The sequence below is a fragment of the Rhinoderma darwinii genome, chromosome 4, assembly GCF_050947455.1.
Source record: "Rhinoderma darwinii isolate aRhiDar2 chromosome 4, aRhiDar2.hap1, whole genome shotgun sequence".
Classification (NCBI taxonomy): domain Eukaryota; kingdom Metazoa; phylum Chordata; class Amphibia; order Anura; family Rhinodermatidae; genus Rhinoderma; species Rhinoderma darwinii.
In genome coordinates, this window is record NC_134690.1 from 18,326,696 (window position 1) to 18,470,874 (window position 144,179).

Genomic DNA, 144,179 nt, shown 5'->3' on the forward strand with positions numbered 1-144,179 from the left:
GGGCAGTATTATAGTAGTTATATTCTTGTATATAGGAGCAGTATTATAGTAGTTATATTCTTGTATATAGGGGGCAGTATTATAGTAGTTATATTCTTGTATATAGGGGCAGTATTATAGTAGTTATATTCTTGTATATAGGGGACAGTATTATAGTAGTTATATTCTTGTACATAGGGGGTAGTATTATAGTAGTTATATTCTTGTATATAGGGGCAGTGTTATAGTAGTTATATTCTACTATATATAGGGGGCAGTATTATAGTAGTTATATTCTTGTATATAGGGGCAGTATTATAGTAGTTATATTCTTGTATATAGGAGCAGTGTTATAGTAGTTATATTATTCTATATAGGAGCAGTATTATAGTAGTTATATTCTTGTATATAGGAGCAGTATTGTAGTAGTTATATTCTTGTATATAGGGGGCAGTATTATAGTAGTTATATTCTTGTATATAGGAGCAGTATTATAGTAGTTATGGTCTTGTATATAGGGGGTAGTATTATAGTAGTTATATTCTTGTATATTGGGGCAGTGTTATAGTAGTTATATTCTTGTATATAGGAGGCAGTATTATAGTAGCTATATTATTGTATATAGGGGGCAGTATTATAGTAGTTATATTCTTGTACATAGGGGTCAGTATTCTAGTAGTTATATTCTTGTCCATAGGAGAGGATAGACGTGTGCTTGTGAGCTCCCTGTTAGGACTATGCATGGCTTCTGACCCAGGTGGAGGGGAGGGTTCCTGGGCTGATGATCCTGGGAAAGCCCAGAGTCTGGAGTTTGGCCTGCAGCATGGAGATGGTGGAGGTGATGATCTGGAAATGGTGGCTGGTGAGTCAACTGAATCTCATGATGTTGGTGAATTGTGCACAAAAATGACAAAGAAAAATATCTTTAAAATGGAAATGCAAGTTTGCAAGTTGAGAACTGAAATTAACCAAGAGACTGATCCAAAGGCAAAGCTGATGAAATGTGAGTGTCTGGATGTTTGCACACGTGAGCTGGTGATATTGAAGGAGAGATTGCAGAAAGAATCATGCACAGTGCCCAAAATAAAGAACTGGGCGATTGAGAACAAAAGGGAGACCAGAGCCCAAACTGTGAAGAGAAAAAATATAATTGCAAAAAAAGACACTGACTATAATATTGTGGCACAGGGAAACCCTGGAAGATATGAGTGTGCAGTGGCTGGAGGATCACATCTCTCATCATGTGTGGGGTCTGTGCAATCAGCCAACACAAATGCTGCTAAAGCTGCAGAGAAATTTGTGCCAGCTGACGAGGGGTTAACTGCAGTAGACTCTATGTGCAGTACTGATGAAGTGAATGCGAGTGGCATTCCTGGGAGTGAGCAAGAAAGTGCCTCATGTCCTGATATTATAAGTGAGACCTCGCTCAGCGCGGTGATTGACAGTCTGATATCTGATGAACCAGCGGCACAGACTGAGGCGGACATTGCAGACCCTGTTCTGGAGGTTCAGCCGTCCGCAGTGTCAGTGAATGGAGTTCAGGTTACACAGCGATCAGGAGCAGACACAGGAGGATCTGCAGTACAATCAGCTGAGGAGAGGTCCAGTCCTGACCCACCTGCTGACAGACCTCAGTACAGGAGACTGTTCTCCAGCGTCACAAGACCGACTAACCCCACACCTCAGAGGAGGAACGCGGTCAGAATCAGGTACTCAGGACCAGAGGAAAACCTCCCCTCCAGACTCTACATTGGGAAAGTTTTGTTGAAGGAGTTTATGAAGTTTAAAGCTTCTGAGGTGTTCGCTCTGATCCACGTTCCCTCCAGCAGGAATTATGACATCAGTTTCAAGCTGCAATATAGTCTAGACTTGTTCTGGAGTATTTATAATGATACAAAGGAGCACGCGATGTGGGAGCATCTACATGTCATCCAGCTGACTAAACCCCAGGTAGTCACTGCCACCGTCCTGTTCCAGTCTGAGGTGGTGGCTCTGGCAGATTTGCAGCACTGGTTGAGCAGATATTGTGAGGTGAAGAGACTGCCAACAAAGATCTATGATGAGGAGGAGATCTGGAATGGAGGATATTCTGTCAAGATCCAGCTGGTTCAGGAGAATGGAGTGACCAGACATCTGCCGCACTCCTTCTACCTGGGCTCGGAGAGAGGCGTATGTTACTACCCTGGTCAACCGCGACTGTGCCATAGATGTGGGGGCAGACACCTGGCATTCAACTGTTCCCGTATTAAGTGCTCACTATGTGGTCAGTTTGGGCATGTGAAGGACGATTGTACAGGACCTGTCATCTGTAACCTGTGCTTAGGACCTGGGCATACATTCCGGGAGTGTCCGCATGCAGAACATAATAAGGAGGAGACCTTTAATAAAGCCATGGAGGAAGACCAGGAGGATGTCTCCATATGTGTAGATACAACCCCAGAACCTGGAAGTCCCAGCGAGGATGTGAGCCGAAGTACCAGAGACCCTGCTCCAGAGACGAATGTCCCATCTGTGGATGCTGCACAAGTGTCACCAGCCACTGAAAATAGAGGTCATGCTAAAAGTAAAATATCCAGTCGCTCTGTCACTAAAACATCTAAACATCTGCCCAACACCAGTAAGGAGCCAGCTGAGCCAGCCGCAGCGACCAGTAAGGAACCAGCTGATCCAGCCGCAGCGACCAGTAAAAAACCAGCTGATCTAGCCGCAGCGGCCAGTAAAAAACCAGCTGATCCAGCCGCAGCGACCAGTATCGATGAGGAGGGATTTCAGACGGTTAAAAGGAGAAGTAAAACAGATGATTCTTGTAGGAAAAAAATCACTGCTGCAAAGAAATCACCGGAGTCTCCAGTGCTGGCGATAACTGGGGGACGTTACTGTGCGCTGGGAGAAGATGACCAGGAAGAAGAAGCAGAGATGGAGCAAGTCTCCTCACGCAACCCAGACGACGAACCTCAGGATGAAGATGCTGACCCCCCAATGTCCACCAAAAGATGGGGTGTTACAGGACATAGCAGTGGAAGAAGGAAAAAAAGTAGGAAAGACATGTAACCAGGATGAGGCTGAAAATCACCTCCTATTAATGTGAACAGTGTGAAGAATAGGAGCAGGCGGCGGGCGATATTCCAGCGTCTGTCTGACGTCAAAACCAATGTCCTCTTTATACAAGAGACTTATCTACAGAGTAATGTCCCTGCTGTGTCCCTGCAGTCACCACATCTAGTGGGACAGTGAAACTCTCAGCTGCTGTATGGAGACTTCTAGCCCGAACTCCGTTTATATCATAGAGCCTTACTATATGTCATAAATGTGGTGACCGTGTACCCTCTGTGGTGTGCCCGATGCTGCCCGGTCACCAATAAAGAAGAACTCTCCTGTAATACTGTCTAGAATAATATAATGAAAAATAGTTGAAACAATCTATACTGGAGCAATATTCATATATTATGGTTTGTTTAATGATTGTGATGTTATTAAGAGACAAATGTTTATTTTCTTTATCTGTTATGAGTGTATTGCAAAGGTATTGTAATAATTTGTTGCAAGTTTTCAAATAAAAAAGATAATTATAGTAGTTATATTCCTTTACATAGGAGACAGTATTATAGTAGTTATATTCTTGTACATAGGGGGCAGTATTATAGTAGTTATATTCTTGTATATAGGGGCAGTATTATAGTAGTTATATTCTTGTACATAGGAGGCAGTATTATAGTAGTTATATTCTTGTATATAGGGGACAGTATTATAGTAGATATATTCTTTTACATAGGGGCAGTATTATAGTAGTTATATTCTTGTATATAGGGGGCAGTATTATAGTAGATATATTCTTGTATATAGGGGCAGTATTATAGTAGTTATATTCTTGTACATAGGGGCAGTATTATAGTAGTTATATTCTTGTATATAGGGGGCAGTATTATAGTAGATATATTCTTGTACATAGGGGCAGTATTATAGTAGTTATATTCTTGTATATAGGGGGCAGTATTATAGTAGATATATTCTTGTATATAGGGCAGTATTATAGTAGTTATATTCTTGTACATAGGGGCAGTATTATAGTAGTTATATTCTTGTATATAGGGGGCAGTATTATAGTAGTTATAATCTTGTATATAGGGGCAGTATTATAGTAGTTATATTCTTGTATATAGGGGGAGTATTATAGTAGTTATATTCTTGTATATAGGGGGCAGTATTGTAGTAGTTATATTCTTATATATAGGGGGCAGTATTATAGTAGTTATATTCTAGAATACAGGAGCGGTATTATAGTAGTTATATTCTTGTATATAGGAGCAGTATTATAGTAGTTATATTCTTATATATAGGGGGCAGTATTATAGTAGTTATATTCTAGAATACAGGAGCAGTATTATAGTAGTTATATTCTTGTATATAGGGGGCAGTATTATAGTAGTTATATTCTTATATATAGGGGGCAGTATTATAGTAGTTATATTCTAGAATACAGGAGCGGTATTATAGTAGTTATTATATTCTTGTATATAGAGGCAGTATTATAGTAGTTATATTCTTGTATATAGGGGGCAGTATTACAGTAGTTATATTCTTGTATATAGGAGCAGTATTATAGTAGTTATATTCTTGTATATAGGGGGCAGTATTATAGTAGTTATATTCTTGTATATAGGGGCAGTATTATAGTAGTTATATTCTTGTGTCAGGAATTGCTCTTTTATTACACATCCAGTATATTACAATGTGATATATCTCATGTTCTGTGATGGTTCGTTGTTTTTAGAATAGCAGATGTCACACATTATAACACTTTTTTGTGACATTATGGATACATTCTGCCCTTGAAGTAATTGGGGCATGAGCCTCATAGTTTTTAAGTGGAAAAAGTGTGTGAGTTCTACATTCCGTTCTCTCCTTTGTGGTTTGGGTCTTTGCCCTGTGCCCACATCTCTGAAGGCTTCATCTGCTGTGGAATGTGCCCGGTGTGTGCCAGTTCAGGTTAAGAGTGGAGTGCCAACAAGTGCCTTGTGCAATTGTTCTTCTTACGCTTGTAGCACAAGTGATTTTGTAACAGAGGCTAAATGAAAGCTTAGAAGAAAGCCAAGGAGGATCGACAAACAAATCCTTCTCTGTTATTCTTAAACCTAAGAGGTTCTTTTCTTTTCCCAGAGGAAGTTTCAACATTACTTAAATGTTATATTTAGATGCAGGATAATCCTTGGTCAAACTGAGTTTATACAAGCAGAACAAGACAGTCCAAATGTTTTATTAGGGCATATGGACATAACAGAGGGGGTGTCCTTCACTCGGGATCCTCCTTTATTAGTCAGTGGAAAACTACTAAGAAAAAGCGGCTCCTACTCTGAAGGACTCAAGGCGGCCATTTATTACAAGGTCGCCCCTTTATTTGATAGAGTGCCATGTAATAACCACATGTCGTCTGTAGCGAGGAAACTTCGGCAAACAATGCATCGAAAAACGGCCGAAATTGCCTCCCATTGATTTAGTAAAAAAACGCTTGCGGGAAAAAGAAGCAACATGCCTTATCTTATGGCGTTCTCCGCCTCAAAAACCCCATTGAAATCAATGGTAGACAAAAAAAACAGCCGACACATTTTTGGGCGTGTTTTCCGACGTGTTTTTTTTACGCGTTTTATGGCAAAAACTGCTTGCAGTATTTTCCTTTGCCTGTTGAAGAAAGAGCTAAAAACCGCTGCAAAATTCACGTAAAAAAAACCCCTTGTATGAGAAAAGGAATATGTTTAGTCAGCTCAGCTTTTTTTACTCAAGCCTTTTGTAAACTGCTGTGACATCAAATGTAAGCTTCTGTATGTTAAGCTACTGTGACATTACAAGTGGGTTTCCGTCCGGTAAGCTGCTGTGACGTCATTACCAGTGGCGTAACTACCGATCTAGCAGCCGTAGAGAATAGAGAGGTAGCAACGCTACGACATGGCCCGCGCCGCTCGGCCTCTAACATTTGTGGGCTGGGCGGCACGGGCCCTCTCATGCCCAGTGGCGTCGCTAGCACCAGAGGGGGCCACGGTGCTAACGACAGCCGCATTCACTTGTATCTGCGTCCTCTGGACGTAGATACAAATAAATATTATAGGCTGCTGCTGCCTCTCTGAGGGGACGGCGGCGCCACTGAAACCAGCCTATAGCGTCTAAAGCACATAGGTACAAATACATGCATTAGCGCTGAATGGCCGGGTACGTTCCGCGCCCGACCATTCAGGGCCTTACAAATAACGCTGATTGGCAGGACAAAATTACTTGCCCTGCCAATCAGCGCCTTTCAACTACGCTAGCGACGCGATGACGTCATCTCGCCATTTGCCGTCGTTCAGCCCCAGCAAACCTGCTCAGAGGAGAGCAGGTCTGCATTGCCACCGGACTGCGCGGGAACGGGATCATGTGGGTATGCAAAGTTTTTTTTTTGGTTTTCTAATAAAACTGTGAGTGGCATTATCTATAGTGGGGGCTCTATCCACAGGGGGGATCTATATGTGGGGATGTGCAGTAGTATATGCTGGGGGAGCTATATGTATGGCCCTATCTACAGGGGTGGGCTATATGTGGGATACTATATACAGGGGTGGGCTATACGTGGATCACTATCTATAGGGGAGCGATTTGTAGGGCACTATCTACAGAGGTGGGCTATATGTGGGACACTATATACAGTGGTGGGTTACCTGTGGGGCACTATCTACAGGGGGCTATATGTAGGACACTGTCTACAGGGGTGGGCTATATGTGGGACACTATATACAGGGGGAGCTATATCTGAGGCACTATCTACAGAGGTGGGCTATAGGTGGAGGACTATCTATAGGGGGAGCTATATGTAGGGCAGCTTGGTGGCTCAGTGGTTAGCACTATTGCCTTGCAGCTCTGCAGTCCATATATGGGCACTATCTACATGGGCTGTATGTGGGGCTCTATCTACAGGGACTCTATGGGTGCACTATCTACAGTGGGCACGGTGTGTGTGGGACACAGTATATTGTACTATTATAATCAGGGACACAGTTTATGGCACTGTTATAATTAGAGGTTCAGTGTATGGCGCTATTATATTTCGGGGGGTGTTGAGAATTTTATCTTCATTTATAGGTGCAGAAATGTTTTAAAAGTGAGAAGCTGACGACATCTGAGCAGAAAATTGCAGAAATGGGTTGTGGCCGGCAGAAGTCATCATAGCGGTCTGGACCAGATGAAAAAGAAAAGTGAAAAAGAACAACTAGAATCTGAGATGTCACCGGTGAGTCACTTAATGTAAATGTTTATTCTGCCTCTAATCAGTAATGTAGTCACTGTATGATCTTCAACGAGATGATGGTGGTTTGATTATATTATGATTTTTTTTTTGTGAAACCGCATCTCCCAGCATATCCTTACCATTGTTTGGGCCATGCTGGGAGCTGTAGTTTTACACCGTACAAACCTATACGGCAGGGGTTGCACTAAATTGAGCTGTATTTGTTCTGGTGCTGTATACATGTACTGAGCTTTGTTCTGGTGCTGTATATATGTATGAGCTTGGGTCTGGAGCTGTAATTATATAGGATATATTTATAATAACGAAATTGCAGGGCAGATGGAATTGTTCTCAATTCAGTGTATATTTAATGGGAACCTGTCTGGTAGTTTTAACCCCTTGAACAGCCCCCATGTGGTAATACATGACCTGACAATATTTCCAAACATTCCCTTGTAAGTTTTTTTCAGATGCAGCAAAATCTATAAAATCAACTTTTAAAACGGCAAACACTATATGCTAATTACTCATTAAAGGGTCATGGGTCGGTGCCGCATCCTGAAGAGTCACATAGTCCTGCCTCCAAACCCACCTTTCCATGTTTAATTGACATCCCCTGGCTGATAAAACTTTCTCGGATGCGCCATTGCCTTGTACTACTTGGGCTCGCACTGTGTTGTGAGGTGTACTCTGCCTGGCGTCATTGTTGCGTCGCGCATGCCAGGGGAGTACAAGGCACCGGCGCACCTGCAAGAATTTGAGCAGGCTGCTAGTGATGTAGAACAGCCAGGGGGATGTTAATCAAAATCTGGGGGGTGCCACTTCACTTTTCGCCTGGCAGAAAAGCTGGAATCGGCCCTGAGGCTGCAGGCCACTTTAGGCTTGCAGCCTATAAGGTGCTGGGAAGACTTCCTGCGCAGGCCGGCGTGATGACATCACTGCATCACGCTGGTCTGCGCATGCGTCCTGACCGGAGCCTGTGGATAGCTCTGTCCGTTACTAGAACGGGGCAAAGTATGTACAATATATTTTTTGGGGGGGGGAGCAGGATGGCACTATATACAAGGGGGGAGCAGGGTGGCACCATATACAAGAGGGGAGCAGGGTGTAACTACATATAAGGGGGGAGCAGGGTGGCATTATATACAAGAGGGGAGCAGGGTTGCACTATATACAAGGGGGAAGCAGGGTGACACTATATACAAGTGGGCTGTGTGGCACTATACACAAGGGGGAGCTGTGTGGCACTATATACAAGGGGCTGTGTGGTACTACTAAGGGGGGCTGTGTGGCACTACTAAGGGGGGCTGTGTGGCACTATCTACTATGGGGGCTGTATGGCACTATTTACAAGGGGGAGGCCTGTGGCGCTATCTACAGGGGGCTGTGTGTGGCACTATCTACTATGGGGGCTGTATGGCACTATTTACAAGGGGGAGGCCTGTGGCGCTATCTACAGGGGGCTGTGTGTGGCACTATCTACTAAGAGGGGGCTGTGTGGCACTATCTACTAAGAGGGGGGCTGTGTGGCACTATCTACTAAGAGGGGGGCTGTGTGGCACTATCTACTAAGAGGGGGGCTGTGTGGCACTATCTACTAAGGAGGGGCTGTGTGGCACTATATACAAGGGAGGGGGGGGACTGTGTGGCACTATATACAGGGGGAGCTGTATGGCGCTATATACAAGGGGAGCTGTATGGCAATATCTACAAGGGGGAGGTGGGGGCGCCATCTACAAGTCGGGTGTGACACTGTCTACAGGGGGGGGGGGTGCATATCACTGCACAGAGGAATCGCTGTATGGCACAATCTACAGAGGGCACTATCTATAAGGGGGGCTGTGTGTGGCACATGGGGGGCCCCCAGTCAAAGGTTTGCTATGGGGCTCAGTCTTTCCCAGTTAGTTTTTGATGTCAGTATTGGTGCACATTTTTTTTTCTTTGCATTTCTTTAGCAACTGGTGTGTGAATCATGGATAGCATGACGTCTGTGTTCTGTCCGTGATTTTCACGCACCCATAGACTTCAATGGGCGCGTGGTCCGCCAAAACGGACTAGAATAGGACATGCAGTGAATTTCATGCAGCAGAAAAATAATGCATGTCTGAATAGCCCCATTGAATTGCATATGTCCGTGTGCTGTCCGTTATTTTAACGGGCAGCACTCGGACGAATAAATTGTTTTTTGTGGATAAGGCTGTATAGTGACTATTCTCAGTGCTAGCGCTGTGCTATGTCAAGTTAGACCCAGCAGCAGCCCCCTACTCCCAGCTGCCTCTATTCTATACACAGTGCTTATTGAGCGCTGTGTATGTGAGTACATAGAAGACAAAAGAGTTGAAAACTGCCTCTGTCTTCTCTCCAGGGACACTGGCAGTCTCAGCTGCCTGATCGCTTGGGCAGCCAGCTTAAACCTGCGCCAAATATATGTCTTATGGAGTGAGCTTTCAGGACCTGGACTGCCCGCCGTGTATATATATATAAGTAATGGATCTGCCAGGCACAACTTCTGTGTATACGCCCATAGGTTATCAGTCTGCACCTGAGTCTATGTCTCTGAGACTGACTCCATCTTCCACCACTCAGGATGGCAGGCTTAGGAGTGGGATAGCCTATCGCAGCCTGGCCAGATGGAGCTAGCTCCCGCCCTCTGTCTATTTATATCCTGCCTTTCCTGTTCCTCCTTGCTTGTGATTCTTCTTGTGTGGTTTCCTGGCCCAGCTACTGCTTCTGACTATTTGATCCTGCTCCATACTGACCCTGGCTTACTGACTACTCTCCTGCTCTGCGTTTGGTACCTTGTACCCTCCTGGTTTGACTCGGCTTGTTCACCACTCTTGTTGCTCACAGTGTTGCCGTGGGCAACAGACCCATTTCCCTTAGCTTTGTGTACCCTTGTCTGTTTGTCTCGTGCACTTACTGAGCGTAGGGACCGCCGCCCAGTTGTACCCCGTCGCCTAGGGCGGATCGTTGCAAGTAGGCAGGGACAGAGTGGCGGGTAGATTAGGGCTCACTTGTCCGTTTCCCTACCCCCATCATTACATAATCACAAGCTCCCTTGCTGATTTTGTAAGTTTGCCCACTGTCAAAGACATGAACAGTCTAGAATTTTTAGGCTAGGTTAATTTTACCAGTGAGAGATAGATTATATTTAAAAAAAACAGAAAATCACATTGTCAAAATTATATATATTTATTTGCATTGTGCACAGAGAAATAAGTATTTGATCCTCTTCCAACCATTAAGAGTTCAGCCTCCTCCAGACCAGTTACACGCTCCAAATCAACTTGGTGCCTGCATTATAGACAGCTCTTACATGGTCACCTGTATAAAAGACTCCTGTCCACAGACTCAATTACTCAGTCTGACTCTAACCTCTACAACATGGGCAAGACCAAAGAGCTTTCTAAAGATGTCAGGGACAAGATCATAGACCTGCACAAGGCTGGAATGGGCTACAAAACCATAAGTAAGACGCTGGGTGAGAAGGAGACAACTGTTGGTGCAATAGTAAGAAAATGGAAGACATACAAAATGACTGTCAATCGACATCGATCTGGGGCTCCATGCAAAATCTCACCTCGTGGGGTATCCTTGATCCTGAGGAAGGTGAGAGCTCAGCCGAAAACTACACGGGGGGAACTTGTTAATGATCTCAAGACAGCTGGGACCACAGTCACCAAGAAAACCATTGGTAACACATTACGCCGTAATGGATTCAAATCCTGCAGTGCCCCGCAAGGTCCCCCTGCTCAAGAAGGCACATGTACAGGCCTGTCTGAAGTTTGCAAATGAACATCTGGATGATTCTGAGAGTGATTGGGAGAAGGTGCTGTGGTCAGATGAGACTAAAATTGAGCTCTTTGGCATTAACTCAACTCGCCGTGTTTGGAGGAAGAGAAATGCTGCTTATGACCCAAAGAACACCATCCCCACTGTCAAACATGGAGGTGGAAACATTATGTTTTGGGGGTGTTTCTCTGCTAAGGGCACAGGACTACTTCACTACATCAATGGGAGAATGGATGGAGCCATGTACCGTCAAATCCTGAGTCACAACCTCCTTCCCTCAACCAGGACATTTAAAATGGCGCGTGGCTGGGTCTTCCAGCACGACAATGACCCGAAACATACAGCCAAGGCAACAAAGGAGTGGCTCAAAAAGAAGCACATTAAGGTCATGGAGTGGCCTAGCCAGTCTCCAGACCTTAATCCCATTGAAAACTTATGGCGGGAGCTGAAGATCCGAGTTACCAAGCGACAGCCTCGAAATCTTAATGATTTACAGATGATCTGCAAAGAGGAGTGGGCCAAAATGCCATCTAACATGTGTGCAAACCTCATCATCAACTACAAAAAACGTCTGACTGCTGTGCTTGCCAACAAGGGTTTTGCCACCAAGTATTAAGTCTTGTTTGCCAAAGGGATCAAATACTTATTTCTCTGTGAAAAATGCAAATAAATATATATAATTTTGACAATGTGATTTTCAGTTTTTTTTTTTTTATATAATCTATCTCTCACTGGTAAAATTAACCTAGCCTAAAAATTGTAGACTGTTCATGTCTTTGACAGTGGGCAAACTTACAAAATCAGCAAGGGATCAAATACTTATTTCCTTCACTGTATATCTTTATACAGAAGGCGGTCTGCAAGCGGTTTAGTCAGGTCACCTACTGTGACATCAGAACTAGTATCAGTCAGGTAGCTTACTGTGACATCAGAACTAGTATCAGTCAGATAGCTTACTGTGACATCACAACTAGTATCAGTCAGGTAGCCTACTGTGACATCACAACTAGTATAGGACAGGTTGCTTACTGTTTCACCACAACTTGTATCAGTAAGGTAACATACTGCGACATCACAACTAGTATTAGTCAGGTAGCTTACTGTGACATCAGAACTAGTATCAGCCAGGTAGCTTACTGTGACATCAGAACTAGTATCAGTCAGGTAGCTTACTGTGGCACCACAACTTGTATCAGTCAGGTAACCTACTGTGACATCAGAACTAGTATCACTCAGGTAGCTTACTGTGACATCAGAACTAGTACCAGTCAGGTAGCTTACTGTGACATCAGAACTAGTATCGGTCAGGTAGCATACTGTGACATCAGAACTAGTATCAGTCAGGTAGCTTACTGTGACATCAGAACTAGTATCAGTCAGGTAGCCTACTGTGGCACCACAACTTGTATCAGTCAGGTAACCTACGGTGACATCACAACTTGTATCAGTTAGGTAGCCTACTGTGACATCAGAACTAGTATCAGTCAGGTAGCTTACTGTGACATCAGAACTAGTACCAGTCAGGTAGCTTACTGTGACATCAGAACTAGTATCGGTCATGTAGCTTACTGTGACATCAGAACTAGTATCAGTCAGGTAGCCTACTGTGGCACCACAACTTGTATCAGTTAGGTAGCCTACTGTGACATCAGAACTAGTATCAGTAACGTATTATGACATCACAACTCTCAACTACAGGCAAACATGGAAACTGTGTGATGGAAAGCAAGGGAGGCAGTTACGTATCGGGCCCCTATACTATGTACACCCCTGCTCTTAGAAAGCTCACTCAGTATAAATGTGCATTGTTTATTATTACAAGTTTTATGGTAACCGTCTCTCATCTGGCATCTTCACAAAGACTCAACCCTGAAGTTGTCACCCTGATGTAATGTCCCGCGTTATGGGGTCTTCTTCACATTCCCGTGTGTGAGCTCAGAGGGTTTTCTGTTATGTTGGTCTTGGCTGTGGCTGGAAACTCATCACCAGGAGGGAAAGTTTCAGACTCTACTATGCGGTGACTCACGAATGTCCGGACGCTCTTACCCTTATCTGGCAGCAACATAAAAGATTTCCCACCAGGACCTGAAGTTTGCGCAGTGGGGGTTCAGTTCACCCTCACATATTTATGGCATCATGGCAGAAATGTGAGATATTTATATATCTGTATATTCAAGAAATCTCATTATATAAATAACCGGCCTGTTATTTAATGTGAAAATAAACCTGAAAGCTGTGCAAGGGGGACTGGGCCTATCTAGGAATGATAAGGTTGGTCAATTATTATTCAGAGTAGGTCAAAGATATGTTTAAGGGGTTGTCTGACTACGACAACTTATGTTTATATGACCTATTAGGATGTCAGGACCCCCCTCTATGATCCAGAGCCCCACTGCCCTGGCGGACCCACATCCATGTCTGACATGGTCAAGATAACATGACATGTACTGATATAAACTGTTCAGCTTTAACATTAAAACCACCTGTAATATATGGGTAATGCATCCCCAAAATTGAAGGGAAATTTTGTATTTACTACTGGCATTGTACTTTTTGCCCCTCGTGGCAATGGAATTACGTCACTAGTAAAGTGTTGTTGAACTGTTTGTTGTGTTGTTGCTGCTGTCTTCTTTATCCCTCCAGCAGGTGGCACTGGCGCAAGTTGTGAAACCGGCCGCTGTCCGGCAATGATGGATGAAGATATGGTAAATAGGAGAAGCGGGTGGTTAGTCCGGCCACTGAAGACATTGTGTACATGCTGCTTCCTGTTGCTTTTATTGACTGTTTTTGATAAGGTATTTAACTTGTTCACATCTAAATTTAGGATGTGGGAATGTACGGCCCGGATAAAATTTTAAGGCTACATACAATGTTCTGTTCAGGGGCGTAACTAGTTAAGATTGGGCCCCATAGAAAAATATTGACTGTTCCCCCTTCCCCGCAACCAACACCCCCTACCCCCACAACACCCGCCCTCCCGACAATGAACAGTTATCAGTTCTGTGTGCAATGTAAAAAACACAGCTAGGCCACCAGTGCACTCTTATTAACCTTTAGTTACAGGGTTATGAAAATTGGTACATACAGTTAAGCAATGATATTATAATTTTGTTTATCTCCTAATGTTATTTAATAGTTATAATAGTTATTTAAAAAAAAAACTGACCTTAAAGGAAGGACTGCACCCCTGTAGATAGTGACACACCACACCCCTGTAGATAGTGACACAGCCCCCTGTAGATAGTGGCACACTGCCGCCTGTAGATAGTGGCACACAGCTCCCTGTAGATAGTGGCACACAGCTCCCTGTAGATAGTGGCACACAGCTCCCTGTAGATAGTGGCACACAGCTCCCTGTAGATAGTGGCGCACAGCTCCCTGTAGATAGTGGCACACAGCTCCCTGTAGATAGTGGCGTACAGCTCCCTGTAGATAGTGGCACACAGCTCCCTGTAGATAGTGGCGCACAGCTCCCTGTAGATAGTGGCACACAGCTCCCTGTAGATAGTGGCGTACAGCTCCCTGTAGATAGTGGCACACAGCTCCCTGTAGATAGTGGCACACAGCTCCCTCTAGATAGTGGCGCACAGCTCCCTGTAGATAGTGGCGCACAGCTCCCTGTATATAGTGGCGCACAGCTCCCTCTAGATAGTGGCGCACAGCTCCCTGTAGATAGTGGCGCACAGCTCCCTGTATATAGTGGCGCACAGCTCCCTGTAGATAGTGGCACACAGCTCCCTGTAGATAGTGGCACACAGCTCCCTGTAGATAGTGGCACACAGCTCCCTGTAGATAGTGGCACACAGCTCCCTCTAGATAGTGGCGCACAGCTCCCTGTAGATAGTGGCACACAGCTCCCTGTAGATAGTGGCGCACAGCTCCCTGTAGATAGTGGCGTACAGCTCCCTGTAGATAGTGGCGCACAGCTCCCTGTAGATAGTGGCGTACAGCTCCCTGTAGATAGTGGCGCACAGCTCCATGTAGATAGTGGCACACAGCTCCCTGTAGATAGTGGCACACAGCTCCCTGTAGATAGTGGCACACAGCTCCCTCTAGATAGTGGCGCACAGCTCCCTGTAGATAGTGGCGCACAGCTCCCTGTAGATAGTGGCGCACAGCTCCCTGTAGATAGTGGCGCACAGCTCCCTCTAGATAGTGGCGCACTGCTCCCTGTAGATAGTAACACACCACACCCCTGTAGATAGTGACACAGACCCCTGTAGATAGTGGCACACTGCCGCCTGTAGACAGTGGCGTACAGCTCCCTGTAGATAGTGGCGCACAGCCCCCTGTAGATAGTGGCGCACAGCTCCCTGTATTCAGTGGCGCACAGCTCCCTGTAGATAGTGGCGCACAGCTCCCTGTACATAGTGGCGTACAGCTCCCTGTAGATAGTGGCGTACAGCTCCCTGTAGATAGTGGCGCACAGCTCCCTGGAGATAGTGGCGCACAGCTCCCTGTAGATAGTGGCGCACAGCTCACTGTAGATAGTGGCGCGCAGCTCCCTGTAGATAGTGGCGTGCAGCTCCCTGTAGATAGTGGCGTGCAGCTCCCTGTAGATAGTGGCGTGCAGCTCCCTGGAGATAGTGGCGCACAGCTCCCTGTAGATAGTGGCGTGCAGCTCCCTGTAGATAGTGGCGTGCAGCTCCCTGTAGATAGTGGCGCGCAGCTCCGTGTAGATAGTGGCACACAGCTCCCTGTAGACAGTGGCACACAGCTCCCTGTAGATAGTGACACACCACACCCCTGTAGATAGTGACACAGCCCCCTGTAGATAGTGGCACACTGCCGCCTGTAGATAGTGGCACACAGCTCCCTGTAGATAGTGGCACACAGCTCCCTGGAGATAGTGGCGCACAGCTCCCTGTAGATAGTGGCACACAGCTCCCTGTAGATAGTGGCACACAGCTCCCTGTAGATAGTGGCACACAGCTCCCTGTAGACAGTGGCACACAGCTCCCTGTAGATAGTGGCACACAGCTCCCTGTAGATAGTGAACACCACACCCCTGTAGATAGTGACACAGCCCCCTGTAGATAGTGGCACACTGCCGCCTGTAGATAGTGGCACACAGCTCCCTGTAGATAGTGGCACACAGCTCCCTGGAGATAGTGGCGCACAGCTCCCTGTAGATAGTGGCACACAGCTCCCTGTAGACAGTGGCACACAGCTCCCTGTAGATAGTGGCACACAGCTCCCTGTAGATAGTGACACACCACACCCCTGTAGATAGTGACACAGCCCCCTGTAGATAGTGGCACACTGCCGCCTGTAGATAGTGGCACACAGCTCCCTGTAGATAGTGGCACACAGCTCCCTGGAGATAGTGGCGCACAGCTCCCTGTAGATAGTGGCATGCAGCTCCCTGTAGATAGTGGCGCGCAGCTCCCTGTAGATAGTGGCACACAGCTCCCTGTAGACAGTGGCACACAGCTCCCTGTAGATAGTGACACACCACACCCCTGTAGATAGTGACACAGCCCCCTGTAGATAGTGGCACACTGCCGCCTGTAGATAGTGGCACACAGCTCCCTGTAGATAGTGGCACACAGCTCCCTGTAGATAGTGGCACACAGCTCCCTGTAGATAGTGGCACACCACACCCCTGTAGATAGTGACACAGCCCCCTGTAGATAGTGGCACACTGCCGCCTGTAGATAGTGGCGCACAGCTCCCTGTAGATAGTGGCACACAGCTCCCTGTAGATAGTGGCACACAGCTCCCTGTAGATAGTGGCACACAGCTCCCTGTAGACAGTGGCACACAGCTCCCTGTAGATAGTGGCACACAGCTCCCTGTAGATAGTGACACACCACACCCCTGTAGATAGTGACACAGCCCCCTGTAGATAGTGGCACACTGCCGCCTGTAGATAGTGGCACACAGCTCCCTGTAGATAGTGGCACACAGCTCCCTGTAGATAGTGGCACACAGCTCCCTGTAGATAGTGACACACCACACCCCTGTAGATAGTGACACAGCCCCCTGTAGATAGTGGCACACTGCCGCCTGTAGATAGTGGCGCACAGCTCCCTGTAGATAGTGGCACACAGCTCCCTGTAGATAGTGGCACACAGCTCCCTGTAGATAGTGGCACACAGCTCCCTGTAGACAGTGGCACACAGCTCCCTGTAGATAGTGGCACACAGCTCCCTGTAGATAGTGACACACCACACCCCTGTAGATAGTGACACAGCCCCCTGTAGATAGTGGCACACTGCCGCCTGTAGATAGTGGCACACAGCTCCCTGTAGATAGTGGCACACAGCTCCCTGGAGACAGTGGCGCACAGCTCCCTGTAGATAGTGGCGCACAGCTCCCTGTAGATAGTGGCACACAGCACCCTGTAGACAGTGGCACACAGCTCCCTGTAGATAGTGGCACACAGCTCCCTGTAGATAGTGACACACCACACCCCTGTAGATAGTGACACAGCCCCCTGTAGATAGTGGCACACTGCCGCCTGTAGATAGTGGCACACAGCTCCCTGTAGATAGTGGCACACAGCTCCCTGGAGATAGTGGCGCACAGCTCCCTGTAGATAGTGGCGCACAGCTCCCTGTAGATAGTGGCACACAGCTCCCTGTAGACAGTGGCACACATTTCCCTGTAGATAGTGGCACACAGCTCCCTGTAGATAGTGACACACCACACCCCTGTAGATAGTGACACAGCCCCCTGTAGATAGTGGCACACTGCCGCCTGTAGATAGTGGCACACAGCTCCCTGTAGATAGTGGCACACAGCTCCCTGGAGATAGTGGCGCACAGCTCCCTGTAGATAGTGGCGCACAGCTCCCTGTAGATAGTGGCGCACAGCTCCCTGTAGATAGTGGCGCACAGCTCCCTGTAGATAGTGGCTCACAGCTCCCTGTAGATAGTGGCACACACCCTTGCGTAGGCTGGCATGATCCAGTGACATTATTGCACCAGCCTGTGCTGAGATCCTGTCACAGCGCCTTATAGGCTGCAGGCCTAACGTGGCCTGTAGCCTATTAAATGGCAGAGCAAGGGAGCTCTTTTCTGTCATAGTATTCAATTGTATCTGCGTCCTAAGGAAATGTCCTAATTAAATGTGGCAATCGCCTGGGGGCCGGAAGCCTGATGCTAGGGACGCCAACGGGCATGAGGGGGCTCGTTGTTATGTTCCTGGCTGGGTGGCATGGGCCGCCTCATGTCATGAGCCCTGTAGCAGCCGTGACATTGACTTAAAGAAGAGAAGTAAAGATTCTGGGACGTTATGTAACACTTATAATACTCTGTGTGTTCAGTTACTGCAGTGGTGTTAGGCCTTAAAGGGTTGTTCCACCACTTAGTATTTCGACTAGATAGTCTGATTGGTGGATGTCTCACTGCTGGGACTCCCCATGATGCTGAGAATTGGAGTGTCCAGTCTGACTGCTCATTAAAGCGAATGGGATTTATGGAAACAGTCAAGTGAGTGTGCTCTTTGGATTGGTGGGGGGCCATCCCTCGGACCCCTAACGATCTATATAATAGATGCCATAAAAGTATTGAGTTGGAAAATCCCTTAAAGGGACTGTCTCAACATGACAACCCCTTTCTATATTGACGACGGCCTGGTGGTCAGCTGATCGCTGTGGGCCCATCTTCATAAACCCCTGGCAATCACCTGGTATCGCCAGGGGAAGCACTGGACAGCCACTCATTTTTCATACAGCGCCTACTACAGTACAAATGTAGCATTGCATGACGATGCAGCCATTTAAATACATAGCTGTCCATGTAATACATCGGTGGGCAGGGTCTGCCAAAGCGAGAGCTGCTGTTTGCAGCGGCTCTCCTCTTTGGCTAACAGAGGGGGGTCCTAAGCAGGGAACATTCCCTCTATGATGCGCTGGTTTTTCCTCTATGTGAAAGATGGGGCTTTATTTTTGTACCATTTTTGTTATTAGGGCCAAGAATAAGTCATTTTTTTCAACTTTTACACAAAAAATTGTAAGAAGCAGATATACAGATAGGACAGTCAGTTATCACGTTCCATTTATTTCGAATGCACCAAATCTTTGTTATTTTTTTTAAAAGCAGAAAAAAAATCCATACACATTCATAAAACCTTATAAAAAATGAATTCAGCCCTCACTACGTCCGAAGAATATTGACATTTTTTTTTTGTTGTTTTCTTTTCTGCATCATTTAACAAAACGCACTTTGGAATGAACTATTACGTAAAAATTATCAAAAAAAGAAAGGCCACATAGAAAGGTTAACACCCAGATATTAGGAGTATACAATCATAATAATACAATTTAACAAGTGGATGATACATAAGAACAAAAAAAGGCATCAGTTGGCATTTTTACAAATTACAGTGAGTGATGGTAGAACAGTGGAACATTATAATCTGTTGTGATCTTAGGTGTCCGCTACATTGACGATTTACTAATACTTTATATGACAATTCTAAAAGATACAGTATTTTTATATATACGTAACACTTTATTATTCTTATCAAATATGTTCTACCTGGTAAATCTAATAACCAAGAGATCAAAAATACCCTATTCTAATAATCAACTGATAGGTGTCACAGGCTTCGTTCACATCTGCGTCAGGGCTCCGTTTATGGGTTCCATCGGAGCTTTCCGTCAGGGGAAATCATGAACGGAAACCAAACTGAAACAAACGGAAACCATAGGTTTCCGTTTGCATCACCATTCATTTCAATGGTGACGGATCCGGTGCAAATGGTTTCCGTTTGTGACCGTTGTGTAAGGGTTCCGTTGTTTTGTCAGAATCAACACTGTAGTCGACTGCTCTATTCATTCTGTCAAAACAACGGAAACCCTTACACAACGGTGACAAACGGAAACCATTTGCACCGGATCCGTCACCATTGAAATGAATGGTGATGCAAACGGAAACCTATGTTTTACGTTTCTTTTAGTTTGGTTTCCGTTCATGGGTTCACCTGATGGAAAGCTCCAATGGAACCAATGAACGGAGTCCTGACGCAGATGTGAATGAATCCTACAGTATCTGAGTCAGTTATCAAGGTTAGGTGTTATCATCAAGTGTCAGGTGTTAGGGTCAAGAGTCAGGTGTCACATTCCGGTATCTGAGTCAGGTTTCAGGGTCAGGTGAAGTCTGGGTCAAGCATTAGAGACAGCTATCAGTGTAAGTTATTTCAGCTATCAGAAATGTGACTGCATCAGGTGTCAAAGTCAGGTTTCAGAGTCAGTTGTCAGAGTCAAATATTTGAGTCAAATATCATAATCAGAGTACCGTCTAAGTGTCAGATGTCAGGGTCAGATATTTGCGTTAGGTGTCAGAGTACAGTCTAAGTGTCAGATGTCAGGGTCAGATATTTGCGTTAGGTGTCAGAGTACCGTCTAAGTGTCAGATGTCAGGGTCAGATATTTGCGTTAGGTGTCAGAGTCAGAGTACAGTCTACCTGTCAGATGTCATAGTCGGATATTTGCGTTAGGTATCAGAGTCAGAGTACAGTCTAAGTGTCAGATGTCAGGGTCAGGTATTAGGATCAGGGTTATTGTTAAGTTATTTATTACCAACTTACATTAATATGATTTAGGATATTTGAGGATGTCCTAAAATTGACAAGGTTCACATTCATTATTTTAGCCAGTCCTCACATGAAGCAGGCAAGGCATCTAGAGCCTAAAAATGAACCCCATTGGGTGAGGTAGGGTCCTAAAAGTGGTGCAAAATCCAATAGTGGTTTTGTAATGATTAGAAGCCTAGAAGTGCTACTATTTGATCATGTTGCCATCAACCAATGTTTTTCTGTTACTAATATTTGTTTGAAGAGTCAATATAAAGTTTATTTCTACTTTTGTGCATATAATGTCATTTATCTTATCTTACAATAATATATCTCATACTCCGGTCACATACTAAATTGCAATAACAATTCCATTGACTGCCACTCGGACGGCCACAACTGCTTCGCTGATCTCCTACAAATACTCTGCTCTCTGGTGCATTGTATTGTGGGATACGTAGTTTTACTGTGGTAGGAGTTCTACAACGCTACACAATAATACACCAAAACACAGCATGCTCTGTAGGGACATTGACCCACCAGGGATCAGCATGGAGAAGTGAGGTGCTGCAACCTGAGAGCTAACTGGAAAACAGCAGCAATCTGAGTGCAGCTGTGGATGTGATTGAAGTACAGGACACAATATATCTCATCATCAGTGCAAGTGATCATATCACTATTGCTTATTACTGGTCTAAAAGCTGAACGGTGTGATATTAGGATAACCGTCCCACATTGCAAATTTCAATAATATTCATGGAAAGTTTATTAGTTTTCTTTTTGTCCCAGAAACAAATGATGACAATCATCATCTGTACTTTCCCTAACTTTCCAGCCTTGTATAAATTCTATTGGCCGGGGCTCTATATGTGGGTGGCATTGGCCATGGCAGAACTGGAAATTGGGAACTTTTTTTTTAAAGCCTCTATTAATACAGATGCTGCTACATTTTCACAATCAATTCTACTGCAAATGCCTGGAAATTGGTAGTACATACTACTGGATAATCTGGGATCCTTGGGCCAAAAAATTTCAAAATTGCCCCACATTTGCAGGGTCCACATGGGTTGCTGTTGAGGATGGGAAGTTTTAGAAAAGGTCGGGACTGTCTATAAGATCTATGCAACGGATCGAGATGAACTGCTATCCCATATTCTGGAACCTCTGATAATCCATAACCCCACTGGTCACTAGCGTCTTTTTGTCTCTACTCCATTGTTGGCTACCAATGTAAATCTGGAAAGGAGATTCCTATACAAGTTCACGCCACCCAATAGCAAAGAGTAAGGGTTCAACTAGGGGCAGTAAAGGTCATGGACCCTTACAACACACTATAGTCATGATGATGCTCTTGAGCTGGGTTAACACATACATTTGAGAAGCAATTATCTCTTGAATGTTCTCTTTTTGCAGGCCCAGAACTTTCACGGATCCTGCATTTGACTAAGGAGCCCCATTGGCGCTGCCCAACTCCATGGATGGACTGACCATCCTGATGTGTTGTCATGTATCATTCATCTGAACATCAATAATGCATGCGGTGATGGCACTACATTGCGCCATTCCGTGATGTTACACCATCGTGTCATACCAAGCTGTCATTGTGCACCTGTCTGCTGCTGACTACACAACGGCACCATCTCGGAACAGGTGCACAAAGCCCTGCTGACATCACACTGCTCCGCCAACACTGCACGCCTTCCTGCACAATGACAGCATGGCCGTATGACTTAATTATGTCCATGACTTGAAGTCTTGTCAAGGTTCGGAGGATGATATTACTGCCATGAAAGAACAAACCTGGTCATACAAGGTTAAAAAAGGAAGAAAGATGGGAGAATTGGGCCTCGGAGAACTTCTTGTATTAAGAACTTTGAAGAATGTCTGACAATATTTCACACATTTTGGAAATTTCCTTGCTAAAAGGGAATTTCTGACCCCTGGAAAGGACCACACATCTTCTGTGCTGGCACCATGGATGATACAGCAGGAGTCGTCTGAAAATGGGAGCTGCATTACCAACAATAGGTGCTGGGAGATGTATCACCATTTTTATGGACAACTTATTTAATGGTCTTTGTATAACGAACTTTCCAAGGAACACCATCTAAAGGTGGCATTTGCACCTGTATAGAATAGACTTGGTTTCCATGGATTTTACCTACCAAGTTTTGCCAATGACTTGGAGCTTAATAGGTAGGGAGAATGGCTTAGACTAGGACCTCACCTCCATGTGTACCCCATTACAGATACCATAAACCACAAGGCTAAATTATGGGAAATTATATGTTGAAAATTACAACTTTTGGTGGTCCATGTTGGACACCAAGAAGATGTATGGTAATGGCCAAATTACTGTAACCAATGATAGACTTTATTGATGAATGCTTGGCTGATGAATCTCTAAGTCATTGAATGCCATTATCTGAACTCATTATATACTGCTAACGTTTGAGTAACACTGAAGCGTTGTGCTATTAAATCCATTAGTAACATCTGTTGACCTTGCCTTGGCCATCGACCCAATGTTTTCCTTCACTACTGCAAGTTTCCATATACTTATATATCCTACAACAGTCCACATCCCTGTATGTATATTGCAGAATATTGGTCATGTCTAGCAGTCAGTAGTAATGCACATCATGAATGTCTCCAGGAAGAACCTTTCATTGTATATTCTTGTCTGGATTTGGACTGACTGCCATGCATCGTTACATAATATGTTGCCTTGTCCGATGCTCCGGTCAGTGTTGGGTGGCATGATAAGCTGGTACTAAATTAAGGCAGCAGGACACTATGATTTTTATTTTTATGTAAAAAAACCTCCTGGAACATTGTTGGTTGAAGGTTCTAGCAGAGGGAAAACCTCCTCGAGTTGATGTTCATTTTGGTAACCCCGATAAGTTTAAGAGGTGTAGAAAGGCCAAATGAGGACATCATAGGGAAGTCACATAGGAGGTCCGAGAGCTCATCCCTTTCCTCCAGTTCATAGGTGGCATCGTTCAGCATTCGTCGGTGGAGATGACAAGTTTGTTCAATCTTCAGCTTGTTAATGTCACTGCGGAGCCTCATGAGCTGCCTCGCCAACTGCTGGTCCTGAAGACGCATTTCAGTCTATAATAAAGAAAAAGAACACCCATAAGAACAGTTGAAAAGACTTAATAAATATTAATTTTGGGCAGTGCCAATGCCCAACTCATGTGCCCAGCAATTGCCAAAACACTCATTATCCTTTCATAAAGACTCAGAAATAATGTAAGAAGACGTGAACCCCAAAGTCTTCCAGTAAAGAGAATTAGTATGATCTCATGAAACAGACTATTGTAGCATCCATGGCCGCGGGCCGTCGGGTTTACTCACCTCCCGACGCCCGCAGCCATGGATCTGTGAGCGCTGGACTCCGTCTCCCTCCTAGGAGATGCCAGCGCTCACTTCCGCTCCGTTCGGCTGGATCCCGTAGGGTGCGCGCGCACGCTCGCGCCCGGCCTTAAAGGGCCAGCGCGCGCAATTAGGAAAATTGTTATCACCATCAACTGCCACGATTTCCTGGTCTATAAGAAGGCCCCTGGCCTTCTAATCCTTGCCTGAGCGTTGTTAGACTTTCCCAGTCTGTCTCGCAAATGGTTACTTAGTGTCTCCCGTTCCAGCTGTTACCCGTGCCCTGTTACCGTTCCTGCATTCCGTATTGTTCCTGTGCCTACCCGCGTTCAAGTGTCTCCTGCCACATCAAGTGCCATCTGCCACGTCAAGTGCCATCTGCCACCTCAAGTGTCATCGGATACTGCCCGCCACGTCTGGCGCCACTTGCCGCACCTGCCTCCATCCGTGCTGAAGCCACAGCCACCGCCTGGACTATTTCAGGTACCCGAGCATACTGTCTACCATTTACTTCTGCTTAGACTGTGACCTGGTCAGCTGCCTCCCCGCTATGGCGGAGCGGCCTAGTGGGTCCACATACCCTGTGCCCGTGAAACCTATACTGTGTACAACCCATCTAATGTCTTCTCAAGTTCATGTCTTGGTACATATCCATGAGGAATCCTCTCATATTATAATCTTATATATAGGAAATAGTATAATAGTAGTTATATTCTTGTATATAGAGGCAGTATTATAGTAGTTATATTCTTGTATATAGGAGGAGTATTATAGTAGTTATATTCTTGTATATATCGGCAGTATTATAGTAGTTATATTCTTATATATAGGGGCAGTATTATAGTAGTTATATTCTTGTATATAGGGGGCAGTATTATAGTAGTTATATTCTTGTATATAGGGGCAGTATTATAGTAGGTATATTCTTGTATATAGGAGCAGTATTATAGTAGTTATATTCTTGTATATAGGAGCAGTATTATAGTAGTTATATTCTTGTATATAGAGGCAGTATTATAGTAGTTATATTCTTATATATAGAGGCAGTATAATAGTAGTTATATTCTTGTATATAGGGGCATTATTATAGTAGTTATATTCTTGTATATAGGAGCAGTATTATAGTAGTTATATTCCTGTATATAGGGGGCAGTATTATAGTAGTTATATTCTTGTATATAGGGGGCAGTATTATAGTAGTTATATTCTTGTATATAGGAGCAGTATTATAGTAGTTATATTCTTGTATATAGGGGGCAGTATAATAGTAGTTATATTCTTGTATATAGGAGCAGTATTATAGTATTTATATTCTTGTATATAGGAGCAGTAGTATAGTAGTTATATTCTTGTATATAGGGGCAGTATTATAGTACTTATATTCTTGTATATAGGGGCAGTATTATAGTAGTTATATTCTTGTACATAGGGGGCAGTATTATAGTAGTTATATTCGTGTGTACATAGGGGGCAGTATTATAGTAGTTATATTCTTGTGTATAGGAGCAGTATTATAGTAGTTATATTCTTGTATATAGGAGCAGTATTATAGTAGTTATATTCTTGTACATAGGGGCAGTATTATAGTAGTTATATTCTTGTATATAGGGGCAGTATTATAGCAGTTATATTCTTGTATATAATGGCAGTATTATAGTAGTTATATTCTTGTATATAGGGAGCAGTATTATAGTAGTTATATTCTTGTATATAGGGGCAGTATTATAGTAGTTATATTCTTGTATATAGGGGCAGTATAATAGTAGTTATATTCTTGTATATAATGGCAGTATTATAGTAGTTATATTCTTGTATATAGGGGCAGTGTTATAGTAGTTATATTCTTGTATATAGGGGCAGTATTATAGTAGTTATATTCTTGTATATAGGAGCAGTGTTATAGTAGTTATATTCTTGTATATAGGGGACAGTATTATAGTAGTTATATTCTTGTATATAGGGGCAGTATTATAGTAGTTATATTCTTCTATATAGGGAGCAGTATTATAGTAGTTATATTCTTGTATATAGGGGCAGTACTATAGTAGTTATATTCTTGTATATAGGGAGCAGTATTATAGTAGTTATATTCTTGTATATAGGGGGCAGTATTATAGTAGTTATATTCTTGTATATAGGGGGCAGTATTATAGTAGTTATATTCTTGTATATAGGAGGCAGAATTATACTAGTTATATTCTTGTATATAGGGGGGGCGATATTATAGTTGTTATATTCTTGTACATAGGGGCAGTATTATAGTAGTTATATTCTTGTATATAGAGGCAGTATTATAGCAGTTATATTCTTGTATATAGGGGCAGCATTATAGTAGTTATATTCTTGTATATAGAGGCAGTATTATAGTAGTTATATTTTTGTATATAGGGGCAGTATTATAGTAGTTATATTCTTGTATATAGGGAGCAGTATTATAGTAGTTATATTCTTGTATATAGGGGGCAGTATTATAGTAGTAATATTCTTGTCCATAGGAGAGGATAGACGTGTGCTTGTGAGCTCCCTGTTAGGACTATGCATGGCTTCTGACCCAGGTGGAGGGGAGGGGTCCTGGGCTGATGATCCTGGGAAAGCCCAGAGTCTGGAGTTTGGCCTGCAGCATGGAGATGGTGGAGGTGATGATCTGGAAATGGTGGCTGGTGAGTCAACTGAATCTCATGATGTTGGTGAATTGTGCACAAAAATGACAAAGAAAAATATCTTTAAAATGGAAATGCAAGTTCGCAAATTGAGAACTGAAATTAACCAAGAGACTGATCCAAAGGCAAAGCTGATGAAATGTGAGTGTCTGGATGTTTGCACACGTGAGCTGGTGATATTGAAGGAGAGATTGCAGAAAGAATCATGCACAGTACCCAAAATAAAGAACTGGGCAGTTGAGAACAAAAGGGAGACCAGAGGCCAAACTGTGAAAAGAAAAAATATCATTGCAAAAAAAGACACTGACTATAATATTGTGGCGCAGGGAAACCCTGGAAGATATGAGTGTGCAGTGGCTGGAGGATCACATCTCTCATCATGTGTGAGGTCTGTGCAATCAGCCAACACAAATGCTGCTAAAGCTGCAGAGAAATTTGTGCCAGCTGACGAGGGGTTAACTGCAGTAGACTCTATGTGCAGTACTGATGAAGTGAATGCGAGTGGCACTCCTGGGAGTGAGCAAGAAAGTGCCGCATATACTGACATTGTAAGTGAGACCTCGCTCACCGCGGTGATTGACAGTCTGATATCTGATGAACCAGCGGCACAGGCTGAGGCGGACATTGCAGACCCTGTTCTGGAGGTTCAGCCGTCCGCAGTGTCAGTGAATGGAGTGCAGGTTACACAGCGATCAGGAGCAGACACAGGAGGATCTGCAGTACAATCAGCTGAGGAGGGGTCCAGTCCTGACCCACCTGCTGACAGACCTCAGTACAGGAGACTGTTCTCCAGCGTCACAAGACCGACTAACCCCACACCTCAGAGGAGGAACGCGGTCAGAATCAGGTACTCAGGACCAGAGGAAAACCTCCCCTCCAGACTCTACATTGGGAAAGTTTTGTTGAAGGAGTTTATGAAGTTTAAAGCTTCTGAGGTGTTCGCTCTGATCCACGTTCCCTCCAGCAAGAATTATGACATCAGTTTCAAGCTGCAATATAGTCTAGATTTATTCTGGAGTATTTATAATGATACAAAGGAGCACGCGATGTGGGAGCATCTACATGTCATCCATCTGACTAAACCCCAGGTAGTCACCGCCACCGTCCTGTTCCAGTCTGAGGTGGTGGCTCTGGCAGATTTGCAGCACTGGTTGAGCAGATATTGTGAGGTGAAGAGACTGCCAACAAAGATCTATGATGAGGAGGAGATCTGGAATGGAGGATATTCTGTCAAGATCCAGCTGGTTCAGGAGAATGGAGTGACCAGACATCTGCCGCACTCCTTCTACCTGGGCTCGGAGAGAGGCGTATGTTACTACCCTGGTCAACCGCGACTATGCCATAGATGTGGGGGCAGACACCTGGCATTCAACTGTTCCCGTATTAAGTGCTCACTATGTGGTCAGTTTGGCCATGTGAAGGACGATTGTACAGGACCTGTCATCTGTAACCTGTGCTTAGGACCTGGACATGCATTCCGGGAGTGTCCACATGCAGAACATAATAAGGAGGAGACCTTTAAAGAAGCCATGGAGGAAGAGCAGGAGGAAGTCTCCATATGTGTAGATATGACCCCAGAACCTGGAAGCCCCAGCGATGATGTGAGCCAAAGTACCAGAGACCCTGCTCCAGAGACGAATGTACCATCTGTGGATGCTGCACAAGTGTCACCAGCCACTGAAAATAGAGGTCATGCTAAAAGTAAAATATCCAGTCGCTCTGTCACCAAAACATCTAAACATCTGCCCAACACCAGTAAGGAACCAGCTGATCCAGCCGCAGCGAACAGTAAGGAACCAGCTGAGCCAGCCGCAGCGACCAGTAAAAAACCAGCTGGGCCAGCCGCAGTGACCAGTAAAAAACCAGCTGATCCAGCCGCAGCAACCAGTAAGGAACCAGCTGATCCAGCCGCAGCGACCAGTAAAAAACCAGCTGATCAAGCCGCAGTGACCAGTATGGATGAGGAGGGATTTCAGACGGTTAAAAGGAGAAGTCAAATAGATGATTCTTCTAGGAAAAAAATCACTGCTGCAAAGAAATCACCGGAGTCTCCAGTGCTGGCGATAACTGGGGGACATTACTGTGCGCTGGGGGAAGATGACCAGGAAGAAGAAGCAGAGATGGAGCAAGTCTCCTCACACAACCCAGATCACGTACCTCAGGATGAAGACGCTGACCCCCCAATGTCCATCAAAAGATGGGGTGTTACAGGACATAGCAGTGGAAGAAGGAAAAAAAGTAGAAAAGACATGTAACCAAGATGAGGCTGAAAATCACCTCCTATTAATGTGAACAGTGTGAAGAATAGGAGCAGGCGGCAGGCGATATTCAAGCGTCTGTCTGACGACAAAACCAATGCCATCTTTATACAAGAGACTTATCTACAGAGTAATGTCCCTGCAGTGTCCCTGCAGTCCCCACATCTAGTGGGACAGAGAAACTCTCAGCTGCTCTATGGATACTTCTAGCCCGAACTCCATTTATATCATAGAGGTTCACTATATGTCATAAATGTGGTGACCGTGTACCCTCTGTGGTGTGCGCGATGCTGCCCGGTCACCAATAAAGAAGAACTCTCCTGTAATACTGTCTAGAATAATATCATGAAAAATAGTTGAAACAATCTATACTGGAGCAATATTCATATATTATGGTTTGTTTAATGATTGTGATGTTATCAAGAGACAAATGTTTATTTTCTTTATCTGTTATGAGTGTATTGCAAAGGTATTGTAATAATTTGTTGCAAGTTTTCAAATAAAAAAGATAATTATAGTAGTTATATTCTTGTATATAGGGGGGGCGGTATTATAGTTGTTATATTCTTGTACATAGGGGCAGTATTATAGTAGTTATATTCTTGTATATAGAGGCAGTATTATAGCAGTTATATTCTTGTATATAGGGAGCAGTATTATAGTAGTTATATTCTTGTATATAGGGGCAGTATTATAGTAGTTATATTCTTGTATATAGGGGCAGTATTATAGTAGTTATATTCTTGTATATAGGGGCAGTATTATAGTAGTTATATTCTTGTATATAGGGGCAGTATTATAGTAGTTATATTCTTGTATATAGGAGCAGTGTTATAGTAGTTATATTCTTGTATATAAGGGGCAGTATTACAGTAGTTATATTCTTGTATATAGGGGCAGTATTATAGTAGTTATATTCTTGTATATAGGGAGCAGTATTATAGTAGTTATATTCTTGTATATTGGAGGCAGTATTATACTAGTTATATTCTTGTATATAGGGGGGCGGTATTATAGTAGTTATATTCTTGTATATAGTAGGCCGTGTTATAGTAGTTATGTTCTTGTATATAGAGGCAGTATTATAGTAGTTATATTCTTGTATATAGGGGCAGTATTATAGTAGTTATATTCTTGTATATAGGGGCTGTATTATAGTAGTTATATTCTTGTATATAGGGAGCAGTATTAATGTAGTTAAATTCTTGTATACATGAGGCAGTGTTATAGTAGTTATATTCTTGTATATAGGAGCAGTATTATAGTGTTTATATTCTTGTATATAGGGGCAGTATTATAGTAGTTATATTCTTGTATATAGGAGCAGTATTATAGTAGTTATATTCTTGTATATAGGGGGCAGTATTATAGTAGTTATATTCTTGTATATAGGAGCAGTATTATAGTAGTTATATTCTTGTATATAGGGAGCAGTATTATAGTAGTTATATTCTTGTATATAGGGGCAGTATTATAGTAGTTATATTCTTGTATATAGAGGCAGTATTATAGTAGTTATTTTCTTGTATATAGGGGCAGTATTATAGTAGTTATATTCTTGTATATAGGGAGCAGTATTATAGTAGTTATATTCTTGTATATAGGGGCAGTATTATAGTAGTTATATTCTTGTATATAGGAGGCAGTATTATACTAGTTATATTCTTGTATATAGGGGGCGGTATTATAGTTGTTATATTCTTGTATATAGAAGCAGTATTATAGTAGTTATATTCTTGTATATAGGGGGCAGTATTATAGTAGTTATATTCTTGTATATAGTAGGCAGTGTTATAGTAGTTATATTCTTGTATATAGGGGCAGTATTATAGTAGTTATATTCATGTATATAGGGGCAGTATTATAGGAGTTATATTCTTGTATATAGGGAGCAGTATTAATGTAGTTAAATTCTTGTATACATGAGGCAGTGTTATAGTAGTTATATTCTTGTATATAGGGGCAGTATTATAGTAGTTATATTCTTGTATATAGGAGGCAGTATTATACTAGTTATATTCTTGTATATAGGGGGCGGTATTATAGTTGTTATATTCTTGTATATAGAAGCAGTATTATAGTAGTTATATTCTTGTATATAGGGGGCAGTATTATAGTAGTTATATTCTTGTATATAGTAGGCAGTGTTATAGTAGTTATATTCTTGTATATAGGGGCAGTATTATAGTAGTTATATTCATGTATATAGGGGCAGTATTATAGGAGTTATATTCTTGTATATAGGGAGCAGTATTAATGTAGTTAAATTCTTGTATACATGAGGCAGTGTTATAGTAGTTATATTCTTGTATATAGGGGCAGTATTATAGTAGTTATATTATTGTATATAGGAGCAGTATTATAGTGTTTATATTCTTGTATATAGGGGGCAGTATTATAGTAGTTATATTCTTGTATATAGGGGGCAGTATTATAGTAGTTATATTCTTGTATATAGGGGCAGTATTATAGTAGCTATATTCTTGTATATAGGAGCAGTGTTATAGTAGTTATATTCTTGTATATAGGGGACAGTATTATAGTAGTTATATTCTTGTATATAGGGGCAGTATTATAGTAGTTATATTCTTGTATATAGGGAGCAGTATTATAGTAGTTATATTCTTGTATATAGGGGCAGTATTATAGTAGTTATATTATTGTATATAGGAGCAGTATTATAGTGTTTATATTCTTGTATATAGGGGGCAGTATTATAGTAGTTATATTCTTGTATATAGGAGCAGTATTATAGTAGTTATATTCTTGTATATAGGGGGCAGTATAATAGTAGTTATATTCTTGTATATAGGTGCAGTATTATAGTAGTTATATTCTTGTATATAGGAGCAGTATTATAGTAGTTATATTCTTGTATATAGGGGCAGTATTATAGTAGTTATATTCTTGTATATATGGGCAGTATTATAGTAGTTATATTCTTGTATATAGGGGCAGTATTATAGTAGTTATATTCTTGTACATAGGGGGCAGTATTATAGTAGTTATATTCGTGTGTGTATATAGGGGGCCGTATTATAGTATTTATATTCTTGTATATAGGGGGCCGTATTATAGTATTTATATTCTTATATATAGTGGCAGTATTATAGTAGTTATATTCTTGTATATAGGGGCAGTATTATAGTAGTTATATTCTTGTACATAGGGGGCAGTATTATAGTAGTTATATTCGTGTGTGTATATAGGGGGCCGTATTATAGTATTTATATTCTTGTATATAGGGGGCCGTATTATAGTATTTATATTCTTATATATAGTGGCAGTATTATAGTAGTTATATTCTTGTATATAGGGGCAGTATTATAGTAGTTATATTCTTGTATATAGGGGCAGTATTATAGTAATTATATTCTTGTATATAGGAGCAGTATTATAGTAGTTATATTCTTGTATATAGGAGCAGTATTATAGTAGTTATATTCATGTATATAGGGGCAGTATTATAGGAGTTATATTCTTGTATATAGGGAGCAGTATTAATGTAGTTAAATTCTTGTATACATGAGGCAGTGTTATAGTAGTTATATTCTTGTATATAGGGGCAGTATTATAGTAGTTATATTATTGTATATAGGAGCAGTATTATAGTGTTTATATTCTTGTATATAGGGGGCAGTATTATAGTAGTTATATTCTTGTATATAGGGGGCAGTATTATAGTAGTTATATTCTTGTATATAGGGGCAGTATTATAGTAGTTATATTCTTGTATATAGGAGCAGTGTTATAGTAGTTATATTCTTGTATATAGGGGACAGTATTATAGTAGTTATATTCTTGTATATAGGGGCAGTATTATAGTAGTTATATTCTTGTATATAGGGAGCAGTATTATAGTAGTTATATTCTTGTATATAGGGGCAGTATTATAGTAGTTATATTATTGTATATAGGAGCAGTATTATAGTGTTTATATTCTTGTATATAGGGGGCAGTATTATAGTAGTTATATTCTTGTATATAGGAGCAGTATTATAGTAGTTATATTCTTGTATATAGGGGGCAGTATAATAGTAGTTATATTCTTGTATATAGGTGCAGTATTATAGTAGTTATATTCTTGTATATAGGAGCAGTATTATAGTAGTTATATTCTTGTATATAGGGGCAGTATTATAGTAGTTATATTCTTGTATATATGGGCAGTATTATAGTAGTTATATTCTTGTATATAGGGGCAGTATTATAGTAGTTATATTCTTGTACATAGGGGGCAGTATTATAGTAGTTATATTCGTGTGTGTATATAGGGGGCCGTATTATAGTATTTATATTCTTGTATATAGGGGGCCGTATTATAGTATTTATATTCTTATATATAGTGGCAGTATTATAGTAGTTATATTCTTGTATATAGGGGCAGTATTATAGTAGTTATATTCTTGTACATAGGGGGCAGTATTATAGTAGTTATATTCGTGTGTGTATATAGGGGGCCGTATTATAGTATTTATATTCTTGTATATAGGGGGCCGTATTATAGTATTTATATTCTTATATATAGTGGCAGTATTATAGTAGTTATATTCTTGTATATAGGGGCAGTATTATAGTAGTTATATTCTTGTATATAGGGGCAGTATTATAGTAATTATATTCTTGTATATAGGAGCAGTATTATAGTAGTTATATTCTTGTATATAGGAGCAGTATTATAGTAGTTATATTCTTGTATATAGGGGGCAGTATAGTAGTTATATTCTTGTATATGGGGGGAAGTATTATAGTAGTTATATTCTTTTATATAGGGGGCAGTATTATAGTAGTTATATTCTTGTATATAGGGAGCAGTATTATAGTAGTTATATTCTTGTATATAGGAGCAGTATTATAGTAGTTATATTCTTGTATATAGGGGCAGTATTATAGTAGTTATATTCTTTTATATAGGGGGCAGTATTATAGTAGTTATATTCTTGTATATAGGGAGCAGTATTATAGTAGTTATATTCTTGTATGTAGGAGCAGTATTATAGTAGTTATATTCTTGTATATAGGGGCAGTATTATAGTAGTTATATTCTTGTATATAGAAGCAGTATTATACTAGTTATATTCTTGTATATAGGGGGCAGTATTATACTATTTATATTCTTGTATATAGGGGCAGTATTATAGTAGTTATATTCTTGTATATAGGGAGCAGTATTATAGTAGTTATATTCTTGTATATAGGGGCAGTATTATAGTCGTTATATTCTTGCGAATATGTCTATAATATGTTTACCATGTAACTTAGGAATGACTACTGCACCATGATTACGGTACCCATTGCAACTAAATTAGCCTTAAGTGATACATTGTGCTATTTTCCAATACTCTTGGTTCTCCATTCATCTTACAAAAATGTCTAGAAAGTTTATCTGTCCCTAATTCTGCATCTCTTGGTATCATGTCTCTGCATTGAACACCAGGAGACATTTGTTGTAGTGACTGGTATTCAGCACATGGAGCAGGTCCAAGACTTTGTAATCTTGATAAAAAAAGCATAAAATAGTTGTCAGTTTGATCTAAGGAATTTCTCTGGGGCCCAGCACATCTCAGCACTTAACAAACATTGTGGACATCACATCTTCTATACTGGGGAAAATGCCTTTGGGTCTTGGCCAAGGTGAAGGATTTACTTTCTTCTATTGAAAACACCAGCCATAGAAGATTTGCCCTTTAAAATCAAGCGTTTTACAATGTCTTTTTTCAGAGGCTGTAAAAACAAAAATAAAGCGCTGAATAGCAAGAGAACATTCCCTGTGCAGATCAGTTTTCAATAGGCTTGAATCGTTGAGTCTATTGAGTGAAGGTTTTCATAGTGATGATAAATTACAGAGGTTAGTGAATTAGACTGATGGAAGTGTTATAACTTTTTAGTTTATTTAGGCAGGGTTCACACGACCATGTTACGTCCGTAATGTACGGAACGTATTTCGGTCGGAAGACCCGGACCGAACACAGTGCAGGGAGCCGGGCTCCTAGCATCATAGTGATGTACGACGCTAGGAGTCCCTGCCTCTGCGTGGAACTACTGTACCGTACTGTAATCATGATTACAGTACGGGACAGTTGTCATGCAGCGAGGCAGGGACTCCTAGCGTCGTACATCACTATGATGCTAGGAGCCCGGCTCCCTGCACTGTGTTCGGTCCGGGTCTTCCGACCGAAATACGTTCCGTACATTACGGACATAACATGGTCGTGTGAACCCTGCCTTAGAGCTAAGAAAGGTAAAAAAATATATAATATTTGTCTTACGTTTTCCTTGAAACAGCGCCACACTTTTCCTTAGGACATTGAAGGTATTGCCGCGCATCCTCAATTACTTAAATTGGGTTGAACTACAGTACCACGCATTGTCCATAGACAACGGTGGCCTTGTTTTTGGACAAAAAAGCAGATCTCCTCTTCACGTTCCATACAAAACTTCCAACAATGCTCAGCGCAATAAAATTGGCTATTTGTAAAGAAACAAAGAGCCCCTTTAAGGGTAGATTTGTAAGAGTTAGGCCCTTACTTATAGTAACACTCAGAATACTGCATCACTTGGAAAAGTTCCTTTTTGTATAAGAACAGTCTATCTAAATTAAAGTAAAAATATTATCAGAGTAGTCCAACAATACATCTCAGACCAAACAATATAGGCTGGCAAGCTGCTGCATTTACCTCAGTTTATAGTTTGATCTCCGGACACCAGGTGCTCTATTCTGTATGGATAGCCACTTACGGCCATTCTGCGCTGCAGCCGCTGTTATGTTGAGACCACACTCTGGTTCTTACCCCTCACAGATCCCAGCGTCTGCCCGCCTTGTCTCCTCAGCTCGGGCTCTGGTTTCATTAAGGGTACTAACCGGCCTGCTCCTCTACACACAGCTGCTCTGTAGACAGCTCACACAAGCCACCTCTGGATAAAGTTCTCCCCACACGTGCATGGATTAAAAACACTTCACAAACAAGAATATAATTACTAGAATACTGCCCCTTGTGTATAAAAATATAACTTCTATAATGCTGCACCTATATACAAGAATATAACTACTATAATACTGCTCCTATATACAAGAATATAACTACTATAATACTGCCCCCTATATACAAGAATATAACTACTATAAAACTGCTCCTATATACAAGAGTATAACTACTATAATACTGCCCCCTATATACAAGAATATAACTACTATAATACTGCCTCTATATACAAGAATATAACTACTATAATACTGCTCCTATATACAAGAATATAACTACTATAATATTGCCCCCTATATACAAGAATATAACTACTATAATACTGTCCCCTATATAAAAGAATATATCTACTATAATACTGCCCCCTATATACAAGAATATAACTATTATAATACTGCCCCCTATGTACAAGAATATAACTACTATAATACTGCCCCCTATATACAAGAATATAACTATTATAATACTGCCCCCTATGTACAAGAATATAACTACTATAATACTGCTCCCTATATACAAGAGCTCCCTATATACAAGAATATAACTACTATAATACTTCCCCTATATACAAGAATATAACTACTATAATACTATCTCCTATGTACAAGAATATAACTACTATAATACTGCCCCTATATACAAGAATATAACTACTATAATACTGCCCCTATATACAAGAATATAACTACTATAATACTGTCCCCTATATCCAAGAATATAACTACTATAATACTGCCCCCTATATACAAGAATATAACTACTATAATACTGCCCCCTATATACAAGAATATAACTACTATAATACTGCCCCTATATACAAGAATATAACTACTATAATACTGCTCCTATATACAAGAATATAACTATTATAATACTGCCCCTATATACAAGAATATAACTACTATAATACTGCCCCCTATGTACAAGACTATAACTACTATAATACTGCCCCCTATATACAAGAACATAACTACTATAATACTGACCCTATATACAAGAATATAACTACTATAATACTGCTCCTATATTCAAGAATATAACTACTATAATACTGCTCCTATATACAAGAATATAGCTACTATAATACTGCCCCTATATACAAGAATATAACTATTATAATATTGCACTTATATACAAGAATATAGCTACTATAATACTGCCCCTATATACAATAATATAACTACTATAATACTATCTCCTATGTACAAGAATATAACTACTATAATACTGCTCCCTATATACAAGAATATAACTACTATAATACTGCCTCCTATATACAAGAATATAACTACTATAATACTGCCCCTATATACAAGAATATAACTACTATAATACTGTCCCCTATATCCAAGAATATAACTACTATAATACTGCCCCCTATATACAAGAATATAACTACTATAATACTGCTCCTATATACAAGAATATAACTATTATAATACTGCCCCTATATACAAGAATATAACTACTATAATACTCCTATATACAAGAATATAGCTACTATAATACTGCCCCTATATACAAGAATATAACTATTATAATATTGCACTTATATACAAGAATATAACTACTATAATACTGTCCCCTATATAAAAGAATATATCTACTATAATACTGCCCCCTATATACAAGAATATAACTATTATAATACTGCCCCCTATGTACAAGAATATAACTACTATAATACTGCCCCCTATATACAAGAATATAACTATTATAATACTGCCCCCTATGTACAAGAATATAACTACTATAATACTGCTCCCTATATACAAGAATATAACTACTATAATACTTCCCCTATATACAAGAATATAACTACTATAATACTATCTCCTATGTACAAGAATATAACTACTATAATACTGTCCCCTATATCCAAGAATATAACTACTATAATACTGCCCCCTATATACAAGAATATAACTACTATAATACTGCCCCCTATATACAAGAATATAACTACTATAATACTGCCCCTATATACAAGAATATAACTACTATAATACTGCTCCTATATACAAGAATATAACTATTATAATACTGCCCCTATATACAAGAATATAACTACTATAATACTGCCCCCTATGTACAAGAATATAACTACTATAATACTGCCCCCTATATACAAGAACATAACTACTATAATACTGACCCTATATACAAGAATATAACTACTATAATACTATCTCCTATGTACAAGAATATAACTACTATAATACTGTCCCCTATATCCAAGAATATAACTACTATAATACTGCCCCCTATATACAAGAATATAACTACTATAATACTGCCCCCTATATACAAGAATATAACTACTATAATACTGACCCTATATACAAGAATATAACTACTATAATACTGCTCCTATATTCAAGAATATAACTACTATAATACTGCTCCTATATACAAGAATATAGCTACTATAATACTGCCCCTATATACAAGAATATAACTATTATAATATTGCACTTATATACAAGAATATAGCTACTATAATACTGCCCCTATATACAATAATATAACTACTATAATACTATCTCCTATGTACAAGAATATAACTACTATAATACTGCTCCCTATATACAAGAATATAACTACTATAATACTGCCTCCTATATACAAGAATATAACTACTATAATACTGCCCCTATATACAAGAATATAACTACTATAATACTGTCCCCTATATCCAAGAATATAACTACTATAATACTGCCCCCTATATACAAGAATATAACTACTATAATACTGCTCCTATATACAAGAATATAACTATTATAATACTGCCCCTATATACAAGAATATAACTACTATAATACTCCTATATACAAGAATATAGCTACTATAATACTGCCCCTATATACAAGAATATAACTATTATAATATTGCACTTATATACAAGAATATAACTACTATAATACTGTCCTCTATATAAAAGAATATATCTACTATAATACTGCCCCCTATATACAAGAATATAACTATTATAATACTGCCCCCTATGTACAAGAATATAACTACTATAATACTGCCCCCTATATACAAGAATATAACTATTATAATACTGCCCCCTATGTACAAGAATATAACTACTATAATACTGCTCCCTATATACAAGAATATAACTACTATAATACTTCCCCTATATACAAGAATATAACTACTATAATACTATCTCCTATGTACAAGAATATAACTACTATAATACTGTCCCCTATATCCAAGAATATAACTACTATAATACTGCCCCCTATATACAAGAATATAACTACTATAATACTGCCCCCTATATACAAGAATATAACTACTATAATACTGCCCCTATATACAAGAATATAACTACTATAATACTGCTCCTATATACAAGAATATAACTATTATAATACTGCCCCTATATACAAGAATATAACTACTATAATACTGCCCCCTATGTACAAGAATATAACTACTATAATACTGCCCCCTATATACAAGAACATAACTACTATAATACTGACCCTATATACAAGAATATAACTACTATAATACTATCTCCTATGTACAAGAATATAACTACTATAATACTGTCCCCTATATCCAAGAATATAACTACTATAATACTGCCCCCTATATACAAGAATATAACTACTATAATACTGCCCCCTATATACAAGAATATAACTACTATAATACTGACCCTATATACAAGAATATAACTACTATAATACTGCTCCTATATTCAAGAATATAACTACTATAATACTGCTCCTATATACAAGAATATAGCTACTATAATACTGCCCCTATATACAAGAATATAACTATTATAATATTGCACTTATATACAAGAATATAGCTACTATAATACTGCCCCTATATACAATAATATAACTACTATAATACTATCTCCTATGTACAAGAATATAACTACTATAATACTGCTCCCTATATACAAGAATATAACTACTATAATACTGCCTCCTATATACAAGAATATAACTACTATAATACTGCCCCTATATACAAGAATATAACTACTATAATACTGTCCCCTATATCCAAGAATATAACTACTATAATACTGCCCCCTATATACAAGTATATAATTACTATAATACTGCCCCTATATACAAGAATATAACTACTATAATACTGCTCCTATATACAAGAATATAACTATTATAATACTGCCCCTATATACAAGAATATAACTACTATAATACTCCTATATACAAGAATATAGCTACTATAATACTGCCCCTATATACAAGAATATAACTATTATAATATTGCACTTATATACAAGAATATAACTACTATAATACTGCCCCTTATATACAAGAATATAACTACTATAATACTGCCCCTATATACAAGAATATAATTACTATAATACTGCCCCTATATACAAGACTATAACTACTATAATACTGCCCCCTATATACAAGAATTTAACTACTATAATACTGCCCCTATATACAAGAATATAACTACTATAATACTGCTCCTATATAAAAGAATATAACTACTATAATACTGCCCCTATATACAAGAATATAACTAGTATAATACTCCTATATACAAGAATATAGCCACTATAATACTGCCCCCTATATACAAGAATATAACTATTATAATACTGCACCTATATACAAGAATATAACCACTATAATACTGCCTCCTATATACAAGAATATAACTACTATGATACTGTCCCCTATATACAAGAATATAACTATCATAATACTGCTCCTATGTACAAGAATATAACTACTATAATACTGCCCCCTATATACAAGAATATAGCTACTATAATACCGCCCCTATATACAAGAATATAACTATTATAATACTGCACCTATATACAAGAATATAACTACTATAATACTGCCTCCTATATACAAGAATATAACTACTATAATACTGCCCCCTATATACAAGAATATAACTATTATAATTCTGCTCCTATGTACAAGAATATAACTACTATAATACTGCCCCTATGTACAAGAATATAACTACTATAATACTGCCCCCTATATACAAGAATATAACTACTATAATACTGCCCCCTATATACAAGAATATAGCTACTATAATACCGCCCCTATATACAAGAATATAACTATTATAATACTGCACCTATATACAAGAATATAACTACTATAATACTGCCTCCTATATACAAGAATATAACTACTATAATACTGCCCCCTATATACAAGAATATAACTATTATAATTCTGCTCCTATGTACAAGAATATAACTACTATAATACTGCCCCCTATATACAAGAATATAACTACTATAATACTGCCCCCTATATACAAGAATATAACTACTATAATACTGCCCCCTATATACAAGAATATAACTACTATAATACTGCCCCTATATACAAGAATATAACTACTATAATACTGCTCCTATATACAAGAATATAACTACTATAATACTGCCCCCTATATACAAGAATATAACTACTATAATACTTCCCCTATATACAAGAATATAATTACTATAATACTGCCCCTATATACAAGACTATAACTACTATAATACTGCCCCCTATATACAAGAATTTAACTACTATAATACTGCCCCTATATACAAGAATATAACTATTATAATATTGCACTTATATACAAGAATATAACTACTATAATACTGCCCCTTATATACAAGAATATAACTACTATAATACTGCCCCTATATACAAGAATATAATTACTATAATACTGCCCCCTATATACAAGAATGTAACTACTATAATACTTCCCCTATATACAATAATATAACTACTATAATACTGCCCCTAAATTCAAGAATATAACTACTATACTACTGCCCCCTATATACAAGACTATAACTACTATAATACTGCCCCCTATATACAAGAATAGAACTACTATAATACTGTCCCCTATATACAAGAATATAACTATTATAATACTGCTCCTATGTACAAGAATATAACTACTATAATACTGCCTCTATATCCAAGAATATTTCTACTATAATACTGCCCCTATGTACAGGAATATAACTACTATAATACTGCCCCCTATGTACAAGAATATAACTACTATAATACTGCTCCCTATATACAAGAATATAACTACTATAATACTGCCCCTATATACAAGAATATAACTACTATAATACTGCTCCTATATACAAGAATATAACTACTATAATACTGCTTCTATATACAAGAATATAACTACTATAATACTGCCCCCTATATACAAGAATATAACTATTATAATACTGCCCTATATACAAGAATATAACTACTATAATACTGCCTCCTATCTACAAGAATATAACTACTATAATACTGCTCCCTATATACAAGAATATAACTACTATAATACTGCCCCCTTTATACAAGAATATAACTACTATAATACTGCTCCCATATACAAGAATATAACTACTATAATACTGCTCCTATATACAAGAATATAACTACTATAATACTGCCCCCTATTTAAAAGAATATAACTACTATAATACTGCCCCCTTTATATAAGAATATAACTACTATAATACTGCCCCCTATGTACAAGAATATAACTACTATAATACTGCCCCCTATATACAAGACTATAACTACTATAATACTGCTCCTATATACAAGAATATAACTACTATAATACTGCCCCCTATATACAGGAATATATCTACTATAATACTGCTCCTATATACAAGAATATAACTACTATAATACTGCTCCTATATACAAGACTATAACTACTATAATACTGCTCCTATATACAAGAATATAACTACTATAATACTGCTCCCTATATACAAGTATATAACTATTATAATACTGCCCTAATGGCATTTTACTGTGGTAATGGTTTGCCTTGTAAGGTTGTACAGTGCATACGCTGTCACATTTGAAGACAATATATGATGGGCTATAATGTATTTCCATGAGCACTAAAGCCGATTTGGGGGTCAAATATCACCCACTGGCCTGACCTGAGACTGGGAGACTGGAGCTTTGTTTCGTTTTTACAGGACTTGGCAGTATAAGTGAATCCTGCAGCATCTTTTATGTGCTGAGACAAGTTCATGTCAAGCTCCTCACTGAGCTGTCTGTAGTCTGGACGAGACTTATTTTAGTAACGGCTCGTATTGTAAGGATTATCCTCTGACTGGCAAATATTCAGCCCTAAGAATGGCAACGTGACCCATAAAAATCAGCGGCCTCTTGTTTTTCATTGATACTACACAAAGGTCTAGTGTTTCCACCTATGACATTCACGTAGTATGACCATGAGGATGGTCGTTCATGGAGAAAAAAATATAATCTGGTCCCCAGTTTTTTCGACCGCAGCAAGGGTCCTGGTGGAAGTTCGCTATAGATACCACCACTATTGAAAGGAGGGGTGAAGGAGGCCATAGACATGTTGTCACTGATTGATCATGTATGGGGCTTAAAGATCAACATTGCAATAAGATGTCTGTGGCCACCCTCTTCTAATAGTCTTCTAATAACAGGGGCACAGGGGACAGGGTTCACAGTTGTACCTGGTACCTAAGGAGGTCCAACGGACCTTCTGTCACATACAAAGACACCACTACTATAAATGGCTCATGGTAATTGCAGGGCTCTGTTACATAAAAGTGTTGTCTGCTTCAAAAAACATTTTCATATAACCTATTACGTCTTTCTGAGTTAATACAGGGTAGACATTTTTAGGGCCTCCATTGATTTTTCCTATAGTGGAGAGCAGCTATACTTTCTGTCTCTGGAGGACCCGGACATCTGTGCATCAGAAGGACAACCCAGACAATATGTAATTCTTAATTTCCCCTGTGGTGGTGCTGCAGGGAAAACAAATACTTGCTGTCCGGTTCCCTACCTGATTACTGTGAGTTTCAGTAGTGAGATCCTCTGTGATCCGTTTATTTTTGTGGGACTTTCGAACAGGAAAGAGATTGCCAAGTGTGGACAACTTCTTTCAGAGCGGCCTTAAACGATTTATCCGTTGCCTACAAGATGAATGTTTGAGTCTTTGGCCGACTTAAGAAGTCATATTATAATGGTAGACATAAGTTTACGAGCTGATGAGTTGGGTGTTGGGTGAGGGGTTTCCTCACTACTCTTCCACTGAATTAACGTTGCTTATGTTACGTAAGGTGCCAACCTCCATAGAATTGTTACGACAAGGGATTCGCTTTATACAATTTGACGTCTGCCGGGTCGTCTAGTCATTAATTATGGTAATGGTCGCTGAAGTTATTTCTCTCTCATTTGCATTATTAATAACACCTCAGAACATTTATCAGCAGGAACCGGATAGTGGATGAAGAGGAATACATAATTCACCAAGGAATGAAAATTAATGATGTCAAACTAGGATTCAGTTGTCACTTAAATCACGGCTTACCTTCCAGAATGTGTATATCTCTGAAAAGTCTATCTCTTACCTAATGGTGTAAATATATCCTGCTGTATGGCAGCAGCTTATTTCTTCCACCCCATAAAAAACCCCAAAAAACATGCATGCTCGACCGAGTGGAGTCAGGACTCAGGAGGAATAGTCTCATGTATGGTCAGATTTAGGAGATACAGAAACTAGATTGCTCTGGAAGTGTCAGGAACCCCCTTAATTAAGGCAAAGGTGGTTGGCACCAATTGGCCGCAAATGCTAAATTAGGTGTGTGGAACTATTAAGATGCAGAAATCAACTTCTCGAATTAGAACCTAGGTGACCTTTGGGGCTGGAGGAAGGTCAGTAGTAGAGTACCAGCTGCCGGTGCATCATAACAAGTAACATTCAAGGTAAGATCAATTTCATGGATTTACGGGAATGTGAGCCCGTGGTAAGTGGTGGGTGAACCACGTTACACCATCTTCAGCACAATAGTCCTCTTAATGCATTTTGATTTTACTTCCAAGATTGAATGATCAGTCTAATGGTGTGCACAGAGCAGAATTTCTTCAGCAGTCATCAGTAATATGAGAAGATAAAGCAACTTACCAGCTCCTTCCTGAGCCAAATCAGAGCCTCATCGATGCTATCAAAGCCGTGGATCTTCCCTGACGTAAGTGTGTTGCTTTCCTTTGGGACAGATATGGTCTTCTGGACCTGATTCACCTCAAGAGTGGAGCATATTCCCCCACCAGTCTGTTTTTGTTCCTCCAACTCTTGTTCCTCAGGAGGCTTTGGGTTCTTCCAGGGTTGATCCTCAAGCTTTGCTCTCCATTCTACATAGGATGGTCTCCTGGTCTCTAGTCTCAACTTCTCAGTTAGGGCCTTCAAGTTTCGTAGATGGTCATCTGTTGGTTGGACTGAGTTATTTTCAGCTTCATCTTCGGGTTCCTCAATTTGTATCTTTGGTAATGACATGACTTTGAGACAGACAAAGACTGATTATGGTAAAAATAGTCTTACGATCCACTTCATGCCTCCAGACAATCACAGAGAAATTACCAATCTGGTTTTCATTGACTATGCTGGCTCGTCAGCTCGATTACAGCATCTGAAAATAAAGTGTCAACGGATGTAATTAAAACGTGACTCGTTAAGCAAATACAATGAAACCAGTGACTGAATGATAATCAAGAATGAATTGAAAAACAATGTATCAAGACTTTCTGGCTTTGCAAAAATAAATAAAAAAGTCATTGGATGACGCAGATTTTTGAGGCTACTGGTAGGGACGAGAATTATAGACATTTGTTTCAGCCACTGTGATTTTGCCCATTTGTGAATATTTTGTTTTAGGGCTTCGAATCATTAAAAGGTGAGCCAAAAATAAGACATCACAGTTCTACAGGATGCAAAATGTGATATTCTTCAATCTTACAATCTTCATCTTATAGTCGCATACAGTATTAGTAATACACAATAGGATCATTCCACAATTAATGCAACATGTGTTTTGCGTACCCTCTTAATATATCACAAATTTGCACTTGTTTTAGGAGTTAATTATAGTATTCCTGGTAATAGGGTAATACAGTTAGAGACAGAGCACTGGAGAGGTAAGGGGGGAAGAGGGGGTGATGCTGAAGTCCCTTTGTTTTAGCAAGTCTGGGATTCATGCTGTGAGAGGGGAGGAGGGAGTTGCAGGGGGAAGGAGGTAGCTAATGGGTAAGAGCACACATCACAGCTCAGCTGTCACACCAGGCAGAGCACATCCACTGGTAGGTAGTCTTTTAGGCCAAGATTGCTAAAGAAGTCTAAAGGGGGTTTTATACTGGGCGGTTATTGGGCATTGTTGCCGATAATTGCCCCGCCTAAAGAGGGGAATGATCAGCAGATGAACGAGCAAACGCTCAATCATCTGCTGGTCGTATCGTTATAAAAAATGTCTCGTTGATCAGCGATCGCTGTACCGGCCAAAATCGGCCGGTGTAATGGGGCCTTAAGTCACACAACAGGTTTACAAAAGGTAAATATAATCAAGTAAACTTCAAGTTCTTGCTGCGTTGATCCAGAAAAAGTGTATTTTGTTGATAGAACAAAAGTAGAAATGGTAAAATTTAGAGGTGCCTGATAGCTTGTGGTCTACAAGAGAACCATGCGGGACGTAGTTCTTGGCTATAGCTCATAGATGGGTGTTCCGATGGTCAAGGGACCCTATTACCTCAACATGCAACACCAGAGCATATGACACGGCCTTAAAATGTGTCACTGTAAAGTGACACAATTTGTTAGAGAAGTATTGTCTTACACATTTACTCATGTCCACAGAATATGCCATATATTTCTGATAGGTGGGGGGTTTCACCACCGGAACGCCGATTTATCCGAAGATTGGGGATTCCCAGACCCCCCCGCTATACCAGGCGATACGACTGGTGGCAGTGTATGTAGACACAGACTGAATGGAGAAGTGTATATCCAATTAAGGCTATAATAGTATATATGGAAACAGGTGAGTAAGCCGGCTGCCACGCCTGTCCGCACACAGGTCTCTCCCTATAGATGGGGATCACCATTTGTGTGGATATTCCATACATATCTTACATGGAAAATCCCTTTAAATAATAATAATACAGCAGTAAGTATAATAATATTCTTCTAAAAATGTATAATAAATCCATTACCTCCATTCTCCAATCCTTCGGACTCCATTCCCAGTAGATGATATTTATGCTTTTAATATTACGTAGCCGAAACGGAAACTTATGTTTCTGTGAAAAGGTCGGAGTCCTTTTATGCTAATGTTTTACACACAGGTAAGATTTCTATATATCTGAAGTCCTTGGCAGGTAAAGTACATTGCTGTTTACTCAGTGGCGTTTACATAGTATAAGCATACAAGGCTTCTAGGAAAGACAACTATAGCCATGGTGCAATATACTAATCCTTCAGTCCTAACTTGAGATAGAGACGATTTATGGGAAAGACTGAGACCAGCCTGTACTCCCGAAGGCATAAGTGATGACATCACACAGAGCCTGGTGACATCACTTATTATAAGTAGCTCAGTTGATTGGGTGGTTGAGCATCAAGAGCTACTATCAATGTCATAAAAAGTTATCTGACCTCTTCATACAGTGATGTACAACATAAAGCGCAGAGAACCCCATAGCAAAGATAAAAATGAGGTCCCTTTCAGGAGCTGCTTGACACCAACACACTTCTAACAACGTTCTTTAATTACTCAAGTTCATTTATCTATTCCTTGTTTGCTAACAATGTAGCACTTATTGATACCCCTGTGCAGGTTCTCACCACCCACCAAAATGTGCCTCCTCTCTCCAGGGGCTCCATAGCAGCCACATGGGCGGCCTCTATAATATATGTATGCCCTTGGTTCTAGGCAGAACTCCACTGCTGGGGCCCATCATCTGAATGGAGCAGAACAGGGGTCCTTCTGCCACTGCCCAGTTGGTTGATGGCTCAGTCTACGGGCGGATTTACACGAGCGTGTGCGTTTTTGCGCATGCAAAAAAACGCTGCGTTTGGCGTGCGCAAAAGGCACTTAACAGCTACGTGTGTCATCACATAGGATGTGCGGCTGCGTGATTTTCACGCACCCATTGACTTCAATGGGTGCGTGATGCACGAACAACGCAGAAAAATAGGACCTGTCGTGAGTTTTACGAAGTGGACTCACTCTGCGCAAAAATCACGGACCGTCTGCACTGCCCCATAGACTTGCATAGGTCCGTGCGATACGCGTGAAAAACACGCGGGTGGCACGGACGTATATCGCGTTCGTGTAAATCCGCCCTACCTCTGCTTTTGTTTAATAATTAACACAGTTTATAGGCTGTGTACACCTATCATTGGCTTTAATGCAACTTTTTAATTGTTTTTTTATTAACATTTTATTTTACTTTTTGAGATGAAGCTTCTATTAATCCTGGATACATACATACATAGATACATGTATGTATCCATGTATCTATGTATGTATGTATGTATGTATGTATGTATGTATGTTTCTATCCATGTATGTATGTATGTATGCATGTATGTATGTATGTATGTATGTATCCAGGATTAATAGAAGCTGCATCTCAAAAAGTAAACAACATTTTAAAGAAAAAACAATTAAAAAGTTGCATTAAACACAATGATACATTGTTTTATGGGGGAAATTTTTTTTTCCAAAACTTTACATAGTCTTTAAGGACTTTTTCATTTACTCCATTCCTTGCATGGAATCTCCCAGTTTGTGGGTTCACTCAGGCACAGAACATCTGATTGCTACAATTAGAATATTTGTCTCATAAAAATAGTTGACATTGTTACAAAAATGTACTTGAACTCTTGCCCTGTGCTACATTGTTTATTCTTGGTTGATGGTTGTTACATGTGATGAGAGGAGCGGGTCGTCAACAGAGGGAGATTGTTAACGTTTTTATATAAATAACGCTTAATCATTGTATAATGGAAGTTCTACAGATTTCTCATATATGTTGTTTCAGTTCGTCACCATTTTCAAAACCTCTGCTTGCTGTCAGTAAATGATAGCATTCTTCTTTACTTCCAGAGGCTAATAACCCGTCGTGACCGTTTGCTACAATTGTATTCAGTCTAGACAAGTCTCTGTAAGTCAACAGGCTGATACATTTTACCTGCACTGATACATTGTAGCAAACTATCAGGACAGGAGAGAGATTTGTGCTGTTCACCTCACACAGTTTTTTTCTACACGGGATACAATAGTAGCAAACTCTCAGCTGTGAGAAGTTTTTCGCCTCTGGGTGTAAACAAGAATGTTCCTGTTTACTGACAGCAAGCAGAGGAATTGAAACACAGGAGTATATTAGAAAGTTGTAGCACATTTTTTTTAAAAATATACAATGATTTAACCTAAATACTCTTAACACAAGAAACTCCATTTAAAGGTTTTCTACTTTAGACATTTCTGTGTGATAGTTGGGGGTGTACAAATGACCACACCATACAGTGCCTAACTATAAATGGCATACAGAATGGTGCCAAAAACAGTGCTGCCACCATACACACGGATGCGATGTCTATTCACACTCCCGTCACCTTGGTAAAGTTTCTATGGGACTTACTCACACAGCACAGCATGATCTCGCGAGATCACGCTGTGCTGTCATCCATGTCCATCTGTACTCACAGTAGAGCGTGATCTCGCGAGATCACGCTGTGATTAAGTCCCACAGTAACTTTACCGAAGTGTCGGGAGTATGAATAGACAGGGTTCAGTGACGGGTTCAGTGACAGCGGGTCCTGCGTGTCATCGAGCTGTTATTGATCACATCTTTGTTCATAACTTAGATGTGATCGATTACAGGTGGATCCTGCGTGTCTTTGACCCGCTGTCACTCAACCCGTCAGTCCCGCTGAGCTGACGGATTCAGGTCTGAGCAAACGATACAGCTGCTCTGTATACAGGATACAAAGCAGCTGTATCTCAAAAAGTAAAAATCATTCTTAATAAAATTTATTTAGGAAGTTGCACCAAACACACTGATACACTGTTTTATTTAAAAACAAAGCCATGCACAATTTTATTAACCTCCCCCCCAAAAAAAACGATGTCAACGGTGTACATAGGCTTTAAGGTTCATGTCTAAATGAAGGAATGGGGAAAATCCACATTGTGCTTTTTTTGTGCCATGATAATAAATGAGAGGTTGTCGCAGCCCCGCCCCTGTTGTCAGGATCTTAGTGATAGTGGAAAAGGGAACCGAAGAAAAACTTAAAATGTCCCCTTATTTTAATGATTTCTGCATGTACACACCATTCTTGGGAAAGGAGAAGGAGGTCAAACTAAGCTGGGCCCCCACACCACCATGTTTAATAGTGTATATTAGGGAATTGCTTAAAGGAGGTTTCCAGTTTGATGCACATAAAGCAGTGTTCTAATATAGTTTTCGTTTCATTTCTTCACCGTTTTCAATAATTCTGCTTGCTGTAAGTGTATCCAGAGGCAGAAAACCTGTAAAAAAACCCGAATACTTCTCACAGCTGAGGGTTTGCTACTATTGTATTCAGTCTAAACAATTCTTTGTTAGCTAAATAGTCTGGACTCCAGGCTGATAAATTTTATCTGCACTGATACATTGTAGCAAACAATCAAGACAGGAGATAGATTTGTCTAGAATGGATACAATTTTAGCAAACCCTCAACTGTGAAAAGTAAAAGCTCTGTTGGGGTTTCAGCCTCATCCAATGACAGTAAGCAGAGATCTTGAAAATAGTGAGGAATTGAGCCACAATGTAGATTAGAAAGTTGTAGAACGATGAAACTTTTTTTTACATACAACTGGAAACTCCCTAACATAACATTATTACGGAAATTTCCCCTAGAATCCAATCTAAGCCTCTATAGCTGGGATACAGACTACAGACTGTCCTAAAACAGTCCCCTGCTATGTGACTGGCAGCAGGGGATCCTGACTGGCAGCAGGGGATCCTTGTGGAGTTGGATTTTCCCTTGGCAGATCTTATGATTATTATCGGGCCCCTCTACAACTAGCAGTACAGATAATAACACTATCAATGGCGTCCATAGGACATCGGGGGCCCCATAGCTAAAATCAAAATGGGCTCCCAATTAAGGTGTCGGGTTTGGCCACCCAGGACAGAAAGGACAACTGTTTGCTTTACCCTCCCCGCTCTTTCCATGACCCTTGGGCCGCTTCCCCGTTCTTTGCTAACAATGCAGTTCCATTGGCCAGGGCAGTCTTCCATAGGTTCCCACCACCCAGTAGCATAGGGGATAAGACCAACCAGGACTATGGGGACCTCCCTTCAAGAAGACAGATTGGACGGCCTCCATGCTATGTATGTCCTGCAAAGTATTGATTAGATCATAGGAAGAGCACCCAACATGACTGAGTAAAGGCCCTAATACACCGGCCAATTTTGACAGGTCGTTGATCGGCGCTCGTATGCTCCTGTCACACGAAGCTATGGATAGGGACGAGCGGTCGTTTCTCCGATCGCTCGTCCCCATACATTATCATCATGTCGGCAGCGCGTCTCACTGGTTTTTTTTTGGGTTCTGCCAACTTTCATCTAATGCGTATGGTAGACAGTAGGCCAGTCTTGCCAAAATCATTGGGTTCTGCCAACTTTCATCTAATGTGTATGGGCACCGGTACTCTACTAAACCACCATCACCAGCAATGAGTTCGAGAAATTAAAAGATTATGATTATTACTTTCTTTTTTTCGTCTTCCACTTGGCCTCTGAATTCACTTATTTACTTCCTTCCCTCCTTCTCTTCCATTATCCAGATTCCTCAACTTTCCTAGTGGTGGAAACATATCACTAACTGCCCCTTATCTCTGAGACTCCAGTAGAATTGGGTTATTCGTCAACTGGTACTCTGGAAGTTACAGCCCTGAGTCTGAAGGGTTAAGGCGATAGACATCAGAACTCATGAGAGCACCTTGCAAGGTTTTCTTTGTCCCAAGCTAAAAGCTCTGCCTCTGCGATCAGGTTACAGATGTTCTTAGAAGATACCTGGAGTGAAGACCCCAGACTCTCTTTTTATTTCAGTACAAAATGGAAATCTAAGTCTTTTATCAAGCCCATAGTCAGTAAAAGTCGTCCTGTCTCGTCTAGACGCTTCACAGCTTGTGGGAATCATCTGCGCACAATGGGGGGAAGAGACGTGGGAGTATCAGGATTCCTTTCAAACATGACATAGATACAAACGGCCCATTAAGGTACAACAACCATTCATCCTATATTATAGCCCAGGTAACAATGTTAAATGCGGCTACTGTCAAATGATTCATAAGCACGACAAGGAAATTGCTATTGTCATTTTTACGATACACACCCAAAAATATTGAAAAACAAACCTGCCCACTCACCTGACCTACAGTAAGATAGTGCGGGATCATGTTCTAGACAGAAATATGGTGGGAAGACGAATGGAGAGCTTTACCGCCTCAGTGTATGGAGACAGATCCAAATTGGGCGGACAGCAGAAAGTAAAGGCCCTTTTACACTGGTCAATTATCGGGCAAATGCTCGTTCATCGACTGATCATATCATTTTCAATACTGAAACTATTATCAACAGGGGGATACGCTGCCGACACGATAGAACTGTCTGGGGACGAGCGATCGGAGTAACGAGCGCTCGTCCCCATGCTAGCGCCTTGAGAAAGGAGCAAATGAGTGGCGATCATCGAGATGTCTCCTTGATCGGCGCTCATTTACACGGCCCATGTCGGATCGCGTACCACCATCCTAGAGGGGGTTTTACACTGGGCAATTATCGTGCAAACGATCGCTCATAAAATGCTCGTTGCCGATAATTGCCCAGTGTAAACAGGCAGCGATCAGCAGATGAATGAGCAAACGCTCGATCATCTGCTGGTCGTATCATTTTAAAAAAGTTAAATATTATCATTGTCGGCAACACATCACCCTGAGACACGCCGACGACATGATAATGATGTATGGGGACGAGCGATCCGAAAACCGACTGCTCGTCCCCATCCATAGCTCCGTGTGACAGGAGCAGACGAGCGCCGATCAACGAGCTGTCTCGTTGATCGGCGCTCGCTGCACCAGCCAAATTCGGCCGGTGTAATAGGGGCTTTAGGGATAAGATAGTCAAAGATGTAATGGTCCCCCCCCACCCCCGATTTGTTGAGTGTTCAACTATTTTCATGCTTATCTGGAAAGGGTCTACATTTGGGAATCAACCCATAAGAAATAGATCCTGTGTAACGAAGCCCGTAATGACCAATAAAGGATCTATGAGTCCACCTATGGCGCTATAGGTCACTGACTATATAGAGATATCATGAGGTTATTATGAACTAAACAATGATGTCAAGGATTATATAGTAGCCCTATAGAGATCTAGGAAGGTTCTTGAGTCCATATAAAGTACTTTAGATAATTGGAAATCTATATAGGGATATTATGAGGTTAAATGGAGGCATTATGACTCTATACTATGATATAAATTATTATATATCTGCCCATGAAAGATCTATAGGGTATTGTAGACTAAAGGTGGGTTTACATGGACAGATTTTGAATGGGCAGATGAAGAACGCTAAAAACTATAATGCTCTATGAAGGGTTTAGGAATCCACATATGACCCTACAGGGGGTCTGTAGGCTTAAATGCAAAAACTCATACCCTATAGTCCACGAGTCCACATATGGCACTGGAAGACTATATAGATATGGCATGAGGTTGTACGGGCCATTAGGAGTCTAAACATTGACTTGAAGGGTTGTATAGTAGCCTTATAAAGATATATGGGGGTTTGTAGACGAATATGTAAAAACCACAATACCCTACAAAGGCTCTATGAGTCTATATAGGGCACTTTAGGGTATTACAGACCTATCATAAGGTTATATGGTAGCATTTTGAGGCTAGGCAGTGATGGTATGGATTATGTAGTAGTTCGGCACCCTATAGTCCAGAAACGATACATTCTAATCTGGAGTAAGAAAGAGACATCAGATGAAGATCTCTCCACATCGGGACGGAGAATAAAACCCCCAATGGATGGTCGACACCTGACACCATTAATAAAATATATTTTTTTATTATTGATAATCTGGACGATCTTATAATCTGACACCCCGTTTAGTCCTTTGGGTGCCGTATTATGGGAATCTGTAGAAAAAATTTTTGTAGGAAAAAAAAAATCTTTCTTTTTATCTTCCCTCCTGTTTACCCAGAGACGAAGGCGAATGTCGGAGATCAAATTATGATCAACTTCTCAGCTATTAAATAATCTCCAAAAATCAATAGGAGGGATCGAGTTACCCGGGGAGATGGACGCCGGGATATTTGCGGGAGTGAAGTTCTTGCATTATTGTCCTTCTCTCTGACGTGACAGGTCCCTGCCCTGATCAATAGTCCATAGTCGGTGTGGAGTACGCGGTGTAGCATGTTTCACCTCGCCAGTCCCCTTAGGCCGTGTAATGTTCATGAATAAGAAAATTTTGGGGGTTTCCATGGAAACGAGTGCAGTAAGGGACATAATGAAATATTCTTCCCGGCAGTTCGCAATTACGCGGAGTGAAACTCGTTTACCAGAGGCATTGTTACTCACTTATGAGTCAATGTGCACCTGTCTGGCGGGGCCGCAAAAACATTTTCTTAAAGGAACATCGAGACTAAAATCTATTGGCTGCTGTGTAGTTTACTGCACTCTATTGTTCCCTGTTATCAGCCGTTTCAGGCTGGTCAGGGATGAATCCCCTGCTGCTGCATAAGTAAGCAGATTTTACTGTCTGAAGCCTGGGAAAGTTGGGCGACAACCTCTATAGGACTTGGCAGCCCAATTGGTTGTCAACCAGCTTTCCTAAAAACAGAAGGCAGAATGGATTTTTTTTTTCTTTACTTTTCATACATATGGTAAGGGTTGCCCTTTGGGGGGGCTGGATCCATTTAAATATCAAATATATAATCAAATGTGACCCCTTTCGGCTGGCCTCAAGGCTCCAAAGAATAATGCTGGCCATACACGCAAGATAGCTTCTACCAAATTCTCTTTCGACCCACAGATTTCCCCCCTGTTCTCCCTATAAACATTCACCCCTCTACTTGTTAAAAAGATCCCCTGATCACAATGTGTCCCCCTGCTGGGACCCCCAGCGATCAGCTGTAATCTATTGGGAAACCTGGAAGTGTTCAGTTTCCCTGCAGCGCCACCACAGGAGAAATTAAGTATTACACAGTGTCCATTCATATCAATGTGTTGTCTGTGTAAGGCCTCATTTACACGAGCGTAATATACGCGCGTGCTTTTCACGCGTGTCGTACGCACCTATATTACTCTATGGGGCAGTGCAGACGATGCGTGAATTTTGCGCAGCACGAGTGCGTTGCGTAAAACTCACGACATGTTCTATAATCGTGCGTTTTTCGCGCATCACGCACCCATTGAAGTCAATGGGTGCGTGAAAACCACGCATGCCGCACGGAAGCACTTCCGTGCGAACTGTGTGATTCGCGCAAGAGCTGTCAAACTGAATGTAAACAGAAAAGCACCACGTGCTTTTCTGTTTACAAACATCTGAACGGAGTGTCTTAGACATGAGCAAACCGAACTTTACCGGGTTCGGCCGAACTCGTTTTGACCGAACCCGGCAGGAGACAGTCACTGTGCAGGGTGCTGAAAGAGTTAAACTGGTTCAGCACCCTGGACAGTGACTTCCGATTCCAATATACGTGAACGTGTAAAAAAAAAAAAAAGTTCTGACTTACCGATAACTCCCGGCTTCTTCCTCCAGTCTGACCTCCCGGGATGACAATTCAGTCCAAGTGACAGCTGCAGCCAATCACAAGCCAAGCACAGGCTGCAGCGGTCACATGGACTGCCGTGTCATCCAGGGAGGTGGGGCCAGATGTCAAGAGAGGCGCGTCACCAAGGACGTGTCACCAAGGACGCGTCACCAAGGCAACGGCCGAGAAGTTCTCGGTAAGTACGAACCTCTTTTTTTTTAAACAGGTTACTCGATATGGTGATCGGAATGCACTGTCGAGGGTGCTGAAAGAGTTGCTGCCGATCAGTTAACTCTTTCAGCACCATGGACAGTGACTGACGTCGACTAGCCTCATCTCTATGATGGCGGCTGCACGAAAATCACGCAGCCGCGCATCATACACGGATGACACACGGAGCTGTCAAGTGCCTTTTGCGCACGCAAAACGCACACACTCGTGTAAATGAGGCCTAATACAGGACAGGGCAGGTCCTCCAGAGAGAGAGAGAGAGAAACTCTTTATAACTGCTCTCCACTTTGACCAATTCATGAGAGTCCTGGACAGAAGACCCCCCCCCCCCCCCCTATTACTTAAAAATTATAGGGTATAGGAATATGGGGTTTCTAAACTGGACATCGCCTTTAACAGATATCCAAAAGCTGCTGGATTATCAGGACCCTGAACATAAGATGAAAATAACTTCCAGTGTTCGAACTTCCAAAGGGCTCTATGCCACATAAGGCAGGACTGATACTAGTTTTCTTTACTGTGACATCACTGTGTATTATCCTTGTACTGTGACATCACTGTGTATTATCCTCGTACGGTGACATCACTGTGTATTATCCTTGTACTGTGACATCACTGTGTATTATCCTCGTACTGTGGCATCACTGTGTATTATCCTTGTACTGTGACATCACTGTGTATTATCCTTGTACTGTGACATCACTGTGTATTATCCTTGTACTGTGGCATCACTGTGTATTATCCTTGTACGGTGGCATCACTGTGTATTATCCTCGTACTGTGACATCACTGTGTATTATCCTTGTACTGTGACATCACTGTGTATTATCCTCGTACGGTGACATCACTGTGTATTATCCTTGTACTGTGACATCACTGTGTATTATCCTCGTACTGTGGCATCACTGTGTATTATCCTTGTACTGTGACATCACTGTGTATTATCCTTGTACTGTGGCATCACTGTGTATTATCCTTGTACTGTGACATCACTGTGTATTATCCTTGTACTGTGGCATCACTGTGTATTATCCTTGTACGGTGGCATCACTGTGTATTATCCTCGTACTGTGACATCACTGTGTATTATCCTTGTACTGTGACATCACTGTGTATTATCCTCGTACGGTGACATCACTGTGTATTATCCTTGTACTGTGACATCACTGTGTATTATCCTCGTACTGTGGCATCACTGTGTATTATCCTTGTACTGTGACATCACTGTGTATTATCCTTGTACGGTGGCATCACTGTGTATTATCCTTGTACTGTGGCATCACTGTGTATTATCCTTGTACGGTGACATCACTGTGTATTATCCTTGTACTGTGACATCACTGTGTATTATCCTTGTACTGTGACATCACTGTGTATTATCCTTGTACTGTGACACCACTGTGTATTATCCTCGTACTGTGACATCACTGTGTATTATCCTTGTACTGTGACATCACTGTGTATTATCCTTGTACTTTGGCATCACTGTGTATTATCCTTGTACTGTGACATCACTGTGTATTATCCTTGTACTGTGACATCACTGTGTATTATCCTTGTACTGTGGCATCACTGTGTATTATCCTTGTACTGTGACATCACTGTGTATTATCCTTGTACTGTGGCATCACTGTGTATTATCCTTGTACTGTGACATCACTGTGTATTATACTTGTACTGTGACATCACTGTGTATTATCCTTGTACTGTGACATCACTGTGTATTATCCTTGTACTGTGGCATCACTGTGTATTATCCTTGTACTGTGACATCACTGTGTATTATCCTTGTACTGTGACATCACTGTGTATTATCCTTGTACTGTGACATCACTGTGTATTATCCTCGTACTGTGACATCACTGTGTATTATCCTCGTACTGTGACATCACTGTGTATTATCCTCGTACTGTGGCATCACTGTGTATTATCCTCGTACTGTGACATCACTGTGTATTATCCTTGTACTGTGGCATCACTGTGTATTATCCTTGTACTGTGACATCACTGTGTATTATCCTCGTACTGTGACATCACTGTGTATTATCCTCGTACTGTGACATCACTGTGTATTATCCTCGTACTGTGACATCACTGTGTATTATCCTCGTACTGTGACATCACTGTGTATTATCCTCGTACTGTGACATCACTGCGTATTATCCTTGTACTGTGACATCACTGTGTATTATCCTTGTACTGTGGCATCACTGTGTATTATCCTTGTACTGTGACATCACTGTGTATTATCCTCGTACTGTGACATCACTATGTATTATCCTCGTACTGTGACATCACTGAGTATTATCCTCGTACTGTGACACCACTGTGTATTATCCTCGTACTGTGACATCACTGTGTATTATCCTTGTACTGTGACATCACTGTGTATTATCCTTGTACTGTGACATCACTGTGTATTATACTCGTACTGTGACATCACTGTGTATTATCCTTGTACGGTGACATCATTGTGTATTATCCTTGTACTGTGACATCACTGTGTATTATCCTTGTACTGTGGCATCACTGTGTATTATCCTCGTACTGTGACATCACTGTGTATTATCCTTGTACTGTGGCATCACTGTGTATTATCCTCGTACTGTGACATCACTGTGTATTGTCCTCGTACTGTGACATCACTGGTTATTATCCTTGTACTGTGACATCACTGTGTATTATCCTTGTACTGTGACATCACTGTGTATTATCCTTGTACTGTGGCATCACTGTGTATTATCCTCGTACTGTGACACCACTGTGTATTATCCTCGTACTGTGACATCACTGTGTATTATCCTCGTACTGTGACATCACTGTGTATTATCCTCGTACTGTGACATCACTGTGTATTATCCTCGTACTGTGACATCACTGTGTATTATCCTCGTACTGTGACATCACTGTGTTTTATCCTCGTACTGTGACATCACTGTGTATTATCCTCGTACTGTGACATCACTGTGTATTATCCTTGTACTGTGATATCACTGTGTATTATCCTTGTACTGTGATATCACTGTGTATTATCCTTGTACTGTGGCATCACTGTGTATTATCCTTGTACTGTGGCATCACTGTGTATTATCCTTGTACTGTGACATCACTGTGTATTATCCTTGTACTGTGACATCACTGTGTATTATCCTTGTACGGTGACATCACTGTGTATTATCCTTGTACTGTGGCATCACTGTGTATTATCCTTGTACTGTGACATCACTGTGTATTATCCTTGTACTGTGACATCACTGCGTATTATCCTTGAATGGTGGCATCACTGTGTATTATCCTTGTACTGTGACATCACTGTGTATTATCCTTGTACTGTGACATCACTGTGTATTATCCTCGTACTGTGACATCACTGTGTATTATCCTTGTACTGTGACATCACTGTGTATTATCCTTGTACTGTGACATCACTGTGTATTATCCTTGTACTGTGACATCACTGCATATTATCCTTGTATGGTGGCATCACTGTGTATTATCCTTGTACTGTGACATCACTGTGTATTATCCTTGTACTGTGACATCACTACATTAAAGGAGTATTCTTATTTTGCACATTAAAGAGGCTCTGTCACCAGATTTTGCAACCCCTATCTCGTATTGCAGCAGATCGGCGCTGCAATGTAGATTACAGTAACGTTTTTATTTTTAAAAAACAAGCATTTTTGGCCAAGTTATGACCATTTTTGTAGTTATGCAAATGAGGCTTGCAAAAGTCCAAGTGGGTGTGTTTAAAAGTAAAAGTCCAACTGGGCGTGTATTATGTGGGTACATCGGGGCGTTTTTACTACTTTTACTAGCTGGGCGTTCTGACGAGAAGTATCATCCACTTCTCTTCAGAACGCCCAGCTTCTGCCAGATCACGCTGTGACGTCACTCACAGGTCCTGCATCGTGTCAGACGAGCGAGGACACATCGGCACCAGAGGCTTCAGTTGATTCTGCAGCAGCATCAGCGTTAGCAGGTAAGTCGATGTAGCTACTTACCTGCAAACGCTGATGCTGCTGCAGGATCAACTGTAGCCTCTGGTGCCGATGTGTCCTCGCTCGTCTGACACGATGCAGGACCTGTGAGTGACGTCACAGCGTGATCTGGCAGAAGCTGGGCGTTCTGAAGAGAAGTGGATGATACTTCTCGTCAGAACGCCCAGCTAGTAAAAGTAGTAAACACGCCCCGATGTACGCACATAATACACGCCCAGTTGTACTTTTACTTTTAAACACACCCACTTGGGCTTTTGCAAGCCTCATTTGCATAACTACAAAAATGGTCATAACTTGGCCAAAAATGCTCGTTTTTTAAAAATAAACACGTTACTGTAATCTACATTGCAGCGCCGATCTGCTGCAATAGCAGATAGGGGTTGCAAAATCTGGTGACAGAGCCTCTTTAAGTACCATAAAAGCATGCTAGGAACAAACCCGACACTATTAATCTAAATAGCACATGGCAGGTGGGGACCCTATTACAGACTTTGCATTGGGGCCCAGAAGCTTCAAGTTACACCTCTGGTCTATTATCTCTACCCAACTCCTAGTCCCCATATTAGTGGCATTAGCAATCTCTATCTATCCAGGCCCTGTAAAGAGGACTTGTCACCTCTCCTGACATGTCTATTTTAGTAAATCATTTTATTTCTCATAACATAGCAATTCTGGAAAAAAAATAATTCTCAGATCTCTATGTTGTGCAGTTCCTCTCTTATTCCTCCTACAAATTTCTTAATAAATTGACAACTGGGTGTTACCAGTTGGGGGTGTGTCCATACACAGAATGACAATGTCCAATCAGTGCTGTCACTCTCAGACTGTGTAGGGACACACCCCTTTACAAGGGGAATGGTAACACCCAGTTGTCAATTTATTCATACATTTCTAGGAGGAATAACAGAGGAACGTCACAGTGCATTCCAAGAAAAGATGCTCTAGATTTGTGATTTTTATAGGGAATACAAGTATTTACTAAAACATACATGTCATGAGAGGTGACAGGATCTCTTTTAAACATCAAGAAGTACTCTAGCCGGTCATGGACCATTGAGCATTGGCCTAAATTCGCCCCTGTACCTGGCACACAGGGTGACACATATTCTACCTTCCCCCACTAGGGATTACACCATTGTAATTCATGACATTTCTCTGCCGGGACTCGCAGGACCCGCGATCTTCATGATTCTGATTCTGCCTCCTCCCAGGTCTGACATATGACTTATTCCAGGGAGATGTTAATCCTTTGATCTCCCTGGTGATTAAATTGTTAGTTTAATTGGAGAAATGACAGGATTTTAATCCCCTGAAGTTCTGATGACTGGCAGTTTAGTAAAACACAATTGGCAGGAAGAGTTACTGCAAGACACGTCCCAATAGCGGCGCGGCCCATGACAAGCACAGACGTGAACAGACACCCTGGAGGGTGTCCTTATAAAATCCAAAAATCCTCAGCAAATAAAAGTCCTTGAGTTAAGCCCCATGCACACGACCGTAAAAAATCTCATAATATGGTCCGCAATTACAGACCCACCCGGTTCTATTGGCTGCGAACATCTTTCCGTATCGCTACGCATAGGTGTCCGTGCTCTAGAACCGTGCCGGGAATTATGGAGCATGTCCTACTTTTCATATTTTACGGGCCGTGCTCCCATACCTTGTATGTGGCCCGCGGCCGTCGGCGACTGGCTGTGCCCGCAATCCGTGATTACGTGCACGGCCGTGTGCATGAGGCCTTAAGCTGGAGAGATAGACGTCCTTATAGCTCCCATATGGGTTGTCACCCGGCTTTCCTAGAGCACTGAAGGGCAAATTTGCCTCTCTACGGAATACAAAGATGAACTAGTGAAGAGTTTATCACAATACAACTCCATAAATTTGTCACTTGGTCTGGGAAAGCTGAGTGGTCAGTGTAGCATTGCCCATATTAGGTGTCACCCAGCTTTCCCAGGAACAGATATAACTAATAAACGACTGAATAGAATATTTAATAAATTGGCAGGCCAGGAGGACAATTGATTACCACTAATGGCCAGAAGATCAGCAAAATACGGTGCAGCAGCCACAGAATAGAAAATGTATCCGAATGCTAAAGAATCCTTAAGGATATTGATTCTATATTATTAAAAGTGAACCCGCAGCCCCATAGACATAAGATTGGCGCACAATGCTGCAATCACCAGGACAGAAATCTTATATCTATAGTCCTGACCTGCATCCGTGGCAGAACGAACATTACACAAAGTATAGCACTTGTAATAGCGCCCCTAGTGGCTAATGTAACACACAACAAGAAATTTGCTGTCAACTCCAAAAAAGTTGAGGGGGCCCCAAAGCCCTTTCTGCCACATAAGAAGACACTAGTATTATGAATGTCTATGGCATACCTCCCAACTTTTGAATTTGGAAAAGAGGGACATTTTAAGCCACGCCCCTAACCACGCCCAGTATCCGGCATCAACACATCAAATCACGGCCAGATCCTTCTGCAAATAACACGCGCACATTCTCACTGCGGATCTCTGGACTGTCTGGATATCACAGATATTATGGATCCGGTTATATCGTCTTTGTGTTACTTTTCCTATCTTGGGTATAACATTTGCTCATCACGGCGGCAGCAGCTGCAGGACAAACCACAAGGCTGAGAACAATGAAAGTCAAGAGGGAGACCCTGTGGTGGATGACTTTTCAATTGACAGGTAGCAGAGTTACATGATGGGGATTTTTTTTTCCAGTTGTGTAACTCTGCTACCGGTCAATGGAAAAATCATCCACCAGAGCCCCCCTGCTCATAGCTCCACACACAGCCCCCCCTGTACATAGCGCCAGACACAGCCCCCCTGTAGATAGCTCCAAACACAGCCCCCCCTGTAGATAGTGCCACACACAGCCCCCCTGTAGATAGTGCCACACACAGCCCCCCTGTAGATAGCTCCAGATACAGCCCCCCTGTACATGGCGCCACACACAGCCCCCCTGTAGATTGCTCCACACACAGCCCCCTGTACATAGCGCCAGATACAGCCCCCTGTAGATAGCTCCAGACACAGCCCCCCCTGTACATAGCGCCAGACACAGCCCCCCTGTAGATAGCTCCAAACACAGCCCCCCCTGTAGATCGTGCCACACACAGCCCCCCTGTAGATAGTGCCACACACAGCCCCCCTGTAGATAGCTCCAGATACAGCCCCCCTGTACATGGCGCCACACACAGCCCCCTGTAGATAGCTCCACACACAGCCCCCCTGTAGATTGCTCCACACACAGCCCCCTGTACATAGCGCCAGATACAGCCCCCTGTAGATAGCTCCACACACAGCCCCCCTGTACATGGCGCCACACACAGCCCCCCTGTAGATAGCTCCACACACAGCCCCCTGTACATAGCGCCAGATACAGCCACCTGTAGATAGCTCCAGACACAGCCCCCAGTAGATAGCTCCAGACACAGCCCCCCGTACATAGCTCCAGACACAGCCCCCTGTACACAGCTCCACACACAGCCCCCCTGTACATAGCTCCAGATACAGCCCCCTGTACATAGCTCCACACACAGCCCCCCTGTACATAGCGCCTGACACAGCCCCCTGTAGATAGCTCCAGATACAGCCCCCTGTACATAGCACCAGACACAGCCCCCCTGTAGATAGCTCCAGATACAGCCCCTGTACATAGCGCCAGACACAGCCCCCCTGTACATAGCTCCAGATACAGCCCCCTGTAGATAGCTCCAGATACAGCCCCCTGTACATAGCTCCACACACACAGCCCCCCCTGTAGATAGCTCCCGACACAGCCCCCTGTAGATAGCTCCACACACACAGCCCCCCTGTAGATAGCTCCAGACACAGCCCCCCTGTAGATAGCTCCAGACACAGCCCCACTGTAGATAGCTCCACACACAGTCCCCCTGTAGATAGCTCCAGATACAGCCCCCTGTAGATAGCTCCACACACACAGCCCCCCTGTAGATAGCTCCAGACACAGCCCCCCTGTAGATAGCTCCAGACACAGCCCCCCTGTAGATAGCTCCACACACAGCCCCCTGTAGATAGCTCCAGACACAGCCCCCCTGTAGATAGCTCCACACACAGCCCCCCTGTAGATAGCTCCAGACACAACTCCCCTATAGATAGCTCCAGACACAACCCCCCTGTACATAGCGCCAGATACAGCCCCCTGTACATAGCTCCACACACAGCCCCCCTGTAGATAGCGCGACACACAGCGACACACAGCCCCCCTGTAGATAGCGCCAGATACAGCCCCCCTGTAGATAGCTCTACACACAGCCCCCCTGAAGATAGCTCCAGACACAGCTCCCCTGTAGATAGCGCCACACACAGCCCCCCTGTAGATAGCGCCACACACAGCCCCCCTGTAGATAGCGCCACACACAGCCCCCCTGTAGATAGCGCCACACACAGCCCCCCTCTAGATAGCTCCACACACAGTCCCCCTGTAGGTGCCACATTGCCGCCAGAGCGCTGTACGGTGAGGTAGCCGGCCCTACTGCTGCCACTCTCCGCTCTGCTTTTGACGTCACTCACCGTCAGAAGAAGGCAGGAGTCTTGCAGCGGCGTTCTCACTTGTGTCGATGCCGGCAGTGGACCAGTCCAGTCACCTGACCAGTGAGGTCAGATGACAGGTCAGGTGACTGGACTGGTCCACTCCCGGGCAGGCATCGATCGCAGTTAGAACACCGCCGCAAGACTCCTGCCCTCTTCTGATCGCTGCTGCAGTCAGCAGTGATCAGCTGTTTTGATGCAGCGCCCAGCGGGACATTTTGCAAACTGCCGGGACGGCGGGACAGCGGTGAGAAACCGGGACTGTCACGCCGGATCAGGGACGGTTGGGAGTTATGGCTATGGGTGGGTGGGGGCCGATCTTCAAGTTACGCCTCTGACAACCTGCACTGACGGACCGTACAGAATCTATCCGATCCCCATATACTCATGACCTATCAGGATAGGTCATGAGTATATGATCAGTGGGGGTCCGATACCCAGACCCTGCATCGATCAGCTACCTCCAGGTGCCGGATGTTATGCAGAGTCGGTGCCGGAAGAAGAAGGCTCCACACACAGTATAGCGGCCGTGTTTAAAGGGAACCTGTCACCAGCATTTCACCTATTGAACTCTCCTCACCCCTCGCAGGCCGCTGCTGTCAAAAGTTCATTGCCGTTATCCCCGCTCCTAAACTCCTCCTCTGACCCTAAATAACGGTCTGCAAACACTTTGAGCCTTTTATGGCAATAATCCGGGGGTCTCGTTTGTTCCTCTTCTTATGCCCGCCCACCGCCAAAAACTGTCCTGCCCTGAATGCCGAAATCTCATCTGAGATAACGCGCACGCGCCCGTCATGTATGGCCTAACACCCTTCCCTGCTTTCAACCGGGCTTCAAATCTAGTTACTGCGCATGCGCCGCTATGGTCTCCCGTTGTGCGCATGCACCAGAACAGGACATTGATGCGCAAGCGCGGGATTTCGTGTGCTGGGGGAAGGCGAGGAGCTGTCAATCAAAAGTAAGGAGGCGGGGCTAACTCCAAGATATGACTCTTTTATGCTCATTGGCATACGGTGTGGGAACACTAAAAAACGTAATGCTACAGAGTCGACTAAGAAGACAATTATAGATTATATAGAAATGATTTTTTCACTCACTCACTGTTTATATAGTGGATCCATCATAGCGGTCATGGCCCCGTTAAGATGATAGCGTGATAGTGTAATAGTTGTCACAATTGTAATACAGTATTGTGGGGGAGGTCTCAGGATACCCCAAGATTAGCTCAACTCTGGGGACACTCAAGCTAAAAGGGGCAGTCCAAACCAGCACACACCTAATAGTATTAATATCAATATCAGCAGTTATCATAACCGTAGTATTAACATCATAAAATCATAATAATAATACAATAATAATAATACAATAAAAATGAAAATAATAAAAAAATAATATAATAAAAATAACAATACAAAATAATAATAATAATAATGAAAATAAGAAAAAATAATAATATAATAATAACAATACAAAATATTATAATAATAATAATAATGAAAATAAAAAAATAATATAATAAAAATAACAATACAAAATAATAATAATAATAATTAAAATAAGCAAAAATAATAATATAATAATAAGAATACAAAATATTATAATAATAATGAAAAAAAATCTAATAATAATAATAACAATACAAAATAATAATATAATAATGATGATAATAATAATACAATAATAATAATGAAAATAATAAAAAAATGAAAATAATAAAAAAATTCTAATAATAACAATACAAAATAATAAAACAATAAGGATAATATTAATACAAAATAAAAAGAAATAATATGACAATAAATAATAATAATAATAATAATGAGAAAATAGGACATTGCTTCGAAATGCTGTTACCCCATGATGCATCTGGCTGCAGGCAATACAAGTTGTAATACTATTATAATAATTGTGATACACAGCGGTGGGCAGAGGGTACATTGTCACCACCACTTCCCCATACAGATCCCACACGTTCTACGGATAGCCTGGGAAAAATCTAAACACAATTTAACTCCTAGTGGGGTTCTCCAGGAGCTCAATACCCTGCACACAAAGACCCCCGGAGCAGACAGAAATACTCTATGTATTCATAAAACCTCTCAGCCCTGTGAAAGTGGAATCTGAGCATACTCTTCATACTTCATGACTATAGGGTATCCGCCATGTAAATAATGCGCCAGGAGCTGAGAACGCTGCGGTAACATCAGCTATTATACTGCACCGGCTAAGAAATCTGCCCATGGGGGCCGGGACTGACCCCACAGTCAGTGGGAACAAATCCTGAAATCCCATGTGTATTATTAGAAACAGGTTGGAGCTACAATGTGCAGAATGGGGAGGTCATTGGGTAGGCTGGGCTGATATTAATGAGGGTGGGGGGTACATAGGGGAGAGTGGACCTCAAAGCAAGAATCAAAAATGCAGCCCCCTTTCTGGTTCTACTCGCCCCCGACCTCCACCTTGTTTGCTACGGTTGTGGAGAAGCGAGTCCAAGTTCTCACCACACTTTAGTAAAACGTAATGGGGCCAATCTGGACTTGACCCCCCATCAGCTCAAATGCAAAAGGTGGAGGCGCAGAGGCGCGAGGTCCTATGTAAAACTGCTCCCGGTAACTGGGTGCCAAAAAGAAGTGCACATGAAGTTGGTCCTATTCAGAGGGAATTGTGTGGGACAGGTTTTTTTACGCACTATACAGTATGTGGCATTTTAGGCACTATATAGCACTCAGTTGCACATCTATCTATCTATCTATCTATCTATCTATCTATCTATCTATCTATCTATCTATCTATCTATCTATCTATCTATCTATCTGTCTGTCTGTCTGTCTGTCTGTCTGTCTGTCTGTCTGTCTGTCTGTCTGTCTGTCTGTCTGTCTGTCTATCTATCTATCTATCTATCTATCTATCTATCTATCTATCTATCTATCTATCTATCTCATATCTATCTATCTATCTATCTCATATCTATCTATCTATCTCATATCTATCTATCTATCTGTCTGTCTGTCTGTCTGTCTGTCTGTCTGTCTATCTATCTATCTGTCTGTCTGTCTGTCTATCTATCTATCTATCTATCTATCTATCTATCTATCTATCTATCTATCTATCTATCTATCTATCTATCTATCTATCTATCTATCTCATATCTATCTATCTATCTATCTATCTATCTATCTATCTATCTATCTATCTATCTATCTATCTATCTATCTATCTATCTATCTATCTATCTATCTATCTCATATCTATCTATCTATCTATCTATCTATCTATCTATCTATCTATCTATCTATCTATCTATCTATCTATCTATCTGTCTGTCTGTCTGTCTGTCTGTCTGTCTGTCTGTCTGTCTGTCTGTCTGTCTGTCTATCTATCTATCTATCTATCTATCTATCTATCTATCTATCTATCTATCTATCTATCTATCTACTCTTTAAATCAATATTTATAATACATTAACAATGATTTACAATGTATGACCAGAAATCTGTAACAACTTTTCTAAATAATAGAACTACAATATCTCAATGACTACACATAGAATGATGAATCAGACATTTAAACATGTAGCAGAGCTGAGTTTGTTGTAACTCACGGTTATATCAGGATGTAGTTACAATGTTTGAACTACAGGTAAAACTATTATTTGATGTTAGCCATGCACAAAAGACATTGAATGACAACTTCAGCTCTGCTACAACTGACAGTCCTAGTATTACGGAGCAGGGAGTGAAGACATTTCCTTACCTCTTGTGTCTGCAGCCTATTCATTACTACATGACAAGGAGCCTCTGTGATCCTGCAAGTCCCTGACACCTCCTCCTGTCTACACAGTCACTCCCCTCCAGCCAGTCCGTCAGTGCAGACTGACACTTGGGTGACATTCGGAATGACTGCACCTCAAGAACTATTTATGGAGACGTCTTAGGGAAGGTCCTGCCAGACCAATGATGCTGCAAGTCATGAGGACGATACTGGAAAGTTACTTGTTATAAATGGGATTATTATTTTTCAGCTTTCCTGGAGTCCTGAACAGAAGGTCATCCTTCACAGCTAGACTGTTTTGACAATTAGGACCCTAGGAAAGCTGGGTGACTACCATTGGGGTAATGACGGCCAGATGTGTTGCCACCCAACTTTCCCGGGAACAGATACAACTAAAGGTGGCCATTCCCCTTGGCCAACAACTATTTCTCCCGATACGGCCGTGCGTGCATGTGTTTTCAATGGGAAGACGGGAATAAGCACTGGCAGACCCCTCTGGCAGCAGCTTATCTTCTGCCAGAACAAAGGATCGGGCATGATGATATGCCATATACACAGATAGTTCGCCGGTGCGTCCGACATCGACGGGTTGGTCCGACTTTCATCTAATGTGATTGCGCACAATCTCTTTTTGTTACAAGGGTCCCGCATATTATATAAATGGAGGAGTTCGATTATTAAGGAGCTATTCCAGGACCTCCCCCACAATTCCATGCCCTAAAGTTTAGCTTCAAACACACTAATATCTGGTCAGTAACTAAACTCTCATTCATCCTGATCTTTCTAGATCATGAACAGAATTCTAGAACTACAGTAAAGACTGACACACAACAAAAATTCATCATGTCAACTTGACTACATAGTGGAATGCCACTTACACATTTCAGGAGACGCTGTCCATTATTTATAACAAGCTGCCAGCTGTCCATGTCCATTATCGAGGTCAAAATCTAATATTATCTGTGCTCCCACAATTCCATGCCCTAAAGTGTCGCTTCAAACACACTAATACCTGATTAGTACCTAAAGTCTCATTCATCCTGATCTTTCTAGATCATGAACAGAATTCCATAACTTAAGTAAAGACTGACACACGACAAAAATTCTTTATGTCGACTTGCCAACATAGGGGAATGCCACATACACATTTAAGGTGACGCAGTCCATTATTTATAACAAGCTGCCAACTATCCGTGTACATTACCGAGGACAAAATCTAATATTAGGAAAGAGATCGTAACTGACCTTTATATACTCATCCTTATTCTACATAAAGCATCTTATATGGAAGCATAAAGTTATGGAGTCTATAGCTACTCCACCAATCAAGAGGGCTGATTGATATTAAAGGAGACAACTTCCTTCATATGGACATCATACAGGGGGTCTCGTGTACAGACACCCCCTATATAAACCAGAGAGAAGAGCAGGGCACACAACAACAAAAAAATTCATACAGAAGGGAGGACGAGAGGACAATTAGGGCGGGTTCACACATAGCGGAATTTCACTTAAATTCCGCTGCGGACACTCCGCAGCGTTAATCCGCAGCGGAGCCGTTTCTCCATTGACTTTCACTTTAATTTAGCAGTGTTCGTTTACACGATGCGTACAATTCCGCTGCGGAGCATAGGCTGCGGAGCGGAATTTGGTGTCCGCAGCATGCTCTGTCTGTTGCGGAGCAGTGGCGGACTGGTTGCGGACTCATGGCGGAATTTCTCCATTGACTTCAATGGAGAGTCAAAATTCCGCAATGAAGTCCGCAGATCTTATGTGTGCTGCGGAGCGTATTGTTTTTACTACCATGACATTTCTTCATTCTGGCTGGACCTATGTATTTCTAGGTCTACAGCCAGACTGAGGAAGTCAATGGGGCTCCCGTAATGACGGGAGCGTTGCTAGGAGACGTCTGTAAATAGTCACTGTCCAGGGTGCTGAAAGAGTTACGCGATCGGCAGTAACTGTTTCTGCACCCGGGACAGTGACTACCGATCTCAATATACATGTATCTGTAAAAAAACATATAAGTTCATACTTACCGAGAACTCCCTGCGTCTGTCTCCAGTCCGGCCTCCCAGGATGACGTTTCAGTGTAAGTGACGGCTGCAGCCAATCACAGGCCAAGCACAGGCTGCAGCGGTCACATGGACTGGAGCGTCATCCAGGGAGGTCGGGCCGGATGCCGAAAGAGGGACGCGTCACCAAGACAACGGGCGGTAAGTATGAATTTCTTTGACTTTCACTAGGGAAAGTGCTGTCCCTTCTCTCTATCCTGCACTGAATAGGGAGAAGAGAAGCACTTTTCCTGCAGTCCGCAGCGGCCAGTCCGCATCAATTTTCTGCACATTTTGTGCAGATCCGCTGCAGAATCTGCAACGCAGATTCTGTGCGGCATTGATGCGGACAGTTGCGGAGGAATTCCGCCATGTGTGGTCATGCCCTTAGGGCATGACCACACGTGGCGGATTTCCTCCGCAACTGTCCGCATCAATGCCGCACAGAATCTGCGTTGCAGATTCTGCTGCGGATCTGCACAAAATGTGCAGTACATTGATGCGGACTAGCTGCTGCGGACTGCGGGAAAAGTGCTTCCCTTCTCCCTATCAGTGCAGGATAGAGAGAAGGGACAGCACTTTCCCTAGTGAAAGTAAAAGAATTTCATACTTACCGCCCGTTGTCTTGGTGACGCGTCCCTCTTTCGGCATCCGGCCCGACCTCCCTGGATGACGCGCCAGTCCATGTGACCGCTGCAGCCTGTGCTTGGCCTGTGATTGGCTGCAGCCGTCACTTAGAGTGAAACGTCATCCTGGGAGGCCGGACTGGAGACAGACGCAGGGAGTTCTCGGTAAGTATGAACTTATATATTTTTTTTTACAGATACATGTATATTGAGATCGGTAGTCACTGTCCCGGGTGCAGAAACAGTTACTGCCGATCGCTTAACTCTTTCAGCACCCTGGACAGTGACTATTTACAGACGTCTCCTAGCAACGCTCCCGTCATTACGGGAGCCCCATTGACTTCCTCAGTCTGGCTGTAGACCTAGAAATACATAGGTCCAGCCAGAATGAAGAAATGTCATGGTAGTAAAAACAATACGCTCCGCAGCACACATAAGATCTGCGGACTTCATTGCGGAATTTTGACTCTCCATTGAAGTCAATGGAGAAATTCCGCCATGAGTCCGCCACTGCTCCGCAACAGACAGAGCATGCTGCGGACACCAAATTCCGCTCCGCAGCCTATGCTCCGCAGCGGAATTTTACGCCTCGTCTAAACGAACACTGCTAAATTAAAGTGTAAGTCAATGGACAAACGGCACCGCTGCGGATTAACGCTGCGGAGTGTCCGCAGCAGAATTTAAGTGAAATTCCGCCACGTGTGAACCCAGCCTTACAGCATCTCTCTCATATATGATTAGGCTTTATACTGCCCCCTACTGTCATGACCATGGATCTGAATGAGTAGGAGAATGTTGCCACTGCACAGAACTGGAAACACTGCAGGATCACATCTTTCCAGGTGTATAATAGTTGGACATCTTGTCCTAAAAAGGCCAATTAATTCTTGTAATCTGGTTGAAAAGTCTGACGTGCGGCACATCTCGTGATTTTCCGTAATGTAGGAGAGGACTTGGCACCAGACTTTCCTCTTTACATGGCGGTGGTTGTATTGATTCCGATAATAAAATCTCAGGAAGCAGAACTGGACACATCCCACAATAACACATATCATATTTCTCTATCATCAACCCTTCTATGTGTAATGTGCCAGATTTACAGGCAGCATTCACACATCTGCAGGCAACTAAAGAAACAGATATAAGTATCAGGTATATAAGAATCACAAATATGCCTTATTTTACCTTAAATCTGTTCTTACACCCATCACGTCATGTGTTTATTTTACTAGGTAAAACATTACAAAGGTGTCGAGTAATGTGTTTCAGCTATTGGTGTGACGAACTCTGTATTTTTACCAATACTAACTACAAAAATACTGCCCCCTATGTACAAGAATATAACTACTATAATACTTCTCCTACATACAAGAATATAACTACTATAATACTGCTCCTATATACAAGAATATAACTACTATAATACTGCCGCTATATACAAGAATATAACTGCTATAATACTGCCCCCTATATACAAGAATATAACTACTATAATACTGCTCCTATATACAAGAATCTAACTACTATAATACTGCCTCATATATACAAGAATATAACTACTATAATACTGTTCCCTATATACAAGAATATAACTACTATAATACTGCCCCCTATATACAAGAATATAACTACTGTAATACTACTCCCTATATACAAGAATATAACTACTGTAATACTACTCCCTATATACAAGAATATAACTACTATAATACTGCCTCCTATATACAAGAATATAACTACTATAATACTGTTCCCTATATACAAGAATATAACTACTATAATACTGCCCCCTATATACAAGAATATAACTACTGTAATACTACTCCCTATATACAAGAATATAACTACTGTAATATTACTCCCTATATACAAGAATATAACTACTATAATACTGCTCCTATATACAAGAATATAACTACTATAATACTGACCAATATATACAAGAATATAACTACTATAATACTGCTCCTATATACAAGAATATAACTACTATAATACTGCCCCCTACATACAAGAATATAACTACTATAATACTGCCCCCTATATACAAGAATATAAACTACTATAATACTACCTCCTATATACAAGAATATAACTACTATAATACTGTCCCTATATACAAGAATATAACTACTATAATAATGCCCCTATATACAAGAATATAACTACTATAATACTGCTCCTATGTACAAGAATATAACTACTATAATACTGCCCCTATATACAAGAATATAACAACTATAATACTGCTCCCTATATACAAGAATATAACTACTATAATACTGCCCCTATATACAGGAATATAACTACTATAATACTGCCCCTATATACAAGAATATAACTACTATAATACTGCCTCATATATACAAGATTATAACTACTATAATAATGCTCCTATATACAAGAATATAACTACTATAATACTGCCCCTATATACAAGAATATAACTACTATAATACTGCTCCCTATATACAAGAATATAACTACTATAATACTGCCCCCTATATACAAGAATATAACTACTATAATACTGCCCCTATATACAAGAATATAACTACTATAATACTGCTCCCTATATACAAGAATATAACTACTATAATACTGCCCCTATATACAGGAATATAACTACTATAATACTGCTCCTATGTACAAGAATATAACTACTATAATACTGCCCCTATATACAAGAATATAACTACTATAATACTGCTCCCTATATACAAGAATATAACTACTATAATACTGCCCCTATATACAGGAATATAACTACTATAATACTGCCCCTATATACAAGAATATAACTACTATAATACTGCCTCATATATACAAGATTATAACTACTATAATACTGCCCCTATATACAAGAATATAACTACTATAATACTGCCCCTATATACAAGAATATAACTACTATAATACTGCTCCCTATATACAAGAATATAACTACTATAATTCTGCCCCCTATATACAAGAATATAACTACTATAATACTGCCCCTATATACAAGAATATAACTACTATAATACTGCTCCCTATATACAAGAATATAACTACTATAATACTGCCCCTATATACAGGAATATAACTACTATAATACTGCTCCTATGTACAAGAATATAACTACTATAATACTGCCCCTATATACAAGAATATAACTACTATAATACTGCTCCCTATATACAAGAATATAACTACTATAATACTGCCCCCTATATACAAGAATATAACTACTATAATACTGCCCCTATATACAAGAATATAACTACTATAATACTGCTCCCTATATACAAGAATATAACTACTATAATACTGCCCCTATATACAGGAATATAACTACTATAATACTGCTCCTATGTACAAGAATATAACTACTATAATACTGCCCCTATATACAAGAATATAACTACTATAATACTGCTCCCTATATACAAGAATATAACTACTATAATACTGCCCCTATATACAGGAATATAACTACTATAATACTGCCCCTATATACAAGAATATAACTACTATAATACTGCCTCATATATACAAGATTATAACTACTATAATAATGCTCCTATATACAAGAATATAACTACTATAATACTGCTCCTATGTACAAGAATATAACTACTATAATACTGCCCCTATATACAAGAATATAACTACTATAATACTGCTCCCTATATACAAGAATATAACTACTATAATACTGCCCCTATATACAGGAATATAACTACTATAATACTGCCCCTATATACAAGAATATAACTACTATAATACTGCCTCATATATACAAGATTATAACTACTATAATACTGCCCCTATATACAAGAATATAACTACTATAATACTGCCCCTATATACAAGAATATAACTACTATAATACTGCTCCCTATATACAAGAATATAACTACTATAATTCTGCCCCCTATATACAAGAATATAACTACTATAATACTGCCCCTATATACAAGAATATAACTACTATAATACTGCTCCCTATATACAAGAATATAACTACTATAATACTGCCCCTATATACAGGAATATAACTACTATAATACTGCTCCTATGTACAAGAATATAACTACTATAATACTGCCCCTATATACAAGAATATAACTACTACAATACTGCTCCCTATATACAAGAATATAACTACTATAATACTGCCCCCTATATACAAGAATATAACTACTATAATACTGCCCCTATATACAAGAATATAACTACTATAATACTGCTCCCTATATACAAGAATATAACTACTATAATACTGCCCCTATATACAGGAATATAACTACTATAATACTGCTCCTATGTACAAGAATATAACTACTATAATACTGCCCCTATATACAAGAATATAACTACTATAATACTGCTCCCTATATACAAGAATATAACTACTATAATACTGCCCCTATATACAGGAATATAACTACTATAATACTGCCCCTATATACAAGAATATAACTACTATAATACTGCCTCATATATACAAGATTATAACTACTATAATAATGCTCCTATATACAAGAATATAACTACTATAATACTGCCCCTATATACAAGAATATAACTACTATAATACTGCTCCCTATATACAAGAATATAACTACTATAATACTGCCCCCTATATACAAGAATATAACTACTATAATACTGCCCCTATATACAAGAATATAACTACTATAATACTGCTCCCTATATACAAGAATATAACTACTATAATACTGCCCCTATATACAGGAATATAACTACTATAATACTGCTCCTATGTACAAGAATATAACTACTATAATACTGCCCCTATATACAAGAATATAACTACTATAATACTGCTCCCTATATACAAGAATATAACTACTATAATACTGCCCCTATATACAGGAATATAACTACTATAATACTGCCCCTATATACAAGAATATAACTACTATAATACTGCCTCATATATACAAGATTATAACTACTATAATAATGCTCCTATATACAAGAATATAACTACTATAATACTGCCCCTATATACAAGAATATAACTACTATAATACTGCTCCCTATATACAAGAATATAACTACTATAATACTGCCCCCTATATACAAGAATATAACTACTATAATACTGCCCCTATATACAAGAATATAACTACTATAATACTGCTCCCTATATACAAGAATATAACTACTATAATACTGCCCCTATATACAGGAATATAACTACTATAATACTGCTCCTATGTACAAGAATATAACTACTATAATACTGCCCCTATATACAAGAATATAACTACTATAATACTGCTCCCTATATACAAGAATATAACTACTATAAGGCTGGGTTCACACGTGGCGGAATTTCACTTAAATTCCGCTTCGGACACTCCGCAGCGTTAATCCGCAGCGGAGCCGTTTCTGCATTGACTTCCACTTCTATTTAGAAGTGTTCGTTTAGACGATGCGTAACATTCCGCTGCGGAGCATAGGCTGCGGAGCGGAATTTGGTGTCCGCAGCATGCTCTGTCTGTTGCGGAGCAGTGGCGGACTCATGGCGGAATTTCTCCATTGACTTCAATGGAGATTCTAAGTTCCGCAATGAAGTCCGCAGCTGTCATGCACATGTTATGTGTGCTGCGGATGCGTCTTGCTTTTTTGCCATGACATTTCTTCATTCTGGCTGGACCTATGTATTTCGAGGTCTACAGCCAGACTGAGGAAGTCAATGGGGCTCCCGTAATGACGGGAGCGTTGCTAGGAGAGGTCTGTAAATAGTCACTGTCCAGGGTGCTGAAAGAGTTAAGCGATCGGCAGTAACTGTTTCTGCACCCTGGACAGTGACTACCGATCCCAATATACAGCAACCTGTAAAAAAATATAAGTTCATACTTACCGAGAACTCCCTGCTTCTGTCTCCAGTCCGGCCTCCCAGGATGACGTTTCAGTCTAAGTGACGGCTGCAGCCAATCACAGGCCAAGCACAGGCTGCAGCGGTCACATGGACTTGCGCGTCATCCAGGGAGATCGGGCTGGATGCCGAAAGAGGGACGCGTCACCAAGACAACGGCCGGTAAGTATGAAATTCGTTTACTTTCACTAGGGAAAGTGCTGTCCCTTCTCTCTATCCTGCACTGATAGGGAGAAGGGAAGCACTTTTCCCGCAGTCCGCAGCAGCTAGTCCGCATCAATTTACTGCACATTCAGTGCAGATCCGCAGCAGAATCTGCAACGCAGATTCTGTGCGGCATTGATGCGGACAGTTGCGGACGAAATCCGCCACGTGTGGTCATGCCCTAATACTGCCTCATATATACAAGAATATAACTACTATAATAATGCTCCTATATACAAGAATATAACTACTATAATACTGCCCCTATATACAAGAATATAACTACTATAATACTGCCTCATATATACAATAATATAAATACTATAATACTGCCCCTATATACAAGAATATAACTACTATAATACTGCCCCTATATACAAGAATAAAACAACTGTAATACTGCCCCTATATACAAGAATATAACTACTATAATACTGCCCCTATATACAAGAATAAAACAACTGTAATACTTCCCCTATATACAAGAATATAACTACTATAATACTGCTCCTATATACAAGAATATAACAACTATAATACTGCCCCTATATACAAGAATATAACTACTATAATACTGCCCCCTATATACAAGAATATAACTACTTTAATACTGCCCCTATATACAAGAATATAACTACTATAATACTGCCCCCTATATACAAGAATATAACAACTATAATACTGCCCCTATATACAAGAATATAACTACTATAATACTGCCTCATATATACAGGAATATAACTACTATAATACTGATCCCTATATATAAGAATATAACTACTATAATACTGCCCCTATATACAAGAATATAACTACTATAATATTGCCCCTATATACAAGAATAGAACTACTATAATACTGCTCCTATACACAAGAATATAACTACTATAATACTGCCCCTATATACAAGAATATAACTACTATAATACTGTCCCTATATACAAGAATATAGCTACTATAATACTGCCCCTATATACAAGAATATAACTACTATAATACTGCCTCCCTATATACAAGAATATAACTACTATAATACTGCCTCCCTATATACAAGAATATAACTACTATAATACTGCCCCCTATATACAAGAATATAACTACTATAATACTGCTCCTATACACAAGAATATAACTACTATAATACTGCCCCTATATACAAGAATATAACTATTATAATACTGCCCCTATCTACAAGAATATAACTACTATAATACTGCCCCCTATATACATGAATATAACTACTATAATGCTGCTCCTGTATACAAGAATATAGCTACTATAATACTGCTCCTATATACAAGAATATAACTACTATAATACTGCCTCTATATATAAAAATATAACTACTATAATACTGCTCCTATATACAAGAATATAACTACTATAATACTGCTGCTATATACAAGAATATAACTATTATAATACTGCCCCCTATCTACAAGAATATAACTACTATAATACTGCCCCCTATATACATGAATATAACTACTATAATGCTGCTCCTGTATACAAGAATATAGCTACTATAATACTGCCCCCTATATACACAAATATAACTACTATAATACTGCCCCTATATGCAAGAATATAACTATTATAATAATGCCCCTATATACAAGAATAAAACTACTATAATACTGCCCCTATATACAAGAATATAACTACTATAATACTGCCCCTATGTACAAGAATATAACTACTATAATACTACCCCTATATACAAGAATATAACTACTATAATACTGCTCCTATGTACAAGAATATAACTACTATAATACTACCCCCTATACACAAGAATATAACTACTATAATACTGTCCCTATATATAAGAATATAGCTACTATAATACTGCCCCTATATACAAGAATATAACTACTATAATACTGCCTCCCTATATACAAGAATATAACTACTATAATACTGCCTCCCTATATACAAGAATATAACAACTATAATACTGACCAATATATACAAGAATATAACTACTATAATACTGCTCCTATACACAAGAATATAACTACTATAATACTGCCCCTATATACAAGAATATAACTACTATAATACTGTCCCTATATACAAGAATATAGCTACTATAATACTGCCCCTATATACAAGAATATAACTACTATAATACTGCCTCCCTATATACAAGAATATAACTACTATAATACTGCCTCCCTATATACAAGAATATAACTACTATAATACTGCCCCCTATATACAAGAATATAACTACTATAATACTGCTCCTATACACAAGAATATAACTACTATAATACTGCCCCTATATACAAGAATATAACTATTATAATACTGCCCCTATCTACAAGAATATAACTACTATAATACTGCCCCCTATATACATGAATATAACTACTATAACGCTGCTCCTGTATACAAGAATATAGCTACTATAATACTGCCCCCTATATACACAAATATAACTACTATAATACTGCCCCTATATGCAAGAATATAACTATTATAATAATGCCCCTATATACAAGAATATAACTACTATAATACTGCCCCTATATACAAGAATATATCTACTATAATACTGCCCCTATGTACAAGAATATAACTACTATAATACTACCCCTATATACAAGAATATAACTACTATAATACTGCTCCTATGTACAAGAATATAACTACTATAATACTACCCCCTATACACAAGAATATAACTACTATAATACTGTCCCTATATACAAGAATATAGCTACTATAATACTGCCCCTATATACAAGAATATAACTACTATAATACTGCCTCCCTATATACAAGAATATAACTACTATAATACTGCCTCCCAATATACAAGAATATAACAACTATAATACTGCTCCTATATACAGGAATATAACTACTATAATACTACCCCTATATACAAGACTATAACTACTATAATACTGCCCCTATATACAAGAATATAAGTACTACATTACTGTATAACTTGTATAATATTCTCCTTTTATTACACCTTCCTTTGTTACTATACGTCTTTATATCTCTAGTAATAGTACAGTTTATACTGAATGTGTTAATTTGAATTTTCTGTAAATCACAATAAATGATGTAGAGATTCTGATATTGATCGGAGAACTGTAACTCTTTACCTATATTTCTATATACAAGGTTATTTTGGTGATGTCGAATTACTACTGCTACCACTACTACTACTGATGTAGCAATAAAAAAAACTGATGTTGTCTCATGCCAGTTCCAGCCTGTTAAATATTAATACTGATCACTGTTCACAAATATTTATATATTTCATCCTATTGCTCTGGGTATAAATATTTTTTGCTTTTTGTATGTACACAGGGGCGGATTACAATGAGGGTAATCTGGGCACGTGCCCAGGACCCGAGGCTGAAAGGGAGCCTAGTACGCCCCGGTTCTCCCGAACTGGTTGTTAAAATTACAGCTGGTTCAGGGAACTGGGGTGAAGCGTGACCTCTCACCCCTATATACTATTGTATTGGCGTACTTAGGATGCGGATACAATTGATTACTATTGCGCTGGCGAGACGGAAACTCTCAGTTTCCGTCTCGCCATTTGGTGCTTTAACAAGGACACGGTCGGTGTGGTGCCATTAACACGCCGATTGCACCGTTAGCCCCAGATGAGGCTGCCTGGTTACTGACCAGTGCTATGTCGCAGGACGACGGTTGGCGGGAATATGGACAGGTGAGAATGTTTTTTTTTTCTGTGGGCAGCATTGGGGGCAATATCTTTAGGGGGCTATCTGTACTTGGCAATATCTACATTGGGCAATATCTACAGGGGGCATTCTTAGTGTGTGGTGTCTTACTTAACAGTGTTTGACACAATTTAGTTCATGGGGACAGAGTATGGGTCTATTATATTCAGGGGCACGGTGTATAGTACTATTGTATTCAGTGGCGCAGTGTGTGATACTATTATATTCAGGGACATAGAGTGTGGCACTATGAGAATTTTATCTTCATTTATAGGTGCGGAAATGTTGGAAAAGTGAGGAGCCGAAGGCATCTGAGCTGCAAACTCTGCAGAAATTGGCTGTGGCTGGGAGAAGTCATCATAGAGGTCTGGATCAGAAGGAAAAGAAAAGAGAAAAAGAACAAAAAAAAATCTGAGGTGTCACCTGTGAGTCACTTAATGTAAATGTTTATTCTCCCTGTGACTGATCAGTTCTGTAGTCACTGTGTGATCTGCAGCGAGATGATGGGTGTATTGTACATTTTTGTGAAACAGCAACACCCAGTATATCCTCATCATTTTTCAGGCTACACTGGGAGCTGTCGTTTTATGCCGTAGAAACTTATATGGCAGGGGGTGAACTGAATTTGCAAATGATCTCTGTACTGAGCTGTATTTTTGCTGGTGCTGTATATATGTACTGACTTTTGTTCCAGTGCTGTATATATGTACTGACCTTGGTTCTGGCACTGTACATATCTACTGAGCTTGGTTCTGGGGCTATATATATGCACTGTGCTTAGTTCTGCCACTATATATATGTACTGAACTTTGGTTCTGACGCTGTATATATGTACTGAGCTTTGCTCTGGTGCTGTATATAGGGACTGAGCTTGGTTCTGGGGCTGTATATTTGTACTGAGCTTTGTTCTGGTGCTGTATATATGTACTAAGCTTGGTTCTGGAGTTATATATATGTACTGAGCTTGATTCTGATGCAGTATTTATGTACTGAGCTTGGTTCTTGTGCTGTATATATGTACTAAGCTTGGTTCTGGCACTGTATATATCTACTGAGCTTGGTTCTGGGGCTGTATATATGTACTGCGCTTAGTTCTGGCACTATATATATGTACTGAACTTGTTCTGGTGCTGTATATATGTACTGAGCTTGGTTCTAGTGCTGTATATAGGGACTGAGCTTTGTTCAGGGGCAGTATATATGTACTGAGCTTTGTTCTGGTGCGGTATTTATGTACTGAGCTTGGTTCTGGTGCTGTATATATGTACTAAGCTTGGTTCTGGTGCTGTATATATCTACTGAGCTTTGTTCTGGGGTGTATATATGTACTGAGCTTGGTTTAGGTGCTGTATTTATGTATTGAGCTTGGTTCTGCTGCTGTATTTATGTACTTAGCTTGGTTCTGGTGCTGTATATATGTACTGAGCTTTGTTCTGGTGCTGTATTTATGTACTGAGCTTTGTTCTGCTGCTGTATTTATCTAATGAGCTTTGTTCTGGCACTGTATATATGTACTGAGCTTTGTTCTGGTGCTGTATTTATGTACTGAGCTTTGTTCTGGTGCTGTACTTATGTACTGAGCTTGTTCTGGCACTGTATACATGTACTGAACTTTGTTCTGGTGCAGTCTTTATGAACTGAGCTTTGTTCTGGTGCTGTATTTATGTACTGAGCTTTGTTCTGGTGCTGTATTTATGTACTGAGCTTTGTTCTGGTGCTGTATTTATGTAATGAGCTTTGTTCTGGTGCTGTATATATATACACTGAGCTTTGTTCTGGGGCTGTATATATGTAGATATTTACCTTATCTTAAGATAAAAGTAGATGTTACTTTTACCTTAAGATAAGGTAAATATATACAGTAAAAACGAAACCCCAAAAAATATGGAGGAATCGCAGTTTTTTCCAATTCAACCATTATATGGTACTTTAAATGGTGCCAATAAAAACTACAGCTCCTCCCGCAAAAAAATAATGCTTCACACACCACTCCAGTGACGTAAAATTGGAAAAGTTATGGCTCTAGGAAGGAGGCGAGTGAAAATGAGAAATGGCTGGTACTTTAAGGGGTTAAACAATAGAGACTGGTTCTTTGTATTCATGCACAGCAGATTTATTTTTTTCCCAGAAACCACTAACAATTTAAAGCTCCTGACCTCTTTACGGGTCCCAAAGTATTCTGCTCTCTCTCTTCTGTATGGCTCATTCTGCTTTTACAGCGAATTCAAACCCGTGCCAGATCTGTAGCCGCCTAAACAGAAATCTGCAGATATATTCGGTGCAGCGTCTTCAGAGTTGGAGGGGGGGGGGTGTGCTCTATAACAGTTAAAAACCAGGAGAATGGAAATCCCTACAGCTCTGGATTCTAGTCGAAATGCTCCTGCTTGTATAGGGAGTCATACATATAATACGATGATATTAGGGAATTGCTATTCATGCAATTCCCTAACATATAACCTTAGGTTTTCCACTTTAAAAAAATGTTTTCCTGTTATATTTAAATGAACCTTATTTCATCTATAATGTCCTCTTCTGTAAACTTACATTCTACTTTGTCTTTCAATTCTAAACTATTTTTAAGTTATCGGCTTGCTGTCAGTGAATGGAAACCTTCATGTTTAAATCCAGAGGCTAAAACTCAGTTCGCACTTGCAGTCAGGGTTCCAGCTGAGCTTTTGTCAGACTTTCCTAGATTTTTATGGCAAGAAAGCACAGTCTGCCGCGCTATTCCTGGCGCAAAAAATAACAGAACACAAATGAACCCCATTATATTTAATGTAGTCCATTAAAATTTGTTGGTATCCATTGAGAAAAGAATCTGGCACAGCTATCATCGCTGCATTATAAACTGAACCACGACACTTTGAACAGAGCTTTAAAAAACTCCCCTTGCCCTAGTCCTGCTCACACAGCTGATAGGTTTGTTACAATGTATAAATCCAGGTATGCTCAGAGCCCAGGACAGGAGAGAGAGATTTCTGCTGCTGCTGCCTGTGTTTTGCTTCCAAATAAATCTGCCTAAATTTATACATTGTAACAACCCTCAGCTGTGTCAGCAGGGCTAGGACTAAATGGCAATTTAACCTCTGCTGGCAACTATTAAATGTTTCCATTCACTGATGGTAAGCAGAGATTTTTAAAAATGATAAGGAATTGATACACAAAGACGATGAGAAGATTGTAGAACTTTTCACTATGCGATTAAGCAGAAAACAAAGACATTGGACGTGATCAAGACAGAATTAGGCGACACGAGAGATAAAGAAGAAGAATTTTTATAAAATGACGTGATGCTGTAGACATGGCAAGCGGAGGCTGGCACCGGATGCCATTGACGGGCATCAGGACACACTGCTGGACGATATTGGACTTAGTCTCATGAGAGATGGTTTTTGCCTTCTTCTGGATCAACAGGGGTTTTGTGAACATGAAAGGTTGTAGTCAATGGAGATGTGTTATTCGTGGCTGCACGTACCTGGAGCGGCATCTGGGAGGATCGGGCGTCTCACACATCCGCGCTGCGCGTCTGTTCCTTGGGATGTGGCGTTCAGGAGATGCTCAGTCTGTATTCCCTCCCAGCCTCCAGGTCATTGTGGCCGCCGTGTCTTCTCCCAGTCTGCATTCACTCCGAGTTGTACCTCCCTATTTTCTATGTGTCCCTTTTTTTTTTTCAAATGACTTTTTGTTGCGTCAGGATAGTTGCCAGGAGACAGAAGAGCGATTCCAAATCTGCCTCTCTGTCCTTTTCATTCACAGAGGCTGAGGACACAAATCTACATTGTACCTCCCTGCAGAGGCCGAGCGTTGCTTGGGTCCTATGTTCTGTCATGTTCTCTCCCACAGTCATACAAAAAGGTTTCAGAGGGGAAGGAGCTTCCCTCATATCACAAATAATAGTCCTTGTTCAAGAATATGTCAGCTTTCCTGCTAGGCAATATGTTCTACTTCAATAGTGAAAGAACCGCAAGTCTCAGCATGGTCTGATAGCTAAAGGCTTATAACTCCTCAGCAGGTAGGTGTATCCTCAAACCACCAAATGCCTGTAGCTGCCCAGCACCTGGAGAGAAGCACATTGTGTGCGCCTGACATGAAGCCCTGTATTCATGTAATTATTCATCAGGTTGATTTGGACCGTAAGGGCATGGCCCCACGTGGCGATTTTCTTCCGCAACTGTCCGCATCAATGCCGCACAGAATCTGCGTTGCAGATTCTGTTGCGGATCTGCCCAACATGTGCAGTAAATTGATGCGGACTAGCCGCTGCGTATTGAGGTGAAAGTACTTCCCTTCTCTGTATCAGTGCAGGATAGAGAGAAGGGACAGCACTTTCCCTAGTGAAAGTAAAAGAATTTCATACTTACCGGCCGTTGTCTTGGTGACGCGTCCCTCTTTCGGCATCCAGCCCGACCTCCCTGGATCACGCGGAAGTCCATGTGACCGCTGCAGCCTGTGATTGGCCTGTGATTGGCTGCAGCCTGTGATTGGCCTGTGATTGGCTGCAGCCGTCACTTAGACTGAAACGTCATCCTGGGAAGCCGGACTGGAGACAGAAGCAGGGAGTTCTCGGTAAGTATGAACTTCTATTTTTTTTACAGGTTGATGTATATTGTGATCGGTAGTCACTGTCCAGGGTGCAGAAACAGTTACTGACGATCGCTTAACTCTTTCAGCACCCTGGACAGTGACTATTTACTGACGTCGCCTAGCAACGCTCCCGTAATTATGGGTGCACACACGTAGTCACCCGTAATTACGGGAGCCCCATTGACTTCCTCAGTCTGGCTGTAGACCTAGAAATACATAGGTCCAGCCAGAATGAAGAAATGTCATGTTAAAAAACGAATAAGCTCCGCAGCACACATAACATGTGCATTACATCTGCGGACTTCATTGCGGAATTTTGAATCTCCGTTGAAGTAAATGGAGAAATTCCGCAATGAGTCCGCAACAAGTCCGCCACACGTCCAAATCAACCATTATATGCTGCGGACACCAAATTCCGCACCGTAGCCTATGCTACGCAGTGGAATTGTCCGCAACGTGCAAACGAACCCAACCACAAAGCTGTGTAAGGCAATGGAGAAACGGGTCCGCTGCGGATTTCCAGAGCAATTCTACTACGTCTGGCCATGCCCTTATAGTAGTTATATTCTTGTATATAGGGGCAGTATTATAGTAGTTATATTCTTGTATATAGGGGCAGTATTATAGTAGTAATATTCTTGTATATAGGGGCAGTATTATAGTAGTTATATTCCTGTATATAGGGGCAGTATTATAGTAGTTATATTCTTGTATATAGGAGCAGTATTATAGTAATTATATTCTTGTATATGGGTGCAGTATTATAGTAGTTATATTCTTGTATATAGGCACAGTATTATAGTAGTTATATTCTTGTATATAGGAGGCAGTATTATAGTAGTTATATTCTTTTACATAGGGGCAGTATTATAGCAGTTATATTCTTGTATATAGGAGCAGTATTATAGTAGTTATATTCTTGGATATAGGGGGCAGTATTATAGTAGTTATATTCTTGTATATAGGAGCAGTATTATAGTAGTTATATTCTTGTTTATAGGGGCAGTATTATAGTAGTTATATTCTTGTATATAGGGGCAGTATTATAGTAGTTATATTCTTTTATATAGGGGCAGTATTATAGTAGTTATATTCTTGTATATAGGGAACAGTATTATAGTAGTTATATTCTTGTATATAGGGGCCGTATTATAGTATTTATATTCTTGAATATAACTACTATAATACTGCCCCTATATACAACAATATAACTACTATAATACTGCATCCTATATACAAGAATATAACTACTATAATACTGCCCTCTATGTCCAAGAATATAACTACTATAATACTGCCCCTATATACAAGAATATAACTACTATAATACTGCCCCCTATATACAAGAATATAACTACTATAATACTGCCCCTATGTACAAGAATATAACTACTATAATACTACCCCTATATACAAGAATATAACTACTATAATACTGCCCCCTATGTGCAAGAATATAACTACTATAATACTTCCCCTATATACAAGAATATAACTACTATAATACTGCCCCCCTATATACAAGAATATAACTACTAGAATACTGCCCCCTATGTGCAAGAATATAACTACTATAATACTTCCCCTATATACAAGAATATAACTACTATAATACTGCCCCCTATATACAAGAATATAACTACTAGAATACTGCCTCCTATATACAAGAATACAACTACTATAATACTGCTCCTATATACAAGAATATAACTACTATAATACTGCTCCTATATACAAGAATATAACTACTATAATACTGCCCCCTATATACAAGAATATAACTACTATAATACTGCTCCTATATACAAGAATATAACTTCTATAATACTGCCTCCTATATACAAGAATATAACTACTATAATACTGCCTCCTATATACAAGAATATAACTACTATAATACTGATCCTATATACAAGAATATAACTACTATAACACTGCCTCCTATATACAAGAATATAACTACTATAATACTTCCCCTATATAAAAGTATATAACTACTATAATACTGCCCCCAATATACAAGAATATAACTACTATAATACTGCCTCTATATACAAGAATATAACTACTATAATACTGCTCCTATATACAAGAATATAACTACTATAATACTGCCCCTATGTACAAGAATATAACTACTATAACACTGCTCCTATATACAAGAATATAAATACTATAATACTGCTCCCTATATACAAGAATATAACTACTATAATACTACTCCTATGTACAAGAATATAACTACTGTAATACTGCTCCTATATACAAGAATATAACTACTATAATACTGCCTCCTATATACAAGAATATAACTACTATAATACTACTCCTATGTACAAGAATATAACTACTATAATACTGCCCCCTATATACAAGAATATAACTACTATAATACTGCCTCCTATATACAAGAATATAACTACTATAATACTGCCTCTATATACAAGAATATAACTTCTATAATACTGTTCCTATATACAAGAATATAACTACTATAATACTGCCTCCTATATGCAAGAATATAACTACTATAATACTGCTCCTATATACAAGAATATAACTACTATAATACTGCTCCTATATACAAGAATATAACTAGTATAATACTGCCCCCTATGTACAAGAATATAACTACTATAATACTGCTCCTATATACAAGAATATAACTACTATAATACTGCCTCCTATATACAAGAATATAACTACTATAATACTGCTCCTATGTACAAGAATATAACTACTATAATACTGCCCCTATACAAGAATATAACTACTATAATACTGCTCCTATGTACAAGAATATAGCTACTATAATACTGCTCCTATATACAAGAATATAACTACTATAATACTGCCCCCTATATACAAGAATATAACTACTATAATACTGCTCCTATATACAAGAATATAACTACTATAATACTGCCCCCTATATACAAGAATATAACTACTATAATACTGCCCCCTATATACAAGAATATAACTACTATAATACTGCCTCCTATATACAAGAATATAACTACTATAATACTGCCTCCTATATACAAGAATATAACTACTATAAGGCCAGATTCACATGAGCGTGTTCGGTCCGTGATATACTGTCCGCATGTTGGCCGCATTTTCCAGACCGAACTCACTGCAGAGAGCCGGGCTCCTAGCAGCATAGTTATCTATGACGCTAGGAGTCCGTAGTCATATATGTATAGATTGTGTTATAATGGTGATCATGGTTATATGGCATTACAGAGTGGAGGAGTAATGGATCACTGCTCTGGTGGAATGATTAATACTCTCATCAGTGTAGGACTTGTCTGCACTTGTAAGAACACAATGGACCATCACAAACTCCAGGTCATTTACAGAAAAGCCAGTAACAAATGTCACATAACGCCGCATTACTTATACTTACCTGTCCCCTGATCGTACTCTTTGCTGCCCATAATCCATTTTATACCCTTCTACCTGTGTGATTTATAATCCAATGTACAATGCTCAACACCTACCAACCTTTATCTTTCATAAGGCTATGTGCACACACAAACTCAAAAACGTCTCAAAATACAGAGCTGTTTTCAAGGGAAAACAGCTCCTGATTTTCAGACGTTTTTTGAGCCAATATTGCGGCGTTTTTTGCTGCGTTTTTACGGCCGTTTTTGTAGCTTTTTTCAATAGAGTCTATGAAAAACGGCTCCAAAACGTCCCAAGAAGTGACCTGCACTTCTGTTCCATCAGGTCGTTTTTCAATGTGATTTTTCACATTGCAATCAATGGGCAGATGTTTGGAGGCGTTCTGCTTCCGATTTTTCGGCCGTTTGAACATACCCTTACTCACCAAATGTTTCTCTGCACCCACTGAGGTTTATCAATAATAATCGACCTACAACCTTATACTGCTCTACATCTACCTATCTGTATCACTCATATCCTACCTTAGGGCATGGCCAGACGTAGCGGATTTGCTCTGGAATTCCGCTGCGGACACTCCGCAGCGGAAATCCGCAGCGTACACATTTCTCCATTGCCTTCCACAGCTTTGTGGTTGGGTTCATTTGCACGTTACGGACAATTCCGCTGCGGAGCATAGGCTGCGGTGCGGAATTTGGTGTCCGCAGCATACAATGGTTGTTGCGGACGTGTAGCGGACTTGTTGCGGACTCATTGCGGAATTTCTCCATTGATTTCAATGGAGATTCTAAGTTCCTCAATGAAGTCCGCAGATGTCATGTACATGTTATGTGTGCTGCGGAGCGTATTGGTTTTACTAACATGACATTTCTTCATTCTGGCTGGACCTATGTATTTCTAGGTCTACAGCCAGACTGAGGAAGTCAATGGGGCTCCCGTAATTACGGGTGACTACGTGTGTGCACCCATAATTACGGGAGCGTTGCTAGGCGACGTCAGTAAATAGTCACTGTCCAGGGTGCTGAAAGAGTTAAGCGATCGTCAGTAACTGTTTCTGCACCCTGGACAGTGACTACCGATCCCAATATACAGCAACCTGTAAAAAAAATAGAAGTTCATACTTCCCTAGAACTCCCTGCTTCTTCCTCCAGTCCGGCTTCCCAGGATGACGTTTCAGTCTAAGTGACGGCTGCAGCCAATCACAGGCCAATCACAGGCTGCAGCCAATCACAGGCCAATCACAGGCTGCAGCGGTCACATGGACTGCCGCGTCATCCAGGGAGGTCGGGCTGGATGCCGAAAGAGGGACGCGTCACCAAGACAACGGCCGGTAAGTATGAATTTCTTTTACTTTCACTAGGGAAAGTGCTGTCCCTTCTCTCTATCCTGCACTGATAGAGAGAAGGGAAGTACTTCACCTCAATACGCAACGGCTAGTCCGCATCAATTTAATGCCCATTTTGGGCAGATCCGCAACAGAATCTGCAACGCAGATTCTGTGCGGCCTTGATGCAGACAGTTGCGGAAGAAATCCGCCACGTCTGGGTATGCCCTAATACTGCTCTACATCTACCTACCTGTATCACTCATATCCTACCTTATACTCGTCTACATAGTGGAAAATGTAATGTTAGCATTACTGGTGGTCTAGAGCAGTGATGGGGGTTAAAGGGGTTATTCCACGAGGGATATTTTGTTAATTTTAATAAAAGTACCATATTTTAAACACATTTTGTATTTAAGTTCAATTTGTAAAATGATTCACTGAAAAATTATTCCATTTGGCGCCATCTTGTGTTAAAAGTATATAACAATGTGTACGTCCACCTACTGAGCTGAGTGCTGGTAGACAAGCCTGCTCAGTCACTCTCCCCACAGCCAAATGAAAAAGCTTTCTTCTTGTCAGGGAAGGACCAAAGCTTCCGCAGTAATATGGCAGTATAGCGGAGGAGACTCCTTCTATTAAGCTTGTCAGGGAAGGAGCAGAGCCTCTGCAGTATTATGGCATTATAGCGGAGGAGACTCCTTCTATTCAGCTTGTCAGGGAAGGAGCAGAGCCTCTGTAGTATTATCAAACAGAGAAGCAAAAGGCACGGCGCCACATGGTGCAGGTCAATAGAGTAAAGGGAGAGTCATAAACAAGATCTGTTATGCTCACCCCGTTGATGTGTAATAAAAGCAGTAGTAAATCAGTCCACTTCGTGCTGCTGCCAGGATCCAAACCGGTAAACCAAAATGGTTACCGCTAGTTAGAACATATGGACAGAAAGAAAAAAAAGGAGGATCCTATAGGGCGCTGCTGCGTGGTTATTGCGGATGATCAATGATAACAAGTATAGAAGTAAGAACAGATATTTATTAGAACATTAAGGCTACGCGTTTCGATGCTGTACTAGCGTCTTCCTCAGGCTTGAGGAAGATGCTAGTACAGCGTCGAAACGCGTAGCCTTAATGTTCTAATAAATATCTGTTCTTACTTCTATACTTGTTATCATCGATCATCCGCAATAACCATGCAGCAGCACCCTATAGGATCCTCCTTTTTTTCCTTTCTGTCCATATGTTCTGTAGTATTATGGCCGTATAGCGGAGGAGACTCCTTCTATTCAGCTTGTCAGGGAAGGAGCAGAGCCTCTGCAGTATTATGGCATTATAGCGGAGGAGACTCCTTCTATTCAGCTTGTCAGGGAAGGAGCAGAGCCTCTGTAGTATTATGGCAGTATAGCGGAAGAGACTCCTTCTATTCAGCTTGTCAGGGAAGGAGCAGAGCCTCTGTAGTATTATGGCAGTATAACGGAAGAGACTCCTTTTTCTCAGCTTGTTAGGATTGTAAAACTGGATTGTACAGTAAGAAGGGACTATATTGTCAGCTGTCAGAAGAGGATGGAGACGGATTCTTACTAAAGCCCCTGCCTTAGCAGCACAGATTAGCAGCAGCACCGAGAAGGACACAGGGTAGCAAAAGATGATAAAATAGGTAGTTTATATGCTAGAAACTCTGCAAATTATTTTAAAACAGCTATTAAAAGCATTTAAGGACTTTTTGCATGCAAATAATTATTGGGATCACCCCTCTAATGGTTAATCCCTGGATAGTTTAGAGCAGTGAAAGTGTAATGCAATGCCTAGGCAGTGTAAGGCCTATGTGTGCGGGGCAGTTGTGGAAAGATGCAATGAAGACCAAGATGATTGCCAAAGTCTCTTTACTGAGACCGGCGTTACTCTCACACAGCGGCCAAAGCAACAGAAACAAAACCGCTTTCAGCAGAACAAGCGAGATGTCATTTCAACTTGTGCGCGGGATGGCTCCTGCCCGTCTATCACGCCATCTCACACGGGGAGACTCCTGCTCTTCCACCACGCCTTCTCACACGACACGATGAACCTCCTGCCCTTCCACCACGCCATCTCACACGGGGAGACTCCTGCCCGTCCACCACGTCATCTCACACGATGAACCTCCTGCCCGTCCACCACGCCATCTCACACGGGGAGACTCCTGCCCGTCCACCACGCCATCTCACACGGGGAGATTCCTGCCCGTCCACCACGCCATCTCACACGGGGAGATTCCTGCCCGTCCACCACGCCATCTCACACGGGGAGACTCCTGCCCATCCACCACGTCATCTCACACGATGAACCTCCTGTCCGTCCACCACGCCATCTCACACGGGGAGACTCCTGCCCGTCCACCACGTCATCTCACACGGGGAGATTCCTGCCCGTCCACCACGCCATCTCACACGGGGAGATTCCTGCCCGTCCACCACGTCATCTCACACGGGGAGACTCCTGCTCGTCCACCACGCCATCTCACACGGGGAGACTCCTGCCCGTCCACCACGCCATCTCATATGGGGAGACTCCTGCCCGTCCACCACGCCATCTCACACGGGGAGACTCCTGCCCGTCCACCACGTCATCTAACACGATGAACCTCCTGCCCGTCCACAACGCCATCTCACACGGGGAGACTCCTGCCCGTCCACCACGTCATCTAACACGATGAACCTCCTGCCCGTCCACCACGCCATCTCACACGGGGAGACTCCTGCCCGTCCACCACGTCATCTCACACGATGAACCTCCTGCCCGTCCACTACGCCATTTCACACGGCGAGACTCCTGCCCGTCCACCAAGCCATCTCACACGGAGAGACTCCGGCCCGTCCACCACGTCATCTCACACGATGAACCTCCTGCCCGTCCACTACGCCATTTCACACAGGGAGACTCCTGCCCGTCCACCACGTCATCTCACACGGCGAGACTCCTGCCCGTCCACCACGCCATCTCACATGGGGAGACTCCTGCCCGTCCACCACGCCATCTCACACGGGGAGACTCCTACCCGTCCACCACGCCATCTCACACGGAGAGACTCCTGCCCGTCCACCACGCCATCTCACACGATGAACCTCCTGCCCGTCCACTACGCCATTTCACACAGGGAGACTCCTGCCCGTCCACCACGTCATCTCACACGGCGAGACTCCTGCCCATCCACCACGCCATCTCACACGGGGAGACTCCTGCCCGTCCACCACGTCATCTCACACGATGAACCTCCTGCCCGTCCACTACGCCATTTCACACAGGGAGACTCCTGTCCGTCCACCACGCCATCTCACACGGGGAGACTCCTGCCCGTCCACCACGCCATCTCACACGGGGAGACTCCTGCCCGTCCACCACGCCATCTCACACGGGGAGACTCCTGCCCGTCCACCACGCCATCTCACACGGGGAGACTCCTGCCCGTCCACCACGTCATCTCACACGATGAACCTCCTGCCCGTTCACCACACCATCTCACACGGGGAGACTCCTGCCCGTCCACCAGGCCATCTCACACGGGGAGACTTCTGCCCGTCCACCAGGCCATCTCACACGGGGAGACTCCTGCCCGTCCACCACGCCATCTCACACGGGGAGACTCCTGCCCTTCCAAAACGCCATCTCACACGATGAACCTCCTGCCCGTCCACTACGCCATTTCACACAGGGAGACTCCTGCCCGTCCACCACGTCATCTCACACGGCGAGACTCCTGCCCGTCCACCACGCCATCTCACACGGGGAGACTCCTGCCCGTCCACCACGTCATCTCACACGATGAACCTCCTGCCCGTCCACTACGCCATTTCACACAGGGAGACTCCTGCCCGTCCACAAAGCCATCTCACACGGGGAGACTCCAGCCCGTCCACCACGTCATCTCTCACGATGAACCTCCTGCCCGTCCACTACGCCATTTCACACAGGGAGACTCCTGCCCGTCCACCACGTCATCTCACACGGCGAGACTCCTGCCCGTCCACCACGCCATCTCACACGGGGAGATTCCTGCCCGTCCACCACGCCATCTCACACGGGGAGACTCCTGCCCGTCCACCACGCCATCTCACACGGAGAGACTCCTGCCCATTCACCACGCCATCTCACACGATGAACCTCCTGCCCGTCCACTACGCCATTTCACACAGGGAGACTCCTGCCCGTCCACCACGTCATCTCACACGGCGAGACTCCTGCCCATCCACCACGCCATCTCACACGGGGAGACTCCTGCCCGTCCACCACGTCATCTCACACGATGAACCTCCTGCCCGTCCACTACGCCATTTCACACAGGGAGACTCCTGTCCGTCCACCACGCCATCTCACACGGGGAGACTCCTGCCCGTCCAACACGCCATCTCACACGGGGAGACTCCTGCCCGTCCACCACGCCATCTCACACGGGGAGACTCCTGCCCGTCCACCACGCCATCTCACACGGGGAGACTCCTGCCCGTCCACCACGCCATCTCACACGGGGAGACTCCTGCCCGTCCACCACGTCATCTCACACGATGAACCTCCTGCCCGTTCACCACACCATCTCACACGGGGAGACTCCTGCCCGTCCACCACTCATCTCACACGACGAGACTCCTGCCCGTCCACCACGCCATCTCACACGGGGAGACTCCTGCCCGTCCACCACGTCATCTCACACGTTGAACCTCCTGCCCGTCCACTACGCCATTTCACACAGGGAGACTCCTGCCCGTCCACCACGTCATCTCACACGGCGAGACTCCTGCCCGTCCACCACGCCATCTCACACGGGGAGACTCCTGCCCGTCCACCACGTCATCTCACACGATGAACCTCCTGCCCGTCCACCACGCCATCTCACACGGGGAGACTCCTGCCCGTCCACCACGCTGTCTCACACGGGGAGACTACTGCCCGTCCACCACGCCATCTCACACAGGGAGGCTCCTGCGCGTCCACCATGCCATCTCACACGGGGAGACTCCTGCCCGTCCACAATGCCATCTCACACGGGGAGGCTGCTGCCCGTCCACCATGCCATCTCACACGGGAAGGCTCCTGCCTGGCTTCTAACTGTCAGCCACACAATCACGTCGAGGTATTTGACCGTCACCTGCCGGTAATGCTCCGGACCCACTCCTGGTCATGGCCCTGACTCGAATGCATCTCTCACAGCTGCTCCCTCACTCTGGTCATAGCTCACGGATTGAACCCCAGCCTGACCACCATCTTAGGGGGATTGCCGCACTATAACAGCACTGAGGACGTTACCAGCGTGGCCATGCTGCATACTTATGCTGGGGGCAGTGCTTCAAATTTATAAGGTGGAAATTCCCACCAAACAGGATTTAGTGTTCGTGCTATGCCCATAGTGAGACAGCAAGATGTGCTGTGAGCTGTAATTTAAATAGGACGTACCCCAGTATCAGCGTGGAGTGCCCAAGACTCCATCCTACTGGCGGGTGAGCCATCTATCATTACCTGCTTGAGCCAAGCTGTGCCAACTTCAAGAATGGTGCCTTTCGCTTTTTTTGCTGAAAAGTGTTGTGTTTCTGTTGCTGTGGTCGTGTGTAACTACTTGGCACATTGGCCTCACACCACCCAGGACGAGCATTACACAGGGGTTAATGGTTGAATCCCTGGTGTTCTAGAACAATTAAGGTCTAAATTATACATTTACTGGTGGTCTAGGGCAGTGACGGGGTTAATGGTTATATCTCTGGTGGTCTAGGGCAATGAAGCGGTTATGGTAGAGTCTCCGATGATGGGCATCAGTGCAGAGCAGGAGACAGGACAGTGCGCCTCTGATTTCATAGCTGCACAGTTCCCTCTATAGTGGGGCAGGGAGCTCAGTGTAAATGACAACTCTGCCTGGAAAAGACGCTGGTCCAGCATAGAAACGCATTGTATGGTTGTCCAAATAAAGTATTCAGAATGTAGAACTACAATTTCATCGTTCTTTGACGCATGGTTGTCCGTCCTGAAGTCAGAGCTGATAGAAGCCCTCAGATCCATACTCCTTCCTGTAGCGTCCCAACGGGTCATCCAACACCCCAAGAAAATCTACAAGCAGGAGAGCAAAGGACTATTCGCCAGCTGTAAGACAGTTCAACCATATTGGCTTTGTAAAAAAAAACATTAGGGCACATGGTTGTCATAGAGGGGTCGCCCATTTAGGATCCCCTCTATAGCCCTCTTGAGCAGCCGATATGGGCAAAAATCCTACAGCAGGTCAGGACCGGCTTTAGGGGTATGGAACCTGTGCACCAAAGATAGCCTTGCACCTGAGGCAAGTGACCACCACATATCATAATTAATTGTATATCAGTATTATTCAGATATTATATAGCACTGTTATTAGAATTTGGTATGTATGGAGCTGTTATTTGGTCAATGTATGGTAGTATTATGTGAGCACTGTATGGTGATATTATTTTGTCACTATATAATGGTATTATTTGAATACTGTATGGTGGTATTATTTGAGCACTGTATAACGGTATTATTTCAGCAGTGTATGATGGTTATATTTGGTCACTATATAATGGTATTATTTCAGCACTGCATAGTGGTATTATATTAGCACTGTATGGCAGTATTTGAGCACTGTATGATGGTATTATTTGAGCACTGTATGCTAGTATTTTCTGAGCATTGTATGGTTTTAAACACTGTATAGTAGTATTATTTGAGCATTGTATGGTGGTATTATTATTTGGTCACTATATAATGGTATTACTTGGTCAATGTATGGTGGTATTATTTGAGCACTGTATGTTGGTTTTATTTGAGCACTGTATGGTGGTATTATTTGAGCTCTGTATGGTGGTATTATTTGAGCACTGTATGGTGGTAGTATTTTAGCACTGTATGGCAGTATTATTTGAGCACTGTATAATGATATTATTTGAGCATTGTATGGTGGTATTATTATTTGGTCACTATATAATGGTATTACTTGTCAAAGTATGGTGGTATTATTTGAGCACTGTATGGTGGTATTATTTGACCACTGTTTAATTATATTATTTGAGCACTGTGTCAGTATTATTTGAGGACTGTATGGTGCTATTATTTGAGCACTGTATGGTGGTATTATTTGTGACTATATAATGGTATTATTTGAGCACTGTATGGTGGTATTATTTGACCACTGTATGGCAGTATTTGAGCACTGTATGGCGGTATTATTTGAGCACTGTATAGTAGTATTTTCTGAGCATTGTATGGTTTTGAGCACTGTATAGTAGTATTATTTGAGCATTGTATGGTGGTATTATTATTTCGTCACTATATAATGGTATTACTTGGCCAATGTATGGTGGTATTATTTGAGCACTGTATGGTGGTATTATTTGAGCACTGTATGATGGTATTATTTGAGCACTGTATAATGATATTATTTGAGCACTGTATGATGGTAATATTTGAGCACTGTATGGCGGTATTATTTGAGCACTGTATAATGATATTATTTGAGCACTGTATGGTGGTATTATTTGAGCACTGTATGTCAGTATTATTTGAACATTGTATTGTGGTATTATTTGTGCACTGTATAATGATATTATTTGAGCATGGTATGGTGGTATTATTTGAGCACTGTATGATGGTATTTGAGAACTGTATGGAGGTATTATTTGAGCACTATATGGAGGTATTATTTGAACACTGTATGGTGGTATTATTTGAGCACTGTATAATGATATTATTTGAGCACTGTATAAATGATATTATTTGAACACTGTATGGTGGTATTATTTGAGCACTGTATGATGATATTATTTGAACACTGTATGGTGGTATTATTTGAGCACTGTATAACGATATTATTTGAGCACTGTATAAATGATATTATTTGAACACTGTATGGTGGTATTATTTGAGCACTGTATAATGATATTATTTGAGCACTGTATAATGATATTATTTGAACACTGTATGTGGTATTATTTGAGCACTGTATAATGATATTATTTGAGCACTGTATAAATGATATTATTTGAACACTGTATGGTGGTATTATTTGAGCACTGTATGACGATATTATTTGAACACTGTGTGGTGGTATTATTTGAGCACTGTATGGTGATATTATTTGAGCATTGTATGGTGATATTATTTGAGCACTGTATAATGATATTATTTGAGCACTGTATGGTAGTATTATTTGAGCACTGTATGGCGGTATTATTTGGTCACTATATGGTGGTATTATTTGAGCACTGTATGGTAGTATTTACTTAGGCATTGTGTGGCACTAAGGCACTGTACAGAATTATATGTGTATGGTGGTGGTGGTCCTGTATATAGCCTTGTTATTTAGGCAATTGTATCAAATTAGTATTTGAGGAACATACTGCAGGACACTAATAATTAGGAACTGTATATTATGGGTATTTGTACACTGTATGGCAGTACACCATATTTGTGGGGGGGGGCACAAACAGAGACTACCTCACAGGACACCATCCAACATAAGGTCGGCCCTGCACCAGGTGAATAAAGCCTTTATCCTTCCATTGACGAGTGCTGCCTCTCCTACTAGTAGTGCCATAGCGCGATCACCATACCTGTTTTTTCTTGCTCTTGTATTTAGGTGACTAGTGCGGCTGTGGACTGGACAGATGAGCGTGCATGAAGTCTTCCACCGCTCTGCTCCCCCCTCCTGTGCACCTGTATCAGTGAGTTATGGACTCCTCTGATCTATTACCTGCTTTTATCTCTTTGTTTGTAAAGTGCGGAGGTCACATAATGTCAGGGAATACAAGTGAGAACTGAAACTACTTATGTTTTTGAGTTGTTTAATCCTTTTACTGCCAATAGGAAATATCTATTTACTTTAGGACTACAAAGAAAAGGCCATTTATACTTACACTAACACTAAGGCTTAACTAGCACTTGATTCAGTACTGTAGGAACATGCACCTGGCAGCGGTTGAAGAACCTGTCCTTTATATGGTATCAGAATTCCTCAACATCTTATGTACTCAGTATACTACATGTTATCCTTAAAGGAACATACTGGACAAAATTAATACTCTGCATATTGCTTAGTGCAGGGCCTGAGGGGAAGGTGCAGGACATAGGGATTCTCTATTATATGATCTTTAAATTCCTGTTTAGGCCTGTGTTGAATAATTTATTATTCATTATTCTAAACTAAAAACAACCCCTATGTACAAGAATATTACTATAATAATACTGCTTCATATATACAAGAATATAACTACTATAATACTGCTCCTATGTACAAGAATATAACTACTATAATACTGCCCCTATATACAAGAATATATCTACTATAATACTGCCCCCTATATACAAGAATATAACTACTATAATACTGCCCCTATATACAAGAATATAACTACTATAATACTGCCTGTAACGGCAGGGGGTAGGGAGACGGACAAGTGAGCCCTAATCTACCCGCCACTCTGTCCCTGCCTACTTGCAACGACCCGCCCTAGGCGACGGGGTACAACTGGGCGGCGGTCCCTGCGCTCAGTAAGTGCACGACAAACATACAAGGAACACAAGCAAGGAAAAGGGGCCGTTGCCCACGGCAACACCGTGAGCAACCAGAGTGGTGAACGAGCCGAGTCAAGCCAGGAGTGTGCGAGGTACAAAACGAAAAGCAGAAGAGTAGTCGGTAAGCCAGGGTCGGTATGGAGCAGGATCAAAAATAGCAGGAGCTGTAGCTGGGCCAGGAACCACAAGGAAGGAAACAAAAGCAATAACAAGCACCGAGGGACAGGAAGTGCAGGCTTAAATAGACCGAGGGCGGGAGCTAGCTGAGTCTGGCCAGGTTACGATAGGCTCTCCCACTCCTAAGCCTGCCAGCCTGAATGGTGGAAGCAGGAGTCAGTCTCAGGGATGTATTCTCAGGTGCTGACTGATTAGTTCTGGGAGTTAACCCCGCAGTGCCTGGCAGATCCTTTACACTGCCCCTATATACAAGAATATAACTACTATAATACTGCTCCTATATACAAGAATATTCCTACTATAATACTGCCCCTTATATACAAGAATATAACTACTATAATACTGCTCCTATATACAAGAATATAACTACTATAATACTGCCTCATATATACAAGAATATAACTACTATAATACTGCCCCTATATACAAGAATATAACTACTATAATACTGCTCCCTGTATACATGAATATAACTACTATAATACTGCCTCCTATATAAAAGAATATAACTACTATAATACTACCCCCTATGTACAAGAATATAACTACTATAATACTGCTCCCTATATACAAGAATATAACTACTATAATACTGCCCCCTATACACAAGATTATAAATACTGTAATACTGCCCCCTATATACAAAAATGTAACTACTATAATACTGCCCCCTATGTACAAGAATATAACTACTATAATACTGCCCCTATATACAAGAATATAACTACTATAAGACTGCCTCCTATGTACAAGTATATAACTACTATAATACTTCCCCCTATATACAAGAATATAACTACTAAAATACTGCTCCTATGTATAAGAATATAACTACTATAATACTGCCCCCTATGTACAAGAATATAACTACTATAATACTGCCTCCTATGTACAAGAACAAAACTACTATAATACTGCTCCCGTATACAAGAATATAACTACTATAATACTGCTCCTATATACAAGAATATAACTACTATAATACTACCCCCTATATACAAGAATATAACTACTATAATACTACCCCCATATACAAGAATATAACTACTATAATACTACCCCCTATATACAAGAATATAACTACTATAATACTGCCTCTATGCACAAGAATATAACTACTATAATACTGCCCCCTATGTATAAGAATATAACTACTATAATACTGCCCCCTATATACAAGAATATAACTAATATAATACTGCCCCCTATATACAAGAATATAACTACTATAATGCTGCCCCTATATACAAAAATATAACTACTATAATACTGCTCCTATATACAAGAATATAACTACTATAATACTACCCCCTTATGTAAAAGAATATAATTACTATAATACTGCCCCCTATATACAAGAATATAACTACTATAATACTGCCCCTATATACAAGAATATAACTACTATAATACTGCTCCTATATACAAGAATATAACTACTATAATACTGCTCCTATATACAAGAATATAACTACTATAATACTGCCCCCTATATACAAGAATATATATACTATAATACTGCTCCTATATACAAGAATATAACTACTATAATACTGCCCCTATATATACAAGAATATAACTACTATAATACTGCCCCTATATACAAGAATATAACTACTATATTACTGCTCCCTATATATAAGAATATAACTACTATATTACTGCCCCTATATACAAGAATATAACTACTATAATACTGCCCCTATATACAAGAATATAACTACTATAATACTGCCTCCTATATACAAGAATATAACTACTATAATACTGCCCCCTATATACAAGAATATAACTACTATAATACTGCCCCTATATACAAGAATATAACTACTATAATACTGCTCCTATATACAAGAATATAACTACTATAATACTGCTCCCTATATACAAGAATATAACTACTATAATACTGCTCCTATATACAAGAATATAACTACTATAATACTGCCCCTATATACAAGAATATAACTACTATAATACTGCCTCCTTGCTGTGAGGTTGTGTGTCTGTAGCTCTCCTCATGTCTGGAGATAGCCCAGGGCGGGGCCACCCCGGGCTGGGACTCTCCCCACGCAAGGCCCAGACTTCCAGGCCTCTACTGGGAGAAAACTCCCAGGCTCTTGTGGATGCAAGTCCCAAAGTGAATGTTGAGCAGTGGAACACTCAGAATGGAAGCACCAGCAGCACAAGGAAGGAAGATGGAGAATGTAAAGTGAGTAAAGCTAATGTTGCAGCAGTAAGAAGTACTTGTGAGAGTGAAGCACTGGGGGGGCAGAGCACATTACAGGCACCTGGGGTGCAGCTCACCCCTCCAGCATCCAGACAGCGGAGAACATCCCTGGAGAGACTGACATTGCAGCAGAGTGAATGGGTGGCCAGCGTGGCGTGCTCAGGCCGCACAAGGTCTAGCAGCAGTAAAAACATTGAAAAGTCTGTGGAGGCAAAACCTGCAAGGAATACTCAAGGTGTTTCTACAACTGTTACAAGCCTTGGAGAGTGTGATCCAGCAGGGGGTGAGACCAGAGGCGCTGGGATGGCTAATCTGGAGGGGTCAGCGGCATTCAGACAGCCTGAGACCCTGCACCAGCAAAGCCCACAGTCTAAAGAGACAGAGCGTGCGCCCGAGCTGCAACTGGCGGAGGAAATCCCTGCTCTGGTGAAGAGGATGGGAGAGTTACAGAGCCAAAAACAAATGCTGCAAATACAAATTGACTGTGTATATAACCTGAAGAACGCCAATCCTAAGGATGAAGCCGTATATGCTGCTCAGCTTTACTCACTCGGGATGCAACTCGCACAAGTGGTGGGGGAGATGGACGGTGTCCTGGAGAGGATGGGGCCACTCGCAGAGTCCTATAAAAACAAGGAACGGTTTTCTACTATGACCGACAGACAGAACCTTGATCCAGAGTTCAGATTCTCTGACGCGGACTCGGGGTCAGATATTTTCCCAGACGATCCCCGGCCAGGGACCAGACTAGTGCTGCAACCTGCAAGGTTCTCATTTCTAGAAGCGGAGCACAGAAAGAGGAGAAAGAAAAACAGCAAAAATCTGCAGCTGTGTCTGAACAGGGGCATGGAAGTCGGATACCAGCACAGGCACCACAAGTCCCAGGATGCTCAGCAGGACAGTGGACGTTCATCCATGTGTCAGGATGATGCGCTGAAACAGCAGAGCTGTACTGCTGGGGCACAGACTGGGGGGAGTGGGAATGTACCTGAAGGGTTGGTGGTTGGAGGGAACGCACGGCTTGTGTATGATGTAGGTTTATCGGATGATGACATAGAGGTTGATGGGTCAGAAGATGTTCAGAATAATGTGCTTGATTTCCCCCCTTTAATTGTAAGTACACAAGGTGTGACAGACCCCTCTAGAGCAGACACTCGCCCTATAAGTCAGGACAGTGAGACCCGCCAGCCTCCTCACAGAAATGCCTGGAGCCGCGGTGCTCCATCTTTTACCTCTGGCGCTAGCTATACAGGCCAGGCCTTTAAAAGGAGGAATGTGGTGAGGTTCAAGCACAAGGGCGCCAAGGAGGACCTTCCAGATAGGAGGTTTGTGGTCCGAGAACTTCTGTGTCACCAGATGGGTTTTGTGGCAGCAAATATCTTGGCAGTAATAAATCTACCAGACAGACAGGGCTACGATGTCCGCTTTAAGCTTACGCCTGGCTTGGATAGAATCTGGGCACATTTTTCCAAGTTCATGGACAAAACCGGTTGGGATAAATTTAGTTTTATTCCAGTGTCCAAGCCAGATACCATTGGTGTCAACATCATCTTTTGGAATGAAGCTGTTCCTCCCCAGGATATTGTGGTCTGGCTGAGGCGGCATTGTGACCTGGTGTCTGACCTGACCAAGAACAGAGACGCTGATGGTATCTGGACTGGAGGGTGGAGGGTTCTGGTAAAACTGTGCCAGCATAACAACGTGACTTTACATTTACCCAATTCCTTCTTTATTGGGAGAAAAGGGTGTTTGCTTTTATCCTGGTCAACCCAGAAAGTGCTTCAAGTGTGGTAAGACCGGTCACCTGGCAAACATCTGCACCGTGGTAAAGTGTAACCTGTGTGGTGAAGTTGGCCATCTAAGTGCCAACTGTCAGAATGTCCGATGTAAACAGTGTGGGAGGGTAGGTCACCCGCACAGGGACTGTCCTGACGCGTGGCACAATATCTGTAAACAGATTCCTGTTGAGGAGTTTATGACTGAGACGGATGCTGTAGAGGAGGAGGCTCTAAAGTCAGGGTCAATAATGACCAGACAGGAGGTCCAGCAGGAGTCAGGTCATCCAGGTCCTGAACATCAGCAGTCGGACAGTACACAGGAGACCATGGAAGTTGTCCCTCGGGACCAGCCATCGGGAGCCTCTTCTTCTGCATTACCATCTGAGGAAAGGAGGGGTATGCAGAATAAAAGGAGGAAAAAAGACACGTCCTCTCGTAAGCCGGAGGGAGTGGAGGTAAGAGCCAGGAAGAAAGGGAACATAGCAGAAGTAATGGTCGTATCTAATAGATTCAGTGTCCTGTCAGAGTCAGATGGGGATTTTGAACGAGAGTTATTAAAAATAGATGGTGAATACGAAGAAGACGCAGGGGACCATCCCCCAATAAAAAAGAAACCTTGCACTATAGAAACCCCAGGACCGTTAGATATGGAAACAGGTGGTCGGCAGAGTGACCCCAATTCTTTGTCATTATGATGGGGGTCATTTATTTGCTTTTCTTTTTGCGTTGTGCTCTGATGGCCGGGTTTTCCTTAAAAGTTGCTTCCAGCAATGTGAACAGTATTAAAGTGAGGAAGACGAGGTTTACGGTCTATGATCATCTCCGATATCTGGATGCAGATGTCATCTTCTTGCAAGAGACTCGTTCAACCACAATTGGTCTTATACGTGAGGCGGAGAGAGAGTGGAGGTCCGGTCCTTCTTTCTGGTCACTGGCTGTGGAGCCTTATGCCGGGGTCGCTATACTGTTTAACACCAATGATGTGACTGTACATAGGTTAACGGAGGTGTGTATGGGACGGTGTCTGGTTCTAGAAGTTACAATCCACGGTAGAAGGCTCCGACTCATTAATATCTATGGCCCACAGACAGTGACCGACAGGGTCCAGCTTTTTAATGATGTGAAACCATATGTCTTTACCTCTGTTCCTGTGGTGATCGCTGGGGATTTCAATGTCACGAGGACATCAGGTGACAGATCCTCTGGCAGAGCAGTGACCAGGGACTCGAATGTCCTAAATAAAATGATCTTACAGGCAGGCTTGAGTGATGTCTTCACACAGGGTGGTAGGAAGCCAAAATTCACATATTGTTGTGCTGACAGGAACAGTAGGATCGATTTGGCTTTTGTCAACGCTACAGAGATGGTTACTGGGATGAGTGAAAAAGTGGTCCCTTATTCAGACCATATGGCGCTGTGTTTCTGCTTAGGAGCCACTAAACGGCCAGATATTGGTAGGGGGCTATGGAAACTTAATTCTAGTCTCTTGGACGATAGTCATGTGCAGGGTTGCGTTGTCTCCCTTTTGCAAAGTCAATTGGAGAGAGTAGATTTTTATCATGGTGCTGCTGACTGGTGGGAGGATGTCAAGAAGGACATTGCATCGCTCTTAAAGAGACTGTCCATTAATAGAGGCAGGAGTAAGTACAGCCAGTATCTGAAGCTGCGTATAGAACTAGAGTCACTTTATTCAGAGCATAAGGGTGACAGAGCAAAGATCGATCGGCTGAAATCTGAGATCAGGCAGTATCAGTATAGTAGATACACGTCCCTGCTTCTGGAGAGGGATTATGGGTGTTTAGGGACGCCTGATCCATTTGAAAGTTGCCAAGACCAAGTAAAAAACAGAGTGGTCACAGGTTTTAGTGGATTCCCAGGGTGTTCTTCAGGAATCTCAGGAGGGCATTCTGGGTGTGGTGAAATCCTACTATTCTGTCTTGTTTCAGAAAAAGATATTGGTTAAAGAGAAAATGACTACATTTTTGAGGGCAACTCCAAGCCCTGTTACTGCTAATGTGGATTTTTCACCCTTGACAGCAGAATTGACAGTGGAGGAAGTTATTAAGGCCATCAACAACTTGCATCAAAAGAAGGCACCAGGTCCGGACGGTATAACAGCCGAATTTTATAAGAAATTTAAAGACCTTTTAGCACCAATTCTGGTGAATGTGTACAAAAGCTGCCTAGAAAACCACCTGATGCCTTCCTCCATGAGAGTGTCTTCGTTGATTTTGCTGTCTAAGGGTAAAGACCCTGGTGAGATCAAGAACTGGAGGCCAATTGCCCTCTTGAATGTTGACAGAAAGATTTTGGCAAAAATTCTGTTTTCTAGATTGGTCTGTCTGTCCCCAGCACTGTTGGCAGGCTCCCAGTTCGGCACAGTAAAAGGGCGGAACATCTCTGGGGCCGTTATCTCCATCAGGGAAATGTTTGAGAGATGTAAAGCTCTTGGGTGTGGGAGATATGTTGTTGCTCTAGACCAGGCTAAAGCCTTCGACAGAGTAGATCAGGATTATCTATGGGCCACTTTGTTAAAGTACGGTGTTCCGGGACAATTTATTGATTGGCTGAAAACTTTGTATTGTGAGGCAGAGAGCTTTCCTTTGTCCAATGGTTGGCAGGGCGACACTTTCGGGGTTGAGGCAGGGCTGAGGCAGGGTTGCCCGTTGAGTCCACTTCTGTATGTTTTTGCCATAGACCCATTTCTGCGGTTACTGCAGCAGTGTGATTTTCGAGGCATACCGATCCCGCGTTGCTCGCCCATGAGTGTTGTCGCCTACGCGGATGATGTGACGGTAGTGATATCTGAGCCTAGTGAGGTGCAGATGTTGTCTGCAGCCAACAGAAGCTACTCTGAGGCCTCTGGGTCTCTGGTCAACCTTGAGAAGAGTGAAGCTTTCTGGGTTTTACACAGTGATCCAGACTTTGATCTGCCACAATTTGCGAAAGCCTCCACCGATATTAAGATTCTGGGAATTAAATTTGGGAGGGATGATAATGCCAAACTAAATTGGGAGCAGAAATTGGAAGCCGGAAATGCAAAGGTTCAGCGAGGTAGAAACTGGAGGCTGACCTATAGTGAGAGGGTTAAAATGTTGAAGACTTACCTGGTCCCCGTCTTCTTGTATGTTTCTGTCATTTTTCCTTTGCCAGAATCTTTCTGCGCTGGGCTCTTTAGCCTGTTCTTCCAACTTTTTTGGGGGAACAGGTTGAACCCAGTAAAAAGAGGGATTACTTACCTACAGAGGAGAGAGGGTGGGTTGGGTATGTTGAATCCAAGGGTTTTCTTTGACTCCTTGTTTCTTAAAACAAATTTTGGCAACCTAAACGTAAATAACAGTGCCCTGTGGGTAAACAGTATCAGGGATTGGATATTGCCTTTTTGTGGAGTCTTGGATACGGGGCGGCAGTCTTAAAAGGGGGCGATTGACACGAGACTTCCTTCCCCAGTATCTGGATTATGGTCTTTAGATGTCTGAGGAGATGGGGAATAGACAAGTCCTATATTGAGAGTAAGACCAGGAGAGATCTATATTTCACCGTATGTAGGACTTTCTTTTCTTTACAGCCGGCACTTAAAGATTGCACAACTGCAACCTTACAGGAGAGTCTGAGGTTTCTCAATGGAGCGAGACTCCCGGGTAAACTTTTTGACATTACATGGCTGTAACTGCATGGAAAACTTTATGTTAAAGGGAATCTAAAATATTTGAGTGTGTCAGATCGGAAATGTCCTTTGGGTTGTCAACAGGAGGAGACAATGGAGCATTTTATAACTGAGTGCTGGGGAGGACAAAATATATGGCAAGAAATATCCTGCAAGTTAAAAATCCCAAGACTGCAGTCTCTAAAATACCCAGAAATTATTTATGGAGTACCAGCTAATGTAAATAACATTGACCGGGGGACTTTGTATCTGATAATTAATGTAGTCAAATATTACCAGTGGCATACAAGAACCAGAATGTCCATCTATAACGAGCCATTTCACCATATGTCAGCCGTGAACCTGATCATGTCAGAACTAAGGTGGATCAAATCCCTAGAAATTAGGAAAAATGAGAAAAACACCGCATTATGGAGGAATGTATATATGGAATAATGCTAGTTCTCTGTATAATGCAAACTTGTTGTTGCTTTTTCTCCCTCCTTCCTTTTTAACAGCAATGGACTCTTGTTAAGTTAAAGTTATTTTCTAGTTTATTTTTCATCGTCATGTATGAGTTCTGTTAAATGATCATTTGCTTTGGAAATTTTGATGGAATGTTATATTTGTTTGTTTTTTACTAATAAAAATCGACTCGTATATACAAGAATATAACTACTATAATACTGCTCCTATATACAAGAATATAACTACTATAATACTTCCCCCTATATACAAGAATATAACTACTATAATACTGCCCCCTATATACAAGAATATAACTACTATAATACTGCCCCTATATACAAGAATATAACTACTATAATACTGCCTCTATATACAAGAATATAACTACTATAATACTGCCTCTATATACAAGAATATAACTACTATAATACTGCCCCCTGTATACAAGAATATAACTACTATAATACTGCTCCTATATACAAGAATATAACTACTATAATACTGCTCCTATATCCAAGAATATAACTACTATAATACTGCTCCTATATACAAGAATATAACTACTATAATACTGCCCCCTATATACAAGAATATAACTACTATAATACTGCTCCTATATACAAGAATATAATTACTATACTACTGCCCCCTATGTACAAAAACATAACTACTATAATACTGCCCCTATATACAAGAATATAACTACTATAATACTGCCTCTATATCCAAGAATATAACTACTATAATACTGTTGCTCTATACAAGAATATAACTACTATAATACTGCCCCCTATATACAAGAATATAACTACTATAATACTACTCACTATATATACACAAGAATATAACTACTATAATACTGCTCCTATATACAAGAATATAACTACTATAATACTGCCCCTATATACAAGAATATAAATACTATAATACTGCTCCCTATATACAAGAATATAACTACTATAATACTGCCCCCATATACAAGAATATAACTACTATAATACTACCCCCTATATAAAGAATATAAGTACTATAATACTGGCCTCTATGCACAAGAATATAACTACTATAATACTGCCCCCTATATACAAGAATATATCTACTATAATACTACCCCCTATATACAAGAATATAACTACTATAATACTGCCCCTATATACAAGAATATAACTACTATAATACTGTTGCTGTATGCAAGAATATAACTAGTATAATACTGTTGCTATATACAAGAATATAACTACTATAATACTGCCCCCTATATACAAGAATATAACTACTATAATACTGCTGCTATATACAAGAATATAACTACTATAATACTGCCCCCTATATACAAGAATATAACTACTATAATACTGCCCCTATATACAACAATATCACTACTATAATACCGCTCCTATTTACAAGACTATAACTACTACAATACTGCCTCCTATATACAAGAATATAACTACTATAATACTGACTCCTATATAAAATATAACTACTATAAGGGCGGGTTCACACGTGGCGGAATTTCACTGAAATTCCGCTGCGGACACTCCGCAGCGTTAATCCGCAGCGGTGCCGTTTGTCCATTGACTTACACTTTAATTTAGCAGTGTTCGTTTAGACTAGGCGTAAAATTCCGCTGCGGAGCATAGGCTGCGGAGCGGAATTTGGTGTCCGCAGCATGCTCTGTCTGTTGCGGAGCAGTGGCGGACTCATGGCGGAATTTCTCCATTGACTTCAATGGAGAGTCAAAATTCCGCAATGAAGTCCGCAGATCTTATGTGTGCTGCGGAGCGTATTCGTTTTACTACCATGACATTTCTTCATTCTGGCTGGACCTATGTATTTCTAGGTCTACAGCCAGACTGAGGAAGTCAATGGGGCTCCCGTAATGACGGGAGCGTTGCTAGGAGACGTCTGTAAATAGTCACTGTCCAGGGTGCTGAAAGAGTTAAGCGATCGGCAGTAACTGTTTCTGCACCCGGGACAGTGACTACCGATCTCAATATACATGTATCTGTAAAAAAATAGATAAGTTCATACTTACCGAGAACTCCCTGCGTCTGTCTCCAGTCCGGCCTCCCAGGATGACGTTTCACTCTAAGTGACGGCTGCAGCCAATCACAGGCCAAGCACAGGCTGCAGCGGTCACATGGACTGGCGCGTCATCCAGGGAGGTCGGGCTGGATGCCGAAAGAGGGACGCGTCACCAAGACAACGGCCGGTAAGTATGAAAATCGTTTACTTTCACTCGGGAAAGTGCTGTCCCTTCTCTCTATCCTGCACTGATAGGGAGAAGGGAAGTACTTTTCCCGCAGTCCGCAGCAGCTAGTCCGCATCAATTTACTGCACATTTTGTGCAGATCCGCAGCAGAATCTGCAACGCAGATTCTGTGCGGCATTGATGCGGACAGTTGCGGAGGAATTCCGCCACGTCTGGCCGTGCCCTAATACTGCCCCTATATACAAAAATATAACTACTATAATACTGTTGCTCTATACAAGAATATAACTACTATAATACTGTTGCTATATACAAGAATATAACTACTATAATACTGCCCCAAAATATACAAGAATATAACTACTATAATACTGCTCCCTATATACAAGAATATAACTACTATAACACTCCTCCTATACACAAGAATATAACTACTATAATACTGCCCCTATATACAACAATATAACTACTATAATACTGCTCCTATATACAAGAATATAACTACTATAATACTGTCCCTATATACAAGAATATAATTACTATAATACTGCCCCCTATATACAGGAATATAACTACTATAATACTGCCTCTATATACAAGAATATAACTACTATAATACTGCTCCTATGTACAAGAATATAACTACTATAATACTGCCCCCTATATACAAGAATATAACTACTATAATACTGCCCTTATATACAAGAATATAACTACTATAATACTGTCCATATATACAAGAATATAACTACTATAATACTGACTCCTATATAGAATATAACTACTATAATACTGCCCCTATATACAACAATATAACTACTATAATACCGCTCCTATTTACAAGAATATAACTACTATAATACTGCCCCTATATACAACAATATCACTACTATAATACTGCCGCTATATACAAGAATATCACTACTATAATACTGCTCCTATTTACAAGAATATAACTACTATAATACTGCTCCTATATACAAGAATATAACTACTATAATACTGCCCCTATATACAAGAATATAACTACTATAATCCTGTTCCTATATACAAGAATATAACTACTATAATACTGCCCCCTATATACAAGAATATAATACTATAATACTACCTCCTATATACAAGAATATAACTACTATAATACTGCCCCTATTTACAAGAATATAACTACTATAATACTGCCCCCTATATACAAGAATATAACTACTATAATACTGCCCCTATATACAAAATATAACTACTATAATACTGCCCCCTATATACAAGAATATAACTACTATAATCCTGCTCCTATATACAAGAATATAACTACTATAATACTGCCCCCTATATACAAGAATATAATACTACCTCCTATATACAAGAATATAACTACTATAATACTGCCCCTATATACAGGAATATAACTACTATAATACTGCCTCCTATATATAAGAATATAACTACTATAATACTGCCCCTATATACAAGAATATAACTACTATAATCCTGCTCCTATATACAAGAATATAACTACTATAATACTGCCCCCTATATACAAGAATATAATACTATAATACTACCTCCTATATACAAGAATATAACTACTATAATACTGCCCCTATTTACAAGAATATAACTACTATAATACTGCCCCCTATATACAAGAATATAACTACTATAATACTGCCCCTATATACAAAATATTACTATAATACTGCCCACTATATACAAGAATATAACTACTATAATACTGCTCCTATATACAAGAATATAACTACTATAATACTGCCCCTATATACAAGAATATAACTACTATAATACTGCTCCTATATACAAGAATATAACTACTATAATACTGCCCCAATATACAAGAATATAACTACTATAATACTGCCCCCTATATACAAGAATATAACTACTGTAATACTGCCCCCTATATACAAGAATATAACTACTATAATACTGCTCCTATATACAAGAATATAACTACTTTAATACTGCCCCTATATACAAGAATATAACTACTATAATACTACCCCTATATACAAGAATATAACTACTATAATACTGCCCCTATATACAAGAATATAACGACTATAATACTTCCCCTATATACAAGAATATAACTACTATAATACTACCCCTATATACAAGAATATAACTACTATAATACTGCACCTATATACAAGAATATAACTACCATAATACTGCCCCTATATACAAGAATATAACTACTATAATACTTCCCCTATATACAAGAATATAACTACTATAATACTACCCCTATATACAAGAATATAACTACTATAATACTACCCCTATATACAAGAATATAACTACTATAATACTGCCCCTATATACAAGAATATAACTACTATAACACTGCCCCTATATACAAGAATATAACTACTATAATACTGCCCCTATATACAAGAATATAACGACTATAATACTTCCCCTATATACAAGAATATAACTACTATAATACTACCCCTATATACAAGAATATAACTACTATAATACTGCACCTATATACAAGAATATAACTACTATAATACTGCCCCCTATATACAAGAATATAATACTATAATACTACCTCCTATATACAAGAATATAAATACTATAATACTGCCCCTATTTACAAGAATATAACTACTATAATACTGCCCCCTATATACAAGAATATAACTACTATAATACTGCCCCTATATACAAAATATTACTATAATACTGCCCACTATATACAAGAATATAACTACTATAATACTGCCCCTATATACAAGAGTATAACTACTATAATACTGCTCCTATATACAAGAATATAACTACTATAATACTGCCCCAATATACAAGAATATAACTACTATAATACTGCCCCCTATATACAAGAATATAACTACTGTAATACTGCCCCCTATATACAAGAATATAACTACTATAATACTGCTCCTATATACAAGAATATAACTACTATAATACTGCCCCTATATACAAGAATATAACTACTATAATACTACCCCTATATACAAGAATATAACTACTATAATACTGCCCCTATATACAAGAATATAACGACTATAATACTTCCCCTATATACAAGAATATAACTACTATAATACTACCCCTATATACAAGAATATAACTACTATAATACTGCACCTATATACAAGAATATAACTACCATAATACTGCCCCTATATACAAGAATATAACTACTATAATACTTCCCCTATATACAAGAATATAACTACTATAATACTACCCCTATATACAAGAATATAACTACTATAATACTGCTCCTATATACAAGAATATATCTACTATAATACTGCCCCTATATACAAGAATATAACTACTATAATACTGCTCCTATATACAAGAATATAACTACTATAATACTGCCCCCTATATACAAGAATATAGCTACTATAATACTGCCCCCTATATACAAGAATATAACTACTATAATACTGCTCCCTATATACAAGAATATAACTACTATAATACTGCCTCCTGTATACTAGAATGTAACAACTATAATACTATGGACATTGTTATAACTTCTATGTTACATCTGCTGACTAGAATGTAACCTGGAAATTCTAGAAATTCTTCATTGCTGACTGGATTTGCTGTATACCTTATAATACCCCTGTAAATGTTACAATATATAGTGATGTTGACATCAGATTTTCATACACTGTGCAATCTTCCGCTGATCATGGACATTCCTGTTCCATAGATATCTCTTCCATCTTTATGGGATACTCTGTAGTCTGCGTCTTATATCTTGTTTATTAAGAACAGGAAATGCAGATTTTGGTAGATTTGGATCCTGTCCTCGGGGTGATGTGGGAATGTTATGTAATAGGGGCTAATGACAACCGACAGGATAATCACATGTAGGAATCTCCATAATTATTCCACTCTGTCCAGCAGTTCATATAAATGGTTGTCCTGACCGGGCCAGTAATGGATATACTCAGCAATAAATCCCATCCCAAATAAGGGAGAATTTGGCAACAGAATCCTAAACAAGCTGTAAATCCTCTGGGTGCAATGATCTCCCCCATGATGAAAATATTAAAGGAACAGTGCATCACAATTTTTTTTTTAATATGTTAAAGATGTTAGTGCTTTATTAAAAACGTTTATATTTATTTGTGTGTTTGTGTTTTACTTTTTCTTATTTTTACACTTTTTCTTCCCTAAGGGGGCTGCCATTTTTTGTTCCATTTCTGTATGTGTCGATTAACGACACATACAGACATGGAATACGGCAGCCACAGTCCCATAGGGACTGCGAACGGGTCCCGTCCCATCCACTTCTGTGTACGCCGTCTGTGTGGGAACTGCGCATGCGCCGCTCCCACACAGTTCAATTTGAAATGTGCGCCGTCCGGCGCCATTTTCCTGTGGACCGGAAGTCGCGGCCGGACAGTAAGATTACTACTTCCGGTCGCGGCTTCCGGACTTGTGCACTTGGACCAGCGGCAGCAGACGGAGCGGACAGTATCACACATGATAGGATTAGATACATGCCCCAGCAGACAGTATCACACATGATAGGCTTAGATACATGGCCCAGCAGACAGTATCACACATGATAGGATTAGATACATGCCCCAGCAGACAGTATCACACATGATAGCCTTAGATACATGTCCCAGCAGACAGTATCACACATGATAGCGTTAGATACAGGGCCCAGCAGACAGTATCACACATGATAGGCTTAGATACATGGCCCCAGCAGACAGTATCACGCATGACAGGCTTAGATATATGCCCCAGCAGACAGTATCACACATGATAGGCTTAGATACATAGCCCAGCAGACCGTATTATACATGATACTTAAATACAGGGCCCCAGCAGTAAGTATCCTTGTACTAACATATGTTCACCCCCCCCGCCCCCCAAACCGAAATGTGTGTGTGTGTGTGTGTGTTTATATATATATATATATATATATATATAGAGATAGCATATCTGTAGCACTGCAACCATATAGCTATGGATGGGATTAGATACAGTGGCTCAGCAGAAAGTATCACACATGATAGGATTAGATACAGTGGCTCAGCAGACAGTATCAGACATGATAGGATTAGATATAGGGCCCAGCTCGATGACGTTGCGGTTCCAGCGCTGGACCCAGGAAAGGTAAGAATAATAATTGTTTTGCTTTTTTATGTGCTACCAATTGTGACCGCTGCCACCCCTGCAGCGGCAGTCGCCCGGGGATCCGGGGCACTGTGCCAAGGATCCAGGGCTTGGGCCCTGGAGATCCGGTGCTAGTGACGCCCTTGGGAGTGACAGACTGCAGCAATCAAAGGGTTAAAAAGCTGGGGTTAGAGTTTCCTCCGATCCCAGCTGTATTCAGGAGGCTGCTTTAGGAACAGTACACGCTCATAAGCCTTTTCTACAGTGACACCAAAAGACGTAGCTGTAGACTCAGGACCTGCATCATCTGCCATCAAAAGACAGTGGGCAGTCAGGAAGGGGTTAAATAGGAATTGTAATCGCAAACATAAAATCGTACTTAATGAGCAGCCAGAAATCTGCAGATTTTAGGTCTTTTTTTCCCCTTCCGTTGGTTTCGATAATTGTTAGTTTTCGCTCTATAACTGTGCTGGGTGAGTGGGCTGGTCCTGGTGATGTCAGAGCTGTGTCGTTGCCTCTAAGCCAATCATATCTCCATCCGGCTGCTCCTCCTCCCCTCTCATAACATAAGTCTCACAGAGACACTACATAAGAGATAATGCAGCTGCATCCCCCTCCTCTCCCCTGCTCTCTGTCCAGTTGTAAAGGATCTGCCAGACACAGCTTCTGTGTCGACGCTCGCTCCTAAGTCTGATAGAGTGACTCGATCATCTACCACTCGGGCTGGGAGGCTGAGAAGTGGGAGAGCCTATCACAGCCTGGCCAGACGGAGCTAGCTCCCGCCATCTTTCTATTTATACCTTCATTTCCTGCTCCTCCTTTGCCTGTGATTCTGCCTGTTTCCTGGCTCTGCTGCTGCTTGTACTATTGGCGGGTAGATTGGGGCTCACCTGTCTGTCTCCCTACCCCGTCATTACATAATAACAGGCACATATACCTTTTCAACCCTGGTCCCTGACACAACTATGGACCCCCTTGAGACCCTGGCTCAGCAAATCAGGGCCTCTCCCTACAGGTCCAAACCCTGGCTCAGAGGGACAACCAGCATGTTGCTACGCTGGTAGTGCCCCCCACCTCACCTCTTGAACCCCACCTCAAGTTGCCTGACCAGTTCTCAGGGGACCGGAAGACTTTTTTCTCCTTTCGGGAGAGTTGTAGGCTCTATTTCCATCTAAGGCCCCACTCCTCAGGTTCTGAAAGCCAGCGAGTGGGTATAATTATGTCCCGGCTCCAGGACGGGCCCCAAGAATGGGCCTTCTCCTTGGCTCCTGACGCCCCTGAACTTTCCTCTGTTGATCTTTTTTATTCTGCTCTCGGGCTCATGTATGACGAGACTGACAAGACTGCCTTTGCCAAGAGTCAGCTGGTGACCTTACGTCAGGGTAAGAGACCTGTTGAGGAGTATTGTTCTGACTTTAGGAAGTGGTGTGTAGCTTCTCGGTGGAATGACCCTGCCTTGAGGTGCCAGTTTAGATTGGGTCTGTCGAATGCCCTGAAAGACCTGCTAGTTAGCTATCCCTCTTCTGACTCTCTAGATCAGGTTATGGCTTTAGCGGTACGTCTTGACCAACGTCTCAGGGAATGATGTCTTGAACATTTTTGTGCTTTCACCTCTGGCTCCCCCATGATGGCTCCCGAGGTTCCGTTGCTTCGTTCTTCCACGGAAAACTCGGATGAACCAATGCAACTCGGTGCCTCCGCGTCTCCCCAACAACGTAGAGAGCTCCGCAGGAAGAATGGTCTCTGCTTCTACTGTGGGGATGACAAGCATCAAGTGAACAACTGTCCTAGGCATAAGAATAAGCAGCCGGAAGAACTTCCGCGCCTAAGTGAGCATCGGGGAGGTCACTTGGGCGCACAAGTATTATGAAACCTAATAAGATCTTGCTTCCCTTTCAGGTCTCTTTTGAGGGTAGGTCTGCTACCGGCAGTGCCTTCGTGGATTCAGGCTCTTCTGCTAATATTATGTCTGTGGAATTTGCTATGTCTCTAGCTATGCCATTGATTGATTTGCCTAAACCTGTCCCGGTAGTGGGTATCGACTCCACTCCACTTGCTAATGGTTATTTTACACAGCATACCCCTGTTTTTGAACTCCTTGTTGGCTCCATGCATTTGGAGCAGTGCTCTGTACTGGTGATGCATTGATTATCGTCCGATTTGGTTTTAGGCCTTCCCTGGTTGCAGATGCATAATCCCACGTTTAACTGGAATACTGGGGATCTTACCAAATGGGGTAATGAATGCATGACGTCATGTTTTTCTGTTAATTTTATTTCTCTCCCTGAGGAGGTGAACACTCTACCTGAGTTTATTCAGGACTTCGCTGATGTTTTTTCTAAAAAGGCCTCCGAAGTGTTACCTCCTCATAGAGAATACGATTGCGCTATCGATTTGGTACCAGGAGCTAAACTCCCTAAGGGTAGGATATTTAATCTCTCTTGTCCCGAACGTGAAGCCATGAGAGTGTATATCCAGGAATGCCTGGCCAAGGGTTACATTCGCCCCTCTACTTCTCCGGTAGGTGCTGGCTTCTTCTTCGTAGGGAAGAAGGGTGGTGGTCTTAGGCCGTGCATCGATTACCGAAACTTGAATAAGGTCACTGTAAGGAACCAGTTTCCCCTTCCTTTGATTCCTCATCTCTTCAATCAGGTTGAGGGGGCCCAATGGTTCTCTAAGTTTGATCTACGGGGGGCTTATAACCTTATCCGCTTCAGAGAGGGGGATGAGTGGAAGACTGCATTTAACACGCCTGAAGGTCATTTCGAATACCTCGTCATGCCCTTTGGGTTGTGTAATGCTCCCGCGGTCTTCCAGAATTTCATAAATGAGATTTTAAGATACTACCTGGGGGTATTTCTTGTAGTGTACCTTGATGACATACTTGTGTTTTCCAAGGACTCGTCCTCCCACATTGAGCATGTCAGGAAGGTGCTCCAGTTCCTTCGGGAAAACAAACTGTTTGCTAAAACCGAAAAATGTGTGTTTGGGGTGCAGGAGATACAATTTTTGGGTCAAATCCTCACTCCTCATGAATTCCGCATGGACCCTGCCAAGGTTCAGGCTGTGGCTGAATGGGTCCAACCTGCCTCCCTGAAGGCGTTACAGTGCTTCCTGGGGTTTGCTAATTATTACAGGAGATTTATTGCTAACTTCTCGGTCATCGCTAAGCCTCTTACGGATCTTACTCGCAAGGGTACTGATCTCCTCCACTGGCCTCCGGAGGCGGTCCAGGCTTTTGAGATCCTTAAGAAGTGCTTTATCTCGGCCCCAGTGCTGATTCAGCCTAACCAAATGGAGCCATTCATCGTGGAGGTTGACGCCTCCAAGGTGGGAGTGGGTGCTGTCTTGTCCCAGGGCACCAGGTCCCTCACCCATCTCCGTCCCTGTGCCTACTTCTCCAGGAAGTTCTCGCCCACTGAGAGTAACTATGACATTGGCAACCGCGAACTCTTAGCCATTAAATGGGCATTTGAAGAGTGGCGCCACTTCTTGGAGGGGGCTAGGCACTAGGTAACGGTCCTTACCGACCACAAGAATCTGGTTTTCCTAGAATCTGCCCGGAGGCTAAACCCGAGACATGCTCGATGGGCGTTGTTTTTTTACTAGATTCAACTTTTTGGTCACCTATAGGGCTGGGTCTAAAAATATTAAAGCTGATGCACTGTCGCGTAGTTTCATGGCTAGCCCTCCTTCGGAGGAAGATCCTGCTTGTGTTTTGCCCCCAGGTATAATAATTTCCTCTGTTGATTCTGACTTAGTCTCCGAAATTGATCAAGGTTCAGCTCCCGGGAACCTTCCTGAGAACAAGCTGTTTGTTCCCCTGCAATTCCGGCTAAGGGTACTCAGGGAAAATCATGACTCTGCACTATGTGGTCATCCAGGCATCCTGGGTACCAAGCACCTCATTTCCAGAAACTATTGGTGGCCTGGGTTGCCTAAAGACGTTAAGGCCTACGTCACCGCTTGTGAAATTTGTGCTAGGTCCAAGACTCCCAGGTCCTGACCAGCGGGCTTAGTATGTTCTTTGCCCATTCCCCAGAGACCTTGGACCCATATCTCCATTAATTTTATCACCGATCTGCCTCCATCTCAAGGCAAGTCGGTGGTGTGGGTTGTAGTAGACCGCTTCAGTAAGATGTGCCACTTTGTGCCCCTCAAGAAACTACCCAATGCTAAGACGTTAGCTACCTTGTTTGTCAAACACATCCTGCGTCTCCATGGGGTTCCTGTCAATATAGTTTCTGACAGAGGGGTACAATTTGTTTCATTGTTTTGGAGAGCTTTCTGTAAAAAGTTGGAGATTGATCTGTCCTTCTCCTCGGCTTTCCATCCTGAAACTAATGGCCAAACCGAGAGGACTAATCAGTCTCTAGAACAATATTTAAGGTGTTTTATCTCTGACTGTCACTATGATTGGGTCTCCTTAATTTCCCTCGCCGAATTTTCCCTTAATAACCGGGTCAGTAACTCATCAGGGGTCTCCCCCTTTTTCTGTAATTTTGGGTTTAATCCACGGTTCTCCTCCGTTTCACCTGGTGGTTCCAACAATCCCGAGGTAGATGTCGTTCATCGGGAACTGTGCACAGTCTGGGCCCAGGTTCAGAAGAACCTAGAGGTGTCCCAGAGCATACAAAAGACTTAGGCAGATAGAAGATGTTCTGCTAACCCCTTGTTTGTGGTCGGGGATCTGGTGTGACTGTCTTCAAAAAATTTGCGCCTTAAAGTCCCGTCCAAGAAATTTGCTCCCCGGGAAATAGGGCCGTACAAGGTCATTGAAGTCCTTAACCCTGTCTCCCTCCGACTGGAGTTACCCCCGTCTTTTCGAATACACGACGTGTTTCATGCCTCCCTCCTGAAACGTTGCTCCCCATCTTTGGCTACCCTCGAGGAAACCTCCGGTCCCTGTTCTCATCCCTGAGGGGGTAGAATTCGAGGTGGCCAAGATTGTGGACAGCAGGATGGTCCAAGGCTCCCTCCAGTACCTGGTCCATTGGAGAGGATACGTGCCTGAGGAGAGGACTTGGGTACCCGCCCGGGATGTTCACGCTGGGGTATTGGTCAGGAGGTTCCATCTTCGGTTCCCGAATAAGCCAGGTCCACCTAGAAAGCGTCCAGTGGCCCCTCATAAAAGGGGGGTACAGTAAAGGATCTGCCAGACACAGCTTCTGTGTCGACGCTCGTGGTTAATCAGTCTGCACCTGCTCCTAAGTCTGATAGAGTGACTCGATCATCTACCACTCGGGCTGGGAGGCTGAGAAATGGGAGAGCCTATCACAGCCTGGCCAGACGGAGCTAGCTCCCGCCCTCTGTCTATTTATACCTTCATTTCCTGATCCTCCTTTGCCTGTGATTCTGCCTGTTTCCTGGCTCTGCTGCTGCTGCTGCTTGTACTATTGTCCTCTTCTTCATATTGAACCTGCTTTACTGACTACTCTCCTGCTCTGCGTTTGGTACCTTGTACACTTCTGGTTTGACTCGGCTCGTTCACTACTCTTGTTGCTCACGGTGTTGCCGTGGGCAACTACCCCATTTCCCTTAGCTTCTGTGTACCCTTGTCTGTTTGTCTGTCGTGCACATATTGAGCGTAGGGACTGTCGCCCAGTTGTACGCCGTCGCCTAGGACGGGCCATGCAAGTAGGCAGGGACTGAGTGGCGGGTAGATTAGGGCTCACCTGTCTGTCTCCCTACCCCGTCATTACACCAGTATTTACTGTATAACTCCAGAGGGATTTTTGGGAGACTGAAGAGGTTTCTGAACATTTAATAAGATATATTAGAAAGTTCCACCTATTCACATGTACTACTGATTCATGCAATATATATATATATAAGATAAATACACCTTAATCTTTATTTAGACACCAGGCATACAGTATAATATTGTACAGCGGATTTATGAAACTCTGTTATGAAGGTGTTAAATTGTGAATCTGCTGCTGCTGAGATATTGCCTGAGCACTAGGAATAATGTGGTTTTCTCCTGAACAGCAATGTCTCGGGTCACCCACCCTCCCTGCAGCATGACCCCTGTCCTCCCTGCAGCATGACCCCCGCACTCCCTGCAGCATGACACCCGCCTTTCCTGCAGCATGACACCCGCCCTTCCTGCAGCGTGACACCCGCCTTCCTTGCAGCATGACACCCGCCCTCCCTGCAGCATGACACCTGCCCTCCCTGCAGCATGACACCCGCCCTCCCTGTAGCGTGACACCCGCCTTCCTTGCAGCGTGACACCCGCACTCCCTGCAACATGACACCTGCCCTCCCTGCAGCATGACACCCGCCCTCCCTGTAGCGTGACACCCACCTTCCTTGCAGCATGACACCCACCCTTCCTGCAGCATGACACCCGCCTTCCTTGCAGCGTGACGCCCGCCCTCCCTGCAGCATGACACCCGCCCTCCCTGCAGCATGACACCCGCCCATCCAGCAGCATGACACCCGCCCTCCCTGCAGCATGACACCCGCCTTCCTTGCAACATGACACCAGCTCTTCCTGCTGCATGACACCCGCTCTCCCTGCAGCGTGACACTCGCCCTTCCTGCAGTGTGACACCTGCCCTCCCTGCAGCATGACACCCGCCCTCCCTGTAGCGTGACACCCGCCTTCCTTGCAGCATGACACCCGCCCTCCTTGCAGCATGACACTCGCCCTTCCTGCAGCGTGACACCCGCCTTCATTGCAGCATGACACCCGCCCTCCCTGCAGCATGACACCTGCCCTCCCTGCAGCATGACACCCGCCCTCCCTGTAGCGTGACACCCGCCTTCCTTGCAGCATGACACCCGCCCTCCTTGCAGCATGACACTCGCCCTTCCTGCAGCGTGACACCCGCCTTCATTGCAGCATGACACCCGCCCTCCCTGCAGCATGACACCCGCCCTCCCTGCAGCATGACACCCGCCCTCCCTGCAGCATGACACCCGCCCTCCCTGCAGCATGACACCCGCCCTCCCTGTAGCGTGACACCCGCCTTCCTTGCTGCGTGACACCCGCACTCCCTGCAACATGACACCTGCCCTCCCTGCAGCATGACACCCGCCCTCCCTGTAGCGTGACACCCGCCTTCCTTGCTGCGTGACACCCGCACTCCCTGCAACATGACACCCGCCCTCCCTGTAGCGTGACACCCGCCCTCCCTGCAGCATGACACCCGCCCATCCTGCAGCATGACACCCGCCCTCCCTGCAGCATGACACCCGCCTTCCTTGCAACATGACACCTGCTCTTCCTGCTGCATGACACCCGCCCTCCCTGCAGCATGACACCCGCCCTTCCTGCAGCGTGACACCTGCCCTCCCTGCAGCATGACACCCGCCCTCCCTGTAGCGTGACACCCGCCTTCCTTGCAGCATGACACCCGCCCTACCTGCAGCATGACACCCGCCCTCCCTGCAGCATGATACCCGCCCTCCCTGTAGCGTGACACCCGCCTTACTTGCAGCGTGACACCCGCACTCCCTGCAACATGACACCTGCCCTCCCTGCAGCATGACACCCGCCCTCCCTGTAGCGTGACACCCGCCTTCCTTGCAGCATGACACCCGCCCTCCCTGCAGCATGACCCTCGCCCTTCCTGCAGCGTGACACCTGCCCTCCCTGCAGCATGACACCCGCCCTCCCTGTAGCGTGACACCCGCCCTCCCTGCAACATAACACCCGCCCTCCCTGTAGCGTGACACCCGCCCTCCCTGCAACGTGACACCCGCCCTCCCTGCAGCATGACACCCGCCCTCCCTGCAGCATGACACCCGTCCTCCCTGCAGCATGACACCCGCCCTCCCTGCAGCATGACACCCGCCTTCCTTGCAACATGACACCCGCTCTTCCTGCTGCATGACACCCGCCCTCCCTGCAGAAAAACACCATTTTCTACATTGAGACGACATTTATTCCATTTAATAAAAAAAAAATGACGTGCGGTCCCACCTCCATTTTTCATAACCAGCCAGATACAACACAGCAGCAGCACTGTTTCTGGCCTTTCCCAGCCTAATAATGCCAGCCTGCGGCCGACCCGGTGCCTAGCCTGCACTACAGATGGTCGGGTACTGGATCGTACCCAGCTCTTGCTGGTACCCCTGGTGGCGGTGGGTACCGGGGTAATAATGGGGGTTAGTGTTAGCCTCTGCATCGGCTAACATTGAGTACTGCCTATGGCCCCATGCACACGACCGTAAAAAACTTCAGTTTTTGCAGACCGCAATTGCGGTCCGCAAAAATGGACCCATTCACTTCCATTGAACGCGGACACCTTTCCATAGCGCTACGGATGGGTGTCCGTGCCGCAGAAATGTTCCGAAAATTATGGAACATGTCCGTTCTTTTGCATTTTGCGGGCCGTGCTCCCATATTTTGTATGGGAGCACAGCCTGAAAATGCGGGTGGCAGTCGGCGGCCGTGATTGCGGGCACGGTCGTGTGCATGGGGCCTTAGTAATGGATGCTGTCAATCAGTGAGCAGCCATTACTAAGGCCCCATGCACATGACAGTATTTTCATTTATCCCGAAATACTGTCCATAATACGGATCTGTAGGCATCCGTATTCCATCCGTATATACAGATCCGTACAAAAAGAGGGAGGTTGCAAATGATGTCATCACCATGTTGCCTAGCAATGCTTCCGTAAATACGGGCGGTTTACAGATGCACATCAGTAGTCGGACACCCATCAGTAAAAATACTGAAAGGTGTCCGTGGCCAATAGAAATGAATGGATCCGTAATTACTGATGAAAAATACCTAAGGCCCCATGCACACGGCCGTGCCCGTTATCACGGGCACGGCCGGCCGCCGACTGCCACCCGCATTTTCGGGCTGTGCTCCCATACAAAGCAAAATGGAAAAGATAGGACATGATCCATAATTTTCTGAACATTTTTACGGCACGGACACCCATCCGTAGCGATACGGAAAGGTGTCCGCGTTCAATAGAAGTGAATGGGTCAGTTTTTGCGATTGCGGTCCGCAAAAACTGAGGTCTTTTACGGTCGCGTGCATGGGGCCTAAGGCGGTAATAATGAACTTTAAAAGAAAATACAAAAACATAGAAAAAATATATTTTGTTGAAATAAACCCCCCACATAACCCTCATTAACCATTTTATTGAAAATAAAAAAAGCCATCCTCGAATCCGACGTAGTCCAACATCCGAACCTGTAAAAAAACACGCACATAAAAACCAATTAGTAACACATGTGGTAGGCCTAGATACAGAACCCATGTGTGATGATGTCTGTTGGACCCTGTATCTAAGCTTACCACAAGGCAGGTGTAATGGCAGGGGGTAGGTAGACGGACAAGTGAGCCCTAATCTACCCGCCACTCTGTCCCTGCCTACTTGCAACGACCCGCCCTAGGCGACGGGGTACAACTGGGCGGCGGTCCCTGCACTCAGTAAGTGCACAACAAACATACAAAGGAACACAAGCAAGGAAAAGGGGCAGTTGCCCACGGCAACACTGTGAGCAACCAGAGTGGTGAACAAGCCGAGTCAAGCCAGGAGTGTGCGAGGTACAAAACGAAAAGCAGAAGAGTAGTCGGTAAGCCAGGGTCTGTATGGAGCAGGATCAAAAATAGCAGGAGCTGTAGCTGGGCCAGGAAACCACAAGGAAAGAATCACAAGCACCGAGGGACAGGAAGGGCAGGCTTAAATAGACCGAGGGCGGGAGCTAGCTGAGTCTGGCCAGGTTACGATAGGCTCTCCCACTCCTAAGCCTGCCAGCCTGAATGGTGGAAGCAGGAGTCAGTCTCAGGGATGTATTCTCAGGTGCTGACTGATTAGTTCTGGGAGTTAACCCCGTAGCTGTGCCTGGCAGATCATTTACAGTACCCCCCCTTTTATGAGGGGCCACCGGACCCTTTCTAAGTGGACCTGGCTTACTGGGGAAACGCAGGTGAAACCTCCTGACCAATACCCCAGCGTGAACATCCCGGGCGGGTACCCAAGTCCTCTCCTCGGGCCCGTATCCTCTCCAATGGACCAGGTACTGGAGGGAGCCTTGGACCATCTTGCTGTCCGCAATCCTGGCCACCTCGAATTCCACCCCCTCAGGGGTGAGGACGGGAACAGGAGGTCTCCTCGAGGGAGCCAAGGACGGGGAGCAGGGTTTGAGGAGGGAGGCATGAAACACGTCGTGTATCCGAAAAGACGGGGGTAACTCCAGCCGGAAGGAGACAGGATTGAGGACCTCAATGACCTTATACGGCCCAATAAACCGGGGAGCAAACTTTTTGGAAGGAACCTTGAGACGCAAATTCCTAGACGACAACCACACCAGAGCCCCGACCATAAACAGGGGGTTAGCAGAACGTTTTTTATCAGCCTGAGTTTTTTGTACGCTCTGGGACACCTCTAGGTTTTTCTGAACCTGGGCCCAGACTGTGCACAGTTCCCGATGAACGACCTCTACCTCGGGATTGTTGGAACTACCAGGTGAAACGGAGGAGAACCATGGATTAAACCCAAAATTACAAAAAAAAGGAGAGACCCCTGACGAGTTACTGACCCGGTTATTAAGGGAAAATTCGGCGAGGGGAATGAAAGAGACCCAATCAAATTGACAGTCAGAGACAAAACACCTTAAGTATTGTTCTAGAGATTGATTAGTCCTCTCCGTTTGGCCATTGGTTTCAGGATGGAAGGCAGAGGAGAAGGACAGATCAATCCCCAACTTCATACAGAAGGCTCTCCAAAACAATGAAACAAATTGTACCCCTCTGTCCGAAACAATATTGACAGGGACCCCATGGAGACGCAGGATGTGTTTGACAAACAAGGTAGCCAACGTTTTGGCGTTGGGTAGTTTCTTGAGGGGCACAAAGTGGCACATCTTACTGAAGCGGTCCACCACCACCCACACCACCGACTTGCCTTGGGATGGAGGCAAATTGGTGATAAAATCCATAGAGATATGTGTCCAAGGTCTCTGGGGAATGGGCAACGAACGCAGTAAGCCCGCTGGTCGGGACCTGGGAGTCTTGGACTTAGCACAAACCTCACAAGCGGCGACGTAGGCCTTAACGTCTTTAGGCAACCCAGGCCACCAATAATTTCTGGTAATGAGGTGTTTGGTACCCAGGATGCCTGGATGGCCAGATAGTGCAGAGTCATGATTTTCCCTAAGTACCCTTAGCCGGAATTGCAGGGGAACAAACAGCTTGTTCTCAGGAAGGTTCCCGGGAGCTGCACCTTGATCAGCAGCAATATCAGAGACTAAATCAGAATCGATCGAGGAAATGATTATACCTGGAGGCAAAATACAAGCAGGATCTTCCTCCGAAGGAGGGCTGGCCATGAAGCTACGCAACAGTGCATCAGCCTTAATATTTTTAGACCCAGCCCGATAGGTAACCAAAAAATTGAATCTGGTAAAAAATAACGCCCATCGAGCTTGCCTCGGGTTTAGCCTCCGGGCAGATTCTAGGAAAACCAGATTCTTGTGGTCGGTAAGGACCGTTACCTGGTGCCTAGCCCCCTCCAGGAAGTGGCGCCACTCTTCAAATGCCCATTTAATGGCTAAGAGTTCGCGGTTGCCAATATCATAGTTACTTTCAGTTGGCGAAAACTTCCTGGAGAAGTAGGCACAGGGGCGGAGATGGGTGAGGGACCTGGTACCCTGGGACAAGACAGCCCCCACTCCCACCTCAGATGCGTCAACTTCCACGATAAATGGCTCCATTTGGTTGGGCTGAACCAGCACCGGGGCCGAGACAAAGCACTTCTTAAGGACCTCAAAAGCCTGGACAGCCTCCGGAGGCCAGTGGAGGAGATCAGCACCTTTGCGAGTGAGGTCCGTAAGGGGCTTAGCGATGACCGAGAAGTTAGCAATAAATCTCCTGTAATAATTAGCGAACCCCAAAAAACACTAACGCCTTCAGGGAGGCCGGTGGGACCCATTCCGCCACAGCCTGAACCTTGGCGGGGTTCATGCGGAATTCATGAGGAGTGAGGATTTTACCCAAAAATGGAATCTCCTGTACCCCAAACACACATTTTTCGGTTTTGGCAAACAGTTTGTTTTCCCGAAGGACCTGGATCACCTTCCTGACATGCTCAATGTGGGAGGACCAGTCCTTGGAAAACACCAGTATGTCATCAAGGTACACTACCAGAAAAATCCCCAGGTAATTTCTCAAAATCTCATTTATGAAATTCTGGAAGACCGCAGGGGCATTACACAACCCAAAGCGCATGACGAGGTATTCGAAATGGCCTTCGGGCTTGTTAAACGCAGTCTTCCACTCATCCCCCTCTTTGATGCGAATAAGGTTATACGCCCCCCGTAGATCCAATTTAGAAAACCATTGGGCCCCCTGAACCTGATTAAAGAGATCAGGAATCAAAGGAAGGGGATACTGGTTCCTTACCGTGACCTTATTCAGGCTACGGTAGTCAATGCATGGCCTAAGACCACCATCCTTCTTCCCCACGAAGAAGAAGCCAGCACCTACCGGAGAAGAAGAGGGACGAATGTAACCCTTGGCCAGGCATTCCTGGATATACTCTCTCATGGCTTCACGTTCGGGTCAAGAAAGATTAAATATCCTACCCTTAGGAAGCTTAGCTCCTGGTACCAATTCGATAGCGCAATCATATTCTCTATGAGGAGGTAACACTTCGGAGGCCTCCCTAGAGAAAACATCAGCGAAGTCTTGAACAAACTCGGGTAGCGTATTCGCCTCCTTAGGGGGAGAAATAGAATTAACAGAAAAACATGACGTACAACATTCATTACCCCATTTGGTTAGCTCCCCAGTATTCCAGTCAAACGTGGGATTATGCAACTGCAACCAGGGAAGACCTAGAACCAAATCGTACGATAATCCCTGCATCAACAGTACAGAGCATTGCTCCAAATGCATGGAGCCAACCAGGAGTTCAAAAACAGGGGTATGCTGCGTAAAATAACCATTAGCAAGAGGAGTGGAGTCGATACCCACTACCGGGACAGGTTTAGGCAAATCAATCAGAGGCATAGCAAGGGACATAGCAAATTCCACAGACATGATATTAGTAGAGGACCCTGAATCCACGAAGGCACTGCCGGAAGCAGACCTACCACCAAAAGAGACCTGAAAGGGAAGCAAGATCTTAGTACGTTTCCTATTTACGGGAAATACCTGTGCGCCCAAGTGACCTCCCCGATGATCACTTAGACGCGGAAGTTCTCTGGCTGCAATCTTACACTTAGGACAGTTGTTCACTTGATGCTTGTCGTCCCCACAGTAGAAGCAGAGACCATTCTTCCTGCGGAATTCTCTACGTTGTTGGGGGGACACGGAGGCCCCGAGTTGCATAGGTATCTCTGAATCTTTCGCGGAGGAACGAAGCAACGGAGCTTCGGGAGGCATCATGGGGGAGTCGGAGGAGAAAACACATAAACGTTCACGTTGTCGTTCCCTGAGACGTCGGTCAAGTCGTACCGCTAAAGCCATAACCTGGTCTAGGGAGTCAGAAGAGGGATAGCTAACTAGCAGGTCTTTCAGGGCATTCGACAGACCCAACCTAAACTGGCACCTTAAGGCAGGGTCATTCCACCGAGAAGCTACGCACCACTTCCGAAAGTCAGAGCAATACTCCTCAACAGGTCTCTTACCCTGACTTAAGGTCACCAGCTGACTCTCGGCAAAGGCAGTCCTGTCAGTCTCGTCATAAATAAGTCCGAGAGCAGAAAAGAAACAATCAACGGAGGAAAGTTCAGGGGCGTCAGGAGCCAAGGATAAGGCCCACTCTTGGGGCCCTTCCTGTAGCCGAGACATAATTATACCCACCCGCTGGCTCTCAGAACCTGAGGAATGAGGCTTTAGACGAAAGTAAAGCCTACAACTCTCCCGAAAGGAGAGAAAAGCCCTCCGGTCCCCTGAGAACCGGTCGGGCAACTTGAGGTGGGGTTCAAGAGGTGCGGTGAGGGGAACTACCAGGGTAGCATCAGGCTGGTTGACCCTCTGAGCCAGGGCCTGGACCTGTAGGGAGAGACCCTGCATTTGCTGAGCCAGGGTCTCACGGGGATCCATAGTGGTGTCAGGGATCAGGGGTAGACTAGGTATGGGCTTGTGATTATGTAATGGCAGGGGGTAGGGAGACGGACAAGTGAGCCCTAATCTACCCGCCACTCTGTCCCTGCCTACTTGCAACGACCCGCCCTAGGCGACGGGGTACAACTGGGCGGCGGTCCCTGCACTCAGTAAGTGCACGACAAACACGACAAACATACAAAGGAACACAAGCAAGGAAAAGGGGCAGTTGCCCACGGCAACACCGTGAGCAACCAGAGTGGTGAACAAGCCGAGTCAAGCCAGGATTGTGCGAGGTACAAAACGAAAAGCAGAAGAGTAGTCGGTAAGCCAGGGTCTGTATGGAGCAGGATCAAAAATAGCAGGAGCTGTAGCTGGGCCAGGAAACCACAAGGAAAGAATCACAAGCACCGAGGGACAGGAAGGGCAGGCTTAAATAGACCGAGGGCGGGAGCTAGCTGAGTCTGGCCAGGTTACGATAGGCTCTCCCACTCCTAAGCCTGCCAGCCTGAATGGTGGAAGCAGGAGTCAGTCTCAGGGATGTATTCTCAGGTGCTGACTGATTAGTTCTGGGAGTTAACCCCAAAGCTGTGCCTGGCAGATGCTTTTACAGCAGGCTTAGATACAGGACCCCAGCAGACCGTAATCTTATACTGTATAAGGTTACTGTCTGCTTACCGAGCTCTTCGGTGCAGCGGATGTCCCGACATCATCCAGCGTCATGACGTCATGACTTCCGCTGCACTCGGGAAAGAGGGTAAGTATTTGTGTCCTTACTATAGGAACAGGGGCCCGTGTATTTTATGACATAGGCCTTAGTTACTATAGTAAGTTTCTATAGACGCGGTGCGGGGGCCGCGGGCCGGTCGCAATCACGACTGCTGCCCGGTTGCAATTGCGACCACTGTGACCCCTGTAGCCGCAGTCGCCCGGGGATCCGGGGCACCAGGCTAAAGATCCAGGGCTTGGGCCCCGGAGGTCTGGTGCTAGCGACGCACCTGATAGGATTAGATACAGTGGCTCAGCAGACAGTATCACACATGATAGGATTAGATACAGTGGCTCAGAAGACAGTATCACACATGATAGGATTAGATACAATGGCTCAGCAGAGAGTATCACACATGATAGGATTAGATACAGTGGCTCAGCAGACTGTATCACACATGATAGGCTTAGATAAAGGGACCAGCAGGCAGTATCACACATGATAGGATTAGATACAGCTTCTTAGCAAAAGAATTACACATGATAGGCTTAGATACACCAGCTCAGCAGACCATATGATACATGATAGGCTTAGATACAGTGGCTCACCAGACAGTACCACGCATGATATACTTAGGTACACCGGCTCAGCAGACAGTATTACACATGATAGGATTAGACACAGCTCCTCAGTAGACAGTACCAGACATGATAGGCTTAGAGACAAAAGCTCAGAAGACAGTATTACACCACATGATAGGCTTAGATACACTAGCTTGGCAGATAGTATCACACCACATGATAGGCTTAGATACACTAGCTCAGCAGATAGTATCACACCACATTATAGGCTTAGATACACTAGCTCGGCAGACAGTATTAGATATGATAGGCTTAGATACACCAGCTCCGCAGTACACTGTCCCTAGAGACATTTTAGATACATTGACCGTTTATAATGTGGAAAACCTAGTTGTAAATGTAAAACATTTTAATAAAAAAAAAACTTTCTAGATAATTCAAGCATTTTCCATGTCTGAAGTCTTACAATAATGAAATCTCTGTCACCGTAGGGAATTTACCATCATTAATTCTTTCTAGGGAATCTTCCTCATACCGACTGCAGTTCAGGACAGGACGTCATAGGCAGGAAGGGAAATGGTAGATATGTCCAGTCTTTATGATTCAGTGATGTAAAGAACGGCCGTACCCGAGCCGCAAGGCATAGGGTGAGGCCACATGACGAGGGGAAGAGGAAGAGGAAGAGCTGAGGGACGGGAGGCTGGGTTAGACGATGCTCTGGTTTGAGCGCCAGTCTAACCAGAAGCAGCAGACGGAGCAGTTGTTCTTGCTGCTCGCTCCTGCTCTCACGCTTCTCACCCCTCCTTTTCAGCGATGGCGGATGTTCCCAGGCTGCTGGAGCAGCTCCGGGACGTGGCGGACGAGCGGGGCTCGGAGTGGCTAAGGGCCCTGCTGGCTGGTCAGGTCGGAAGAAACTGCGGTGTCTAGTGCGGCCGCGCCCTCGGCAGATGGAGCACAGGACATGCAGGCCATGGAGGGGGAGGTGGTGGGGGGTTGGCAGGACCGCGATCCCCAGTTTGTGAATCCGCGGTGGTCCAGGAGGGCCAGGCCGCCAGCTAGATTAAGCCCTGACGCTACTCCCAGGGTCCAGGGCAGAGTTGGGAGCACCTCCAGGGACCCTGGAGGCCCGGGCCTGGTGCCCTCTCATCCTGGGCGTAGGCCCCGGTCTGGCAGGAATCCCGTTTCCCAGTCCTCATGAGGCGGGGGATGTCCTAAGGCCCCAGGGACACCATTTTTACCCCGATCGGCGGAAGGCTGACTTGGTGATGGTCCAGTCGGGCGGCCTGCCTGTTCTCGTGAGGAAAGCGCCAGGAGCACCCGAGGGCCACAGACGGTGGTCGTTCGGGGCAACGGCGGTGGGCGACACCATGCTGGCTCGGCTGTGGAACGTCGACGGCCCGCGAGAGCTTCAACAACGGGCGTTTTTCCAGCTTGGGCGGAGGCCGGCGGGAGCGGCTCTACAGGTTCGACTTCTGGATGTGGTACAGAGGCGGAGGAAGATCCTGGTGATGATGATGTGCTTCGTGGAGGTCGACTGGATAATCCTGCTCCCCCGGCTAGTGGGATCACAGCTCCTGTGCAGGCCGGGGAGTTTTATTAATTTCCTTACTCTATTCCCGCTATCTTTAGGTCCCTGGGGCAGGGTGCGGTGTCCCGGGGGGCGGGGGGTAGTTAGGGAATCTGTTGTGGGTAGTGTGGGTCAGAGTGACGACAATGGTTTCCGTAATTTGTTGGGTAGTGTGCGGGAATTGTTGTTCGCGTTGCGAGATTGTCGCTCTGGGGGACAAGGGGCTATAGTTCGAGAGTCCGGGGTGTCGGTGCAGACGGATAAGGATGGAGAGGTCGATCGGCTGCGGTTAGACGATAAGGCAAGGGGGGGGTTTACATTTGTTTCGAGGGCCCCCTGGGAGCGCATTTAAAACCTGAAGTTAAGGAAAAAATATGGAAAGACGAGTACGTCAAAATTTTTCACTCTTGCCCTTAGAGAAGTTTAATTTAGACAAGCCAAAAAGGGTGGAGAGTAGGAAGGACAAGGAGGAAAAGTGTAAGTAGAGATTGATACCCCAAACCTTTCCTAACTGGTTACAAGCATTTGCCATATTGACAAGTGTTATCGGGGAGAAGGCACCAGATAATTGCTCCGGGCTTTTCTGCTATTTAGATGTCATATAGGAGGCTTACAGGGTTTACGGAGGGATGACTTGGCTCAGATACGATGAGCAGATTAGACAGCGTAAGGCGGTCCGCCCGAGTATAGGGTGGGATCAGAAAGATACTTGGCCTATGACTGAGAGTCATGGCGCCGGTGCGGTTTGGCATGGAAACCTTTCCATGCGTGGCCGGCGGTTCCGGCCAGTATAGACAACAGCGAGGGTGAGGGGCTGCAAGCAGCAAATCGGGTTTATGCTGGCAGTTTAATGACGGACAATGTAAATCCGGGGCGGGTTGCAAGTTCAAGCACTCCTGCTCAGTTTGCGGAGGAGCGTCCCATGGGTCATCCCATTGCTTTAAGAAGGGAATAAGAAGAGGGGGCAGTTCAGGTGGGCATGGGGGAGACGCCGGTGAAGCTGGCAGAGATGTTGCCTTATCTAGATAGGCACCCGGATAGGGAAAAGGCGAAGTTACTGGAGTTAGGGTTTGAGGTCAGTTTTTGTATCCCACCCCCTCTGCATGAGGTCCCCTTTTCTTTGTGAAACGTAAAGTCTGCTCATGAGTTCCCTTTAATAGTGGTTGAGAAGTTGAGCAAAGAGGTGGGGCTGGGTAGAATGGCGGGTCCAGTCTTTATGATTCAGTGATGTAATGTCCTGGTGGTCCAGTGGATGTGTGTAGTCCTTATTGTTACCGTATGGCAGATGGCCAACAGGACACAGGTCAAAGTCTATAGTTCGTATAGGTGTACCTGTGGTAGCACAGACAGTAGCAAGACAGGCTGGGTTTGGACTAGGCAGAAGGCAGGCACCAGGCGTGGTGTAGCAGGACAGGTGTGGTACACACGAATCAAACTCAATACGGCACTTGACCAGGATAGCACATGATACAGTTTACAGGTAGCAGGAACGGGAAACACTGGGAACTGGAAAAAACTTAGGAGACCATTTGCAAAGACAAACTAGGGTAACGACAATAAAGCTCAGGCAATGCAGGGAGGGAAAGAGCCCTTCTTATAGTCCAGGGTGCTCATGGGCTAATTTTGGTCTTTAACTCAGGTGCGCGCGCTGGCCCTTTTAGAGCGGGTATGAGCGTGCCCGCGCACCCTACGTGACCCGGCCGAGAGAAGCGGAAGTGAGCTCTGACGTCTCCTGAGGAGGAGATGGGGGCCAGCGCTCACGGATCCATGGCTGCGGCTGTCAGGAGGTGAGTGAGCCTGACGGCCTGCGGCCATGGGCATGACAGTAGACCCCCTCTTACGCCCCCTCCTCTTGGGGCCAAAGCGAGAGAGAAACTTCTTAAGGAGGGCAGGAGCATTGAGGTTCTCGTCTGGTTCCCCATATGTGATCAAACAGTTCAGAAATCAATGGCAATGGCAATGGATATCTATTTTTTACCGTGATCTGGTGGATGAACTTGTACCAGGCAGTCATTGAGACACTCGGGACCCCACTGGAGAACCTCTCCAGAATTCCAGTCCAGGACAGGGGCATGTAGTCGGAGCCAGGGCAGGCCCTGCAGCACAGGGTTGACGGCCTTAGCCAGGACAAAGAACGAGAGGAGCACGGAATGGAGGGCTCCCACTTGGAGCCTCAGCGGCTTCGTCACAGCTACAACCGGGTCTGGCAGAGGTAGTCCATTCACAGATGCAACCATCAAAGGCCTCTCCAGAGGGGTTTTGGGCAACTGGAGAACATCCATCAGGTCTCTCCGAATGAAGATAGCTATGGATCCAGAGTCCAGATAAGCAGCGACCCCAGCGACCCGGTGCGTTTTTTCGCCAGACATTATGGTCACGGGATTGGACAATTTAGAAAAAAGACCTTCTTCACCCAGGGTTGTCTCTCCAACCAACCCTAGGCTCTGTGGCTTTTGGGGGCACAGACGCACAAGATGGCCTCCGAGGCCACAATACAGAGTCCCGAAGTGCGTCTGCGATGTCTCTCCAGGGTAGACAGCTTGAGATGGTCCATCTTCAAAGACTCCTTTGGAGGAACAGCTGATGAGGACAGCAAGGATGCTGCAAAGTAGGAACCGAGCTAGGGAGTTCTCCCTCCCGGCGAGCCTCTTGGAATCGTTCTCGGATCCTTATATAAATCCGGGCTGCCAGAGGCACTGGGAACTGGAGAACACTTAGGAGACCATTTGCAAAGGCAAACTAGGGTAACGACAACAAAGCTCAGGCAATGCAGGGAGGGGCAGAGCCCTTCTTATAGTGCAGGGTGCTCATGGGCTAATTTTGGTCTTTAACTCAGGTGCGCGCGCTGACCCTTATTACTTAGTGATGTAATGTACTGGTGGTCCAGTGGGTGTGTCTAGTCCTTATGACTTAGTGATGTAATGTCCTGTTGGTCCAGTGGGTGTGTCCAGTCTTTATGATTCAGTGATGTAATGTACTGGTGGTCCAGTGGGTTTGTCCAGTCCTTATGACTTAGTGATGTAATGTCCTGGTGGTCCAGTGGATGATGTCTAGTCCTTATGACTTAGTGATGTAATGTCCTGTTGGCCCAGTGGGTGTGTCCACTCTTTATGATTTAATGATGTCATGTCCTGGTGGTCCAGTGGATGATGTGTAGTCCTTATGACATAGTGATGTAATGTACTGGTGGTCCAGTGGGTGTGTCCAGTCCTTATGACATAGTGATGTAATGTACTGGTGATCCAGTGGGTGTGCCTAGTCCTTATGACTTTGTGATGTAATGTCCTGGTGGTCCAGTGAATGTGTATAGTCCATATGACATAGTGATTTAATGTCCTGGTGGTCCAGTGGGTGTGTCCAGTCCTTAAGGTTCAGTGATGTAATATCCCGGTGGGCCAGTGGGTATATCTTGTCCTTTGACTTTGTAATATAGAGCTGTGGTCCAGCGGGTAAGTGTTGAGTCCTTTTGACACAGTGGTGTATTGTCCCAGTCACCCCAAAAAATGATTTAGTGTTTTTGGTGTCCAACAGTCAAGGTAAAGTAGCTTGGGGCCTCCAGGTCAAAGCCGCAATAACATTGTATCCTCCTGCACCTTTTTTGGCAGAGAGAAATTTAGAAAATTAGAATAACCGTACAATACAGTTCCAACCGGGAGTGCTATACACTAATATATTGCCCAAATAGCAAAACCACGTAGAGCACAAACAGCAGTGCCATAAAATCCTTAGTTATAGCATATAGTGGCTCCATCTGCAGCGGTAGTCACACAACCCCCTCCTCCAACTCCCACTAACTAGGAAGGGAAAGGTGCTATAAAATCTGAATAAGAAGTCTGGGGGTTAAGCTATTGTCTCACCTGGAGAGAGAAAGCGATTGGATTGGAGAATGGAGTAAAGGGGGTTATAAGGAGGATCGGGGTCACAGCTTAATATTGGAGAGGCAAAATCCCACCTGACCCACCGTTATTTATTGTGTTGAGATGATGTGTAAGGTCGTATTGTGACATTACGCTCCTGCTAGGATCGGAAGGGTACCAGGGCGAATAAACGTCTAGCTCCATGGCAGGGTGAACTCGCACGTGGGAGGGGGGGGGGGGACACAAGCTGTACTGCAGGTCCCCAGGATGTGTAGCACCTGGGCAGTCACAAAGGCTGAACAGAGATCCGGCATCTACCAGGGTGCCAGTTGTCACAGGCTGGTTCAAGGTTTTGGGAACTGAAATAATTGTCCCCAGCTCGAGGAGTGTCTAGGGGGTGGAGGTCCCAAAATGGCGGAGGTCATGGGGCAATTTGTCTTTTTCCTCTTCTATACTCCGGTCCTTCTGTTATACTGGACTATTCTACTTGAATATCTCAGAATTCTTGCATAGTTGAAAGGCGCTGATTGACTGGGGAGAATGACTTGCCCTGTCAATCAGCGCCTTTCAACGACGCAAGCAGCGCAAAGTAGTAATCGCGCCGCTTGAGTCGTTGAAAGGTGTTGAATGGCCAGGCACGGACTGTACCCAGCCATTCATTGCCTTAAGTGCCTCAACGGGACGGTGCGGCCCTGACGCCCCCCCACCTTCCATCTTAGTTGCGCCCGGGGCACATGCCCCATCTGTCCCCCCCCCCTAGCTATGCCCCTGCCATGATTAGACGTGTTTTCCAGGAATTTACATGAATGGCCCATCCTTAGGAGGGACATCACTTGCGATGTTCAACCCCTGCAGACCTGCTCAGGAGGACGGCGTGGAAACGGGATTAAGGTGAGTATGTAAAGTTTTTAGTATTTTAATCCTAATAAAAAGGATTTTATCTACAAGTGGGGGCTCTATCTAGAGGGGTCGGCTATATCTACAGGGGGGTATATACAGGGGTGGGCTATATATGGAGCACTATAGGGGAGCTATATGTGAGGTACTATATACAGGGGTGGGCTATATGTGGAGCATTATTTATAGGGGGGATATATGTAGGGCACTATCTACAGGGGTGGGCTATATGTTGGACACTGTATATAGTGGTGGGCTATATGTGGAGCACTATCTACAGGGGGGCTATATGTGGAGCACTATCTAAAGGGGAGCCACATGTGGGGCACTATTTTCAGAGGGGACTATATGTGCAGCACTATATACAGGGGGGCTATATGTAGGGCACTATCTACAGGGTGGCTATATGTGGGACACTACGCAGGGCTGTATGTGGGGCACTATCTACAGGGGCTCTATGGGGGGGGTCACTATCTACAGGGCGCTCTATGGGTGTCACAATCTACAGGGGCACGGTGTGTGTGTGTGTGGGGCACACAGTGTATGGTGCTATTCTAATTAGAGGTACAGTGTATGCTGCTATTATAATCTGGGACACAGTGTATGGTGCTATTCTAATCAGGGACAGTGTATTGTGCTATTATAATTAGAGGTACAGTGTATGGTGCTATTATATTTAGGTTCACAGTATCTGACACTATGAGAACTTTATCTATGTTTATAAGTGCAAAAATGTTTGAAAAGTGAAAAGCTGAAGACATCTGAGTTACAAACGGCAGAAATGGGCTGTGGCCGGGAGAAGTCGTCTTATAGGTCTGGTCCGGATGGAGAAGAAAAGAGAAAAAGAACAACTAGAATCTGGTGTCACCTGTGAGTCACTTAATGTAAATGTTTATTCTGCCTCTAATCAGCACTGTAGTGACTGTAGGATCTGCAGCGAGATGTTGGGTGGTATGATTTTTTTGTGAAACAGCATCTCCCAGCATTTCCTTACCATTGTTTGGGCCATGCTGGGAGCTGTATACAATTTAGTGCAAACCTTTACGGCAGGGGTTGCACTAAATTGAGTTGTATTTGTTCTGGTGTTGTATATATGTACTGCGCTTGGTTCTAGCACTGTATATATATATATATATATATGTACTGACCTTGGTTCTGGTGCTGTATATATGTACTGATCTTGGTTCAGGCACTGTATATATGTACTGAGCTTGATTCTGGCACTGTATATATGTACTGATCTTGGTTCTGATACTGCGTATATATATATGCACTGAGCTTTGTTCTGGTGCTGTATATATCTAATGAGCTTTGTTCTGGTGCTGTATATATGTAATGAGCTTTGTTCTGGTGTTGTATATATGTAATGACCTTTGTACTGGTGCTGTATATATGTAATGAGTTTTGTTCTAGTGCTGTATATATGTACTTAGCTTGGTTGTGGCGCTGTATATATGTACTGATCTTTGTTCTGGTATCGTATATATGTAATGAGCTTGGTTCTGGTGCTGTATATATGTATGTATATAGAACTATATTGCTTCTAAAATGTACAAATGGCTTTATGCTCGAGTAACAAATGACACCTCATTGATTGGTAGAGAATACAAAAATGGCGATGGGGAAGGAGATGTCGGGAAAGAGGTTCGGGGGGGGGGGGCAAACTGAATGTTGCCCTGGGTGCTGGAGAACCTCGCTATGCCTCTGATCATGGGGGAGAGCTACATTTCTGTCAATCATAAGTTCACACTGCTTAAAAAAAAAAACAGTTCTGCATCAGCTGAGGTGTGTTTATATAGGGCACATTTTCTAAATTTAAGTAGAGCATGTCAACCACTATCACTATGAGGGAGGAAGATGAGAGGTGAGAAATGGGGGGCTGGGGCAGGGGGGTATTATAGACGCCGTCAGTGAAGTGGAGAGTTACTAATCTGCTCCATGGTCAGGGCACACAGGGCTATGGTGCCCATTCTGTATAATGTACCACCTCTGACATTAGAAAGTTCCAATTATAAATTTACCAACATAATGGGAATTATTGTCTTACGTTATATATATCTTTATAATTCATGCAAGTCACTATAAATGTCACCGAGAAGACAAGTGCGCCCTCTGCTGGTTACTTTGAATATGGTTTTCTTGTCTGGGCTCCTTTATGAAGCCACGCGGCACTGCCATACAAGTTACATCAGGGTGTCAGTACCTCTAGAGAAGTAAATATCCGTACATACAGAGTGTGATGAAGCGTGTCATAGTTTTCTACTGTTGGATTGATGTGGAAAATGACTGCACAGACTAATACTAATACTTCTCCGAACTTTTGTATCTACTCCTGGCTTTGGTTAAAAAAAACTGCATCAAAATTGCAGGTCTTTTTTTCTGCAATTTTGTACAAATGCAACAAATAACACAACAAAACTGGCATGTGTAAATGCAACTCAACATGCGGTTTTGGGTGGTGACTTGACGCTAACTGGGATTTGCACTTAAGTCTGGAGGCCACAGACAGACAATGACTCCCTGTAAATCGGTCAGTATCCCCCTTCTTCCTCCTCCTTCTCCTCCAATGACTCTCGAGGGTGTGCAGGCAGTGTGCAGATGTCCGGCTCCTGAATGTTAATGTCTCTCTGGTGCCTTGTCCCTACCTCCCAACAGTCCCCGATAAAGGGTGTCTTGCTGTCCCGGGCGGCCACTGCTATGTCCCGGTGACAACTGTATCTGTGTCCTCAGGACGCAGATACAATTAAATCCAAGGCTGAAGCAGGGAACCATCAGCTCCCTTCTCCAGCATTCACTGCGTGAAGCGGGCGTGAGCCGCTTGGCACAGACAGGCAAGATTCAGTGACGTCATCGTGCCTGTCTGCGCTGAGCCACTCATAGTACAGAGCGGATGAGCAGAGATATCTCCTCCTCTCATCATGGGGAAAGGGGTTAGGTAAGTATTTGTTTTATTTTTTATTAGGCACTATTTATACTACATTATACTGTATGGAGGCAGCTATGGGGACATTATAATGTATGGGGGAATTTGTGTGGGCATTATACTGTATTGGACAGCTGTGGGGGCATTATACTGTATGGGGCAGTTATGGGAGCATTATGCTGTATGGGGGAATTTGTGTGGGCATTATACTGTACGGGGGATTATGTGTGGGCATTATACTTTACGGGGGATTATGTGTGGGCATTATACTGTATGGGGTCATCTGTGTGGGCATTATACTGTATGGGGACATTATGCTGTATGGGGGAATTCGTCTATGCATTAGGCCTCATTTACACGAGCGTGTGCGTTTTGCGCACGCAAAAAACGCAGCGTTTTGCATGCGCAAAAGGCACTTGACAGCTCTGTGTGTCATCAGTGTATGATGCGCGGCTGCGTGATTTTCGCGCAGCCGCCATCATAGAGATGAGGCTAGTCGACGTCAGTCACTGTCCAGGGTGCTGAAAGAGTTAACTGATCGGCAGTAACTCTTTCAGCACCCTCGACAGTGAATTCCGATCACAATATACAGCAACCTGTGAATAAAAAAAAGACGTTCATACTTACCAAGAACTTCCTGCTTCCTTCAGTCCGGTCTCCCAGCCGTTGCCTTGGTGACGCGTCCCTCTCTTGACATCCGGCCTCACCTCCCTGGATGACGCGGCAGTCCATGTGACCGCTGCAGCCTGTGATTGGCTGCAGCCTGTGCTTGGCCTGTGATTGGCTGCAGCTGTCACTTGGACTGAATTGTCATCCCGGGAGGTCAGACTGGAGGAAGAAGCCGGGAGTTATCGGTAAGTCAGAACTTCTTTTTTCTTTTACATGTTCATGTATATTGTAATCGGAAGTCACTGTCCAGGGTGCTGAACCAGTTTAACTCTTTCAGCACCCTGGACAGTGACTGTCTCCTGACGTTGCGTACCGGAAATTTTTTTGCCGGGTTCGGTCAAAACGAGTTTGGCCGAACGCGGTGAAGTTCGGTTCGCTCATCTCTAAATTCTGACACTCCATTTGGATGTTTGTAAACAGAAAAGCACGTGGTGCTTTTCTGTTTACATTCAGTTTGACAGCTCTTGCGCGAATCACGCGAAGTGCTTCCGTGCGGCATGCGTGGTTTTCACGCACCCATTGACTTCAATGGGTTAGTGATGCACGAAAAACGCACGATTATAGAACATGTCGTGAGTTTTACGCAACGCGCTCGCGCTGCGAAAAATTCACGCATTGTCTGCACTGCCCCATAGAGTAATATAGGTGCGTACGACACGCGTGAAAAGCACACGCGTCGCACACGCGTATATTACGCTCATGTAAATGAGGCCTTATACTGTATGTGGGCAGCTATTTGGGATTATACTGTGTGGAATGCACAATAGTGTATTATACTGTGTGAGGGCAGCTATAGGGGCTTTATACTGTGTGAGGGCAGCTGGGGGGGCTTTATACTGTGTGGGGGGTTCTATGTGGGAACTATGCTGTGTGGAGGCACTATGGGAGCGTGATACTGTGTGGGCTGAACCAGGTGTGTATAGGCGGGGTTAGAGGTGTGGCTTAACATGGAAAATAGTGCCCCAATTTGCGATACTTAAAGTTGTGAGTTATGGCTTTGCCCACTGCAATCTCCATCCAGCATAAACCTCACACTTGAGCTAGTTTGGACGCTGGTTGCTGGAGGAGAATCCAATCAAATAGAAAGTAACCTGCACGCAGTTATTATGCAAAAATACACTTGCCATTGCCGGTAAAAAATATTTTAATTTTATCTGCTAGGCCGCTGGTTTGCCAGCCTGGTGGCAACCCTACACGGAGCCACCATACGGTGGTACATGTAATTCAGACACACATGCACCCCTTGTGCCCTTGTACAAGCTCAGTGACTGTATAAATAATTTCATAAAGTTTCCGAAACAAAATATACATTAAGGGGTGTTATATGGCAGGGAGATACTGACCTCTTGCTGGAGAAGATAATTCATAACCTCGCCTGCACATGAGAATCTTATAGGAAAGCAGAAGAGGTGACCACAAACTTTCTGTTCCTTAGAACAAATATAAAAACAAATGGAAACAGGAAAAACGGACAATATAAAGTTATTATCAGTGTATTCACATACATACGGTTATTACAGACCCCACAGGGTGGTCATTCAGCATCCCGCATATCTGCCTCCAAGTCCACTCCATCATAGAGGAGGAGAGGAGAAGAGCCCGACTCAAGGACTTCTAAGTTTGAAAGAATCGAGAGGATACATAAGAAATCTACAGATCTGCGATGCCGATTTGACACAAATTTTGTTGTAAGGGCCTGTTCACACCAGCATTGCCCTTCCGTTGAGGGGTTCCGTCGGAGGTTTCCATCAGGTAACCCCTCAACGGAAAGGCAAACGGAAACCTTAGCTTCCGTTTGCATCACCATTGTTCTCAATGGTGACAGAAACTTAGGTAAAGGTTTCCGATGGTCACCGTTGTTTTGATGGAATCAATAGTGGTCGACTATCCGCTCTCTTGCCTGACTCTACGGTGTACTTCACCATTGTCTTCTGTTCAATAGGGCCAGCTGCTACTTTAACCATGACCACCTCAGGAGGTAGCAACCTGGTGGTCTCCCCAAGTCCAGATCCTCGTACAGGGGTTAAAGGGTGAATACAGGGAGGTTACTTAGACAACGCCCTAAGTGATGGTCCAAAGTCAAACCGGTTAAGTAGTGCAATGGGTCCACAATCACCTGGTCATTACATGAACCGTCTCTCTACGTCAGTCATTCCAACCAGTGGCTCCGGACATTACTAGAACTTGATATTGGGGTCACGATCATATTACTGACATATTTGAATGTGTCCTGCAACCTACAAAAGGTTGGTGAACTCTTCTCAACATTAAAATCTACAGCAGGTTTTTGTTAACCGGTTAAGGACTAGGCTGTTTTACAGCTAAATGACCAGAGCAAATTTCACAATTTTGCTATGCGCTTCTTTAGATGACTATAACTCAGCAGGTGAATAAAGTTCATCTTTGAATTTTACACTCTTTTTAAAGGACAGATAGGGCTTTGTTTTAGTGGCATTTGTCAGTATATATCATTTTTTTTTTTTTCTCTAAAGTGGGCAAAATTGGAAAAAAATGCAAGAATTTAACAATTGCGTCGGTTTATGCTAGCATTTTTCACACACGGTATGAACCACGGCCAAAATTAATCTCCTTTCACATTCTTCCACTTCTCCCGTGCATGGGGATACCAAATATGTGAGCCTTATTCACTGTGCGGGCATGTGCCAGGGCTTGGCATAAAAGGAGGCTTTTTGGCCTTTTCGGTCCAGGAATTTTGCATTTGATTTTATAGCCGTATACTGTTTTCTGGGGGGCCTAATGCTGCTGAAACATTAGAAACACCCCATAAATGACTTCATTCACACAAGTAGACCCCACAAGGTTTCCTTCAAGGGGTTTATCATATTTTTAGCAAGTCCAGTTTTCTTCTGAAAGTTTCTTGAATAAGATGGAACAAAATAAAATCAGCACTTTTTTAGCAAATGCGTCAGTTTAGGCTAGTATTTTTCACACACGGTATAGACCACGGACAAAATTCATCTCCTTTCACATTCTTCCACTTCTCCCGTGCATGGGGATACCAAATATGTGTGCCTTATTCGCTGTGCGGGCATGTGCCAGGGCTTGGCATAAAAGGAGGCTTTTTGGCCTTTTCGGTCCAGGAATTTTGCATTTGATTTTAGAGCCGCATACTGTTTTCTGGGGGGCCTAATGCTGCTGAAACATTAGAAACACCCCATAAATGACTTCATTCACACAAGTAGACCCCACAAGGTTTCCTTCAAAGGGTTTATCATATTTTTAGCAAGTCCAGTTTTCTTCTGAAAGTTTCTTGAATAAGATGGAACAAAATAAAATCAGCACTTTTTTAGCAAATGCGTCAGTTTAGGCTAGTATTTTTCACACACGGTATAGACCACGGTCAAAATTCATCTCCTTTCACATTCTTCCACTTCTCCCGTGCATGGGGATACCAAATATGTGTGCCTTATTCACTGTGCGGGCATGTGCCAGGGCTTGGCATAAAAGGAGGCTTTTTGGCCTTTTCGGTCCAGGAATTCTGCACTTGATTTTAGAGCCGCATACTGTTTTCTGGTGGGCGTAATGCTGCTGAAAGATTAGAAACACCCCATAAATGACTTCATTCACACAAGTAGACCCCACAAGGTTTCCTTCAAGGGGTTTATCATATTTTTAGCAAGTCCAGTTTTCTTCTGAAAGTTTCTTGAATAAGATGGAACAAAATAAAATCAGCACTTTTTTAGCAAATGCGTCAGTTTAGGCTAGCATTTTTCACACACGGTATAGACCACGGTCAAAATTCATCTCCTTTCACATTCTTCCACTTCTCCCGTGCATGGGGATACCAAATATGTGTGCCTTATTCACTGTGCGGGCATGTGCCAGGGCTTGGCATAAAAGGAGGCTTTTTGGTCCAGGAATTCT

General features: G+C 42.7%; 1 protein-coding gene across 2 annotated transcripts; it reads right to left on the reverse strand.

Moving 5' to 3' along the window:
• Positions 1-19,954: 19,954 nt before the first annotated feature.
• FAM167A (family with sequence similarity 167 member A) lies at positions 19,955-84,306 on the reverse strand. 2 transcript variants are annotated; one of them, XM_075860880.1, is made up of 4 exons: positions 84,032-84,306; positions 45,266-45,314; positions 44,813-45,183; positions 19,955-23,659 (listed from the first exon to the last, which is right to left on the reverse strand). In XM_075860880.1, the coding sequence occupies exons 3-4, from the start codon at positions 45,179-45,181 to the stop codon at positions 23,396-23,398; spliced, it is 633 nt and encodes a 210-aa protein (XP_075716995.1). In that variant the 5' UTR covers positions 45,182-45,183; positions 45,266-45,314; positions 84,032-84,306; the 3' UTR covers positions 19,955-23,395. The 2 variants fall into 2 exon arrangements, with proteins under 2 accessions (XP_075716995.1, XP_075716994.1); XM_075860879.1 differs by having other exon boundaries at positions 44,813-45,314.
• Positions 84,307-144,179: the final 59,873 nt, after the last annotated feature.

Bases quoted from the DNA above. Each gene is read 5' to 3' on its own strand.
- FAM167A (XM_075860880.1), bottom strand. From the start codon at position 45,181: ATGTCATTACCAAAGATACAAATTGAGGAACCCGAAGATGAAGCTGAA. The intron at 23,660-44,812 runs GTAAGTTGCTTT...TCTTTATTATAG, and splicing joins TTTGGCTCAGGAAGGAGCTG to ACTGAAATGCGTCTTCAGGA.